Source organism: Salmo salar, chromosome ssa02 (genome assembly GCF_905237065.1).
Source record: "Salmo salar chromosome ssa02, Ssal_v3.1, whole genome shotgun sequence".
Classification (NCBI taxonomy): Eukaryota; Metazoa; Chordata; class Actinopteri; order Salmoniformes; family Salmonidae; genus Salmo; species Salmo salar.
In genome coordinates, this window is record NC_059443.1 from 21,636,653 (window position 1) to 21,776,836 (window position 140,184).

Genomic DNA, 140,184 nt, shown 5'->3' on the forward strand with positions numbered 1-140,184 from the left:
TAGAAGGAGAGGGTCCAGATTGTCTAGCCCAGCTGATTTGTACGGGTCCAGGTTTTGCAGCTCTTTCAGAACATCTACTATCTGGATTTGGGTGAAGGAGAAGCTGGGGAGGCTCGGGTGAGTAGCTGCAGGGGGGGCGGAGCTGTTGGCCGGGGTTGGAGTAGCCAGGAGGAAGGCATGACCAGCCGTAGAGAAATGCTTATTGAAATTTTCGATTATCATGGATTTATCTGTCTGTAGCGTGGGCAATTTCTTTACGGATAGTCCTGAATGAATTCTGAATAATGATGAGTGAGAAAGTTACATAGGCATAATTATTATACCACCCAAAAAATGTAGGGTTAGCATGTCTTGGGGGTATGATATGTGTGCGTCTGTAACGCTCACTCATCATTATTCACGATTCATTCACGACTATCCATAGTCATAGTAGCATCCACATTAATGTAGAAGGGTTTAGAAACATATTCTATTCTTCTTTACAATAAAAGTGACTCCAAAATGTCACAATACGTTATTTAGCATTCATTTCTATTGGGCACAAAATAATCTGAAACACACCCAAACAAACAGCAAATGCATCCAACAAGTTTGTAGAGTCACAAGCTTGATATAATCATTGCGTGCTAGGAATATGGGACCAAACACTAAACCTTTGACTGCTTTAATACACATGCTCATACAGTACATTCGCACCCATTGACTTTTCCTCATTTTGTTACGTTACAGTCTTATTCTAAAATTGATTAAATCGTTTTTTCCCCCTCATCAATCGACACACAATACCCCATAATGACAAAGCAAAAACAAGTTTTTAGAAAATTTTGCAAACTTATTAAAAACACAAAACTGAAATGTCACATTTAAATGAGTATTCAGACCCTTTATTCAGTACTACGTTGAAGCACCATTGGCAGCGATTACAGCCTTGAGTCCTCTTGGGTATGACGCTACAAGCTTGGCACACCTGTATTTGGTAAGTTTCTCCCATTATTCTCTGCAGATCCTCTCAAACTCTGTCAGGTTGGATGGGGAGCGTCGCTGCACAGCTACAGTACATTCTGGTCTTTCCAGAGATGTTCGATCTGGTTCAAGTCCGGGATCTGGCTGGGCCACTCAAGGACATTCAAACACTTGTCCCGAAGACACTCCTGCGTTGTCTTGGCTGTGTGCTTAGGGTCGTTGTCCTGTTGAAAGGTGAACCTTTGTCCCCAGTTTGTGGTCCTGGGCGCTATGGAACAGGTTTTGATCAAGGATCTCTCTGTACTTTGCTCCGTTCATCTTTCCCTCAATCCTGACTAGTCTCCCAGTCCCTGCCACTGAAAAACATCCCCACAGCATGATTCTGCCGCCACCATTCTTCACCGTAGGGATGGTGCCAGGTTTCCTCCAGACGTGACATGGTCTTTCTTCTCAAGGTCTGAGAGTCCTTTAGGTGCCTTTTGGCAAACTCCAAGTGGGTTGTCATGTGTGTTTTACTGAGGAGTGGCTTCTGTCTGGCCACTCTACCATAAAGGCCTGATTGGTGGAGTGCTTCAGATATGGTTGTCCTTCTGGAAGGTTCTCCCATCTCCACAGAGGAACTCTGGAGCTCTGTCAGAGTGACCATCGGGTTCTTGGTCATCTCCCTGACCAAGGCTCTTCTCCCCCGATTGCTCAGTTTGGCCAGGAGGCCAGATCTAGGAAGATTCTTGGTGGTTACAAACTTCTTCCATTTAAGAATGATGGAGGCCACTGTGTTCTTGGGAACTTTCAATGCTGCAGAAAGTTTTTGGTACCCTTCCCCAGATCTGTGCCTCGACACAATCCTGTCTCGGAGCTCTACAAAAAATTCCTTCTACCTCATGGCTTAGGACCTTATATAGACAGGTGTGTGCCTTTCCAAATCATGTCCAATCAATTGAATTTACCACAGATGGACTCCAATATAGTTGTAGAAACATCTCAAGGGTGATCAAAGGAAACAGGAGGTACCTGAGCTCAATTTTGAGTCTCATAGCAAAGGGTCTGAATACTTATGTAAATAAGATATTTCTGTTTTATAATTGACATTTTTTAACATTTTTCGCTTTGTCATTATGGGGATTGTGTGTAAACTGATGAGGGGAAAAAAATATTTAATCCATTATAGAATAAGGCTGTAACGTAACAAAATGTGGAAAAAGTCAAGGGGTCTGAGTACTTTCCGAATGCATTTGTCCCAATACTTTTGGTCCCCTAAAATGGGGTGAATATGTGCAAAAGTTCTGTAATTTCTAAATGGTTCACCTAATATGAATGAAAATACCCTCAAATGAAAGCTGTATAATTTGAAATCCAAAAGTGCTGCAGTACGGAGTCAAAACAATAACAATTCTGTCACTGTCCCAATACTTTTGGAGCTCGATGTACTGCATATGAAGTCACTACTGAAGGACGTAATGTGGAACACCCCTAACTGTAACTGGTAAGACTCAAGTGTGTAAATGACAAAACAGACCAACACTAACGTCAGCCGTGCGCACTAGATCACCTGCTGGGTGTCGACGAACGGTGGCCATTCAACATTTAGAAACATTGGGATTTTTTTTTTTTATCACAATATTCTATGGTCTGAGGCTGTGTAACCGCTGTGCAAGGTCGACGTTAGTGTTGGTCTGTCGTGTCCTTAATAAGGAAGAAAGTAAGACGAGACAAGCCATCATCTTCAACAGTGCATTTATTGTCACTGGTCTAATTGAACATTGACTCCACAGTGCTTCTATCAGAACACACGCCGGGAGGAGAACCTGTGTGTTGGAATATAATAGCAAAACAACAAACAGCAGTGCTTAAATAAGAGTTAACGTGTAACTCATTTCACCAGGAGGCAAATGTAAACAGGGGGAATCCTTTGTTGTCTTGGTAAGAGAACTCAAGTCCCCACAGCTAAGGCAGGAAGTCCGCAGGATGGTCTGGGTTTGGGACATAATCCTGGAGAGAAGCACAACAGACATACAGTAAGTGGTGTTAGGGGATAGGAGGGCACCTTGCTGTGACTCAGCCCCTGGGCCTTCCACAGGACCTTCCACTCATACAGAGACAACCTACACCCCCCCCACACACACACACACACACACACACACACACACACACACACACACACACACACACACACACACACACACACACACACACACACACACACACACACACACATCTACACTGATTGAAGTGGATTTAACAAGTGACATCAATAAGGGATCATAGCTTTTACCTGTGTTCACCTGGTCTGTATATGTCATGGAAAGAGCAGGTGTTCTTAATGTTTCGTATACTTTAAAGTAGAGGTCGACAGATTACGAGTTTTCAACGCAGATACCGATACCGATTATTGGAGGACCAAAAAAAGTCGAAACCGATTAATCGGACAATTTTTATATATATATATATATATATATATATATATTTGTAATAATGACATTTACAAAAATACTGAATGAACAATGAACACTTATTTTAAATTAATATAATACATCAATAAAATCTATTTAGTCTCAAATAAATAATGAAACATGTTCAATTTGGTTTAAATAATGCAAAAACAAAGTGTTGGAGAAGAAAGTAAAAGTGCAATATGTGCCATGTAAAAAAGCTAACATTTAAGTGCCTTGCTCAGAACATGAGAACATATGAAAGCTGGTGGTTCCTTTTAACATGAGTCTTCAATATTCCCAGGTAATAAGTTTTAGGTTGTAGTTATTATAGGACTATTTCTCTCTATACCATTTGTATTTCATATACCTTTGACTATTGGATGTTCTAATAGGTACTTTAGTATTGCCAGCCTAATCTTGGGAGTTGATAGGCTTGAAGTCATAAACAGCTTGAAACATTGCGAAGAGCTGCTGGCAAATGCAGTAAAGTGCTGTTTGAATGAATGCTTATGAGCCTGCTGCTGCCTACCACAGCTCAGTCAGACTGCTCTATCAAATCATAGACTTAATTATAATATAATAACACACAGAAATACGAGCCTTAGGTCATTAATATGGTCAAATAATTTTGAAAACAAAACGTTTCTTCTTTTAGTGAAATACGGAACCGTTCCATATTTTATCTAACGGGTGGCATCCATAAGTCTAAATATTGCTGTTACATTGCACAACCTTCAATGTTATGTCATAATTACGTGAAATTCTGCCAAATTAGTTCGCAACGAGCCAGGGGCCCAAACTGCTGCATATACTCTGACTCTGCGTGCAATGAACGCAAGAGAAGTGACACAATTTCCCCAGTTTAAAATTGCCTGCAAACCTGAATTTCTTTTAACTAAATATGCAGGTTTTAAAAAATATACTTCTGTGTATTGATGTTAAGAAAGGCATTGATGTTTATGGTTAGGTAACGATTGTGCTTTTTTCCGCAAATGCGCTTTTGTTAAATCATCCCCCGTTTGGCGAAGTTGACTGTCTTTGTTAGGAAGAAATAGTCTTCACACAGTTCGCAACGAGCCAGGCGGCCCAAACTGCTGCATATACCCTGACTCTGTTGCACAGAACACAAGAGAAGTGACACAATTTCCCTAGTTAAAAGAAATTCATGTTAGCCGGCAATATTAACTAAATATTCAGGTTTAAAAAAGATATACTTGTGTATTGATTTTAAGAAAGGCATTGATGTTTATGGTTAGGTACACATTGGTGCAACGACAGTGTTTTTTTGCGAATGCGGTTGTTAAATCACCTGTTTGGCAAAGTAGGCTATGATTCAATGATAAATTAACCTGCACCGCATCGATTATATGCAACGCATGACAAGCTAGATAAACTAGTAATATCATCAACTATGTGTAGTTAACTAGTGATTATGTTAAGATTGATTGTTTTTTATAAGATACGTTTAATGCTAGCAAGCACCTTACCTTGGCTCCTTGCTGCACTCGCATAACAGGTAGTCAGCCTGCCACTGTCTCCTCCTTTTAGTGAAATGTAATCGGCCATGATCGGTGTCCAAAAATGCCGATTACCGATTGTTATGAAAACTTGAAATTGCCCCTAATTAAATCGGCCGACCTCTACTTTAAAGTCCTACTTAAGGCATTTTTGGGGGGTATATGTACGTTACTAGTTATATTTTGGAAAAATAAATGTTTACGTTTACTTCACTACATTCGTAAATAAAACAATGGACTTTTTACTCCATACATTTTCCCTGACACCCAAAAGTACTCGTTACATTTTGAATGGTTAGCAGAACAGGAAAATGGTCCAATTCACACACTTATCAATTGAACAACCCTGGTCATCCCTACTGCCTCTGATCTCAACTTACTGTTGCGAGTTAGAGTAGTAGAATACACAACGTGCAATTTCGACATTTGTTTGTTCATCAGCCGTTTTCTCATTATGTCAGTCACTGATATTCAGTTAATAGCCCATGTCAGCTAACATTTTTTAGATCGTTAAGTTACAGTTGGGGCCAAAAGTTTTGAGAATTACACAAATATTAATTTTCACAAAGTTTGCTGCTTCAGTGTCTAGATATTTTTGTCAGATGTTACTATGGAATACTGAAGTATAATTACAAGCATTTCATACGTGTCAAAGGCTTTTATTGACAATTACATGAAGTTGATGCAAAGAGTCAATATTTGCAGTGTCGACCCTTCTTTTTCCAAGACCTCTGCAATCTGCCCTGGCATGCTGTCAATTAACTTCTGGGACACATCTTGACTGATGGCAGCCCATTCTTGCATAATCAATGCTTGGAGTTTGTCAGAATTTATGGGTTTTGTTTGTCCACCCGCCTCTTGAGGATTGACCACAAGTTCTCAATGGGATTAAGGTCTGGGGAGTTTCCTGGCCATGGACCCAAAATATCGATGTTTTGTTCCCCGAGCCACTTATTTATCACTGTTGCCTTATGGCAAGGTGCTCCATCATGCTGGAAAAGGAATTGTTCGTCACCAAACTGTTCCTGGATGGTTGGGAGAAGTTGCTCTCGGAGGATGTGTTGGTGCCATTCTTTATTCATGGCTGTGTTCTTAGGCAAAATTGTGAGTGAGCCCACTCCCTTAGCTGAGAAGCAACCCCACACATGAATGGTCTCAGGATGCTTTACTGTTGGCATGACACAGGACTGATGGTAGCGCTCACCTTGTCTTCTACGGACAAAGTTTTTTCCAGATGCCCCAAACAATTGGAAAGGGGTTCATCAGAGAAAATGACTTTACCCCAGTCCTCACCAGTCCAATCCCTGTACCTTTTGCAGAATATCAGTCTGTCCCTGATCTTTTTCCTGGAGAGAAGTGGCTTCTTTGCAAAGCAATGATGATGGCACGTGTTTCGCAGGTAATCATGGTTGACAGAGGAAGAACAATGATTCCAAGCACCACCCTCCTTTTGAAGCTTCCAGTCTGTTATTCGAACTCAATCAGCATGACAGAGTGATCTCCAGCCTTGTCCTCATCAACACTCACACCTGTGTTAACGAGAGAATCACTGACATGATGTCAGCTGGTCCTTTTGTGGCAGGGCTGAAATGCAGTGGAAATGTTTTTGGGGGATTCCGTTCATTTGCATGGCAAAGAGGGACTTTGCAATTAATTGAAATTCATCTGATCACTCTTCATAACATTCTGGAGTATATGCAAATTGCCATCATAGAAACTGAGGCAGCAGACTTTGTGAAAATTCATATTTGTGTCATTCTCCAAACTTTTGGCCCCGACTGTAGTTTAGCGGCCAGCTATCTAAACTTGTTAACAAGGTTGAATTACCACCCGGGGGGCCTCCATTGATTTTGTTAGTCTCACTCTGATATTAAATAAAAAAACTGCATGACATTTCTCTTCATCCTATGCAATTTTGTCTAGAATTTAGGTAATTAGCTGTAAAACCGCAAATGTTCCTCCCATAGCAAAATGAGTAGAATTGCAGGAAATGAGTTATAAAATTGCAAAACCTTTCTCTTTGCCCCATGGCAAAATCTGTAGATGTGCAGCAAACTTGCTTTAAAACCGAAATATGGGGGGGGGGGGAGACTATAGCATCGTGAGACCATCCTGAAATCTCCAGAGCTTCCACTGTTCTGCCTACAGTTTGAATCCACAAGTGAACCAGAATGGAAGCTCGTGAGTTCAGCATGGTCATGAGAGGGTACAATGACTATGAATTTGAGAGAGTAAACATTTCTCCTACGTCACTCTTCAGCATTATGTGGCAGGGCTACCTTTTATGTTTCCATTAGGACTAAGGAGTGCACCATTAAGTTGAAACAATATTATGTTACACAATATCAGATGCGTAACTTACTGTACTGCAATGCTTCAGAGACACCATTCCTCTTATCACAGCATTCCTTGTTGATGAATCACTAGATTTCCTCCATCTTGTCTTATTAGCCAATGATGTACTGCCTGAGAAAGAAAATTACTTTTCTGTTATTTTAGACCCTTCTTACTTTTTCTTGTTATTCCTACCTTTCTTTGGACTAAATGACCATTCCAATTGCTTCCAACTTGCAATCCCCGTAGTCCTATGTAAACCAATCAGCCTGGCAAGCATGTTCATATGTAGATATGTCAATTAATCATTGAGGCACTGAATTTTGAAAGGAGGCTGTCAGATACTTTCATTAGCACATGGAACCAGAAAAGTAACACTGCAGACTGTGGGACAACTGATTTGTCTTTATTCCTTTCATGTCACTGTCAAACATCACACATCTATAAGACAAAAAATGTTGTGAAACAAAGTAGTGCACCCAATCATTGATTGAAGAATGACTACAATTAAGGTCAGGTAGCATTCTTGACCTGATTCATATTGATACTGTAGACAAAAAAATGTGCTCATGAAACCAATTTAAAGGCAGCATCCTGACTGAGTCTCTGAGGTTGCTATTGAATCTGATCAGCCTGGTAGGAGTAGAGCTCACCCACTGGATCATATGCATCAGCCTATAAGGCACCTTGACCACTAATATGCCTGCAAGGAGAATTGCTCATGAAACAGCCTACAAGACAGCTTCCTGACTTATCAGCCTCTGAGGCTGCTATTGAATCTGATCAAGCTCTGAGGCAGAAAGCTAATCTGATCAGCCTGTCAGGAATGGCGCACTGTACATTTTTATATTATCCACAAAACACAATGTGTCCCTTATAATTATACACATATCAGTTATACAAGCTAACAACCAGCATAGATAACTATCTAGCTTGCTAGCTAGCTAACAAGACTACCTAGCTAAGTGAGCTTGCTAAGCAGCCCTACTAGCAAGCTAGCTAATAAACACAAAAAGATTGCTAATCTACAACAAACCAGTCTGATATATCAGTGATATATCAGTATAAAGTTGCCTTCATTTTGAAAGATGCTAGCTATATTACCTTTTTTCCTCTAGGCTTCAGCTTTCTGGCTCTGTTTGAATGTGGCTTTGATGACTCATTGTTCCCTGCATGCGATTGGTTCTGGTCTTGGGGGCGGCATGCAGCCTGTGAGACAGTGCTGCATGTCTTCTTCTTCGTCTTCTTCGGTGGGGTTTAACGGCGGTAGGCATCTAACATGTTGCATTAATGCCCCCAACTTGAGTATAGTATAAATCCATTATACTTTGTGATACCCCAAAGATATATACCAACATTTTTATAATAATACACCCTTTTGACTACCCAATCCCAATTCCACTACTTTGACCCTATCTGCTCCTGCACCATGCCAACGGTCTGGGAGGACAGGACACCACCTCTCAACACACTCTCTAACTCTTCAGAAGTCAAATCTCGTACACACAAGTACTGCAGCTGCCAACACAACATGTATTTTCTGTGACTGACATTCCATTTCTGAGGTACAGTTGATAACCATTGCTATGAACGCTAAGAAGCCCACCTTACGGAAGCATATATCACTCCTTGGCCTATTCCTCTGTGCTGGCACAGATCTACTACTCACAGGCATGTAACTTTTTTTTGGTCCACAAAATTTGTGCACTGGGCCTTTAATAGTCCTGTATTGGAGGATATATCCATCTGCAGCACCAGCGTGAGAAAAACTGGGCAAAACTCATCTATATCATAACCATGTCCATCAATGCAAGGCTCAGGTTCCGAGATCCTCACCATACCTCCCACCTCACTTAAATCTCCCTCATTCACTTCCATTTCAAATCAAATCAAATGTATTTATAAAGCCCTTCTTACATCAGCTAATGTCACAAAGTGCTGTACAGAAACCCAGCCTAAAACCCCAAACAGCAAGCAATGCAGGTGTAGAAGCACGGTGGCTAGGAAAAACTCCCTAGAAAGGCCAGAACCTAGGAAGAAACCATCTTTATCAAATTCCAATTCAGCCTCTGCTTTCCTCATTCTCTTCGACTTCTTCTTCCTCATTTTCCTCCTCCATTCCTCATTCGAAATCCCACCTTTCCGTGTCCCTGTCCTAGTGGCATCCCGATGTAACTCCATCTCATAATCATCCTGCTCAACTCGAAAACGTGTCTTCTACAGGCGCCGACATTTTGAGAGAATGAGCAGTGTTACAACTCCCAACCAGCCTACACTCTCCTCGAATGTTCTCTCAGACAGGATCAGACTGCCTGCTAGGTGCTGTTCAGGGCTTAAATGCCCCACGTGCGCAATAATTTGAAAAAACTACATGCGCTTTTACTTGTAGGAGCAAGCATGACCAGAGATGACCAGGCGCGTAGGATGTCGGCAAAGCTAGGGAACGTGCGGACAGACTTGTGCCACTATCGTATATAAATCGGCGACGAGAGAGGGAGGGGAGCAAGTGCTGAACATTCTTCTTAGCATACAGTTCAGTTCGGACTAAAGGGGGATACGATAACCTATTTGGCACCAAACAGGAATTACGGTAAAATAGCCTGTATCATTTTACAATTGTGAAGTTAGCCAACATTTGTATTTGTTCATTTAGAATGAGAAGGGATGTGTTTATAGACATAGATTTATTTATAGACTTTAGTAAATAGTAGTTAACAGGAGGATGCTCTGTCAGAATTAGCGGGGTATAGAATAGAATAGGATGAAACGTAATGTATGCATGAAAATAAAACCTGTATCATCACCACTTTCTAAAATACATCATAATGTCAATATCAATCTAGGGAAACGTTGATTTCTTTCTCATTTGAAAATTAGAGTTGAAACTGATGGTGAGATGAGGGAGGAAGGAAGAAGAAGAGGGAGGGTTTTTATCATCATGTCTTTTGCTGCTCAAACCAGATAGTCTACTGTACAGTAGAGGTTGAATTTGTGCATCCACAGGTAAAATATACTCTGCTGTCTATGCAGCTGCTAGGCTTGATGTGTTTCAGCTGTTTTAGTTCGTCACTTCTAATGTATTAAAATGCTTCTGTTTTTATTTTTCTCTACAGGTGGTTCCTCTGCAAACTGCTGTTTGGACTGCCTACATTGTTTACCTTGCAAATGAGAGCCTAGTTTTGGAAGGAGAAACTCAAACAAAGTATTTAACTTGGAGTTATTTGATCTTTCCTGAGGAAGTCAGACAGTGAAACATAATTCAAGATGGAGAATATGGAAGATGGGAAGGTAAGCAACACATTAGGTCTGTCATCTTCTCTTTTCTCACATCTTCTCACATCTACTATTCTCCAGTGCTTGACTTGAACTGAAATAGGTGCTGATACTATTTATATTTAGGTGCAGGAACTCCACAATACTTTTGAGCTAATATTCTATAAAAGGTGCAGGAACTCAAGCAGTATTAATTTTGAGGTGCTGGTACTCAGCTCTGGTGAGCTACTGCCCAAGTCGAGTACTGGTCTTCTCACAGAGTTACTGACCACATCATATGACTTTATTCATTTATTCATGTTGCTTCTTTTTGTTGTTGTTGCAATTAAAGTTTTTAATGTTTCCTTCCACAACATAACAATGCAATTGAATTACATCACCATTTGAACCACATTAGTTACTCCAACCATCACACCAGTTGTGCAACAGTATTTCTACTACTACTCTTCTCCTCCACCTCTTTGTACATTATACATGAATTTATCTCTGGTGACTATTTCATAAACAATCCTCATCCACCAGCACTGTTTCCTGAGGAAGAGTAGAGCATTGTGCTTTTCCCTCCCTGTCTTTGTCTCCCTACCTTTAATGAGTCAGTCAGAGAATGGTATTTATGAGAAGGAGATGGGTGAACACTACTTTTCCTCTCTGGCATGTAGAAGAACAGGGGCTGGGGTGGAAGGGAAGTGTGAGAGGAGAGAGGAAAGAGAGGAAAGAGAGAGATGGGGATAGAGAAGGAGAAAGGGGATTGGCGGATGCTACAGATACAGGTGGCGTGTCTGAACTTGAGCGGGTCTGTTTTATTCTCTGGCTTGTACCTGCATGTAGGACTAGGAGAGACAGACAGAATGAGGGAAGAGAGAGTGATATGTAATAAGGGAGGTGGGTAAAGCAAATGATGTGTGAGGTGAGAGAAAGGAGTAGAAAGAGCCATATGATAGAGGGAGCAATAGCAATAGTGTAACCGATGTGAAATGGCTAGTTAGTTAGCGGTGGTGCGCGCTAATAGCGTTTCAATCGGTGACGTCACCCGCTCTGAGACTTGAAGTAGGGTTGCCCCTTGCGTTGCAAGAGCCGTGGCTTTTGTGGCGCGATGGGTAACGATGCTTCGTGGGTGTCAGTTGTTGATGTGTGCAAGGGTCCCTGGTTCGAGCCCAGGTTGGGGCGAAGAGAGGGACGGAACCTACACTGTTACATTGATGCTGTTGACCCGGATCGTTGGTTGCTGCGGAAAAGGAGGAGGTCAAAGGGGGGGTGAGTGTAACCGATGTGAAATGGCTAGTTAGTTAGCGGTGGTGCGCGCTAATAGCGTTTCAATCGGTGACGTCACCCGCTCTGAGACTTGAAGTAGGGTTGCCCCTTGCGTTGCAAGAGCCGCGGCTTTTGTGGCGCGATGGGTAACGATGCTTCGTGGGGTGTCAGTTGTTGATGTGTGCAAGGGTCCCTGGTTCGAGCCCAGGTTGGGGCGAAGAGAGGGACGGAACCTACACTGTTACAATAGCAATAGTAATAGTGTGACAGAGGGATAGAGTTATAAGCCCTTGTAAACAGTAGCTATGTGGAGATTATCCATTAGGCCTAGATTGGCCATCAGACCCCCCATGATGAACCCTGTGACCTCAGATCTCCATACATTGACTTAGCAACACGAGGCTTTCCTTATTCTCTATCACTTACAAAAAGTGCCCCTAACAACACTGCTAACCTAGTCATGATTACGCTCTTAAACCACTCTAAAATTACAGATGGATTGGATGCTTATTGTTACCAGATGCTTCTTCATATGGTTGTCTATCTACAACATGGCTTGTCTTTTGAAACAGGTTGCACACTGTTGATTGTCTTTCTCCTCTTTGTGGCTGTTAGGCAATGAGACTTTCCTACCAACCGTTGATGTGAAATGCTGAAACAGGAAAGGGCCTTCCCCAAACTGTTGCCACAAAGTTGGAAACACAGAATCATCTAGAAAGTCATTGTATGCTGTAGTATTAAGATTTCCCTTCTCTAGAACTAAGGGGCCTAGCTCGAACCATGAAAAACAGCCCCAGACCATTATTCCTCCTCCACCAAACTTTTACATTTGGCATTATGCATTCTGGCAGGTAGCATTCTCCTGGCATGCGCCAAACCCAGATTAATCCGTTGGACTGGCAGATGGTGAAGCATGATTCATCTCTCCAGAGAACGTGTTTCCACTGCTCCAGAGTCCAATGGCTGCGAGCTTTACACCACTCCAGCCGACACTTGGCATTGCGCATGGTGATCTTAAGCGTGTGCGGCTGCTCCGCCATGGAAACCCATTTCATGAAGCTCCCAACGATCAGTTATTGTGCTGACGTTGCTTCCAGAGGCAGTTTGGAACTTGGTAGTGAGTGTTGCAACCGAGGACAGACAATTTTTACACGCTAGGAGCTTCAGCACTCAGCGGTCCCGTTCTGTAAGCTTGTGTGGCCTACTACTTCACGGCTGAGCCCTTGTTGCTCCTAGACGTTTCCACTTCACAATAACAGCACTTACAGTTGATAGCTCTAGTAGGGCAGAAATTTGACAAACTGACTTTTGGAAAGGTGGCATCTTATGACGGTGCCACGTTGAATGTCACTGAGCTCTTCAAGGCCATTCTACTGCCAATGTTTGTCTATGGAGATTCCATGGCGGTGTGCTCGATTTTATACATCTGTCAGCAACGAGTGTGGCTAAAATAGCCAAATATACTAATTTGAAGGGGTGTCCACATACTTTGTATATGTAGTGTATATTGACTAACAGCACTGATGGGAATGAGAAATGTTACAAATAGGGAGGTTCAAGACCCTTTTAAGACATCACAGTAAAATGGAGGGATGTATTGCAAAAGGAAATAGCAAAACGGTATTATACTGGGAAAGAAGTGTTAGTCTGTGGACATTGGAGGGTTGGAGTTAAGATCAGAATGAATGGTGGATTGGCCACTGTGGGTGAAAATCCAGCACTTGCAGAAAGATGAAATGAGGAATAGAGAGACAGAGAATCAGATGGACAGATAATAGGATGAGAAACAGAAGGACTCCATTATACATCAGAAATCATATTTCCGGTCATGTGACAAACACACACGCATGCACACACACAGCAGGCAGGCACACATTGACATAAATGCACATGTTGATATATGATTTGTGTAAGACATGTTCTTGTCAACAAGCTTTACAGGCTTTTTAGTATAGTACAGTATCTATGGTATACAGACACTCAACCATGCTACTCACTGTTTATTATCGATGAGTCACTTTACCCCAACCTACATGTACAAATTACCTCGACTAACCTATATCCCCGCACATTGATTCGGTACCGGTACCCCCTGTATATAGCCTCCACATTGACTCGGTACCGGTACCCCCTGTATATAGCCTCCACATTTACTCGGTACCGGTACCCCATGTATATAGCCTCCACATTGACTCGGTACCGGTACCCCCTGTATATAGCCTTGTTATTGTTATTTTATTGTTGCGATTTTATTTTTTACTTTAGTTTATTTAGTAAATATTTTCTTAACTCTTTTTTTTCTTCTTAAAACTACATTGTTGGTTAAGGGCTTGTAAGTAAGCATTTCACCGTAAGGTCTACACCTGTTGTATTCAGCGCATGTGACAAATACATTTGATTAGACACACACATACTGTAGTATTCTGCACTGTCACACACTGTGCTCCTTACTCACTCAGCGACTCCCTTATTTAGTCATGTTATGAACTGTGACGGTATTCAGTACAGTAAATGATGTGCTCACACTTTCTTGCTATCTTACTCAACTATCATGACACAAGGCGAGACCCAGATGCAGACACAGGAGGCAGATGGTTGGAGTCTTACAATGTTTAATAATCCAAAGGGGTAGGCAAAATAATGGTCGTGGACAGGCAAAAAGGTCAAAACCAGATCAGAGTCCAGGAGGTACAGAGTGTCAAACAGGCTCATGGTCAAGGCAGGCAGAATGGTCAGGCAGGCAGGTACAAAGTCCAGAAACAGGCAAGGGTCAAAACCAGGAGGACTAGAAAAATGAGAATAGCAAAAAGCAGGAGAACAGGAAAACCTCTGGTTGACTTGTAAAAACATACAACACAAACTGGCACAGAGAGACAGGAAACACAGGGATAAATACACTGGGGAAAATCAGCGACACCTGGAGGGGGTGGAGACAATCACAAGGACAGGTGAAACAGATCAGGGTGTGACACTCAACATTAAAGCTGGAATCCTTAATGGTCAAACTGCCATGTCAGTTTGGGCTATTACAACAACAAAGAAATTACTGGAAACAACGAACACTGTATTTTTTTCCTCAGACATCATTGCAGCGATAGAACAGCAGATTAGGTACTTCAATTTTTTTACCACGTTGGGCCCTTTATATTTATTTTTATTTATTGAACCTTTATTTAACTAGAAAGTCAGTTAAGAACAAATTCTTATTTATGATGACGGCCTACCAAAAGGCATAAGGCCTCCTGCAGGGTACGGGGGCTGGGATTAAAAATAAAAATGTAGGACAAAACATACATCACGACAAGAGAGACACCACAACACTACATAAAGAGAGACCTAAGACAACAACACAGCATGGCAGCAACACATGACAACACAGCATGGTAGAAACACAACATGTCAACCACAAGGTAGCAACACAACATGGCAGCAGCACAACATGGTAGCAGCACAAGAGTCAAACACCCCCCAGCCTGTCCTCCAGCCCGTACCTCTATCAATAGTCAAAACACTCTCACCAGCCTGTCCTCCAGTCCGTACCTCTGGACACAGTCAAAACACACTCAACAGCCTGTCCTCCAGTCCGTACCTCAGGAGACAGTCAAAACACACTCACCAGCCTGTCCTCCAGTCCGTACCTCTGGAGACAGTCAAAACACACTCAACAGCCTGTCCTCCAGTCCGTACCTCAGGAGACAGTCAAAACACACTCACCAGCCTGTCCTCCAGCCCGTACCTCTGGAGACAGTCAAAACACATTCACCAGCCTGTCCTCCAACCTGTACCTCTGGCAACAGTCAAAACACTCACCAGCCTGTCCTCCGATCCGTTCCTCTGGCAATGTCAAAACACACTCACCAGCCTGTACTCCAGCCTGTAACTCTGGCAACATTCCAAACACACTCACCAGCCTGTCCTCCAGTCCGTACCTCTGGAGACAGTCCAAACACACTCACCAGCCTGTCCTCCAGCCCGTACCTCTGGAGACAGTCCAAACACACTCACCAGCCTGTCCTCCAGCCCGTACCTCTGGAGACAGTCAAAACTTGGTGACTTACACAACATCTGTTTTACACAAATCTATAAAGATTTACATAGTCTCATGGGGATTATTATTTTGAAGGGGACCCTGTTTTACCGTCTTTTCATATTTTACTTCACTTGTAGTAGGCCTATTCATTCAGTTTTCAGATTGTTTTAGATGACTGGGTATTGTAATGTCACAAGGCCAGAGTGTCCTTCCTAGAGAAATACAATATGCCTGATTAGTACTATCACAGAACATAACATAACACTTATATCAGTGTAACCTGGGTAATGAAGCCCTTGGAGAATTTTATTCTTATGGCACCGGCATCTGTGTTTTTAGTGTTAGCCCAGGTTACCTCCATATGTAGTCATTCTGTGTCAGTTGTTCTTTGATTTGAAATATGTTCCAGAACTAGGCCTCTTAATTATGCCTCCTACACATACAGTACCAGTCAAAAGTTTGGACACACCTACTCATTCAGTTTTTTTAATTTATTTGTATTATTTTGTACTATTTTATTTGTACTATTTGTACTATAATCATAATCAGTCACCTGGAATGAATTTAAATTAACAGCTGTGCCTTGGTAAAAGTTAATTTGTTGAATTTCTTTCCTTCTTAATGTGTTTGAGCCAATCAGTTGTGTTGTGACAAGGTAGGGGTGGTATACAGAGGATAGCCCTGTTTGGTAAAAGTCCATATTATGGTAAGAACAGCTCAAATAAGCAAAGAGAAACGACAGTCCATCATTACTTTAAGATATGAAGGTTAGTCAATCTGGAAAAAATGTCAACAACTTTTAAAGTTTCTTCAAGTGCAGTCACAAAAACCATCAAGCGCTATGATGAAACTGGCTCTCATGAGGACCGCCACAGGAAAGGAAGACCCAGAGTTACCTCTGCTGCAGTTCATTAGAGTTAACTGCACCTCAGATTGCAGCCCAAATAAATGCTTCACAGAGTTCAAGTAACAGACACATCTGAACATCAACTGTTCAAAATAGACTGCGTGAATCAGGCCTTCATGGTCGAATTGCTGCAAAGAAACCACTACTAAAGGACACCAATAAGAAGAAGAGACTTGTTTGGGCCAAGAAACATGAGCAATAGACATTAGACCGGTGGAAATCTGTCCTTGGGTCTGATGACTCCAAACTTTAGATTTTTGATTCCAACGGCTGTGTCTTTGTGAGACGCAGAGTAGGTGAACGAATGATCTCCGCATGTGTGGTTCCAACCGTGAAGTATGGAGGTGACACTGTCAGTGATCTATTTAGAATTCAAGGCAGACTTAACTAGCATGGCTACCACAGATTTCTGCAGCGATACGCATTCGCATCTGGTTTGCGCTTAGTGGGACAATGACCCAACACACCACCAGGCTGTGTAAGGGCTATTTGACCAAGAAGGAGAGTGATGGAGTGCTGCATCAGATGACCTGGCCTCCACAATCACCCGACCTCAACCCAGTTGAGATGGTTTGGGATGAGTAGGACCGTGCTCGGCAAACTCCTTTAAGACTGTTGGAAAAGCATTCCAGATGAAGCTGGTTGAGAAAATGTCAAGAGTGTGCAAAGCTGTCATCAAGGCAAAGGGTGGCTACTTTGAAGAATCTAAAATCTAAAATAGATTTTTTCATTTTTTTTTGGTTACTGCTTGATTCCATATGTGTTATTTCATAGTTTTGATGTCTTCACTATTATTCTACAATGTAGAAAATAGCAAAAATGCAAACTTTTATCCAAACTTTTGACTGGTACTGTATATTAGGACCGTTATGATTTTACATTCCTGTACACACGTAGCCTATATCTCATAACATTAAGACAAAGGAGATGATCGTAGACTACAGGAAAAGGAGGGCTGAGCATTCTCATCGACAGGGCTGTAGTTGAGCATGTTGAGAGCTTCAAGTTCCTTGGTGTCCACATCACCAACGAACTATCATGGGCCAAACACACCAAGACAGTCGTGAAGAGGGCACAATAACGCCTATTCTCCCTCAGGAGACTGAAAAGATTTGGCATGGGTCCTCAGATCCTCAAAAAGTTCTACAGCTGCACCATCAACAGCATTCTGACTGGTTGCATCACCGCCTGGTATGGCAACTTCTCGGCCTCAGACCGCAAGGCATTACAGTGGATAGTGCGTACGGCCCAGCACATCACTGGGGCTAAGCTTCCTTCCATCCAGAACCTCTATGCCAGGCGGTGTCAGAGGAAAGACCTAAAAATGGCCTAAGACTCCAGCCACCCTAGTCATAGACTGTTTTCTCTGCTACAGCAAGGCAAGTGGTACCAGAGCGCCAAGTCTAGGTCCAAAAGGCTTCTTAACAGCTTCTACCCCCAAGCCATAAGACTGCTGAACAGCTAATCAAATGGCTATCCGGACTATTTGTATTGACCTCTACCTACATGTACATACTACCTCAATTATTTCAACTAACCTGTGCCCTCACGTATTGACTCTGTACCGGTACCCTCTGTATAAAGCCGCTCTACTGTTATTTTATTGTTGCTCTTTAATTATTATTTCTTTTTTTATTTCTTTTTTTTATTTGTCTTTATTGTTTTATTTCTACATTTTTTACTTCAGTTTATTTGAGTAAATACTTTCTTAACACTTTATTGTTGGTTAAGGGCTTGTAAGTAAGCATTTCACTGTAAGGTTGTATTCGACACATGACAAATACAATTTGATTTGAATTGAGTTGATTACAAGACTGTTTTCCATCTTCAAAACAAATTGTTGTATTTGTACCCATTGTGTTAAACTATGACAATTCTAGTGCCTGACAGAAACAGTCTGGCCAGTCAAAGAACCAGAGTTACATATATCAGTACAAGAACAGACTGTTCAGTCCAGGAAAATACAACACAAAGCACTCTGTCTTGGTGACACTGCTTTCACACTGTGATATAAAGGGAACTGCCAAAATAAAGGAAACACCAACATAAAGTGTCTTAACAAGGCATTGGGTCACCTCAAGCCAGAACAGTTTCAATGAACCTTGGCATAGATTCTACAAGTGTCTGGAGGTGACACCATTCTTCCATGAAAAATTCCATAATTTGGTGTTTTGCTGATGGTGGAGATAAACTCAGGCACATCTCCAGAACCTCCCGTAAGTGTTCAAATGGAAGTGGGTTCTGTCATGCTGGAAGAGACCACTCCCATCAGGATAGAAATGATTCACCGTAGGTTGAAGGTGATCACTCAGAAAGGCTGGGTATTTATTGGTGTTTACCTTGCCCTCTATGGGATTGAGTGGACCTAAACCATGCCAGGAAAATGCACCTCCACAGCATAACAGAGCCACCAGCCCAGAACCCTCATTTACTCAAGTGTTTCCTTTATTTTGGCAGTTACCAGTATGCTCACTGTTCCCTCATATCAATCTATCAATGTCCTGTGCAGGTTCACTGAGCCTGTGTATGATAATGTTATTGATACTGCCATGCCGTGTTATTGTGTCATTTTGGTGAAATATGTAGATATTAAGTCTGGTGACGCGGTGGACAGAGACCATATGATGTAATACTGCTCTCCTGAGAGGACGCTCACTGTGTCTCCTGTAGCAGACATACAGACTTAACCAGGGGTTCTCAACTGATTTTGCCTCGGAACCCAAATTGAACCAGGTTGTCTCAATTGCGACCCATTATTTGCATCGCGAAAAAGAATCAGCAATATATAATCTAGAACTTTTTTTTATGCTATATTAAAGGTAAATGTAGCAATTATATGACAAGAGAACAATATTCCCACCTCTTTCATTGTCATTAATTACATTTTGCACAAATTCTTGATGAAGAATGTTAATAAACTCACTGGCTTGAGACCATAAAATCAACTAAAATAGTGCTGCTAGTCTATATATTGATAATACTGTGATTGAAGAAAAGTTAGGTTAGAAGATTAAATTATTTACAAATGTAAGTTCATTATAATTTCTACAGCCTTTCTATCTGGTTTAAGTTGTTTAAGTTCAGTCTGGAGAATTTCTTCATTTAAAAAAACCACCCGCAACCCACTCAGACACCCACAACCCAATCTCCCGTGACACAAATTTGGGTCAGTGTCACGTCCTGACCAGTAAAGGGGTTATTTGTTATTGTAGTTTGGTCAGGACGTGGCAGGGGGTGTTTGTTTAGAGTGTTTCGGGGTTTGTTGGGCTATGTTCTTATGTAAGAGGGGTGTTTGTTTTATGTGTTTCGGGGTTTGTGGTTAATGTTCTATGTTCTATGTTAGTATATTTCTATGTTCGTTCTAGTCTTTCTATTTCTATTTTTAGTTAATGGGGTTGACCTTCAATTGGAAGCAGCTGCTCCTCGTTGCTTCTAATTGAAGGTCCTTTTTAAGAGGGGTGTGTTTTCTATGGGTTTTTTGTGGGTAGTTGTTCCTTGTTTAGTGTTTATGCACCTGACAGGACTGTTTCGTTTTGTTCTTTTTTTGTATACGTATTTATTTTTCTCCTTCTTCAAAATAAAAAGAAGATAAGTATACATATTCCCACTGCATTTTGGTCAAACCCTTACGAAAATCGTGACAGTCAGGACCCACCAGTTGAGAATCACTGGACTAAACAACACCCATTGATTGGTTATAATGAAAGTCTGTTATGTGGAAGAGCTGGATATTTGACATCACTGCCTTATGCTGTGTTTATGTTGGAAATTGATATATTAGTATCTGGTTCAAAGACGTATAATGTTTTCAAAGTAGCAAAAAAATAAAACAGCAATTACACATTCCCTAAAAGGCTTTTTTATGTTCATTGGACAAATTCTAAAATCAAATTCTAAAATCTATGAAAATATCTTTACCTTTGAGATTAGTTTTTGTCTCTCTGAGTCAACAAAACAAAGTTATTATATTTTAATATGAAATACTGGTGTTATACGGTATGACAAGATTTTGTTAAAATACTGGATGAAAAACGTACCCAATTTAAACAGGTTACTACTCTGGCCCAGAAAATGGAATATGCATATAGATTTGAATAGAAAACACTCGGAAGTTTCTAAAACTGTTTGAATGGTGTCTGTGAGTATAACAGAACTCATATGGCAGGCAAAAAACCTGAGAAAAATTGAATCAGGAAGTGGGAGAATTTAGAAATGTAGTTTTTGTTTAGAATCCCTTGGAAAACTACAGTGACATAGGATTTACGTTACACCTCCTAACTCTTCCATTGGCTGTCAACAATCTTTAGGAACAGGTTTCAACCGTCATCTGTTACCGGGCAGATCATTTTGGCTCAGTCAATCATTGGCCAGTCTGAGGAGAGGTGTCTTATGATGCGCGTACACGTGAAGTCATCATTTTTATATTTTTCTTCTGGAATGAATAGCTATTGCCCGGTTGTAAAATTATCGCAATTTTACGTAAAAAAATACCCTAAAGGATTGATTGTAAACATCGTTTGACGTGTTTCTACAAACGGTAATGGAACTTTGAACATTTCGTCTATGGATATGCGTCCACGCCACATGGCATTGTAAAGTGTTCTGGATGGGTCAACAAAATGGATGTATTTGGACATAAATGATGGACTTTGCAGAACAAATGAAAATTTCTTGTGGAAGTGGGTGCCCATCCGAGTGCATTCCGCCGAAGATCAGCAAAGGTAAGTAAATATTTCGAACATATTGTTAGAGATTTGTCGACGCCGTGGTTGTAGGCTATCTGTATAGCTTAGCATTGAAGGCTAAGTTCTGTACTCAGAATATTGAACAATGTGCTTTTTCCGTAAAGTTATTTTGAAATCTGACAAAGTGGTTGCATAAAGGAGTAGATTATCTCTAATTCTTTAAATAATTGTTATAACATTTTTCAACGTTTATGAGTTCTTCGTTAAATTAAATGTGCCTATTCACCGGCAGTTATGGGGAGAAAACATTTTCTGAACGTCACGCGCCAATGTAAAAATGGGGTTTTTGGATATAAATATAAACTTGATCGAACCAAAAAATGCATGTATTGTCTAACATGATGTCCTAGGAGTGTCATCTGATGAAGATTGTCAAAGGTTAGTGCTTAATTTTAGCTGTATATCTGGTTTTGGGATGGCTATCGTGCTTGGAAAATGGCTTTTTTTTTGTTGCTGAGATGCTATGCTAAAATAATCGAATGTTTTTCTTTCACCGTAAAGCCTTTTTGAAATAAGACAATGTGATTGGATTAACGAGTAGAGTATCTTTAAAATGCCATTAAATACTTGAATTTTAATTTTGAGATTATTTTGTTTTGAATATTGGTTTTGAATATCTCACTGGTTGTTGTCCAACCAATCCCGTTAGCAGGATTGTATCCTCTCCTCCATAGCCCTTCCATCCTTCTTCATCGTGCTCCTTACCCCGCTGCTTGGTCCTTTGTTGGTGGGTAGTTCTGTCAGGATTGTCGTAAGGATTTGACCAAAATGCAGCGGGAATATGTATACTCATCTTCTTTTTATTTTGAAGAAGGAGAAACAAATAAATACGTATACAAAAAAAAGAACAAAACGAAACAGTCCTGTCAGGTGCACAAACACTAAACAAGGAACAACTACCCACAAAAACCTATGAAAAAACACCCCTACTAAATAGGACCTTCAATTAGAGGCAACGAGGAACAGCTGCCTCTAATTGAAGGTCAACCCAATAAACTAAACATAGAAATAGAAAAACTAGAACAAACATAGAAATATTCTAACATAGAACATTAACCAAAAAAAACCGAAACACATAAAACAAACACCCCCTGCCACGTCCTGACCAAACTACAATAATAAATGACCCCTTTTACTGGTCAGGACATGACATTATCCTTACTTTTCATATTTAATATAGCTTTTTATAAAATAGTAACATTAAAAGTATGTTTTGTACTGATGGACATGCGTTTTTGGTACAAAGGTTACTAGAGGGTGAAAAGGTGAAATCATCAAATATTTCAGAGAGATTTACTCACCTCATCACATTGATAGAGGGTCTTCAATAGGTCTTCTTTGTGATGTCACACACTGTCACATGATTACCATCATGTGATATGCTTTAAAATGGCTTTTTACCTTTGTGATACTGAATGACATTGAATGATCGCAAAAGTCCAGACAAAAGTTATTCAAGTTTTTAAATATTTTTTACATACAGTATGTTGCCCATTATCCTATATATTGTTGCAACACTAACATAATTATGCCATGGGTGTTCATTTATATTTTTAGGATGAATTTCTAGATTTTAAAAACACTATTGTCATTCGAATTTTAACCCGGAAAGTTACACTGAAGGACATTTTGACGCAACTCCTTTAATTGAATAGTTTTCAACACAAATATTTATGGGTCAAAAGAAAGGTCAGAGTTGAGTGATTTAATATTATATTTATACATATTTATCTTTTTATGTTAAATAAATGGCATTGGGACACCAAATTTAAATGTCTCGTCTTTGGCCCATCTATGTGTAATAGTGTGTGTCATAAAGAGTAGCCTACCTTTGTGTAATAATAACTGATATACTGTCATGTCACTTTCCTACAGCCTACATTCTCTGTAAAGAGATGTGGTATTTCAGATGAGTAGGTTTTGGTCCTTTAAAAGAGACCACATCAAACAGGGTTCCTTTCCCTGGTCTGGCCCAGGGCTTTGCATAGCAGACGTTCATTATAACCAATCAGCTTTGTGCTGCTATGTTGCCCAGCTTTAAATTAAAAAAGTAAATAATAATATTTCACCTTTATTTAACCAGGTAGGCCAGTTGAGAACAAGTTCTCATTTACAACTGCGACCTGGCCAAGATAAAGCAAAGCAGTGTGACAAAAACAACAACACAGAGTTACACATAAACAAACGTACAGTCAATAACACAATAGAAAAATCTATGTACAGTGTGTGCAAATGTAGAAGAGTAGGGAGGTAAGGCAATAAATATGCCATAGAGTCGAAATAATTACAATTTAGCATTAACACTGGAGTGATAGATGTGCAGATGATGATGTGCATGTAGAGATACTGGGGTGCAAAAGAGCAAGAGGATAAATAACAATATGGGGATGAGGTAGTTGGGTGTGCTATTTACAGATTGGCTGTGTACAGGTACAGTGATTGGTAAGCTGCTCTGACAGCTGATGCTTAACGTTAGAGAGGGAGATATAAGTGATTTTTGCAATTCGTTCCAGTCATTGGGTGCAGAGAACTGGAAGGAAAGGCAGCCAAAGGAAGTATTGGCTTTGGGGATGACCAGTGAAATATACCTGCTGGAGTGCGTGCTATGGGTGGGTGTTGCTATGGTGACCAGTGAGCTGAGATAAGGCGGGGCTTTACCTAGCAAAAACGTATAGATGACCTGGAGCCAGTGGATTTGGCGACGATTATGTAGTGAGGGCCAGCCAATGAGAGCATACAGGTCGCAGTGGTGAGTAGTATATGGGGCTTTGGTGACAAAATAGATGGCACTGTGATAGACTACATCCAGTTTGTTGAGTAGAGTGTTGGAGGCTATTTTGTAAATGACATCGCAGAAGTCAAGGATCGGTAGGATAGTCAGTTTTACGAGGGTATGTTTGGCAGCATGAGTGAAGGAGGCTTTGTTGTGAAATAGGAAGCCGATTCTAGATGTCATTTTGGATTGGAGATGCTATGTCTGGAAGGACAACTGATTATCATTCACCAAAAAGCCACAGCTAAAAAGAAAAAATCTTCATCCCAGATGTATTCACTTGGTATTTATTTAAGTAGTAGTTAGTATTAGCATATTAACACATATTGGACTGGTATAACAGCCGAACCCAATACAATAGGCCTCAACAGTAGAATTAAGTAGCATAAATCCATAGTAGCATAGAGTCTCTATTCTTCTCACAGTTCATCCTCAAGACTCTGGGTCGATCAGGATTGCGAAAGATGCTTCCATTTCCACTGTTTTGTAACACCTAGGCTAGCGTGGCAGTGTAGACAGTGACAGCTTGTGAATGCTCAGAGAGAAAGCAGAAGAGAGGGAGAACAATCTCAAACAGAATGGTTCATTGTGTATTTTCTACTGTCACTGGGAACAACAAGAGCTTTGTAGGCCAAGACACTGGCTATGACACTGGCTATGATGACAATGACAGAATTATTGTACACTACATCTCCATCCATATGCATTAGACCAGTGGATATCTAATTTCCTGTTTCTCTCTCTCTCTCTCTCGCTCTCTCTCTCGCGCGTGCGCTATCCTTTTCTCTGTCACTTTCTTGTTCTTATCTGTTTCTCTCTCTCTTTCTATTATTTTTACACCCCTCTCCCTCCATCACCCGCTTTTCTCTCCCTGTTTTCCCTCTCCCTCTCTCTCTTCCTCCCTCTATCTCCTCCATCCCCAGAAGAAGAAGGGAGTGACCTGTTACCTCCTCTACTGCATCACTACAGCCGTCATCGGCTCCCTGCAGTTCGGATACAACACTGGAGTCATCAATGCCCCTGAGCAGGTGTGTGTGTGTGTGTGTGTGTGTGTGTGTGTGTGTGTGTGTGTGTGTGTGTGTGTGTGTGTGTGTGTGTGTGTGTGTGTGTGTGTGTGTGTGTGTGTGTGTGTGTGTGTGTGTGTGTGTGTGTGTGCGCGCGCGTGGTGCAATACGGGAGTGGTCATAATGGTCATCATTATTAATGTATTATTTATTCAAAAAGGATTGATACCTCCTTTTATAATCAACTTAGTGTTGTGTCACACACACGCACACACACACACACACACACACATACACACACTGAGTTGGATGGATGTGCTGTTGTTTTCAACTTTGTCTCCCCCTTGTGGGCAGTCAGTGGCAGTACTCATATGTATTGACTATAACAGTCAGGGCTGGAACAGGGCTGGAACAAATGCCTGCACCCTCTGTACATCTCCAGGACTAGGATTTTAGACCACTTGTCTAAATCCTCAGTGATATTCCCAACCTTTAACCTCTGAAGGTTCTAAGTCTGTCATCTCCACTCTCAGAAACTGCGACGGTTCTTCCAGAATGTGTCTATGGATCGTTATGGAGACCCCTTCTCCTCTGGGACTAACACCATGGTTTGGAGCTTCGCTGTGGCCATCTTCAGTGTGGGGGGTATGGTTGGGTCCTTGTCTGTGGGGGTCATGGTGGACAAGTTTGGGAGGTGAGTTAAGGACTAATGATACAAAGAAATGCAGATGTACAGTAAATGTGTGTGTGGAAGTGGTTTTGTATCTGTAATGACTTTGTAGTGTTTTATTTTATTTTATTCCCAGCACCACAATGAGAGGTGTGGGGCATGTAAATATTTGCTCTCAAAGATGAGCCAAGGGCCCTTAGTCGATTCGGTGCTGTAATGTTAATTGAGGCTGTAATTTTAATTGAGGTCTTACCTCCTAACCTGTCCTCATCTCACCTCACTTCATCACTGTTTATTTAGCAGGCTATTCATGGTCTCTGGCAGGGCACTGGACTAAATGGCTTCCTTCCATCTTTCTAACCACCACACATTTTTCCTCACACTTTCTTTCTTTTCTTTCCCCTTTTCCTATCCTCCTCTCTCTCTCTCTCTCCCTCTCCCCAGGCGTAAGTCCATGCTCCTGGCCAACGTGCTGGCCCTTCTGGGTGGAACTCTGATGGGTCTGTCCAGCCTGTGTAAGTCCTTTGAGATGGTCATCATTGGCAGGCTGGTCATTGGCGTGTTCTGTGGCCTGTGTACTGGACTGACGCCCATGTACGTGGGAGAGCTGGCCCCCACGCACCTCAGGGGGGCCTTCGGCACCCTCCACCAGCTGGGAGTGGTCATTGGCATCCTGGTGGCACAGGTACCACAGAGAGGACCAGGCACTGGTTCACTTTCATTTAGGTTATTTTAGTTCAAACTCTACTGAGTTTATTTTAATTAATTGAACTTAATGTTATTGAGGTCAACTGATTTAAATGCTGTTCATTTCACTGAATGTAATTGACCGATCTCCTTTTTCTGTACAATCAAGCCAGATAAATCTGTTTTAGTTTGAGCATTACTTTTCTACTACCTTAAGCTTTAACCCTGGCTATCCTGTTGTCCCTCTCTGCTCTGTAGGTCTTTGGTCTGGAGTTTCTGCTGGGGTCAGACTCCCTGTGGCCCCTCCTGCTGTCCCTGACGGCCATCCCTGCTGTGGTGCAGAGCATCATGTTGCCCTTCTGCCCAGAGAGCCCCCGCTACCTCCTCATCAGCCTCAACCAGGAGGAGGAGGCTCGCAAAGGTCAGGGAGAGGAGACATGTTACTAATCACATTACACACAGGAGATGCTACTGATCATGTTACACATAGGAGATGTTACTGATCATATTAGACATAGGCGATGTTACTGATCATATTAAACCTAGGAGATGTTACTGATCATATTAAATAAAGGAGATGCTACTGATCATATTACACATAGGAGATATTACTGATCATATTACACATAGAAGATGTTACTGATCATATTAAACCTAGGAGATGTTACTGATCATATTAAATAAAGGAGATGCTACTGATCATATTACACATAGGAGATATTACTGATCATATTACACATAGGCGATGTTACTGATCATATTAAACCTAGGAGATGTTACTGATCATATTAAATAAAGGAGATGCTACTGATCATATTAAATAAAGGAGATGTTACTGATCATATTAAATAAAGGAGATGCTACTGATCATATTAAATAAAGGAGATGCTACTGATCATATTACACATAGGAGATGTTACTGATCATATTACACACAGGAGATGCTACTGATCATATTAAATAAAGGAGATGCTACTGATCATATTAAATAAAGGAGATGCTACTGATCATATTACACATAGAAGATGTTACTGATCAAATTAAATAAAGGAGATGCTACTGATCATATTAAATAAAGGAGATGCTACTGATCATATTACACATAGGAGATGTTACTGATCATATTAAATAAAGGAGATGTTACTGATCATATTACACATAGGAGATGTTACTGATCATATTACACATAGGAGATGTTACTGATCATATTACACATAGGAGATGTTACTGATCATATTAAACCTAGGAGATGTTACTGATCATATTAAACCTAGGAGATGTTACTGATCATATTAAATAAAGGAGATGTTACTGATCATATTAAATAAAGGAGATGTTACTGATCATATTAAATAAAGGAGATGTTACTGATCATATTAAACCTAAAGGAGATGTTACTGATCATATTAAACCTAAAGGAGATGTTACTGATCATATTAAATAAAGGAGATGTTACTGATCATATGGCACAGCACTCATTTTGGGGACTTTTTTATTTGACTGTTTACTTGGAAACTATGTGGTGTAAAAGTAATTACATGACAATTACTCTTTTGTTTATTTGGGATTCATTAGTATCAGAAAATACCTAGTATTTAAAAAATATCTCGCCCTCCCTCCAGCCCTGGTGCGTCTGCGTGGCTGTGAGGACGTAAGTGATGACATCCAGGAGATGAAGGAAGAAGGGATGAAGATGGCCATGGAGAAGAAGGTCACTATTCCAGAACTCTTCCGCTCGCCAGCCTACCGTCAGCCAATCATCATCGCCATCATCCTGCAGCTCTCCCAGCAGCTCTCTGGCATCAACGCGGTGAGTAGACTACAACTCCCACAATGCAACATAATTAGGGCTAGGAGTTCTTCCATACTACATAATCGAACTAAGTAAAACATCAGGGAAAAGCCTTTAAGTAGGACAGAGAGTTTTTCCTTCTCTTAATCCATGACCCCTGATCTAACAATACATGACAGGTGGAAGCAATATGGTGGAAACCTATCCAGCCCTTTTATAAATTAGTAATGAAGGAAATTAGATGAGGAAAGAGAAGCATAGCCACAGATTTCAAAAGAATAAGTTCACAATGAGCCTTTCCAGATAAAGTTATTGCGTATAGGCAAATGTAGTAGGACGTGTAATGTTGCAACTCTCACAGTTCAACGTTAGAATACTGAAACTAAATGATTCAGTGAAGAGATGCCAACATACAGAGACTGTCAAGGCACCACCTCCTCTTCAGCCCAGAGGCTGAGGAATGAAGCGTTTGATTAAGTGGAATGGCTGTAGCATAATAACATGATTGGCTAGCGAGATGATCACCCTAAGATCTAATGGAGATGGCGCAATGACCTTTAGACTGGGCCTAATTCAGATGGATGTTAGAGGGCCCTTTTACTGAACAATGTGTTTGTTTCATATGATTGTGTTTTAAATTTCGTGTTTTGTGTTTGCTTTTCATGTATTTTGTAATTGATGTGTATATAGATATGTATAGTGTAATGGTTGTTTATTGATGTGTATATAGATATGTATAGTGTAATGGTTGTTTATTGATGTGTATATAGATATGTATAGGTAAACTGTTGTTTATTGATGTGTATATAGATATGTATAGGTAAACTGTTGTTTATTAATGTGTGTATAGATATGTATAGTGAAACTGTTGTTTATTGATGTGTATATAGATATGTATAGGTAAACTGTTGTTTATTGATGTGTATATAGATATGTATAGGTAAACTGTTGTTTATTGATGTGTATATAGATATGTATAGTGAAACTGTTGTTTATTGATGTGTATATAGATATGTATAGGTAAACTGTTGTTTATTGATGTGTATATAGATATGTATAGGTAAACTGTTGTTTATTGATGTGTATATAGATATGTATAGGTAAACTGTTGTTTATTGATGTGTATATAGATATGTATAGGTAAACTGTTGTTTATTGATGTGTATATAGATATGTATAGGTAAACTGTTGTTTATTGATGTGTATATAGATATGTATAGTTAAACTGTTGTTTATTGATGTGTATATAGATATGTATAGGTAAACTGTTGTTTATTGATGTGTATATAGATATGTATAGGTAAACTGTTGTTTATTGATGTGTATATAGATATGTATAGGTAAACTGTTGTTTATTGATGTGTATATAGATATGTATAGTGAAACTGTTGTTTATTGATGTGTATATAGATATGTATAGGTAAACTGTTGTTTATTGATGTGTTCATGCAGGGCTCATCTGCTAAAGAGACAGTGGTCTCCGCATGACTCCCTTCTTAAATAAAAGTTACATAAAACAATTATAAATACAGCATCAATCAAACCCAGATGGCCACAGAACACACTGAAACAACAGCCCTCTCTCTGTCTGTAGGAGTAAACATGGGTCAACAACAACTAGATTTAACTAGATACATATCCTCATATTGGTTATGAATGTAATCAACAACCTCTTCCTCTCTCCTACTTCCTCCTCAGGTGTTCTACTATTCGACAGGTATATTTGACACTGCCGGGGTGACCCAGCCCATCTACGCCACTATAGGAGCTGGGGTGGTCAACACGCTATTCACAGTGGTGTCTGTAAGTATTTTAACACATATCTGGTCAAGTATAATAATACAGAAATAGTAAAGTTTGATAGTGCACTACCTTAGACCAGACTACAATATGAAATGTGATACCGTTGGACACATTCTAAGCACTTCCTTGTTTGATTCACAGCTCTTCCTGGTGGAGAGGGCGGGACGAAGGACCCTGCACCTCATCGGATTGGCTGGAATGGCTGTCAGTGCTCTGCTCATGACCATCTCTCTCTCATTGGTGGTGAGTTTCAATCTCGGCTGTCCATCATTTCAAATGTCAAGAACCCGACAATAACTATTCTTGTCACACCATAAAAATCCTTGACTGGATTTTATTCCACTGCTTAACATGTTTGATCCCTCCATTCCTTCCCTCCTCTCTGAGTAGAAGACCAACACGTCTCTGAGCTACCTGGCCATCGTGGCGGTGTTTGCCTTCGTGGCCAGTTTTGAGATGGGCCCAGGTCCTATCCCATGGTTCATAGTTGCTGAGTTGTTCTCCCAGGGGCCTCGGCCTGCAGCTATGGCCGTCGCAGGCTGCTCCAACTGGACCGCCAACTTCCTGGTCGGGCTGGGCTTCCCCAAACTGGAGGTTGGTTCTTCTTCCTCATCCTACCCCTCTCACTACAGACACCTATGTATATGTATCAAGATAAATCTGCAGGCCTCAAAGCTGAATGAATGCGATTGGCACCGTTATAAGACCAAAACGTCAGACAAACTTTACAGCTTAGATTGTGTTACTCTCTAACCTCCTCTCTCTCTCTCTCTCTCCTTTACAGGAGCTGTGTGGTCCTTACGTCTTCATCATCTTCATGATCTTCCTCATATTCTTCTTCGTCTTCACCTACTTCAAAGTCCCGGAGACCAAGGGGCGGACCTTTGACGACATTGCCAAAGGATTTGCCGGCACTGCAGGAGCCCAATCTCCTCCCCCAGAGGGTATGGTCACCCTGCCCGTTTCCCCGACGACGGAGAAAGTTCCAATGGTTGAGTTTCCGACGGAAGAGAAGTAAAAGAGGTGATCGTCAGCAAATCCGTAGATAGTGGAACAGGTAGAGATGCCCCTTGTGCATAGATACTGTAATGTAGGGAGTTTAAGATCAAAACAAAACTTTTTGTCCATTTTAGGTTGAATTGGACTTTTAAAGTGCAGGACTAGGGATATGCACTGTATGGAGAGGAGCTTCCATATGAAATAGCAGCTTAGTGTCAGGGTGTGTGTATAGTGTGTGTTGGGAATAGGGTTGGGGATGATAATGCAGGCATCATGAGAGTTTGTGTCAAAGAGGATTTGTTTACTGTGTGTGAGGGTGCGCATGTGTGTGTGTGCCTTCAGTCATTTTCATTTAAACTGCCTAAAGTATTTATTACTGTAAGTTATTAATGATAATTTGTAATTAGCTTTTACCAATGTTCAGTAATAAACTTCCCATATTGTCCTTCACTTGGGTTAAAATGGGAATAGGATTTGGGTTGATGTGTACTGCGGTCAGTGGGTTTGGGAGGACAGTCCAGGAACATAAAAATCCTCTCTGCCTGGTGTATCCTAACCTAGCCTGTCTCTCTGCCTGGTGTATCCTAACCTAGCCTATCTGTCTCTCTGCCTGGTGTATCCTAACCTAGCCTATCTGTCTCTCTGCCTGGTGTATCCTAACCTAGCCTATCTGTCTCTCTGCCTGGTGTATCCTAACTTAGCCTATCTGTCTCTCTGCCTGGTGTATCCTAACCTACCCTATCTGTCTCTCTGCCTGGTGTATCCTAACCTAGCCTATCTTCCTCTCTGCCTGGTGTATCCTAACCTAGCCTATCTGTCTCTCTGCCTGGTGTATCCTAACCTAGCCTATCTGTTTCTCTGCCTGGTGTATCCTAACCTAGACTATCTGTCTCTCTGCCTGGTGTATCCTAACCTAGCCTTTACGTCTCTGGAGCCTGACCTTGAACTGTCACAGAGACTCAACAGTACGGACGTGTCTCTCCCTGAACACTGAGTCAGCTAGAACACTGGCATGGCTCACACATATCTGTGGCTTCTGTCTGCCTCATCAGACGTCATACAGTATAGGCTTCTAATGCCTGGCTGGCCTATCATAGCTATGCTAATGAGGAGTTCAGAAGTAACATTTCTTCAAGTCTCCAAATAGTACATGAAACATAAATTCCGGGTTCAGCCAGTATGATAGTAGAATTCTTAGACAGCATGTTAACAGTTTCTTCAAGACAATTAGATTGAGAGAATGTGTGGAGGAACTTTGAAGAATTTCAGATGTCCTCCAAATCATGTATCACATAGGGGTAGAGGCAATATATGGAGCAAAGCCATTCAACCACTGTGGAACAATGACATTCAGCCACTGTGGAACAATGACATTCTACCACTATGGAACAATGACATTCAACCACTGTGGAACAATGACATTCAGCCACTATGGAACAATGACATTCTACCACTATGGAACAATGACATTCAACCACTATGGAACAATGACATTCAACCACTGTGGAACAATGACATTCAACCACTATGGAACAATGACATTCAACCACTGTGGAACAATGACATTCAACCACTATGGAACAATGACATTCAACCACTATGGAACAATGACATTCAACCACTATGGAACAATGACATTCAACCACTATGGAACAATGACATTCAACCACTGTGGAACAATGACATTCTACCACTATGGAACAATGACATTCAACCACTATGGAACAATGAAATTCTACCACTATGGAACAATGACATTCTACCACGATGGAACAATGACATCCTACCACTATGGAACAATGACATTCAACCACTGTGGAACAATGACATTCTACCACTATGGAACAATGACATTCAACCACTATGGAACAATGACATTCAACCACTGTGGAACAATGACATTCAGCCACTGTGGAACAATGACATTCAGCCACTGTGGAACAATGACATTCAGCCACTATGGAACAATGACATTATACCACTATGGAACAATGACATTCTACCACTGTGGAACAATGACATTCAACCACTGTGGAACAATGACATTCAGCCACTGTGGAACAATGACATTCAGCCACTGTGGAACAATGACATTCAGCCACTATGGAACAATGACATTCAGCCACTATGGAACAATGACATTCTACCACTATGGAACAATGACATTCAACCACTATGGAACAATAACATTCAACCACTGTGGAACAATGACATTCTACCACTATGGAACAATGACATTCAACCACTATGGAACAATGACATTCAACCACTATGGAACAATGACATTCAACCACTATGGAACAATGACATTCAACCACTGTGGAACAATGACATTCTACCACTATGGAACAATGACATTCTACCACTATGGAACAATGACATTCTACCACTATGGAACAATGACATTAAACCACTGTGGAACAATGACATTCAACCACTGTGGAACAATGACATTCAACCACTATGGAACAATGACATTCTACCACTATGGAACAATGACATTCTACCACTATGGAACAATGACATTCTACCACTATGGAACAATGACATTCAGCCACTATGGAACAATGACATTCAGCCACTATGGAACAATGACATTCAACCACTATGGAACAATGACATTCAACCACTGTGGAACAATGACATTCAGCCACTATGGAACAATGACATTCAACCACTATGGAACAATGACATTCTACCACTATGGAACAATGACATTCAACCACTATGGAACAATGACATTCAACCACTGTGGAACAATGACATTCAACCACTATGGAACAATGACATTCTACCACTATGGAACAATGACATTCAACCACTATGGAACAATGACATTCAACCACTATGGAACAATGACATTCAACCACTATGGAACAATGACATTCTACCACTATGGAACAATGACATTCAACCACTATGGAACAATGACATTCAACCACTGTGGAACAATGACATTAAACCACTGTGGAACAATGACATTCAACCACTATGGAACAATGACATTCAACCACTGTGGAACAATGACATTCAACCACTATGGAACAATGACATTCAACCACTATGGAACAATGACATTCTACCACTATGGAACAATGACATTCTACCACTATGGAACAATGACATTCTACCACTATGGAACAATGACATTCAACCACTATGGAACAATGACATTCAACCACTATGGAACAATGGCATTCAACCACTATGGAACAATGACATTCAACCACTATGGAACAATGACATTCTACCACTATGGAACAATGACATTCAACCACTGTGGAACAATGACATTCTACCACTATGGAACAATGACATTCTACCACTATGGAACAATGACATTCTACCACTATGGAACAATGACATTATACCACTATTGAGCAATGACATTCTACCACTATGGAACAATGACATTTTACCACTATGGAACAATGACATTCAACCACTATGGAACAATGACATTCTACCACTATGGAACAATGACATTCAACCACTATGGAACAATGACATTCAACCACTATGGAACAATGACATTCAACCACTATGGAACAAGGACATTCTACCACTATGGAACAATGACATTCAACCACTATGGAACAATGACATTCAACCACTGTGGAACAATGACATTCTACCACTGTGGAACAATGACATTCAACCACTGTGGAACAATGACATTAAACCACTGTGGAACAATGACATTCAACCACTGTGGAACAATGAATAACACTTAGAACAATGACATTCAACCACTATGGAACAATGACATTCAACCACTATGGAACAATGACATTCTACCACTATGGAACAATGACATTCAACCACTATGGAACAATGACATTCAACCACTATGGAACAATGACATTCAACCACTGTGGAACAATGACATTCAACCACTGTGGAACAATGACATTAAACCACTGTGGAACAATGACATTCTACCACTATGGAACAATGACATTCAACCACTATGGAACAATGACATTTTACCACTATGGAACAATGACATTCAACCACTATGGAACAATGACATTCTACCACTATGGAACAATGACATTCAACCACTATGGAACAATGACATTCTACCACTATGGAACAATGACATTCTACCACTATGGAACAATGACATTCTACCACTATGGAACAATGACATTATACCACTATGGAACAATGACATTCTACCACTATGGAACAATGACATTTTACCACTATGGAACAATGACATTCAACCACTATGGAACAATGACATTCTACCACTATGGAACAATGACATTCAACCACTATGGAACAATGACATTCTACCACTATGGAACAATGACATTCAACCACTATGGAACAATGACATTCTACCACTATGGAACAATGACATTCAACCACTATGGAACAATGACATTCAACCACTGTGGAACAATGACATTCTACCACTGTGGAACAATGACATTCAACCACTGTGGAACAATGACATTCAGCCACTATGGAACAATGACATTCAACCACTATGGAACAATGACATTCAACCACTGTGGAACAATGACATTCTACCACTATGGAACAATGACATTCTACCACTATGGAACAATGACATTCAACCACTATGGAACAATGACATTCAACCACTATGGAACAATGACATTCAACCACTGTGGAACAATGACATTCTACCACTATGGAACAATGACATTCTACCACTATGGAACAATGACATTCTACCACTATGGAACAATGACATTCTACCACTATGGAACAATGACATTCAACCACTATGGAACAATGACATTCTACCACAATGGAACAATGACATTCTACCACTATGGAACAATGACATTCAGCCACTATGGAACAATGACATTCTACCACTACGGAACAATGACATTCTACCACTACGGAACAATGACATTCAACCACTACGGAACAATGACATTCAACCACTACGGAACAATGACATTCAACCACTATGGAACAATGACATTTAACCACTATGGAACAATGACATTCTACCACTATGGAACAATGACATTCAGCCACTATGGAACAATGACATTTAACCACTATGGAACAATGACATTCTACCACTATGGAACAATGACATTCAGCCACTATGGAACAATGACATTTAACCACTATGGAACAATGACATTCTACCACTATGGAACAATGACATTCAGCCACTATGGAACAATGACATTCAACCACTACTAGTACTTGAAAGTCTACATTGACCTCAGTATGATGTATAGTGGCTACGCAGTTTTTGGAGTGAGATCTCACAATCTACTAAAGACAACCGCGCGTAACATGAGCTGTGATTGCTTTGTGTGTGAAGACTTCTATATATTCTATATATCATAGAATATAATTTATCATAGACTAGAGCTAACCTTTATATTTTTAATCAGACCGTTTCTAAGACTGAATTTCTAGTCATTTTAACAACCTACCAAGTGTGAAGTATATGATCACAGTAGAAGACGATATATGATTTGTTAGGAACATAGATTTGTTAGGAACATCCTGAAAATAGTTGTTCCAACAAGATGTCTACCATTAAATGAGAGTATATACCAATACTAAAGTAATAGTATTTATTGTGACAACAACATGCTAAAAGTGTCTAAAAATCGTGAAACTTCAGTGGTGTAATACTGTATTGTGATTGTGGAGTCTTGTGTAGGTTTTGACCAGGTTAGTTGTTGTTATACATGGTTGAAAGTTATTTCTACTATATTGTAGCTAATATTCCATAATGGTGGCAAATATCTTCTCTGTGTCTCATACAGTATCTACTAATACATTTCTGTTGTATTATTACTCATGGGATGTTGTTACTCATTGATAACTGAGCACTTTTCTACCTTTTGGCCTAAAACAACATTTGACCTATCATCACTTTGGCAATCTGGCTTTTCTTGAATGTGGTGTGTACATATACAGTATGTTAATATGTGTCTGTGACAAAATACATTCCTGTTATGATAGCTTTCCTCATAGCTTTCATAACTAATTTCATAATGTTTCTGGCACTGCTGCTTGCACTCTGCACATACTACTGAATGTAGCTATCGTGATGTACTCTACCATTCGCTGCCATACATATTGTGCTAACATGATGTTAATGTGTATATTATGAATGCAGTGGTTCAATGGGCGCTCTTGTGTATTAATACATTTTTTTAGTATGTAAGTGTTCCACTGTACAGGAGGATTTTATTTCTTTAAAAATGACCTTTATTGGCCCAATAATTAATCATTAAAACATTTTTTTCATTTTAACAACCTAGAAAGTTAAAGACAAGCCTCCTCGTCCACTGTACATAAAAAACCTGACGCCCCACACCCCTATAAAACCCCCAGTGCGACTGAGAGAGAGAGAGCTAAACAGATATAGATGAGTCAATGACTACTGTATAATTATTGTTCTATTATGTTCTAATAAAGAGCCCTATAAATATGTTTTTATTTTAAAGGGAATCTGTGAATTTTTGTGCCATTGAAAAATCAGAAGTCTGATATTCTCAGTAGGTTTTTTTCCGAGAACGTTTTGTGCTCTGTCTTTGTAATGTTCGTCATAAAACAACAACATTCGGCTTTGCTGTGTCTCCTCAAAGACATAAATGCACTTTCCTTGTATCTGTGTGTATATCAACCTCACTGTATGTATTCTGTGTGGTTTATTCTGTGGTTCTTCTGTGTTTATGTAACACTATATCTTGGTAACAAATGCTGCCTGGTGGAAACTACATTTCCCACGATACAACACAAAACCTCCTCTGCCTTGTAGAACTCACTGAACACTGTAACAACTTAATGATGTTTGACGTTTGATCTGGAAATAAAGCCACTAGTGACCATACCAACTGGTTAGTGCTGATTCCTTGTACAGTCCAACACTCAACTCCCAGTTAGTGCAGCAAATGTGGTAAGTGCAGTGCACTTCAACCAGTCCTCATTCAATTACTTGTCATTTTCTCCTGATACTCCTGATTCTCCTGATACAGTGTCTGCATGTTCTGGTTTAGTACACACATTTACAACAGTGCCAAGCCGTTGCATTATTTTTCAGTCTCCAGCTTTGATGCACCTATACTGACCTCGCCTTCTGGATGATAGCGGGGTGAACAGGCAGTGGCTCGGGTGGTTGATGTCCTTGATGATTTTCCAAGACACCTACAGCACCCGATGTCACAGGAAGGCCAAAAAAATCATCAAGGACATCAACCACCCGAGCCACTGCCTGTTCACCCCGCTATCATCCAGAAGGCGAGGTCAGTATAGGTGCATCAAAGCTGGAGACTGAAAAATAGCTTCTATCTCAAGGCCATCAGACTGTTAAACAGCCATCACTAGCACATTAGAGGCTGCTGCCTATAGGCATAAACTACAAATCACTGGCCACTTTAGGGAATGGAACACTAGTCACTTTAATAATGTTTACATATCTGGCATTACTCATCTCATATGTATATACTGTATTCTATACTATTCTACGGTATCTTAGTCACTTAATGTTTACATCTGGCATTTCTCATCTCATGTGTATATACTGTTTTCTATACTATTCTACGGTATCTCATTCACTTAATAATGCTTACATATCTTGCATTACTCATCTCATATGTATATACTGTATTCTATACTATTCTACGGTATCTCATTCACTTAATAATGCTTACATATCTTGCATTACTCATCTCATATGTATATACTGTATTCTATACTATTCTACGGTATCTCATTCACTTAATAATGCTTACATATCTTGCATTACTCATCTCATGTGTATATACTGTATTCTATACTATTCTACGGTATCTCATTCACTTAATAATGCTTACATATCTTGCATTACTCATCTCATATGTATAAACTGTATTCTATACTATTCTACGGTATCTTACTCCGTCCAGCTCTGACATCGCTCATCCATATGTATGCAGTCTTAATTCATTCCTACTTAGATTTGTGTGTATTGGGTATATGTTGTGTCATTTTTTAGATATTACTTGTTAGATATTACTACACTGTCGGAGCTAGAAGCACAAGCATTTTGCTACACCCGGAATAACATCTGCTAATCACGTTTGATTGATTTGATTTGAGCATCAACAGGCTGTAATAACCAGTCCTGACCAGCAGGCGTCAACAAGCTGTAGTAACCAGTCCTGACCAGCAGGCGTCAACAAGCTGCAGTAACCAGTCATGACCAGCAGGCGTCAACAAGCTGTAGTAACCAGTCATGACCAGCAGGAGTCAACAAGCTGCAGTAACCAGTCATGACCAGCAGGCGTCAACAAGCTGTAGTAACCAGTCATGACCAGCAGGCGTCAACAAGCTGTAGTAACCAGTCATGACCAGCAGGCATCACTAGTGGACAAAGGGCTTCTGCTGGCATGATCTCCACCTTGTCTTTGGGGAGATGCGTGTTTAGATACTGTCTGGGTAAGCAATCCTATGAGAGTGTGTGTGTGTGTGTGTGTGTGTGTGTGTGTGTGTGTGTGTGTGTGTGTGTGTGTGTGTGTGTGTGTGTGTGTGTGTGTGTGTGTGTGTGTGTGTGTGGTGTGTGTGTGTGTGGTGTGTCAGAGAGAGAGCCAGACAGAGAAAGACAGCGAGAGAGAAAGAGAGAGAGCATGTGTCTAAATTATGATGATTTTCATGAAAAGTATGACAAAAAAAACATTGGCACTCTCCCCCACCACAGCTCCAAGAAATGCATGTTGTTACAGAATTCAGATATGCTAGCCATGCCAGCCCCAGTGCCAGCCTGAATTAATGTGTGTTTACACAGAAGGATAACCTAGAGGAGAAGGATATCTGCAAACCAGCCAAACTCGTTTTTGGTTTTTTCCGCCACACTGTCGTTCTCGTTTCCACAGTTATGAACGTGGAGTGTTTACCTCATGCCTGGCACAATATTGGTGCTGCTGTCGTTTTTTCCTTCACTCTGAAAATGATTTGTTCTCCTTCCCCCATCCATCTCCCCATCGCTCTCTCTCTCTCTGAAATAGAGCAGACAGACTCCTCCTCTCAGTCCCCAGTTTGTTTAACAAACTCTCTCTGAAATAGAGCAGACAGACTCCTCCTCCCAGTCCCCCCCTCACTCTCGCTCTCCCTCTCTCTCACTCATTCTCTCTCTTTCTCTCTCTTTCATGCTCCCCCCTCCTCCCTCTCTGAGTTAGTGTCATTCTGTAGTGGAGATGTGGAGTGTCCTTCTTTCTCTCTCTCTGTTTCTCCAGCCTAATTCAGCTGAGGAAGGTAAGAAACTACTTTATCGCTCTATTCCTATATAAGACGCTGTGTGTGTTTGTATTAGTGTGATTGTGAGTGATGGGGAGTTTGCTTTTTGTGTGTTTTTCTGTGTTTGTACATTTGTGAGTGTGTGTGTTTGCGTGCAATGGATGTGGCTCTGTGTGTGAATGTATATGTGTATGTGTATGTGTGTTGTGCGCTTGTGTTTGTTCAAGAGTGATGGAGAGTTGGTTTGGCTCTGTATGTGTGTATGTATGTGTGTGTGAGAGTGTGTGCATGCGTGTGTGTGTCTCCATGTTATAGTGTGTCAGACAGGACTTAGTTGGCATGGGAAAGCCAGGTTCTCCATGGGGCCTGTCAAGCTCTCACAACAAAAGAATACAAATGTGGGGCATAATCAAAATGAATAATACGTTGCATAACCCTTCTCTCCCTCTGAACCCTGCCACCCCGCACTCATGATATCATGAATGTGACAGTTAAAGACCCCCTGTCTCCCTCCCTATTCAGCTCCACTACAGCCACAGTACTCCCTACCAGCACGCCTCCTCCTCCTCCACCACCTCTCCTCCCCTCCTCCTCTTCCTCCTCATCCTCCACCTCCATCTCTTCTCCCCTTGTCCTCGTCCACCCCTCCTCCCCTCCTTCTCCTTCACTCCTCTTCCCTCCACCACCTCTCCTCCTCATCCTCCTCCACCCCTCCTCCCCTCCTCATCCTCCTCCACCCCTCCTCCCCTCCTCCACCTCTCCTCCCCTCCTCCACCTCTCCTGTGTGTGTGTGTGTGTGTGTGTGTGTGTGTGTGTGTGTGTGTGTGTGTGTGTGTGCGTGTGTGTGTGTGCGTGTGTGTGTGTGTGGTGTGTACATGTGTGTGTGACTTAGTGTACACTCATTACACCTTTGTGCATTCTGTCTCCATCTCTTGGAGAGGCCTCTGCATATATTTCATCTGAAAAGCACTGGAAAGCTCCTGTTCTATTTGAAAGAAGAGCGATGATGGATGATGTGCAGTGATTGATGTGTATGAGTGGTTATTCATGATGGCTCTGTCTATGTGTGTCAAAGCAGGGGAGGAAACTGCTCTATCTAGCTCCACAGATTTGAGCTGCAGCGTGTGTAACAGATGGTCTTTACTAAGATGAAATGTGGTATGTGTGTGCCTGTGTGTGTGTGTGTGTGGGGGGGTAGATTGTGTCACTGGCCTACAGATTCTGTTGATGTGCTGAATGATTGACAGAGCTCTTTCTCTAATGCTGTATTAAGGTGATAGCACAGAACCATCTAAAAACGACATAAAACCAGTTGGTTATGCCAAGAACTGATGGCAGTGGGAGGTTGTGATTGAATTGAAATTAATGTCTGACTGTCTGACAGACTGTCTCTATGTATGTGACCATGTGTTTAGTGTCTGTGGGATCTTGTATCTGCTTTTATATTTCTTGGCTGTGTGTGTTGTGAGTCAGTGTGCAAGTGTGAATACATGTTTTTTGTTCTGCATGCACCAATGAGTATATCTATGTCTGTATGTAAGGTTTTTCAGGGAGTTGTGGTTGTTGAATCTTGTGTTGTGTTTGTCCAGTGTATTCCCTGTCCAGAGGCTACTCTACACTGCTGTGGGTTGAACAACTCTGACGCTTTATGTCTCTGTGTGTGTTAGTGTGTGTTAGTGTGTGTGCGTGTGTGTCATGGCTTACTATGGTGGCTGAAAGGTGTTGGTGTGTACACTCCTATAGCCAGGTAGGAGCCAAAGATCACAACATCCCTAAGAGATTGACAAGGTGCCAATTGATGCGTATTAAACATGAAGAAAATAGATAAATCTCTCTTATACTCCTTTTTTTGAAGCGTACACCTCTGTGGCAACATGTTCGTCGCTTTGAGGAAGAACGTCTAATAACTGGGTTATTACTCTAAGGTATCCTGTCTGTGTTTTTCCATCTATCACTCTCCTTTGAGTTTAGCTGTTCAACAGGTCTACGCGGGTCTCCTCTGAGTTAGGGAAGACTGCTTTCAGTTACTATGCCCCTCCGTCCTGGGATGACCTACAGTTCATTCTAAAACGTCATTATCTGGTCCCAAAAGGTGAATTTAGGGCTCTGATCAAAAATGTGACCAATGAAAACTGCCCTTGTTTTGATTGATTGTATGTATTTGTTTCTACTGCCCCGTTGATTGAACGTGATTTATTTTAAATGTTGTAACTCATTTTGTAGTGATCATTCTTAGATGTGTTGCTCATGTTGCTTGAACTGTGGTTCTCAGAGCACCATTGGAAACGAGACCCTGGTCTCAATGGGTTTCCGCTGGTTAAATGAAGGTTAATAAATCAAATAAAAAGCTGTTGACTTGTGTTGGGTTCAACACTAACCGGGATGCACCAACAGGAGACAGACCTGATCACCTCTGGCACTAGAAGACATGTCTGAATGGACTGACAGTGATAACCAATTTGTTTATTTTCAAAAATATCCCCTCTTAGGTAGGCTGTAACTTGCTAAACTTTTACGTCAGTGGGCTAAATCAGGGTTACACAGAGTTTTTCTTAGTAGTCTTAAACAAATCTACTTTGAAACAAAAGTTTGCACCTCACACATATGGTTATGGGCTTACAAAAAGAAGACACCTGTAACATGTCAGATATATATAGAGAGAGTTGAAATGTATAACATTTTGAGTTTGCATCCCAATATTACACTTTATATACATCACAGTAGACTGGACAAAAGCATTTGACATAGAAACATTGGGTTTTCAGCAGTTTCTTTTAAGTAAAGTTGATGAATTATGAAATTATGAAAAATATTAATAAACTTCCACCCATGAGGCCACTAGAGGGCGATTTGGTCATCTGACTGCAGGAAAGGGCTATAACATGATTAGCACTGATAACGTTGGCCAGTATCTATAGGATATGATAAATATTTTCAGTTCAGCCTGACTTTGAAAAGACCAGACTTTAGTGTTAAATACCTAACAGCAGACTAGGCATAATATGCATTTGTTTGTTGTTTATAACAGGCTATCAGGCTAAGGTGGGCCTCTCATCTAGCTGTGTGGGCTAGAGATAATAATTATGTCAGTCTCACCAGAAACTGCCCCTGTTTAATGTTGATCTAGCCATCATGGTTCTCTTTTATAAATCATTCATTGAGAGCATTCTGTCCTACTAATTGACTTGCTGGTTTGGGAATATCAAAGGTTCACAGAAAAATAGATTGGACAAAATAGTCAGGACTTGCAGAAAAATCATGGGGCAGCAACAGCAAGAACTGTCATCTCTCTACCTTGGCAGAGCCCTCCAGTACGCAAATAAAACAGCAGTTGACTCATCCCACCCAGTCCACCTCCTTCCCTCTGGCCACAGGTACAGATAACATTTTTACATCTTAGTCATTTAGCAGACACTATTATCCAGAGCAACTAGGGTTACGTGCCTTGCTTTTCTTCACCTAGTCGGCTCAGGGATTTGAACCAGCAACATTTCAGTTACCGGCCCAACACATTTAACCACTAGGCTACCTGCCACCAAGGGAAAAAAATTAAATAGGGCCAAGTACTCTTTCATTCTGAATGCAATTATGCAACTTATCAAAATGTTGGAGTAATTACACTTAGCACTTGCACTTTGACTAGGAAGTTGCACTTACCCTGCCTACTGGCTTGGAAATATCCTTTGCTATTTGTGGTTGTTTTTTCCTTTTAATTTAAACATTTTATATGTGATATGTTCTATGACTGCTGCAAAATGAATTGCCTCTCTGAGGACATTCAAGTTTTCTGAATCCGAATCTGAGGTCATTTGGGCCAGTGCTGGTAAAAGGTTCTGGCATTAATTGAGCAGATAATTGGCCTTATCTCTGGTGTGATAAGCTGTTCTTTCAGGGCATAAGAAATAAAAGAAAGTGTGATAAAACGGAGCGCGTGTCTCTCAGCGGGAGTCTTGGGAACGTGGAACCGCTTTAAAACAGCAACTCTCCCGCTAAAGTTCGCTATGTCCTTGCACATATGGAGGTTGAAATGGCTTCATGTGAGGCGAGAGGAGGACCCTACAATGACACAACAACACCCCTAGGTGAGCCAGGGCTTTGTTTTTGTTGGGGATTTTGGTGGGGGGGGCTTACATTGTATATTTTTCTCACATTTATTAGGCTTATTTCCCCTGTCTCCCCTTGCGTGATGTGAGGATTATCTCCGTGGTTGTGTCTGGTTTATCCATTGGCTGAGTCATGCGTCACTTCTGTGATTCAAGAGCCATGAACCCCGAGGCAACAGAGACCAAAGACCACTCACTGTCTGGCAGAGAAGAGTTAACTTATCTGTCGAGGGGAACAAAACGTTTTTAACTGAATAATAATTATTATTTGGGGGGGGGTGCTTACATATGTCCTTTTACACAAGTGTGTAATGGAAATGTGTTTCTTCATATCCCAACTGCCCCTGAAACACCCGTGGGGAGTGGGGTCACGGCCAAGGTCACCATTGAACAGCGATCCTGGAGCAATTAGGGTTACAGTGACATACTTTTTTTTTCAACTTGTCAGCTCCGGTATTCAAAGCAGCAACCTTTCGGTTACCAGGCCCAACGCTCAACCTCGAGGCTACCTGGCGCCCAAATTAGCCCTCTACCAAGATAGCCTCATAATGAGCCAAACACGATGGTGGCAGAAAAGGGAGAGAAAGGGTGAGAGAGGGAGAGTAACAGTTTTTTCATGGAATGGTTAGGCCTAGGCCTGATTTTTGAGTAAGAGGAGGAACAAATGGTGAATGAAGTTAGCCCTGAAATCAAGCTAGCTGGATAACGTGCCAAATAGCCTAATAACATTAGTCTGAAACTGGAAAGAGAGACAGGGCCACAGAACGGCAAAATAACAGTTTATTCATTACTGAGTGGTTTAGGGATAGGCCTACTGCTACATTTCTGCCAAAAAGGAAAACATGGTTAATGGAGTTGCCCAATAGTGTGCCAAATGAGAGATAGCTTTTAGAGCATCATAGGAAGGTAATGCACAAAATGTCAGAGAAGAGATATAAAGAGGCAGTAAAAAAAGACAGAGTATTAGCAGGGGAAATAACTTGCTCATAGCTTCACCAAAATTCAAATGTTATTCTTACTTTCCAGGCCTATGTTTGTCTAGGGATGGCTTTCACCAAATTTCAACTGTCTTTCTTCCTGTATCTTGTGCCTGTTCAGTGACTTACTTCTTGCTTCATTGCTAGGTGAAGCTATGCAGACTGTGACAGAGCGTGGGGGTTGTGGGGTCACTTGTCCTCTTCGTAACCAACAGTGAAGTTTTGATAACTCCCTTTGACGTGCCTGAGCTTATTTCTGGAATTGTGTTAATCCCCCCTTTTCCTCATTCCTCCTCTCTCTCCCTCCCTCCATCCTTCCCTCCACTCTTTCCCTGTCTATCTCTCTGTCTGTGGTTGTATGTAATGATGTAGGGTAGTAGAATATGTCCTTGACTGACTGTCTGTGGATGGATGCAGCATCTGGAGTGTATTAAGAGATAGGGTGGAGATGGGTGGATGAATGGATGCAAAACAAAACACAACCACAGAGCTGCTTACTGGCTACTATACCACGGAATGTGTGTGTGTGTGTGTGTGTGTGTGTGTGTGTGTGTGTGTGTGTGTGTGTGTGTGTGTGTGTGTGTGTGTGTGTGTGTGTGTGTGTGTGTGTGTGTGTGTGTGTGTGTGTGTGTGTGTGTGTGTGTGTGTGTGTGTGTGTGTGTGTGTGTGTGTGTGTGAGAGAGAGAGAGTTTTTGGCCGTCTGTGTCAATGTGCATATTTCCCAGTGTGTAGGCCTATCTGGTTGTGTTTCTGTGAGTGTTTCTGTGTTTGTCTATGAATGTGTATGTTGGAGTGTCTGTGCCACGATGTTTGTGTGCCTTACCTTCAGTGTGTGTGACTGTGTGTGTTTTGTAGGTGTGTTTGGGCCCATCGCAGAGAGGTGCTAAAGCATGACACACACACCTTTGGTCTCCATCAATATTAACAGGGAAGAAGTTGGTAGAGTGCTAACTGACTCTACTGCCTGGAAAGTGTCAAGGCAGCCTACGTCTCCTTTTAGATATGACTAATATGTACAGTACTAGACACTACTCACAGTGGGTGGCAGTGTATGCATTAACAACTGTAGCTACATAGAAAGGAAGGGGGATGGAGGGATGGAAAAAGAGAGAAAGAGAGAGAGAGAAAGAGAGCAAGCAAGGACACTTAAGTGAAGTGAACACACCAGTGACAGTGGGACAGAAACTAATGCGAGTCACCTTTACACTCCAGCAGAGAGTGGAGTGCATATTAACACCACAAGAGAGAGAGACGTAAGGATTAGAGAGGGGGAGAACAACACTTTAGTTCTCTCTCTCTCTCTACCTGTGTCTGTCTTCCCCATAGACAGGAGATAAACACATACTGTACTGTGTCTGTCTGTCTTCCCCATAGACAGGAGATAAACACATTCTGTACTGTGTCTGTCTGTCTTCCCCATAGACAGGAGATAAACACATTCTGTACTGTGTCTGTCTGTCTTCTCCACAGACAGGAGATAAACACATACTGTACTGTGTCTGTCTGTCTTCCCCAAAGACAGGAGATAAACACATACTATACTGTGTCTGTCTGTCTTCCCTATAGACAGGAGATAAACACATACTGTACTGTGTCTGTCTGTCTTCCCCACAGACAGGAGATAAACACATACTGTACTGTGTCTGTCTGTCTTCTCCACAGACAGGAGATAAACACATACTGTACTGTGTCTGTCTGTCTTCCCCACAGACAGGAGATAAACACATACTGTACTGTGTCTGTCTGTCTTCTCCACAGACAGGAGATAAACACATACTGTACTGTGTCTGTCTGTCTGTCTTCCCCAAAGACAGGAGATAAACACATACTGTACTGTGTCTGTCTGTCTTCCCCAAAGACAGGAGATAAACACATACTGTACTGTGTCTGTCTGTCTTCCCCAAAGACAGGAGATAAACACATACTGTACTGTGTGATTTCTGTCTTCTTTAGTCTTTCTTTCATTCTGTCTCCTGTGTCACAACTCTTCCCCTCTCGTTTTCTCCCTCTCTCTCTGTCCCTCTTCTGTCCGTCCACCAGCCTTCCTTTCTTCCATTCTCTCTCTCTGCGGTGTCACAGCCCGTACCAAACAAACAGTGGCTCTGGCATCAATAATGAAACAGCATGTATCTCCTTATTTGAGGTACGGAGAAGCCTGCCCACTGTCACTTTACAGATGAATAATAGACTCACGTAGAGGAGGAGAGGATGAGATGGACACGGGGACAGATGGAAGGAAAGGGGGAGAAAAGACAGAGGTATAGAGGAGAGGATGAGATGGACACGGGGACAGATGGAAGGAAAGGGGGAGAAAAGACAGAGGTATAGAGGAGAGGATGAGATGGACATGGGGACAGATGGAAGGAAAGGGGGAGAAAAGACAGAGGTATAGAGGAGAGGATGAGATGGACATGGGGACAGATGGAAGGAAAGGGGGAGAAAAGACAGAGGTATAGAGGAGAGGATGAGATGGACACGGGGACAGATGGAAGGAAAGGGGGAGAAAAGACAGAGGTATAGAGGAGAGGATGAGATGGACACGGGGACAGATGGAAGGAAAGGGGGAGAAAAGACAGAGGTATAGAGGAGAGGATGAGATGGACACGGGGACAGATGGAAGGAAAGGGGGAGAAAAGACAGAGGTATAGAGGAGAGGATGAGATGGACACGGGGACAGATGGAAGGAAAGGGGGAGAAAAGACAGGTATAGAGGAAAGAGAGAATAATGAATGTGTGATAGATAGATCCATTGGTACACAGAGCAAGAGAGCGAGTGAATGAGTGACCAGACAAACCAGTGCATTAACACACCACTCAGGCCCAGATTGCAGACTCAGCAGATTTCTCATCTGTCAGGGACAAAATTTGAGTGTCTTCCCTCTAGAATGGGGACTGGAGGAAGCAGTGATAGTGTAAAGGAGGCCTACTGCTGTTCACAGTGCAGTTGTTGGTGTTTGTTTGCGGGCCTGACTTTTCGCAATCAGAAACTGGGGAGAACTAGAGTGACAATAAATGTTAGAATTTGTTCAATTTATGGTTTAGGGGTAATGTTAGGGTTAACGTTAAAGATGAGGGTTTGTGGTTGAAGTCCCATTTGTGATCAGAAAGTGCTGTAACGTAGTCGTAATCTTTCCTGTCTACCAGGGCCAGATAGTGACTACAGACACATATCACCTCAACCACCGACACTGTCAGGGAAAGACAGCAGGCTGATCATGTAAGACAAGCCAGAGGGCTCAGTCACCACACAGCAGATAATGATATTACCTCCATAAGGTGATTCATTCATTAGTGTGTGTTATTGACACTGAGCTCAGCGCTACGCCGTAAAGACAGTTATCCCTTGGGGCTGTGTGATATTGAAAAACAAAGGCGATTGAAAGGAGAGTAGTCAATGTTTCAGTGGCAAACCTTTTATTGTCACGCAACACGCTAGAATAGTTGAATTCTGGCACTAGTTCCAATATCATTTCCAATAAACACATATTCCATTGTAAATATAATGCCAATTTGAATGCCAAGCTGAAGTTAGGCCTAGTCCCGTAGAGAGGAGATGTACGATATGGACAGTCAGATTCCCGGCTCTTCACGTCTCTGACAAGAAGCTAAATAGTAGAGACATCAGTATTACATTTCTATGATTTATGCATGAATCTGGCCCAAAGTAGAGGTTTAATTAAATGTGAAATGAGACATGAATCTGGCCCAAAGTAGAGGGTTAATTAAATGTGAAATGAGACATGAATCTGGCCCAAAGTAGAGGGTTAATTAAATGTGAAATGAGACATGAATCTGGCCCAAAGTAGAGGGTTAATTAAATGTGAAATGAGACATGAATCTGGCCCAAAGTAGAGGGTTAATTAAATGTGAAATGAGACATGAATCTGGCCCAAAGTAGAGGGTTAATTAAATGTGAAGTGAGACATGAATCTGGCCCAAAGTAGAGGGAAATGAAATGAGACATCCGTTAGTGTTGTGTTCTACCAGGAAAAAGAAAGTCCCCGTATTCCTGAGATCATAATGCATGTGTGTGTGTGTGTGTGTGTGTGTGTGTGTGTGTGTGTGTGTGTGTGTGTGTGTGTGTGTGTGTGTGTGTGTGTGTGTGTGTGTGTGTGTGTGTGTGCGTGTGTGCGGGTGTGTGTGCGTATGCGTGCGTGTAGATTCTTCTTGCGCTTGCGTGTAGAGTACCAGTCAAAGGTTTGGACAAAACTACTCATTTAAGGGTTTTTCTTTATTTTTTTACTATTTTCTCAAATGTATAACAATAGTGAAGACATCAACACTATGAAATAACACATATGGAATCATGTAGTAAACAAAAAATGTTAAATATATTTTATATTTGAGATTCTTCGAAGTAGCCACCCTTTGCCTTAATGACAGGTATACACACTCTTGGCATTCTCCCAACCAGCTTCATGAGATAGTCACCTGGAATACATTTCTTTCCTTCTTAATGCGTTTGAACCAATCAATTGTGTTGTGACAAGGTAGGGGTGGTATACAGAACATAGCCCTATTTGGTAAAAGACCAAGTCCATATTGTGGCAAGAACATCTCAAATAAGCAAAGAGAAACGACAGTCCATCATTACTTTAACACATGAAAGTCAGGAACACTGAAAGTCTTCAGGTGTAGTCGCAAAAACCATCAAGCGCTATGATGAAACTGGCTCTCATGAGGACCGCCACAGGAAAGGAAGAGCCATAGTTACCTCTGCTGCAGAGGATAAGTTCATTAGAGATAACAGCCTCAGAAATTGCAGCCCAAATAAATGCTTCACAGAGTTCAAGTAACAGACACATCTCAACAGCAACTGTTCAGAGAAGACTGCATGAATCAGGCCTTCGTGGTCGAATTGCTGCAAAGAAACCACTGTTAAAGGATACCAATAAGAAGAAAAGACTTGCTTGGGCCAGGAAACACGAGCAATGGACACTAGACTGGTGGAAATCTGTCCTTTGGTCTGATGAGTCCAAATTTGAGATTTTTGGATCCCACCACCGTGTCTTTGTGAGACGCAGAGTAGGTGAACGGATGATCTCCGCATGTGTGGTTCCCACCGTGAAGCATGGAGGAGGAGGCGTGATGGTGTGGGGGTGCTTTGCTGGTGAGAGAGAGAAAGAGAAAGAGAAGGAGAGAGCGAGAAAGAAAGACAAAATGAGAAAGAGAGAGAAAGAGAGAGAAAGAGAGAGAGAATGACAGAAAGAGAAAGACAGAGGGAGAGAGATCCTGGTTTACTTTAGTGTAACATGAGATCATGAGGGAGGGAGGGAGGGAGGGAGGGAGGGAGGGAGGGAGGGAGGGAGGGAGGGAGGGAGGGAGGGAGGTGGGCATGTGGGGGGGGGAATTGAAGGACAGATTTGTGGAGGTCTCCATCTGCGAGCATAATCCAAAATAAATCTCTTTACGAGAGAAAGAGGGAGAGAGAGAGGGAGACACAGAGCGAGGGGGGTGGGGTCGATGTAGTGGATTTGCTGCTGGTGTCGTGTCTGTGACTATCATTAAATGTGAAGACTGTTATTTATATCAAATCAGTTCCCTAGGTTTAATTATTACGAGATTGAACTAATCATGTAAACATTAATTAACTAGGAAGTCGGAGCACCATGGAAAATGTTGAGATTAAAGTTATAATTTTCTGAATATAACTCTTCAGATATTTTAATATCTGATCAGTTAGTCTTCTATTAATGAATGATTAATTGTTACCGCATTAGTCTCATTCCAAACGTCGTAAAATTCTTGGTTATCTGCACGATCCCTAGTTTCCATAATGAATCAGCAATATACAAATTGGCTTAATTATTTATTTACTAACTAACTAAATAATCATAGAAATACATCACAAACAAACAGTAGATATTGGTTACTAACAGTGATAGAAAAGTCCCTAGTTGGCTAAGCCGATATGACGGCTTGGTCAACAAAGGAAAGGGGTGGGGACTGAGAAAGAGCGGGAAAGACAAAATGGATTCACTATTCACAGTCTATAATTATATTCCTTGAAATGCTAATCCTTTGCACATGAATGGCAGCTCATTCGAGAATAATTGCAATTTACATATTTCCACCCGTATGTTGTTGTTGTCTTCTCTGTTGGAATCCTCAATAGTCCTGTAGAGTTCATCAGAGTCTCTGGTTAACTTTCCCAGAAGTCACAATGTCTTTCGTGGTTGTAGGTGGTTAGGATGGATACTTCAGAGTACCATTCGGAAATATTCTCATATATTAGATGCTTCGGCGGTTGTCGGTATTGTCGTTCTAGACTTACGTAATTTATAGCTGCAGACTAGTAATTATGTGTCTAAGATTTGCTCTTATTTTGTAGTGATCGATAGTCTCAGAGTTTAACCATTTCCAGCCATGTAGCCAAACTACAGCTGTATGGTCTCCGTGGCCTATAGAATTGTAGAATTGTCTGACTTGTCCTGTGGTATAGTTGTAGTTTAAACCATTTCACATGAAGCGTCAGCTGCATGTTTTCTAGTCTAATGTGAATTTCATCAGGAGCGGGTTTTATAAAAGGGCGGTTCCATGACGCCAACGTAATGTCTATGCTCACGTGGGCGTTGCCATTGATTTGGTTAACGTTATATGAAAACCCATACTTTCATTTAGAAGGTTAACATCACATTACATCTTTCACAAATAGTTTCATGTTTAATCACATACGTTTCACAATATTTAGATATAAACCTGACAGCTGGGAAATGTACACTTTGAGCGATGTGTGTTTCCTGTCCTTCATGAGATCACCAAATGAAACACACTCGTCATGACTGTCCCTTAAATGTCCACGGACCATTCCCACATTCTCAAAAATAGAAATGCTGTTTTGGGGATTAGGAGTTTTGAACAAAATAAGTCCTTTGTTCTGGTAGACTCTCTCAATATTGCATGGCAGTTTCTACCAGGTATTTATGACCTGTCGTAAAGTCATACAACTGTGAAGAGAGCGAGAGAACACAAACAGACCCCACAGAGCCTCAGGACAGCAACACAATTAGAACCAACCAAATCATAAGAAAACAAAAAGATAATTGCTTGACACATTGGAAAGAATTTACAAAAAAACAGAATGCTATTTGGCACTAAACAGAGAGTACACAGTGGCAGAATACCTGACCACTGTTACTGACCCAAAATTAAGGAAATCTTTGACTATGTACAGACTCAGTGAGCATAACCTTGCTGTTGAGAAAGGCCGCCGTAGGCAGACCTGGCTCTGAAGAGAAGACAAGCTATGTGCACACTGCCCACAAAATGAGGTGGAAACTGAGCTGCACTTCCTAACCTTCTGCTAAATGTATGACCATAATAGAGACACAGATTTCCCTCAGATTACACAGACCCACAAAGAATTCGAAAACAAATCCAATTTTGATAAACTCCCGTATCTATTGGGTGAAATACCACAGTGTGCTCCAGGGCACGTCATGACACTGGCTAAGAATTATATACGTTTCTTGTGTTTTAAGGATGAGTACTGATCGACAGAGAGAGAGGGAGAGGGGAGAGAGAGGGAGAGGGGAGAGAGAGAAAGCATCTCCTTAGTGTGGGTCACTGTGTAATCTGTAACCTTTTCAGATCACATTCCATCTCCCTGATCGTCATTTAGGTGACAGTCTCCCACTTTATCTCTATCTCTGTTTCTGTTTGAGAAAAAGACAACGATCTTCCCCTCTCATGCAGAAAACTCTGTAACATTAATTAGAAATGATAATACATTCAAATGTTATGGCTGAAATGCAGAAATGATTCATTTGTAAACAGAGGATGGTTTCTGTATCTGTGTGATGTAGCCTTCAGCTCTCTGTCTCTCTCTGTGTCAGTCTCTCATCTCTCTGTCTGTGTCAGTCTCTGTCATCTCTCTCTCTGTGTCAGTCTCTCTCATCTCTCTCTATCAGTCTCTCTCATCTCTGTCTGTGTCAGTCTCTCATCTCTCTGTCTGTGTCAGTCTCTCTCATCTCTCTCTCTGTGTCAGTCTCTCTCATCTCTCTCTATCAGTCTCTCTCATCTCTCTCTCTGTGTCAGTCTCTCATCTCTCTCTATCAGTCTCTCTCATCTCTGTCTGTGTCTGTCTCTCTCATCTCTCTCTCTGTGTCATTCTCTCATCTCTCTCTCTGTCACTCTCTGTTGCTCTCTGCCTCTGTGTCAGTCTCTCTCATCTCTCTCTGTCACTCAGTCTCTCTCTCTTTCTGTGTGTTTTGTGTGAGTGTGTACACGCATGTGTGCGTGTGTGTCTGCACATGCATAGGTGTATGTCTGCATGCTAATTAGGTTAGCTGATTAGTGCAGTGTGTGATAAAGGCAGACAGTGTGTTTGCTCTGTGTTAACCCTGTCTGTGCTGGTGTCAGCATCAATCACGTGTCATGTGTTCTGAACACAGGTCTGTTTAGTCGTCTGTTCAATCACTCACTCTTCAAGAACTTTACAAGCACTGATTGAAGCAGACTGAGGGTCTCTCTCTTTCTCTCTCTCTCTCTCTCTCTCTCTCTCTCTCTCTCTCTCTCTCTCTCTCTCTCTCTCTCTCTCTCTCTCTCTCTCTCTCTCTCTCTCTCTCTCTCCCTCTCTCTCTCATGTCAAATAATGACTGCGTTATGGACTATGTTTGCTTCCCTAATCCTAAAGTAGCTGACATCCAAGGGCTTATAGAATGCTGTTGCAGGCACTCAAAGTTACTGCATGAAACGTGGGAATAATTGGTAGTTAGGCTTCTTGTCCGGATGCTGTTGGTGTTATGGACTAGTGGTTCACCAACCGTTTCCTCACGTGGAAAATCAATGCTCTGGTTGTCACTTTTATAACTTCTATTCCCCCATCTCTCTCTCTCTCTCTCTCTCTCTCTCTCTCTCTCTCCCCCCTCTCTCTCTTTCCCCCCCTCTCTCTCTGTCAGTGATGCTGCTGGACACAACAGAGTCTACCTCGGAGCTTGGCTGGACCACATATCCTGACACTGGGGTGAGCAGAGGACAAATCACTGGGAAAATATCAAAACACGCACGCACGCACACGCACGCACACGTACACGCATGCACACGCACACACACACACACATACACACACACACACACACACACACACACACACACACACACACACACACACACACACACACACACACACACACACACACACACACACACACACACACACACACACACACACACTCAGGGCTCTGGTCAACAGTAGTGCACTTCATTGGGTATATAGGGTGTCATTTGAAACATAGCTACTGATCGATATGGTAATAGATTGCATGATGAGGCTCCAGTTCATAAGATGGGTTTGGGGTCCCATCAGAGGAAGTCAAAGCCTGTGTGTGTGTGTGTGTGTGTGTGTGTGTGTGTGTGTGTGTGTGTGTGTGTGTGTGTGTGTGTGTGTGTGTGTGTGGGTGTGTGTGTGCTCGTGCTCAATGCTCATTGCTGAGCATACATCATCATCCACATCATCATCATCATCATCATTACCATACTCACTGAAGCAGTATCCAAAACAAATGATTATGGTAATGGCGTGACTGTAAATGTCTCATTATATGATTGACCGTTACATTTCAATCTACTGTATACAGCTGCATCATGTACTCATGTATACATCAGTCTTCCTGGTGTTATGAAATATGTTCCAAACTCATACTGTGTTCCCCATAGCTACACTTTGAGCTTGTATGAATACCGTACAGTACAGGCCTGGTGTATATTAGAGCCAGCTGAGTATGATCACGCTGATTGCTGTGAGGAAGCTTTGCGTTTGCATGGGTGTGTTTTTTATAGAGCCACAGAGATGAGAAGTGGTTCTGAGATGGAGATATGGTTATTGGACCTGGGGCACTAAGCTAAGAGAAGCAGACAAAGAGGGAGAGAGTTTTCCGTTAACCCTTTCCTCCCCCTTCTCTTTTCATAATTCCTTCTCTTTGTCTTGAGGGCCGGTTGATACTCTTTATATATTTTTCCTCCCTTCGTCTTGTTCCTCCTCCTCCCCTCTTTGGCTCTCTCCCTCTTTCTCTCCAGCCCCTCTACCCTGCTGTCACGACCCTTCACTGCCTCTCTCCCTCTCTGTCTTCCTCTGCCCTCCAGTGTGTCCCTGCTCCTCCCTGTCCTCTCTCTCCATCCCTCCTCCACTCCTCTCTCTCCTCTCCATCCCTCCATCTCTCCATCCTCCTCCACTTCTCTCTCTCTTCTCCATCCCTCCATCCCCCATCCCTCCTCCACTCCTCCACTCCTCTCTCTCCTCTCCATCCCCCATCCCTCCTCCACTCCTCTCTCTCCTCTCCATCCCCCATCCCTCCTCCACTCCTCCACTCCTCTCTCTCTCCTCTCCATCCCCATCCCTCCTCCACTCCTCTCTCTCCTCTCCTCTCCTCTCCATCCCCCATCCCTCCTCCACTTCTCTCTCTCCTCTCCATCCCTCCATCCCTCCTCCACTTCTCTCTCTCCTCTCCATCCATTTCTCCCGTTCTCTTCCTTCCTTCTTCCATCCCTCCTCTCTTCCTCTGCTTTCTATTCCTCTCTTCATCCACATCATCTCCCATCCATTCTTCCTCTCTCTTATCCCTCTCTCCTCCCACCCTCATTTCTCTCTCTCTCTGTGCCATTCAGTGTGTCTGAGGCCTTGCTCCTCCCTGTCCTCTGTCACTGTGGAGATTTGTTGTTTTTCTGGGATTTCGGTTCAGATTAAATCAAAAATGACTTGTCTCTCTCCTCCACCCCCCTCTCCCCAATCTGTCTACTTTTTTCCACTCATGAGATGGAGAGAGAAAGAGGGGGAAGGGGATAAGAGGAAGGGGGAAAAAACACAGGAAAAAAATGCAAGCAGGGGGGTTTCAGTATTTATTCATGGATGTATGGTGGCACAGCACACACGCGATGTCACACATTTAGACCTGTGCTCACTCACTCACACTCATCCTGTATGCCTGGCTAAGAGTCTCCACTCTATCCCCTATGACTTTTACCTACAGTACCTCTCTCTCTCTCCTTCCCTCTCTTACACAAACACAATCTGTCACACGTATGCACACAACCCCCTGCTCCCTCTTACTCCCTCTTACTCCCTCCCTCTCTCTCTCCCTTCATTTCTCTCTACTTTTCTGTCTCTCTCTCTCTCTCTCTCCTGACATAACCCGGATCACTGCCTGGAGGGGACAGTCCCCCCCTCTCTCTCTCTCTCTCTCGCACGCACGCACGCACGCACACACACACACACACACACACACACACACACACACACACACACACACACACACACACACACACACACACACAATCTGTGTCACATACATATTCTGTCACACACTCTCATTCTCTGTTTCCCTCTCTCTCTCCTAACATAACCTGTATCAGTGCCTAGGAGGGACTGTTCTCTCCTCTCATTAGTCTGCCAGCCTCTCAGCCTCTTTTCACGTGTTCTCTGATGTTATCATTACTTCAATTGCACCAAATGGGAATGCACTCTCTCTGTCAGTGTGATGGTGGAGGGCTTTGGTTCTCTGCTCTTTTTCTGTGGACAAGGAGACAAACACACACACACACGTACACACACACGTACACACACACGTACACACACACACACACACACACACACACACACACACACACACACACACACACACACACACACACACACACACACACACACACACACACACACACACACGTACACACACACACGAGAGATACAGTATACTCTGCTAGGGTGTACAGATCAGGACCCTGGCAGATTGGAATGATGATGAGGACTAGTACACAGCAGTAGAGTAGCTACTGTATTACAACAGAAAATGCTCTGCTTGTCACTCAGGGCCACAATGGCCTAAAGCAAAGCCTTTTCATACAGAGGAGCGTCCTAGTGTATAATCGCTGAAACTAAGCCCTGCACCACATTTACATTTGACTCATTCAGCAGACCTTCTCATCCTGAGCGACTGTTTTGAGCAGCTTCAGGTCTCACTTCAGCTGTCCTGAATTTCCACACCGTAAACTTGTGTTCTTATCCTCCATTACCAAAAATAGAGAGAGAGCAAAAGAGAGTGAGAGAGAGAGAGAAAGCGAGAGAGAAAGAGAGAGAGAAAGAGAGAGAGAGAGAGAGAGAGAGAGAGAGAGAGAGAGAGGGAGAGGGAGAGAGAGAGAGAGAGAGAGAGAGAGAGAGAGAGAGAGACAGAGACAGGGGGAGACAGAGAGAGAGAGAGAGAGAGAGAGAGAGAGAGAGAGAGAGAGAGAGAGAGAGAGAGACAGAGAGATGCATGGCAATAATGCACAGTCCCATAAAACATGCAATTAATATCACACACACAAATGACATGTAAATGACGACTTTACACATACCAAGTTAAGATTTTAACATTTTAAAAGCAGTTGTGTGTACTTCATGAATTATTGCCAAGCATATTTTCATGAAAAAAATCTGTGAAGTTAGATAACACTGCATTTAGCCTGAGATACCCTCTCTCAGTGTTAAATTAACAAAGTGCAGGATTATCAAACACACTTGTGTTGCCTTCTCAGTGGTCTAGCTTGCATGAGATACAGTAAAGTGTTTATTCCACAGATTGGGATCAAACATAATATCTCTCTGTACTGAGCGAAGCTCAACATTTACACTGGAAGAACAATAGGTAAACAATAGGTAAGGCTGTAGACACACACTGTGTAGGTAAGGCTAGGTAAGGCTGCACACACACACTGTGATTATAACCTGTGCCTTCCTCTATTATACTTAGGCAAATATATATATATATGCATTCTAATGAGCCATTAACTTTATGTTTGTATTCTTTTCTTATTTCTTATTGGTGTTGCATTGCCCAGAAGGAACCTGTCAGTAAGCATTTAGTTGGACGGTGTATGCCTTGTGTATCCCATACATATGACTAATAACAATTCAACCTTGAGTAGGACCATGTGTGTTCACGAAGACCATGTTATGATTAGCAGTGATGTTTAATGCACTGTGGGCTGTTTATATAGACAATCTATGTATATACTGTACGTTTTTGATTGATAATTGATAATTGATAATGCATAAATGTCTGTGTAATATCATGTTGCACTCAGAAAGTATGTATATATATTTCAAAAGACCTATGTTTATATACAGTTACAGCATGTATAGACACATGTATGCACACAACCCCCGTTATACACAAGATAGAAACTGTATAATAGTACAATGGGTGTATTTATTTTGCCCTTTCTGTTGAAAAACTTTCTTAAATGTAAGCAAACGGAATGAAATGGGGAGGGACCTACCTGAAGGGACATACACCCGTGAATGGGAGAGCCAAGCTGTTAAATATTGACTCTATTCCTTTAACCTCTAGAGGATACAATCCCGCTAAAGGGATTGGTTGGACAACAATCAGTGAGATAGCACGGCGCGAAATTCAAAACAAAATAATCTCAAAATTAAAATCAAGTATTATATGGCATTTTAAAGATACTCTACTTGTTAATCCAATCACATTGTCCGATTTCAAAAAGGCTTTACGGTGAAAGCAAAACATTAGATTATTTTAGCATAGCACCTTAGCAAAAAAAAAAAAAAAGCAATTTTCCAAGCACGGATAGCCATCACAAAACCAGATATACAGCTAAAATTAAGCACTAACCTTTGACAATCTTCATCAGATGACACTCCTAGGACATCATGTTAGACAATACATGCATTTCTTGTTCGATCAAGTTTATATTTATATCCAAAAACCCAATTTTTACATTGGCGCGTGACGTTCAGAAAATGTTTTCTCCCCATAACTGCCGGTGAATAGACACATTTAATTTACAGAAGAACTCATAAACGTTGACAAAATGTATAACAATTATTTAAAGAATTAGAGATAATCTACTCCTTTATGCAACCACTTTGTCAGATTTCAAATTAACTTTACGGAAAAAGCACATTGTTCAATATTCTGAGTACAGAACTTAGCCTTCAATGCTAAGCTATACAGTTAGCCTACAATCACGACGTCGACAAATCTCTAAAAATATGTTCGAAATATTTACTTACCTTTGCTGATCTTCGGGGGAATGCACTCGGATGGGCACCCACTTCCACAATAAATTTTTATTTGTTTTGCAAAGTCCATCATTTATGTCCAAATACGTCCGTTTTGTTGACCCATCCAGAACACTTTACAATGCCATGTGGCGTGGATGCATATCCATAGACGAAATGTTCAAAGTTCCATTACCGTTTGTAGAAACACGTCAAACGATGTTTACAATCAATCCTTTAGGGTATTTTTTTACGTAAAATTGCGATAATTTTACAACCGGGCAATAGGTATTCATCCCAGAAGAAAAATAAAAAACAACAAAGTCACGTGCACACGCGTCATAAGACACCTCTCCTCAGACTGGCCAGTGATTGACTGAGCCACAATTTTCTGCCCGGTAACAGGTGACGGATGAAACCAGTTCCTAAAGATTGTTGACAGCCAATGGAAGAGTTAGGAGGTGTAACATAAATCCTATGTCACTGTAGTTTTTCAAGGGATTCAAAAGAAAAACTACATTTCTAATTTCTCCCACATCCTGATTCATTTTTTCTCCGTTTTTTTGCCTGCCATATGAGTTCTGTTATACTCACAGGCACCATTCAAACAGTTTTAGAAACGTCAGAGTGTTTTCTATCCAGATCTACTAATAATATGCATATTCTATTTTCTGGGCCAGAGTAGTAACCTGTTTAAATTGGGTACGTTTTTCATCCGGCCATGAAAATACTGCCCCCAAGCCCCAACAGAGCAGAGTATCAGCCCTGCAGTCAGTAAACAGTAGGTAGGGAGGGGTTTAGGAACATCACATTGCTGAAGTGAAACCTGAATGTTATGAACAGGATCAAACTTTTACACTTTAAAGAATCTATCTATACAGCTGTACTGTTACCTACTGTCGTCTCGTCACTGGAGCCTTTTCCTGATCAGAAGAAGAGAAAGAACATAGTTAACAGACGCTGAGGTGAGTAGAGAGAAAGTAAAGAGATTGTCTGATATGGTGTGATCATAAAACAGTGTATTGCTATATTGTTCACACTGAGAAATGAAACAATATAATTATTTATTTATTCAAAGATAGAATGACTGATTTCAGAGAGACTATAATAGATTGTTATTTGGTCTGTTTCCAGCTATGGATTCCTCCTGTATTCTCCTGTCTGAAGAGCAGTTACAGTGTTCTATCTGTCTGGATGTGTTCACTGAGCCAGTCTCCATCCCCTGTGGACACAACTACTGCCTGTATCAGAGGATACTGGGACACCATTGACTTGTGCCAGTGTCCAATGTGTAAAAAGACATTTGATAAGAGACCTGATCTCTTTGTCAATACTTTCATTTCTGAAATGGCTGCTCAGCTCAAAAAGTTGGCTCCAGTTGAAGCCACATCCTTCACCCCAGGACAAGCCCAGACAACCCTCGCCAAACCTGGAGAAGTGTCATGTGATGTCTGTACTGAGACAAAGCTCATGGCCCTGAAGTCCTGCCTGGTGTGTCTGGCCTCTAACTGTGAGACTCACCTGGAGCCTCATCAGAGAGTTGTTTCCTTCAAGAAACACAAGCTGATCAACCCTGTGGAGAACCTGTAAGACAGGGTGTGTAAGAAGCATGAGAGACCCCTGGAGCTGTTCTGTAGGAGAGACCAGACGTGTGTGTGTCAGTTCTGCACTGAGACAGACCACAAGACTCACAAGACTGTCCCCATAGAGGAAGAGTATGGTGAGGGGAAGACTCAGATAGGGAAGACTAAGGAGATCAAACATGCAGTAGAGCTCAGCAAGAGAGATGCAAAGAGAGAGATAGCAGACAATGCGGAGGTCTTCACTGCTATGGTGCGCTGTACTGAGAGAAGCCAGGCTGAGCTCATTGAGGAGAAGCAGAAAGCAGCAGAGAAGCGGGCTGAAGGGCTTATTGAAGAGCTGGAGCAGGAAATCACTGAGCAAAAGAGAGGAAGCACTGAGCTGGAGCAGCTCTCAGATATTGACGACCAGTTAATCTTTCTCCAAAGGTCCCCATCCGTCTGTATCATCCTTTCACCTACGAAGAACTGGTCTGAGATCAGTGTTCACAGCAGTCTAGGTGTAGAGACATTGAGGAGAACTGTGTCTCAACTGGAGAAGACACTGAATAAAAAGATGGAGAAGTTTCCTGAAGTCAAGTTGAAGATGATGCAGCAGTGTGCAGTGGATGTCACCCTGGATTCTGATACAGCAAATCCAATTCTCATCCTGTCTAAGGACCGGAAACAGGTCAAGTGTGTTGATATAAAGCAGAATCACCCGGCTAACCCAGAGAGGTTTGAAATTCATCCCTGTGTTTTAGGAAAGGAGGGGTTCTCCTCAGGGAGTTTCTACTAGGAGGTGCAGGTGAAAGGGAAGACGTTTTAGGGCTTTAGGAATGGCTAGATAGTCCATAAAGAGGAACGGGTGGAATCTACTGAGTCCTGTAAATGGATCCTGGACTGTGGAGCTGAGGGGTGGGGAGTACATTGCTGATGATGAACCTCATGTCCCCTTCACCCTGAGAGTGAAGCCCGGGAAGGTGGGGGTGTTTGTGGATTATGAGGGGGGTGAGGTCTCCTTTTATGATGTGGAGGCCAGGTCCCATATGTACTCTTTCACTGGCTGCACTTTCACGGAGAGACTCCACCCATTCTTCTCTACAGGCTATAATCCTTCCAACACAACTCATCTTATCATCTCTCCCATCAAGTCTGACTGAGTTTAGCGAACAGGGAAATCAGTCACACAGAATGAAAGCATATTATGCCCAATATGACTGTGTTTATATTTGTACATTCATTAGAGAATACATGAGTGTATGTTATCAGTTTATTAAATGTTATTATGATGAATTCTTCTCTGATATCATAACACTGTATAATACAATGAACATTTAAAAGTTGTATCTTTGAGTCCATGTGCCATTGTGTCTGTGCCAAATCCTGTTGGATTTACAAACTAGGAATACATTACCCTTATTTCTCCTCTCACTTTCTGAAGAGTACATGATGTCCTGTAGTCAGTGTGCAGTGGAGGTGACTCTGAGCCCTGATGCAGCATATCCTGTTCTTATCCTGTCTGAGGACCGGAAAGAAGTGAGAGTTGGAGTCATAGAGCAGAAACTCCCTAATAACACAGAGAGATTGTACACAAATCCCTGTGTTTAAAAATGCAGGGGTTCTCCTCGGGGAGATTCCACTATGAGATGCAGATGAAAGGGAAGACCGGTTGGGCTTTAGGAGTGGCTAGAGAGTCCATCAACAGGAGGGGCTTTAATCCACTCAGCCCTGTACATGGATATTGGACTGTGGGACTGAAGAACGGGAATGACTATGGAGCTCGCACAGAGTCTGGAGTCTTGCTCTCCCTCAGAGAGAAGCTCCAGAAGGTGGGTGTTTGTGGATTATGAGGAGGGTGAGTTCTCCATTTATGATATGGAAGATGGATCCTACATATACTCTTTCACTGTCTGCACCTTCACTGAGAGACTCCACCCACTTCTCTCCCCCAGCACTAATTATTTAGGTGATAACTCAGCTCCACGTATCATCTCTCACGTCAAGCTTGACTGAGTGTAGTGAACATGGAATTCAGTCATCAAAATGAATGTGTAAAAATGTTACCATACATTTAGTAGTATAGGATAACTTATAGGTTGATGAGATAGCACAATGAACAGTGTTTCTCTGATGCTAATACTTTATATTGCAATAATAAAATAATATTTGTATATTTAGTCCATGTGTCATTTTTCCTCCTGTAGGATTTGCAAAATGCGCATACACGCCACCCTTGTTCATCCTCTCACTTTTTGAAGATCACATCCAATTTTAAACACACAGAACACAGAGGCAGAGAGCTAGTTAAAGGTGATACTCATAAGGCCTTATCACCAGCTAAACCAGATAACACTTCTTGGACTTTGGATAACATTCCACTCAAGGTCCCATAAAGTCCTGCAGTTATTATGAACTAACATAACGAACAGACCGTGCTAAAAGTGTTCGGAGTATATTTTCAAGATTAATTAATAAAACGGTGTTTTATACGGTCCCATAGGACTTATAATAACATACTGCCACACACTCTCTCTACCCCCCTCGTCTCTCTCTCTTTCTTTCTCTCATTTTCTCTCTGTCTCTCTCGCTCTCTTTTTCTCTCAGTAAACAGTACAGGGCAGGGAGGGGCTTAAGAACGCCACGTTTCTGAAGTGAAACTGGAAACCTGAATGTTATGAACAGGATCGAACTTTAACACTTTAAAGAATCTATCTATCTACCTAGTCATAGACTGTTCTCTCTGCTACCGCATGGCAAGCAGTACCGGAGCGCCAAGTCTAGGTCCAAAAGGCCTCTTAACAGCTTCTACCCCCAAGCCATAAGACTCCTGAACAGGTAATCAAATGGCTACTCAGACTAAGGGGTTGAATCTACTGAGTCCTGTAAAAGGATCCTGGACTGTGGAGCTGAGGGGTGGGGAGTACATTGCTGATGATGAACCTAAAGTTCTCCTCTCCCTGAGAGTGAAGCCCGGGAAGGTGGGGGTGTTTGTGGATTATGAGGGGGGTGAGGTCTCCTTTTATGATGTGGAGGCCAGGTCCCATATGTACTCTTTCACTGGCTGCACTTTCACGGAGACTCCACCCATTCTTCTCTACAGGCTATAATCCTTCCAACACAGCTCATCTTATCATCTCTCCCATAAAGTATGACTGTGTTTATATTTGTACATTCATTAGAGAATATGTTTGTATATGTTTATCAGCTTATTTATTTGTATTATGCTGATATCTTCTCTGATATCATAACACTGTATATTACAATGAAAATATTAATGTTTTACCTTTGAGTCCATGGGCCATTTCTCCCTTGGATTTACCAACTATGCATACTGTAAGTGCCGAGGGGCCTGACCTCCCTGGGGCCCTAAGCAAAATTCTGCTAAGGGGCCCTCCTACCTGACCCGTGAGACATGTAAACCATTTGCCATTGCCACACAGTCACACCTGACACCCCAGTGCTCCCACTACAATCCTCCCTTCCAGTGGCGGTTCTTAAATGTTACTAAGTGTGTAAACATTTGAATGTTTGAATTAATATCTTACCATCAAAATATTCCTCTTCTGCACTTTTTTGAGGCAAAATCATCAATGATGTCATCATAGGACATGTGTTTCCCCACGTCATGATTTCTGCTCATGATGGTCAGACCACTCAAACGTTCCTGTGACATGGAAGACCTCAGGTAGCTTTTGATGAGCTTTCATTTGAAAGATTCTCTCTGCCGATGCTACTGTTACTGGTAGGGTGACTGCAATTCTTAGGGATGTCCAAAGGTTAGGATAGAATTCCTCCAGGTTTTTCTCACAGAGAAAGGAAAGCAGCTCAAAGGCTGATCAGATCAGGTAAATTCTGAGTCTCGTGTGCCAGATCCATTCCACTGATGTCCCGGTCATCTCTGAAGGTTAGAGTGTTTTCAACTTCCAACATAAGGCGACTCCGGGATGCTGGCCTTCTAGGCAGAGTTCCTCTGTCTAGTGTCTGTGTTCTTTTGCCCATCTTAAAATGTTATTTTTATTGACCAGTCTGAGATATGGCTTTTTCTTGCAACTCTGCTTAGAAGTCCAGCATCCCAGAGTTGCCTCTTCACTGTTGACGTTGAGACTGGTGTTTTGCGGATACTATTTAATGAAGCTGCCAGTTGAGGACTTGTGAGGCGTCTGTTTCTCAAACTAGTCACTCTTATGTACTTATCCTCTTGCTCAGTTGTGCACCGGGACCTCCCACTCCTCTTTCTATTCTGGTTAGAGCCAGTTTGCTCTGTTCTGTGAAGGGAGTAGTTTTACATTTTTTTTATTTATTTCACCTTTATTTAACCAGCTAGGCCAGTTGAGAACAAGTTCTCATTTACAACTGCGACCTGGCCAAGATGGAGCAAAGCAGTGTGACACAAACAGCACAGAGTTACACATGGGATAAACAAATGTATAGTCAATAACACAATAGAAAAGTCTATATACAGTGTGTGCAAATGTAGTAAGATTAAGGAGGTAAGGCAATAAATAGGCCATAGTGGCGAAATAATTACAATTTAGCAATTAAACACGAGTGATGGATATGCAGAAGATGAATGTGCAAGTAGAGATACTGGGGTGCAAAGGAGCAAAAAAATAAATAACAATATTGGGATGAGGTAGTTGGGTGGGCTATTTACAGATGGGCTATGTACAGGTGCAATGATCGGTAAGCTGCTCTGACAGCTGATGCTAAAAGTTAGTGAGGGAGTTATAATCCTTCAGCTTCGTTCCAGTCATTGGCAGCAGAGAACTGGAAGGAAAAGCGGCAAAAGGAGGAGTTGGCTCTGGGGGTGACCAGTGAAAGATACCTGCTAGAGCACGTGCTACAGGTGGGTGCTGCTATGGTGACCAGTGAGATGAGATAAGGCGGGGCTTTACCTAGCAAAGACTTATAGATGACCTGGAGCCAGTGGGTTTTGCGATGAATATGAAGTGAGGGCCAGCCAACAAGAGCATACAGGTCGCAGTGGTGGGTAGTATATTGGGCTTTGGTGACAAAACGGATGGCACTGTGATAGACTGCATCCAATTTGCTGAGTAGAGTGTTGGAGGCTATTTTGTAAATGACATTGCCGAAGTCGAGGATCGGTAGGATAGTCAGTTTTACGAGGGTATGTTTGGTAGCATGAGTGAAGGATGCTTTGTTGCGAAATAGGAAGCCAATTCTAGATTTAATTTTGGATTGAGATGCTTAATGTGAATCTGGAAGGAGAGTTTACAGTCTAACCAGACACCTAGGTATTTGTAGTTGTCCACATATTCTAAGTCAGAACCGTCCAGAGTAATGATGCTGGACGGGCGAGCGGGTGTGGGAATCAATCGGTTGAAGAGCATGCATTTAGTTTTACTTGCATTTAAGAGCAGTTGGAGGCCACGGAAGGAGTGTTGTATGGCATTGAAGCTCGTCTGGAGGTTTGTTAACACAGTGTCCAAAGAAGGGCCAGAAGAATACAGAATGGTGTCGTCTGCGCTGAGGTGGATCAGAGAATCACCAGCAGCAAGAGCGACATCATTGATGTATACAGAGAAAACAGTCGGCCTGAGAGTTGAACCCTGTGGCACCCCCATAGAGACTGCCAGAGGTCCGGACAACAGGCCCTCCAATTTGACACACTGAACTCTATCGAGAAGTAGTTGGTGAACCAGGCAAGGCAGTCATTTGAGAATCCAAGGCTGTTGAGTTTGCCGATAAGAATGCAAGTACACAGCGTTGTACAAGATCTTCATTTTCTTAGCAATTTCTCGCATGGAATAGCCTTCATTTCTCAGAACAAGAATAGACTGATGAGTTTCAGATGAAAAGTCTTTGTTTCTGGCCATTTTGAGCCTGTAATTGAACCCACAAATGCTGATTCTCCAGATACTCAGCTAGTCTAAAGAAGGCCCGTTTTATTGCTTATTTAATCAGAACAACAGTTTTCAGCTGTGCTAACATAATTGCAAAAGGGTTTTCTAATGATCAATTAGCCTTTTAAAATTATAAACTTGGATTAGCTAACACAATGTGCCATTGGAACACAGAAGTGATGGTTGCTGATAATGGGCCTATGTAGATATTCCATAGTTGATCAGCTGTTTCCAGCTACAATAGTCATTTAGAACATGAACAATGTCTACACTGTATTTCTGATCAATTTTATGTTATTTTAATGGACAAAAAAATTGCTTTTCTTTCAAAAACAAGAACATTTCTAAGTGAACCCAAACTTTTGAGCGGTAGTATACATTTGGCAGGATGTTAGGAAGTGCAGCTCAGTTTCCACCTCATTTTGTGGGCAGTGTGCACATAGCCTATCTTCTCTTGAGAGCCAAGTCTGCCTACGGCGGCCTTTCTCAATAGAAAGGCTATACTCACTGAGTCTGTAAATAGTCCAAGCTTTCCTTCATTTTGGGTCAGTCACAGTGGTCAGGTTTTCTGCCACGGAGTACTCTCTGTATAGGGCTAAATAACATTCTAGTTTGTTCAGTTCTTTTGTTAATTCTTTCCAATGTGTCAAGTAATTATCTTTTTGTTTTCTCACTATTTGGTTAGGTCTAATTGTGTTGCTGTCCTGGGGCTCTGTGGGGTTTGTTTGTGTTTGTAAACCGAGCCCCAGGACCAGCTTGCATAGGGTACTCTTCTCCAGGTACATCTCTCTGTAGGTGATGGCTTTGTTATGGAAGATTGGGGCGGCAGGTAGCCTAGTGGTTAGAGCGGTGCGCTAGTAACCAAAAGCTTGCTAGATCAAATCCCTGAGCTGACAAGATAAAAATCTGTTGTTCTGCCCTTGAACAAGGTAGTTAACCCGCTGTTCCTAGGCTGTCATTGTAAATAAGAATTTGTTCTTAACTGACTTGCCTAGTTAAATATGGAAGGTTTGCAAATCGCTTCCTTTTAGGATGATGTAGAATTTAAGATCACTTTTCTGGATCTTGATAATTAGTGAGTATCGGCCTAGTTCTGCTCTGCATGCATTATTTGGTGTTTTACGTTGTACACGGAGGACATTTTTGCAGAATTCTGCATGCAGAGTCTCACTTTGGTGTTTATCCCATTTTGTGAATTCTTGGTTGGTGAGCGGAACCCAGACCTCACAACCATAAAGGGCAACGGGTTCTATAACTGATTCAAGTATTTTTAGACAGATCCTAATTGGTATGTCAAGTTTTATGTTCCTTTTGATGGCATAGAAGGCCCTTTTTGCCTTCTCTCTCTCTCTCTCTCTCTCTCTCTCTCTCTCTCTCTCTCTCTCTCTCTCTCTCTCTCTCTCTCTCTCTCTCTCTTTCTCTCTCTGTAAACAATACTGAGCAGGGAGGGGCTTAGTGACATGACTGCTAAAGTGAAACTAATGGAAACCTCAATGTTATGAACAGGATCGATCTTTTACACTCAGAATCTATCCACACAGTTGCGCCTCCTGTAGCCTCCAGTCACTGTTGACCCTTTTTCTAATCAGAAGAAGAGAAAGAACAGTCAACACACGCGGAGATGAGTAGAGAGAAGGTGAACAAATAGAATGTGTGATACTTGTTTTCTATGTTGTTACATGATTTAACAGTGTATAAAACAGTGTGTTGCTATATTGTTGACACCTAGAAATGAAACAGAATGATTAAAAAGAAGAAAATGAGATAGAATTAAGGATTTCAGAGGGCCCATGATATTTTTCCAGCTATGGATTCCTCCTGTATTCTCCTGTCTGAAGAGCAGTTCCAGTGTTCTATCTGTCTGGATGTGTTCACTGAGACAGTCTCCATCCCATGTGGACACAACTACTACCTGTATCAGAGGATACTGGGACACCATTGACTTGTGCCAGTGTCCAATGTGTAGAGATATTTGGCAGAAGACCTGAGCTTTGTGTCAACACTTTCATTTCTGAAATGGCTGCTCAGCTCAAGAAGTTGGCTCCAGTTGAAGCCACATCCATCAGCCCAGGACAAGCCCAGACAACCACCGCCAAACCTGGAGAAGTACCATGTGACGTCTGCACTGAGGGGGAGCACAAGGCCCTGAAGTCTTACTGTGAGACTCACCTGGAGCCTCATCAGAGAGTTGTTTCCTTCAAGAAACACAAGCTGATCAACCCTGTGGAGAACCTGTAAGACAGGGTGTGTAAGAAGCATGAGAGACCCCTGGAGCTGTTCTGTAGGAGAGACCAGACGTGTGTGTGTCAGTTCTGCACTGAGACAGACCACAAGACTCACAAGACTGTCCCCATAGAGGAAGAGTATGGTGAGGGGAAGACTCAGATAGGGAAGACTAAGAGTAAAGTTCAGAAGATGATCCAGGAGAGACTGCTGAAGGTTAAGGAGATCAAACAGACAGTAGAGCTCAGCAAGATAGATACAAAGAGAGAGATAGCAGACAATGTGGAGGTCTTCACTGCTTTAGTGTGCTCCATTGAGAGAAGCCAGGCTGAGGTCATTATGGAGATAGAGAAGAAACGTAAAGCAGCAGAGAAGCAGGCTGAAATAATCATTGAAGAGCTGGAGCAGGAAATCACTGAGTTACAGATGAGAAGCACTGAGCTGGAGCAGCTCTCAGATATTTAAGATCACCTCCTCCTCCTCCTCCTCCAGAGCTCTCCATCCATCTGCACCACCCTTCCAACTACCAAGTACTGGTCTGAGATCAGTGTCCACAGTGGTCTGTGTGTGGGGACTATGAGGAGTACTGTCTCAGCTGGAAAATACTGAATAAAGAGATGGGGAAGTTGTGTGATGCTGATCTGAAGAGGACACAGCAGTGTGCAGTGGATGTGACTTTGGACCCTCATACAGTGAATACCAAACTCATCCTGTCTGAGGACCGGAAAAAAGTGAGATATGGAAGCATAAAACAGAATCTCCCTGCCAACCCAGAGAGGTTTGATAATAATGCCTGTGTTTTAGGGAATAAGAGGTTCTCCTCAGGGAGATTCTATTATAAGGTGCAGGTGAAGGGGAAGTCTATGTGGGTTTTATGAGTGGCTGGAGAGTCCATCAACAGGAATGATTGTGATGAATCAGCAAGTCCTGTAGATGGATACTGGACTGTAGGGCAGTGGAATATGAATGAATACAAGGCTTGTGCTGGGCCTTGGGTCAACCTCTCCCTGAGACAGAAGCCCCAGAAGGTGGTTTTTTTTGTGGATTATGAGGAGGGTGAGGTTTTCTTTTATGTGGAGGCCAGGTCTCATATCTACTCTTTCACTGGCTGCACCTTTACTGAGAGACTCTACCCATTCTTCTCAACAGGCACGAATATTCCTGGTGATAACTCAGCTCCACGTATCATCTCTGCCATCAAGTCAGACTGAGTTTAGTGAACAAGGAACTCAGTCAAAGGGAAACACAGCAATATGCCTTATTCAATGTGTTGATATTTCTTCTTGGGATAGAGATTTCTTAGTGCTAGTATTTATCAGTTGATCAGATTTCATGATGAAGAATACTTCTCTCATGTCCTAATACTGTTTTACAATGTATATTAAAAAGGTATTGCCTGTGAGTCTTTGTACTGTTGTTTTTATAACTACTCCTACTTATTCCTCCTCTCAATTTAAGTGAGATCACATTTCAAACACACACAGCATACACAGATGAAGAGGGAGTTTCAAATGGTGCAGTGATACTGATAATGACTCATCACCAAGCTAAAAGTACAATGCTTCTTGGACTTAACCTATCCAACCTCAAGGATAACCTAGAAAGTCCCATACAGTGATCCATAAAGTAATAACTCTCTCTCTGTCTTCTCCTCTTCCCCCCTCTCTCTCTCGCTCTCTCTCTCTCTCTCTCTCTCTCTCTCACTCTCTCAGTGGGATGAGGTCAGTGTCCTAGATGACCGGGGGAAACTCATCCGAACCTTTGAGGTCTGCAACGTCAACCAGAACCCCCGTCTCCAGGACAACTGGCTGGCCACGCCCTTCCTCTTCCGCTTCTCGGCACCACGAGTCTTTGTGACGCTGCGTTTCTCCGTGCGGGACTGTGCCAGCCTGCGCTCGCCCTCGCCCTCCTGCCGAGAGACACTCACCCTCTACTACAAACAGGCCGACTCACAGAGAGAGCTGGAGAGGACATGGAATGCAGAGGTAGGGCAGAAAGACTACACTTCCCATAATGCCACTAATATCCCACCTTCTTATTGTAGGTGTAATGCCACATACACATGTTCCTAGTTGTGATGTCAGAAATAAGACTTTGTTTCATTGATGTGCTTTTTGGTTGGAACAATGCTTCAACCAGATAAGATTTTAGCTAGCTTGTTAAGTGGACGTTGCTGTTAATAAAGATAGCTAGCTTGATAAGCTGACGTTGCTATTAATAAATATAGTTGGCTTGATGAGCTGACGTTGCTATTAATAAAGATAGCTAGCTGGATAAGCTGACGTTGCTATTAATAAAGATAGCTAGCTTGATAAGCTGACGCTGCCATTAATAAAGATAGTTAGCATTGATAAGCTGATGTTGCTATTAATAAAGATAGTTGGCTTGATAAGCTGACGTTGCTATTAATAAAGATAGTTGGCTTGATGAGCTGACGTTTCTATTAATAAAGATAGCTAGCTTGATAAGCTGACGTTGCTATTAATAAAGATAGCTAGCTTGATAAGCTGACGTTGCTATTAATAAAGATAGTTGGCTTGATGAGCTGACGTTGCTATTAATAAAGATAGCTAGCATTGATAAGCTGACGTTGCTATTAATAAAGATAGTTGGCTTAATGAGCTGACGTTGCTATTAATAAAGATAGCTAGCATTGATAAGCTGACGTTGCTATTAATAAAGATAGATAGCATTGATAAGCTGACATTGCCATTAATAAAGATAGTTGGCTTGATGAGCTGACGTTGCCATTAATAAAGATAGATAGCATTGATAAGCTGACGTTGCCATTAATAAAGATAGATAGCATTGATAAGCTGACGTTGCCATTAATAAAGATAGATAGCATTGATAAGCTGACGTTGCCATTAATAAAGATAGATAGCATTGATAAGCTGACGTTGTGTCACATCCTGACCAGTATAAAGGTTATTTGTTATTGTAGTTTGGTCAGGACGTGGCAGAGGGTATTTTGTTTATGTGGTTCGGGGTGGGGATTTATGTAGTAGGGTGTTTGATTTATTATTTCCGGGTTTTGGTCTATGTTCTATGTTTTGTATTTCTATGTTCTTTCTGGTTTGTTGTATTTCTATGTTTAGGTTGATGGGGGTTGGACTCTCAATTGGAGGCAGGTGCTTTCTCGTTGTCTCTGATTGAGAGTCCTATATATGGGTATGTGTTTGGTTAAGTGTTTGTGGGAGATTGTTTCTTGTTTTGCCTGTGTGAGCATGACAAGACTGTTTTGTTGTTCGTGCGTTCTTCGTTTTTGTTATTTTGGTGTTCTCTTTATGTTAAAATAAATAACAAGATGAGCATCCACATTCCTGCTGCGTTTTGGTCCTCTATCCCCGACGACAACCGTTACACGTTGCTATTAATAAAGATAGATAGCATTGATAAGTTGACATTGCCATTAATAAAGATAGATAGCATTGATAAGCTGACGTTGCCATTAATAAAGATAGATAGCATTGATAAGCTGACGTTGCCATTAATAAAGATAGATAGCATTGATAAGCTGACGTTGCCATTAATAAAGATAGATAGCATTGATAAGCTGACGTTGCCATTAATAAAGATAGATAGCATTGATAAGCTGACATTGCCATTAATAAAGATAGATAGCATTGATAAGCTGACGTTGCCATTAATAAAGATAGATAGCATTGATAAGCTGACGTTGCCATTAATAAAGATAGATAGCATTGATAAGCTGACGTTGCCATTAATAAAGATAGATAGCATTGATAAGCTGACGTTGCCATTAATAAAGATAAATAGCATTGATAAGCTGACGTTGCCATTAATAAAGATAGATAGCATTGATAAGCTGACGTTGCCATTAATAAAGATAGATAGCATTGATAAGCTGACGTTGCTATTAATAAAGATAGATAGCATTGATAAGCTGACGTTGCCATTAATAAAGATAGATAGCATTGATAAGCTGACGTTGCCATTAATAAAGATAAATAGCATTGATAAGCTGACATTGCCATTAATAAAGATAGTTGGCTTGATAAACTGATGTTGCCATTAATAAAGATAAATAGCTTGCTTAGCACTGACAATATGGTCACACTAGCTACATTATCCATATCGATAAGGTTGTAGTTGTAGTTATGACAGAACAACCATTCCTGGACCTGACTCAGAAGCGAACCACTGATGTACGGTACCAGAAAATATGTTCTATAGATTGTGTTTCCTCGTGTCTACACAAGGCTGACTGTCCAATGCCCATATATTGAGCATTCTTTTTGTAGCAAGTATTTTATATAATAGTTTACAATGAAATGAACAAATTGATGTGTCAATTGTTGTTTTATATGTCAGTTCATGAACCTGATGCCAAGGCATTGGGACATCCAAAACTGACCTGAATTGTATATGGCAATGCTGTCAAACCTTTTTATTTGAAGTGAAACTGATACATTTTTGATTAATACTAAACAGTTTAAGCCATTTTAAGCCAAGACAAATTGTCTCTTCCCATGGTATTTATAGTTTCTAAAAACATCTGTCAAGACGTAGAGCTTAAAGACTACATTTCCCATTATCCCATTTTGGTAATATGTAGTTCTGCATGTTCCAAAGCGTGTTCCAAAAGCAAGGAAACAATTATGCTTTGGTTTGCCATAACATTCCTCTCATTCTCATCCCCCTCAATCTCATTAAATAAACTACATTTCTCATCTCACATCAGTGCTTTGTAGGAGACCAGTTACAGAGCTGTTTTGCCGAGTCGATAGGGTGCTGAGCTCTTGTTGTGTCCGCGTGTCGTGTGCTGCTCTCACAGAGGGAAGGATGCAGTATTTGTGGATGAATACATTTCTCTTTGGGGAAAGTTAGATACTGTTTAAAATTCAAATAAGAGGCTGATGAGTGAAGTGGAGAGGAATGTAGAGTGGAGAGCAGCAGGAAGGCCAGGAGTCTAAGTCGCTGGGGAAAGTTAGCACGGTTATCTTGAAACTGGGAAGAATTAGATTATATTAAAACACAGACTGTCACAGGTCCGTGACTGTTTGTTTTTGACTCAATGAGTACCCTCAGAGCTAACTGTTGCATACTCTTAAATACTTGAATCAACTGTTACATGCTCTTTATCTTATCCTTCTCCCTAATCCCTCACATTTTAATTTCCACAATGAAATGTATTACATGATCCCCCTCTCTCCTCCCTCTCTTCCTCCCCATCCCCCTTTCCCATCTCTGTCCAGCCGTCCAGTGGAGAGAAGGACACGAGGGAGGGCTGGGTGAAGATTGACACCATAGCAGCAGATAAGAGTTTCACCAAGGTGGAGCCCAGCCTGCCTCACCAGTACCAACCAGACCGCTACCGTCGGGTCAACATCAAGACCCGCAGCTTCGCTCCGCTCACACGCAATGGGTACTGTACGAGAACGTTTGAAACAAATTCAGGAACATTTCCATATTCAAACCATGCTCATCACTTGTGACAAATAGTCCTTTGCCACTTTGTAGGCAACAGTGTATGGTAACTAACTCACCTAAACTATTGCTGTCACCTATCTAGTGGTCCTTCAAATAAAATTAAACTTTATTTGTCACATGCGCCGAATACAACAGGTGTAGACCTTACCGTGAAATGCTTACTTACAAGCCCTGAACCAACAGTGCAGTTCAAGCCTGATAATAAGTTAACATGTTATGACCCTTGAACCCTGTTTTAGATTCGTCCTGGCCATCGTCGACAGCGGCGCATGCGTCTCTCTCATGGGTGTGTCCATCTTCTACCGCCGCTGCCCAGCAACCAATCGCTATCTTGCTTCCTATCCGGCCACACCCTCAGGGGCGGAGCCTACCGCCTTGGTCCCTGTGACTGGGACTTGTGTTCCCCACAGCCAAGCACAGGGAGGCTCCGCCCCTCGCATGCACTGCAACGCAGAAGGTGACTGGATGGTGCCGGTGGGTGGGTGCATCTGTGAAGAGGGATATGAGCCCAATCAAAACGGATCTGCCTGCTTAGGTGAGTCCCAATGCAAACCTTATTATCAACAAGTCTGGTATACTTTTTGAAACTTAAAACACACACACACTAAAATGTCAAAGGACCAACAATATTTAACAATATCTAAAGTTTTAGCCTCCTGTCGCCCTTCCTGTCAGTTCTCCTGTCCCCCTTCCTGTCAGTTCTCCTGTCCCCCTTCCTGTCAGTTGTCCTGTTCACTCTCCTGTCAGTTGTCCTGACCCCTGTCATGTCAGTTCTCCTGTCCCCCCTCCTGTCAGTTCTCCTGTCTCCTGTCCTGTCAGTTCTCCTGTCCCCCTTCCTGTCAGTTCTCCTGTCCCCTGTCCTGTCTGTCCTGTCTGTTCTCCTGTCCCCTGTCCTGTCAGTTCTCCTGTCTCCTGTCCTGTCAGTTCTCCTGTCCCCCTCCTGTCAGTTATCCTGTCCCCCTCCTGTCAGTTCTCCTGTCCCCTGTCCTTTCAGTTCTCCTGCCTCCTGTCCTGTCAGTTCTCCTGTCCCCCTCATGTCAGTTCTCCTGTCCCCCTTCCTGTCAGTTTTCCTGTCCACTCTCCTGTCAGTTGTCCTGACCCCTGTCCTGTCAGTTCTCCTGTCCCCCTCCTGTCAGTTCTCCTGTCTCCTGTCCTGTCAGTTCTCCTGTCCCCCTTCCTGTCAGTTCTCCTGTCCCCTGTCCTGTCAGTTCTCCTGTGTCCTGTCCTGTCAGTTCTCCTGTCTCCTGTCCTGTCATTTCTCCTGTCCCCCTCCTGTCAGTTCTCCTGTCCCCCTCCTGTCAGTTCTCCTGTCTCCTGTCCTGTCAGTTCTCCTGTCCCCCCTCCTGTCAGTTCTCCTGTCTCCTGTCCTGTCAGTTCTCCTGTCCCCCTTCCTGTCAGTTCTCCTGTCCCCTGTCCTGTCAGTTCTCCTGTAAGGGACGGACAATGGCCATGTGCCTTTGTGTGTGTGTGCGTGTGTGTGTGTTGCGGGGGGGTTGATGATGGGCATAAGGTTTTATGAGACTGTGTCAGCAATAGCCTACATAAATGAAAAGGTGTTTATGTCTGGGAGCATAAGTAGGAGATGAGGGCTTTGTGTTGTGGTCTCTGTGTTGGGGGGTGTTTTAACTGAAGAAGCAGAAGGGACTGGTGTGTTAGCACTTGACCCAGTGTGTTAGCGCAGAGGAGTAGAGGAACTCTCTCTCTCTCTCTCTCTCTCTCTCTCTCTCTCTCTCTCTCTCTCACACACACACTACAGGGACATGGACACTACACCACAGTCTGGGTCAGTGTGCACCCTGAAAAAGTAACGTTTTCTACCTTCACTGGACGGGGGTCAACGAGAAAGATATGTTTTGGAGAAATCTCAAGAAAGACACCATGGAATATTGAGAGAAGGAGGAGAGAAAGAGAGGTAGAGAGAGAGGGGAGGGGGAAAGAGAGGGGGGAGGTGAAGAGAGAGAGGGAGGGAGAGATGTGACACATTTAGGTCATAGTGATGTAATGGCCACTCGTCTGTGAACAAGTGACAGAAACCACAGCGGGAGAGAGGGAAAGAGAGAGGGGGAGATGGAGGGAGAGAGGGGATAAGTGGACACAAGTTAACGACTTAAGGAATTGAGCAAGCAGAAAGTCTGAGGAAAGTAAGGAGACAGAGAGAGGGGGAAGGGGTATTGACTGAGATGTGGACAGCGGGAGGCTGTGTGTGTGTGTGTGTGTGTGTGTGTGTGTGTGTGTGTGTGCGCGTGTGTGTGTGTGTGTGCGTGTTATCCCTGGACTGTTGACAGTTGAAAGTAAAGGTCCAGTAGTTCTCTGTGGGGCTATCAGTTACCCTCTCCTCCACAGGCCAGGGCTGGTCAGGGGCCTCCCAGTCCCAAGCTAGCTAACAGCTTCATTAATACTGCTGCTCTGAACCAAGTCAACTGTGAAATGTCTTCATGCTCTAATGGCTTACATCTGGGCTCTCCCCGCCACTCACACGGTTTGTCCCACTTTGATTGATATTTACTGAGAAATAACCACTCCAAGTCCACTCTGTGGGTCTGTGGCTTGGCCTCCCAGATGGGGCTAAACAGATCATAAGGAGTGGGAGCCCCAACAAACACAGGGTTTTTTGTGTTCTAATTATTCTGTGATTATGTTTAGTTGATCAGGTCATTGACTAATGATGTGGATGTGACGTCATGCCATTGTTGTCCCTGTTTGGTCGTTTGGATGAAAAAACTGATAGCTGAGACGGTTGCTGGGCTGTGGTCGCCGTGGTCGCTGAGGGTCTTTATTCTACATTGTCTCTGTGGCTCAGGTATAAATATCTGTGTAGACACCAACAACTCAGTTGTACAGCTCTAAGGGGGTTCCTGGCACATTCAAGATCGGAACTGATGAATGATATGTTCATTCAGCAAATGCTGTAATCCAAATGGACTTAATGTTAAGCTATTCATTAGTAGTGACCTGTGCTGGAATTAAACCCACAACCGCTTGGTGTTACAAGCACCATCCACGCTCTAACCAGCTCAGCCATCAGAACCACTAACTCCTCTCAGATCCTCTAGTGATGACAGGGAACAGAGCAGGAGACAAGCAGCACACTGTTCTCTCCTCAGCAGAAGACCTACACTAGATGTTTTCTCCATTGACATTCGCGTCGAGAGAGAGAGAGAGAGAGAGAGAGAGAGAGAGAGAGAGAGAGAGAGAGAGAGAGAGAGAGAGAGAGAGAGAGAGAGAGAGAGAGAGAGAGAGTGTGTGTGTGTATGTGTAGGCTCAGCAGAAGCACGACTGAGCATTAGACACAATTACACCCGTACACCCAGACATGAAACAGACATCATGGGGCTTTCTAAGGAGGTCCACATCAGTTTCATGTCACACAGTTCCTTTAACACTGATGATGTACAGTTGAAGTCGGAAGTTTACATACACTTAGGTTGGAGTCATTACAACTCATTTTTCAACCACTCCACAAATTTCTTGTTAACAAACTATAGTTTTGGCAAGTCGGTTAGGACATCTACTTTGTGCATGACACAAGTAATTTTTCCAACAATTGTTTACAGACAGATTATTTCACTTATAATTCACTGCATCACAATTCTAGTGGGTCAGAAGTTGACTGTGCCTTTAAACAGCTTGGAAAATTCCCGAAAATTATGTAATGGCTTTAAAAGCTTCTGATAGGCTAATTGACATCATTTGAGTCAATTTGTGACGATTGTCGTAATGAGGAGACCAAGGTGCAGCGTGGTGAGTGCTCATGTTCAAAATTTATTTTAACTCAGAACACTAAATCAAAACAATAAACAACAGAAAACGAACGTCACGTTCTGCAGGCTAACTAAGCTGTACAAAAACAAGATCCCACACTGAAGGAGGAAAAAAGGGCTGCCTAAGTATGATTCCCAATCAGAGACAACGATAAACAGCTGCCTATGATTAGGAACCATACTCGGCCAATCAAAGAAAAAGACAACATAGAAATATAACACATAGACTGCCCACCCCACACCCTGACCTAACAAAATAGAGAAATAAACCGTCTCTCTCAGGTCAGGGCGTGACAGTACCCCTATTCCCCCCCCAAGGTGCGGACTCCCGGCCGCAAACCTGAACCTATAGGGGAGGGTCTGGGTGGGCATCTACCCATGGTGGCGGTTCCGCTCCGACCGCTGATCCCTCTTCTTTTGTGCCACCGGACCGTGGATCGTCGGAGGAGGAACCGGACCATAGATCATCACCGGAGGCTCTGTGCTGCATGCCGCCGCTGGAGGCTCTGGGCTGCAGGCCGCCGCTGGAGGCTCTGGGCTGCAGGCCGCCGCTGGAGACTCTGGGCTGCAGACCGCCGCTGGAGGCTCTGGGCTGCAGACCGCCGCTGGAGGCTCTGGGCTGCAGACCGCCGCTGGAGGCTCTGGACTGCAGACCGCCACTGGAGGCTCTGGACTGCAGACCGCCGCTGAAGACTCTGGACTGCAGACCGCCGCTGAAGACTCTGGACTGCAGACCATCACTGAAGACTCTGGACTGGGGAACATCGCTGGAGGTTCCGGACTGTGAGCCGTCTCAGGAGGTTCCGGACTGTAGGCCGTCTAAGGAGGTTCTGGACTGGGGACCGTCGCTGCAAGCTCCATGCCATGGATCATCACTGCAGGCTCCGCGCCATGGATCACCAAAACCCGGTGCCTGACCAGTCCTACTCTCCCAACAGTAAGCATGGGGAGTTGGCTCAGGTCTCCACCCTGACTCTGCCAATCTCCCCTTGTGCCCCCCCCGCCCCCAAAAAAATAATTGGGGGGCGGCCTGTCATGCTTGCCTTGTCGTTGGCATAGTGCCTCGTAATATCGCCGCTCCTCTCTCGCTGCCTCAATCTCCTCCCTCGGACGGCGATACTCCCCAGCCTGACTCCAGGGTCCTTTGCCGTCCAGAATCTCCTCCCATGTCCACTGGTCCATGCCACGCTGCTTGGTCTTATTGTGGTGGGATCTTCTGTGAGTGTTTTGTGTTCGCCACAGTTGCGTCACGTTTCTTTCTGTTTACCTGTTTATTGTTTTGTTCAGTTTTTTCCAATAAAGAATGTGGAATTACCGGCACGCTGCGCCTTGGCTGATATTTGACAGGGAGTTTGAAGACAACGAACGTGACACAATTGGAGGTGTACCTGTGGATGTATTTCAAGGCCTACCTTCAAACTCGGTGCCTCTTTGCTTGACATCATGGGAAAATCAAAATAAATCAGCCAAGACCTCAGAAACAAAATTGTAGACCTCCACAAGTCTGGTTCATCCTTGGGAGCAATTTCCAAACGCCTGAAGGTACCATGTTCATCTGTACAAACAATAGTACGCAAGTATAAACACCATGGGACCACGCAGCCATCGTACCGTTCAGGAAGGAGACGTTCTGTCTCCTAGAGATGGAGGTACTTTGGTGCGAAAAGTAAAAATCAATGCCAGAACAATAGCAAAGGACCTTGTGAAAATGCTGGAGGAAATAGGTACAAAAGTATCTCTTTTGTACCTATTGGCACAGTAAAACGAGTCCTATATCCACAGTAAAACGAGTCCTATATCGACATAACCTGATAGGCCGCACAGCAAGGAAGAAGCCACTGCCCCAAAACTGCCATAAAAAAGCAAGACTACGGTTTGCAACTGCACATGGGGACAAAGATTGTACTTTTTGGAGAAATGTCCTCTGGTCTGGTGAAACCAAAATAGAACTGTTTGGCCATAATGACCATTGTTATGTTTGGAGGAAAAGGGGGAGGCTTGCAAGCCAAAGAACACCATCCCAACCGCGAAGAACGGGGGTTGCAGCATCATGTTGTGGGGGTACTTTGCTGCAGGAGGGACTGGTGCACTTCACAAAATGGATGACATAATGAGGATGGAAAATTATGTGGATATATTGAAGCAACATCTCAAGACATCAGTCAGGAAATTAAAGCTTGGTTGCAAATGGGTCTTCCAAATGGACAATGACCCCAAGCAAACTTCCAGAATTGTGGCAAAATGGCTTAAGGACAACAAAGTCAAGGTATTGGAGTGGCCATCACAAAACCCTGACCTCAATCCTATAGAAAATATGTGGCCAAAACTGAAAAAGCGTGTACGAGAAAGGAGGCCTACAAACCTGACTCAGTTACACCAGCTCTGTCAGGAGGAATGGGCCAAAATTCACCCAACTTATTGTGGGAAGCTTGTGGAAGGCTACCCGAAACATTTGACTCAATTTAACAATTTAAAGGCAATGCTACCAAATACTAATTGAGTGTATATAAACTTCTGACCCACTGGGAATGTGATGAAATAAATCAAAATTGAAATAAATAATTCTCTCTACTATTATTCTGACATTTCACATTCTTAAAATAAATTGGTGATCCTAACTGAGAGAGGGAATTTTTACTAGGATTAAATACCAGGATTTGTGAAAAACGGAGTTTAAATGTATTTGGCTAAGGTGTATGTAAACTTCCGACTTCAACTGTATATACACTGCTCAAAAAAATAAAGGGAACACTTAAACAACACAATGTAACTCCAAGTCAATCACACTTCTGTGAAATCAAACTGTCCACTTAGGAAGCAACACTGATTGACAATACATTTCACATGCTGTTGTGCAAATGGAATAGACAACAGGTGGAAATTATAGGCAATTAGCAAGACACCCCCAATAAAGGAGTGGTTCTGCAGATGGTAACCACAGACCACTTCTCAGTTCCTATGCTTCCTGGCTGATATTTTGGTCACTTTTGAATGCTGGCGGTGCTTTCACTCTAGAGTAGCATGAGACGGAGTCTACAACCCACACAAGTGGCTCAGGTAGTGCAGCTCATCCAGGATGGCACATCAATGCGAGCTGTGGCAAGAAGGTTTGCTGTGTCTGTCAGCGTAGTGTCCAGAGCATGGAGGCGCTACCAGGAGACAGGCCAGTACATCAGGAGATGTGGAGGAGGCCGTAGGAGGGCAACAACCCAGCAGCAGGACCGCTACCTCCGCCTTTGTGCAAGGAGGAGCACTGCCAGAGCCCTGCAAAATGACCTCCAGCAGGCCACAAATGTGCATGTGTCTGCTCAAACGGTCAGAAACAGACTCCATGAGGGTGGTATGAGGGCCCGACGTCCACAGGTGGGGGTTGTGCTTACAGCCCAACACCATGCAGGACGTTTGGCATTTGCCAGAGAACACCAAGATTGGCAAATTCGCCACTGGCGCCCTGTGCTCTTCGCAGATGAAAGCAGGTTCACACTGAGCACATGCGACAGACGTGACAGAGTCTGGAGACGCTGTGGAGAACGTTCTGCTGCCTGCAACATCCTCCAGCATGACCGGTTTGGCGGTGGGTCAGTCATGGTGTGGGGTGGCATTTCTTTGGGGGGCCGCACAGTCCTCCATCTGCTCGCCAGAGGTAGCCTGACTGCCATTAGGTACCGAGATGAGATCCTCAGACCCCTTGTGAGACCATATGCTGGTGCGGTTGGCCCTGGGTTCCTCCTAATGCAAGACAATGCTAGACCCCATGTGGCTGGAGTGTGTCAGCAGTTCCTGCAAGAGGAAGGCATTGATGCTATGGACTGGCCCGCCCGTTCCCCAGACCTGAATCCAATTGAGCACATCTGGGACATCATGTCTCGCTCCATCCACCAACGCCACGTTGCACCACAGACTGTCCAGGAGTTGGCAGATGCTTTAGTCCAGGTCTGGGAGGAGATCCCTCAGGAGACCATCCGCCACCTCATCAGGAGCATGCCCAGGCGTTGTAGGGAGGTCATACAGGCACGTGGAGGCCACACACACTACTGAGCCTCATTTTGACTTGTTTTAAGGACATTACATCAAAGTTGGATCAGCCTGTAATGTGGTTTTCCACTTTCATTTTGAGTGTGACTCCAAATCCAGACCTCCATGGGTTGATAAATTGGATTTCCATTGATTATTTTTGTCTGATTTTGTTGTCAACACATTCAACTATGTAAAGAAAAAAGTATTTAATAAGATTATTTCTTTCATTCAGATCTAGGATGTGTTGTTTAAGTGTTCCCTTTATTTTTTTGAGCAGTATATATTCCTTAAGACAGTTCCCTTAACAATGATGATCTATATTCCTTAAGACAGTTCCCTTAACACTGATGAAATATGTTCCTCAACACTAAACTTTCTTAGGAACATGTATTTATCTTTAGTACCTCTCCAGGACTGTGGTTGTTCTGGTGAATGTAATTTGCCCAGGACTACGGATGAATTTATGTCAGTGTTTTTTGAGATGTAAATTATTGTGCAATGTCCCTGTTAACTAAAATATGTAAATATTAATTCACATGTGTCTAATATTTAGAGCTCGCAAAGGGGTACCATTGAATATATTTGAATGTGTATGGGGCTGTCCTGATCTAATTCAAACCCTGGGGCAAGATATTGTGGGAATTTTAAACACGGTGAGAGAGTGCCCTAGTGCGGACTATTGGATAGGAGTGTACTATGGATAGTAGAATATTGGATTTGCTTGACACTTTATGCAAGGAGAATGTCCATAGATTTATGTAATGATCTGGGATGTATTCACCATGGGACCATGTGACTCTCCAGGGATTCTGGATCAGCTGCTAGTACTATTAGGAGTGACTCATCATATGGCTTTTGTACCATTGGTTTGTGTCATATACGTACACTTATATGTTGGTATACTGTCTGATTGGTGTGTTACATTGCTTGCTCAACTGGTTTAAAACCAATTGCTATTGAGTGTCATGTGAGTGCTAAGAACCGGATGTTTCATTTCATTTGGCTTAGGACCTTTTTTCTAAGAGTGTATACTATCAAGAACCTAAAAGGGTTCTGTCACGTCCTGACCATTGTAAGAGGTAATTTGCCATAGTGGAGTGGTCAGGGCGTGACAGGTGGTTGTTTTGGGTGGTTTTGGGGTTTTCTGTTTCTAGGTGGGATCGTGCTAGAATTCTATTTCTATGTTTCGTTTTCCATGTTTTCCGGGTATGGTTTCCAATCAGAGGCAGGTGTCTTTCGTTGTCTCTGATTGGAAGCCATACTTAGGCAGCCTGTTTTCCTTTGGGGTTTGTGGGTAGTTGTTTCCGTTTAGTCTAGTGTACCTGACGGGACTGTTGTTGGTTGTTTGTTGTTTTGTTGTTAAAGTGTATTCATTAAAGACAAAGAATGAGCACTATGCACGCTGCGCCTTGGTCTTCATTCAACGACAGCTATGACAGAACTACCCACCGTAAAAGGACAAAGTAGCGTGAGAGAAGGTACCTGGAGTCGTGGACGTGGGAAGAAATCCTCGATGGGAAGGGACCCTGGAACCAGGCTGGGGAGTATCGTCGCCCGAAGGAGGAATTAGAGGAAGCCAAGAGGGAGCGACGATATTATGAGGCGCTGTATCCTCCAGGAGGCAAGGCGGAGAGGCAGCCCCCCCCCAAAAAAATGTTTGGGGTTTGTCAAGGTCAAGAGGGAGCCCTGACCTAACTTCCCGGGCGTATCGGAGAGAGCCATGGAGTAAACCGGAGCCAGTCAGGGAGTCAAGTGCGGAGCTCGACGCTAGATTCCGGAGAGAGGTACTGGCGGAAATGGCACTGCGGAGCGGGCGTGCAGAGGGGCGAGCAATGCAGTATGGTGTGATGTGCACTATGTCGCCCATACGCACTCACAGTCCGGTGCGGTCGGTACAAGCTCCTCAACGTTGCCGTGCGAGAGTTGGCCGGCAGCCAGGAAGAAGTGCGCCGGCTCAACGTATCTGGTCTCCAGTGCGGCTCTTCGGCCCAGGATATCCTACGCCTGCTCCACGCACGGTACCCCGCATTCCCCAGCACAGCCCAGTTCGTCCTGTGCCAGCGCTCCGCCCTTGCCGGGCTAGACCCAGCATCGAGCCAAGACGGGTTGTGAGCCGCCATAGACGTTGGCCACCCTCCCTTCCCTCCCTTTGTGTTTGGGGTTGTTTTTGTTGGTTTGGTTAGGTTAGGGGTGCAGTCAGAGTCTGCACCTTTGGGGGGGTACTGTCACGTTCTGACCATTGTAAGAGGTCATTTGCCATAGTGGAGTTGTCAGGGCGTGACAGGTGGTTGTTTTGGGTGGTTTTTGGGTTTTCTGTTTCTAGCTGGGATCGTGCTAGAATTCTATTTCTATGTTTCGTGTTCCATGTTTTGGCCGGGTATGGTTTCCAATCAGAGGCAGGTGTCTTTCGTTGTCTCTGATTGGAAGCCATACTTAGGCAGCCTGTTTTCCTTTGGGGTTTGTGGGTAGTTGTTTCCGTTTATTCTAGTGTACCTGACGGGACTGTTGTTGGTTGTTTGTTGTTTTGTTGTTAAAGTGTATTCATTAAAGACAAAGAATGAGCACTATGCACGCTGCGCCTTGGTCTCCATTCAACGACCCCTATGACAGGTTCTTTCGCTCTCCCTTTGAACAATCATTTTTGGTTCCAGATAGAACCCTTTTGTTTCCAGGTAGAACTCTTTCTGGTTCCATGTAAAACCTTTTCCACGGAGGGTTCTACCTGGAACCAAAAAGGGTTCTCCTATGGGTACTGTCACGGGTGTCGTAGGGTTGAGACCAAAACACAGCGGGTATATGTACACTCATCTTCTTTTATTAGGACAAAGAAGGGAAACCAAAACAAAACACGTATACAAAAAACACAACGACGATAGACAGTCCTGTAAGGCATAACGCTAAACACGGAAATAACCTCCCACAAAGTGACAGGTGAAAACAGGCTCCCTAAGTATGACTCTCAATCAGCAACAACGATGTACAGCTGTTCCTGATTGAGAGTCATACCAGGCCAACACAGAAATACAAAACTAGAACAGCCCCTTAGAAATACAAACACAAGAACATACCCAACACCCCGGAACACATAAATCAAATACCCCTCTACAATACACACACACCCCGAACCACCTAAATCAACTACCCCCTCTACATCGACACTTACACCAATAAACCCCAGAAACACTCTACACAAAATATCCCTCTATCTAAACACATACACAAAACCATGAAAACAAATACCCTCTGCCACGTCCTGACCAAACTACAATAACAAATAGACCCCTTTACTGGTCAAGACGTGTCAGGGTACAGCCGAAGAACCCTTTTGGAACCTTTTTTCTAAGAGAGTACCTTAGCTGTTTGATCTGTATTATGTTATATATATATATATATATATATATATATATATATATATATATATATATATATATATATATATTTGAATTGAACCTTTATTTAACTAGTCAAGTCAGTTAAAAATACCTTCTTATTTACAATGACGACCTACCCCGGCCAAACCCGGACGACGCTGGGCCAATTGTGTGCCGCCCTACAGGACTCCCAATCACAGCCAGTTGAGAATCAGCCTGGAATCGAACCAGTGTCTGTAAATGACGCCTCTAGCACTGAGATGCAGTGCCTTGGACCGCTACTCGGGAGCCCAATATGTCTAGGAAATATCTTTCTCCAGGTCATGTAACCCCATGTTGATATTATGACAGCTATCTGATATGAACTAGATAGTGTTAAATGTTCAGACCTGTTTTTCTGAGAGGAACAATCCATTAAGGCATGAGTGTAACCAGGGCAGGGCTTAAAGGGATATGGAGCAGATTAGAACATGTTATTACCATTCAATATGCATTTACTGGACAAATGTCACTAACTATAGAATGCCACAGACATACAGTGGAGAGATGGAGAGAGAGACGGAGGAGAGGATAGAGATAGACAGACGGGAGAGATGGAGGAGAGGATAGAGAGACAGAAGGGAGAGAGGGAGGAGAGGATAGAGACAGACAGACGAGAGAGCGGGAGGAGAGGATAGAGAGAGACAGACGTGAGAGAGGGAGGAGAGGCTAGAGAGACAGAAGGGAGAGAGGGAGGAGAGGATAGACAGAGACAGAAGGGAGAGAGGGAGGAGAGGATAGAGAGAGACAGATGGGAGAGAGGGAGGATAGGATAGAGAGAGACAGAAGGGAGAGAGGGAGGAGAGGATAGAGTGACAGAAGGGAGAGAGGGAGGAGAGGATAGAGAGAGACAGAAGGGAGAGAGGGAGGAGAGGATAGAGAGAGAGAGGGAGGAGAGGATAGAGAGAGACAGAAGGGAGAGAGGGAGGAGAGGATAGAGAGAGACAGAAGGGAGAGAGGGAGGAGAGGAAAGAGAGAGACAGACAGGAGAGAGGGAGGAGAGGATAGAGAGACACAGACAGGAGAGAGGGAGGAGAGGATAGAGAGAGACAGAAGGGAGAGAGGGAGGAGAGGATAGAGTGACAGAATGGAGAGAGTGAGGAGAGGATAGAGAGAGACAGAAGGGAGAGAGGGAGGAGAGGATAGAGAGACAGGCAGGAGAGAGGGAGGAGAGGATAGAGAGAGACAGACAGACGAGAGAGGGAGGAAGGGATAGAGAGAGACAGGCTGGAGAGAGGGAGGAGAGGATAGAGAGAGACAGACGGGAAAGAGGGAGAAGAGGATAGAGAGAGACAGACGGGAGAGAGGGAGGAGAGGATGGAGAGAGACAGAAGAGAGAAAGGGAGGAGAGGATAGAGAGAGATAGAAGGGAGAAGGGAGGAGAGGAAGGATAGGATAGAGAGACAGAAGGGAGAGAGGGAGGAGAGGATGGAGAGAGAGGGAGGGAGAGAGGGAGAAGAGGATAGAGAGAGACAGACGGGAGAGAGGGAGGAGAGGATGGAGAGAGAGGGAGGGAGAGGATAGAGAGAGACAGACAGGAGAGAGGGAGGAGAGGATAGAGAGAGACAGGCGGGAGAGAGGGAGGAGAGGCTAGAGAGACAGACGGGAGAGAGGGAGGAGAGGATGGATAGAGAAGGGAGAGAGGGAGGAGAGGATAGAGACAGAAGGGAGAGAGGGAGGAGAGGATAGAGATAGACAGACGAGAGAGAGAGAGAGAGAGAGAGAGAGAGAGAGGAGAGGATAGAGAGACAGAAGGGAACAAGGTATTTGCTCATGGAACCATGTGTATTCATGTCTCCTGTGTGTGGTTGCATCTGCGCTAGGACAAGTCTGTGTGTGCGTGTGTGTGTCAGATTAGAATGCTGGGAGCAAAAGAGAGAATGAGGACATAAGAGAGAGATAGTGGGAGAGAGGGCAGAGAGAGAGAGATGGAGAAATTGGGTCAGTGATCTAAATACCAAGTACCATGTCAACGGCATTTCATTGCCATCCATCCATCCATCCATCCATCTTTCTCTCTCTCTCTCTCTCTCTCTCTCTCCCTTTGTTTATGCCTATTATTCTCTTTTGGTTCTTTTCGTCTTTCTCTCTCTTCCATTGTGTCCCTCTCTTTTTCTCTGCTACCATTTCAGTCCCATCCCCCTTTCCTTTCTACATCCCTCTAGCCCTCTCTCTCTTTCTCTCTCTCTCTCTCTCTCTCTCTCTCTCTCTCTCTCTCTCTCTCTCTCTCTCTCTCTCTCTCTCTCTCTCTCTCTCTCTCTCTCTCTCTCTCTCTCTCTCTCTCTCTCTCTCTCTCTCTCTCTCTCTCTCTCTCTCTCTCTCTCTCTCTCTCTCTCTCTCTCTCTCTCTCTCTCTCTCTCTCTCTCTCTCTCTCTCTCTCCTCTCCACCCCCACTCCCACCCTCTCTCCCTCCCTGTTCCTCACCCTCCCTCTCTCTCCCTCCCTGTTTTTCACCCTTCCTCTCCCACCCCCACTCCCACCCTCCCTCTCTCTCTTTCCCTGTTCCTCACCCTCCCTCTTCCACCCCCACTCCCACCCTCCCTCTCTCTCCCTCTCTGTTCCTCACCCTCCCTCTCCCTCCCTGTTCCTCACCCTCTCTCTCCCTCCCTGTTCTTTACCCTCCCTCTCCCTCTCCCACCCCCACTCCCACCCTCCCTCTCTCTCCCTCCCTGTTCCTCACCCTCCCTCTCTCTCCCTGCCTGTTCCTCACCCGCCCTCTCCCACCCCCACTCCCACCCTCCCTCTCTCTCCCTCCCTGTTCCTCACCCTCCCTCTCTCTCCCCCCTGTTCCTCACCTTCCCTCTCCCACCCCCACTCCCACCCTCCCTCTCTCTCCCTCCCTGTTCCTCACCCTCCCTCTCTCTCCCCCCTGTTCCTCACCCTCTCTCTCCCACCCCCACTCCCACCCTCCCTCTCTCTCCCTCCCTGTTCCTCACCTTCCCTCTCCCACCCCCACTCCCACCCTCCCTCTCTCTCCCTCCCTGTTCCTCACCCTCCCTCTCCCACTCCCACCCTCCCTCTCTCTCCCTCCCTGTTCCTCACCCTCCCTCTCCCACCCCCACTCCCACCCTCCCTCTCTCTCTCTCCCTGTTTCTCACCCACCCTCTCTCTCCCTCCCTGTTCCTCACCCCCTCCCTCTCCCACCCCCACTCTCACCCTCCCTCCCTCTCCCTCTCCCTCCCTGTTCCTCAACCTCCCTCTCCCACCCGCACTCCCACCCTCCCTCCCTCCCTTTCCCTTCCTTCCTTCCTCCCTCCCTCCTTCCCTCGGTATAGTGAGTGGTAATGTAAAGACATGCAGGCCTCCTCCTTCCCTCAGTATAGTGAGTGGTAATGTAAAGACATGCAGGCCTCCTCCTTCCCTCAGTATAGTGAGTGGTAATGTAAAGACATGCAGGCCTCCTCCTTCTCTCAGTATAGTGAGTGGTAATGTAAAGACATGCGGGCCTCCTCCTTCTCTCAGTATAGTGAGTGGTAATGTAAAGACATGCAGGCCTCCTCCTTCTCTCAGTATAGTGAGTGGTAATGTAAAGACATGCAGGTCTCCTTCCCTCAGTATAGTGAGTGGTAATGTAAAGACATGCGGGCCTCCTCCTTCCCTCAGTATAGTGAGTGGTAATGTAAAGACATGCAGGCCTCCTCCTTCCCTCAGTATAGTGAGTGGTAATGTAAAGACATGCGGGCCTCCTCCTTCCCTCAGTATAGTGAGTGGTAATGTAAAGACATGCGGGCCTCCAGTTCGTAATATACATAAGCTGTATTAACCGTCCATTGTGTGGAAACAGAGGGAGGGTGGATGGAGGAAGGGAGGGAGAGGGGGATGCAGACAGAGGAAGGGGCAGAGGGCAGAAGAGGGAGCAGTAAGAAGCTGTGTGATTGGCTGAGAGGGGTGGAGGGGAGGGCAAATAGAAAGTGCGGGTTATTGTTGGCAATAGAAACAGCGTGGAAGTTTTGTAGTGAAGTCGTGTTCCGTGTCACAGCCCTATAGAACACGTCTGGTAATGTGTGCCAGAGGCATGAAAGATGGATGGAACAATTCCCTTTTCTCTCCACTCCTCTACCAGTACTTCTTCTCTCTCTTTCTAACCCCTCTCCTCCTCTCTCCTCTACTCTCCTCCTTTCTTTTCCTCTCCTCATCTTCCCTCTCTTTCCTCCTTTCTCCTCCTCTCTGCTCCTCTCTCCTCCTCTCTCATCCTCTCTCCTCCTCCCTGCTCCTCTTTCCTCCTCTCTCCTCTCTGCTCCTCTCTCCTCCTCTCTCGTCCTCTCTTCCTCCCTGCTCCTCTTGTCTCCTCTCTCCTCCTCTTTGCTCCTCTCTCCTCCTCTCTCGTCCTCTCTCCTCCTCCCTGCTCCTCTTGTCTCCTCTCTCCTCCTCTCTCCTCCTCTCGCCTCCTCTCTCATCCTCTCTCCCCCTCCCTGCCCCTCTTTCCTCCTCTCTCCTCCTCTCTGCTCCTCTTTGCTCCTCTCTCCTCCTCTCAATTAAATTCAATTCAATTCAATTCAAGGGGCTTTATTGGCATGGGAAACATGTGTTAACATTGTCAAAGCAAGTGAGGTAGATAATATACAAAAGTGAAATAGACAATAAAAATTAACAGTAAACATTACACATACAGAAGTTTCAAAAGAATAAAGACATTACAGATGTCATATTATGTATATATACAGTGTTGTAACAATGTACAAATGGTTAAAGTACAAAATGGAAAATAAATAAGCATAAATATGGGTTGTATTTACAATGGTGTTTGTTCTTCACTGGTTGCCTTTTTCTTGTGGCAACAGGTCACAAATCTTGCTTCTGTGATGGCACACTATGGTATTTCACCCAGTAGATATGGGAGTTTATCAAAATTGGGTTTGTTTTCGAATTCTTTGTGGATCTGTGTAATCTGAGGGAAATATGTGTCTCTAATATGGTCATACATTGGTTAGGAAGGAGGTTAGGAAGTACAGCTCAGTTTCCACCTCATTTTGTGGGCAGTGTGCACATTGCCTGTCTTCTCTTCAGAGCCAGGTCTGCCTACGGCGGCCTTTCTCAACAGCAAGGTTATGCTCACTGAGTCTGTACATAGTCAAAGCTTTCCTTAAGTTTGGGTCAGTCACAGTGGTCAGGTATTCTGCCACTGTGTACTTTCTGTTTAGTGCCAAATAGCATTCTAGTTTGCTCTGTTTGTTTTGTTAAATCTTTCCAATGTGTCAAGTAATTATCTTTTTGTTTTTTCATGATTTGGTTGGGTCCTCTCTCCTCCACCCTCTGTCTGTCCCTTTTCTTCTTTCCTATTTTCCACTACCAAGTTCTCTCTCTCTCTCCCTCTCCCTCTCTTTCTCTCCCTTTCTCTCTGTCCTTCTCCCTCTATCTTTCCACCCCTCTCCGACTTCACGCCTGTGTCTGAGAGTAAATCTGTGCTCTTCCAGACAAGTGAGAACACAGGAAGCCTTTTATCTGTTTAAACATCTCCCCTGTCTCTCCACGTCTCCTCTATTCCCTCTCTCTCTTTTACTGTCTCCCTGTACACATGCATTCTCTCAAACACACCCACAGATGCACACACACACACACACACACACACACACACACACACACACACACACACACACACACACACACACACACACACACACACACACACACACACACACACACAATGACAGATACACACACACACACACACACACACACACAATGACAGACTTTTAAACTTTTGGAGGTGGTACATGCTGGTGAAAAGGTTATCTAAATAAGGTCAGAGGACGTGAGAGGTGTTCACCACAGCAGAGCACTCAGACCACCATGTCCAAGGACCGTCTCACACACACACACACACACACACACACACACACACACACACACACACACACACACACACACACACACACACACACACACACACACACACACACACACACACACACACACACAATGACAGATACACACACACCTTTTTCTTTTTCTCTCTTTATCTCGCTCTGTGTCTGATGAGTTTTTTATACGGTCTCATATGTCTGATAACACCATGTCTCTCTCTCTCTATCTCTCTCTCTCTCTCTCTCTCTCTCTCTAACTCTCTCTCTCGCTCGCTCTCTCGATCTATCTCTCTCTCTCTAACTCACTCCATCTCTCTCACTCACTCACTCACTCACTCACTCACTCACTCACTCACTCACTCACTCACTCACTCACTCACTCACTCACTCACTCACTCACTCACTCACTCACTCACTCACTCACTCACTCACTCACTCACTATCTCTCTCTCTCTCTCTATCTATCTATCTCTCTATCTCTCTTCCTCTCTCTCTCTATCTCTCTTCCTCTCTCTCTATCGCTCTCTCTCTCTCAATTCAATTCAATTCAATTCAATTTGCTTTATTGGCATGATGTAACAATGTACACATTGCCAAAGCTTACTTTGGATATTTACAATATGAAAAATAAAAATGAGAATCAAAATTGTCAACGGGACAACAGTAACAACAATAACCAAGGGTCAAAACTATACATTGAACAATAACAATAAGCATACAGTAGAGGACATGTGCAGGTTGATTGGTTTGTCAGACACGGTCCCTCAACTTATGGCAGGCAGCAACATAGTGTGCTGCCAACCCACAGCTCTCTACATCCTCCCCCAACAGGATGGGTAGCCTATCCTCACCAGAGAGGTCTTTGAAACCTTGAATAAGGGTTTCAAATTTGGGGAAATGACACTTTCTAATTGTTTTATATTTTTTACATTTTGTCAGGAAATGCAGCTCTGTCTCAGGTTCTGCTGTGGTGCAGTGTTTGCACAGCCTTTCCTCTACGGGGAGCCAGGTTTTCCTGTGTCTACCCTTCTCAATGGCAAGGCTGTGCTCACTGAGCCTGTACTTGGTCAAGGTTTTTCTAAGGTTTTGATCAGTAACCATGGTCAAATATTTAGCCACGGTGTAATGTCGATTTAGGGCCAGATAGCACTGCATTTTGCTTTGTGTTTGTGCTTGTGTTTCCAAATAAGCAATGTAGTTTTGTTTTGACTGTGTTGTAATTTAGTTTATTCTGATTGATTGGATGTTCTGGTCCTGAGGCTCCAGTGTATTAGTAGAACAGGTTTGTGAACTCAGCCCCAGGACCAGCTGGATGAGGGGACTCTTTTCTTTGCTCAGCTCTTGGCATTGCAGGGCTTGGTAATGATATGAGAGGGGGTCACTGTATTTTAGATATTTCCAAAACTTAATTGCTCTTTTTTGAGTTTTTATTATTAGTGGATATTGGCCTAATTCTGCCCAGCATGCATTGTTTGTAGTTTTCCTCTAGACATGTAGGAGAAACTTACAGAACTCTGCATGCAGGGTTTCAATGGGGTGTTTGTCCCATTTAATGAAATCTTGTTTTGCAAGTGGACCGCACACCTCGCTGCCCTAAAGTGTGATTGGTTCAATGTCACATTCAATTAGTTTTAGCCAAATTTTAATATGTATTTCAATTTGAATTTGCTTTTTAATGGCGTAGAATGCCCTGCGTGCTTTGTCTCTCAGTTCATTCACTGCCTCATTAAGGTGTCAGGTTGAGCTTATTTTTAAACCTAAGTAATTGTAGTGTGTGCAGTACTCTATATATTTTCTACCAATTGAGAACTTTGGTCTAATTCCCTGAGATCTGGATCTTCTCTGGAAAATCATTATTTTTGTCTTTTTGGGGTTTACTGCCAGGGCCCAGGTCTGGCAGTACTGCTCTGGCAGTACTGCTCTAGCAGGTCCAGGCTCTGCTGTAGGCCATGTGCTGTGGGTGACAGCAGGCATAGGTCATCTGCGAAGAGTAGGCATTTAACTTCTGAATTGTGGAGACTAACACCAGGGGCTGTTGATTTTTCTAGAATAGTGGCCAATTCGTTGATGTAAATATTGAAGAGTGCAGGGCTCAGATTGCAACCCTGGCGAAGGCCCCGCCCCTGGTGAAATAATTCTGTTCTTTTCTTGCCAATTTTAATGCTGCACCTATTGCCAGTATACGTTTATTTAATTATGTCATATGTTTTACCCCCTACACCACTTTCAATAACTTTGTAGAACAGTCCTGTATGTCAAATAGAATCAAATGCTTTTTGGAAGTCGATAAAGCATGCGTATATTTTGGTATTATTTTGGTGGACATGTTTATCTATCAGGGTGTGTAGGGTGTAAATATGATCAGTTGTGCGATGTTTTGGTATAAATCCAATTTGGCTTTTACTCAAGACATTGTGCTTATTAAGGAAGTTTAGAACTCTTACATTTATAATACTACAGAAAACCTTCCCCAGGTTACTGTTCACACAAATGCCTCTGTAATTGTTAGGGTCAAATTTGTCTCTGCTCTTAAAGATTGGGGTTATGAGTCCTTTATTCCAGATGTCAGGGAAATAACCTACACTCAGGATCAAATTAAACAGTTTTAATATAGCCAATTGAAATTTTGCACTAGTAAGTTTGAGCATCTCATTTAGGATGCCATCAGGTCCGCATGCTTTTTTACATTTGAGAGCCTGAAGTTTCTTATAGAGCTCCTGGTCAGTAATTGGGGAGTCCAATGGATTTTGATTGTCCTTTATAGCTTTTTCTAATTCATTCAACTTCTCATGAATTTGTCATTGTTCTGCGTTTGTGTCAATTTGAACAGTGTTGTAGAGTGTTTTAAAATGGGTTGTCCATATGTCACCATTTTGTATCGCTAATTCCTCTTGTTTCGATTTTTTTAGTTTTTTCCAATATTGCCAGAAGTTGTTTGTGTTTATGGACTCCTCAATTAGTGTCAGCTGCTTGCTGTTGTACTGTGCTTTTTGGTTCTGAGTGTACGTTTATAGAGTTTTAAAGTCTCACAGTAATGAGACGTAATTCACCATTATTTGTGTCTCTGTGCTTTTGGTTGGATAGTGTTCTAAGTTTTTTCCTTATAATTTTGCAATCTGCATCAAACCAGGTGTCATCTGTGATCTTTTTTGTTTAGTTTTTTTGTCAATTTCAATTATGCTTCTTTTGCCATTTGCCTGAATATATAGTTGATGTTTTTTACTGCTAGATTAATGCCTTCTTTACTGTGAGTGAATGTGGTATCCAGAAAGTTTTCTAAGAGTGTTTGGATATTTTGGTTACTGGTTGCTTTCTGGTATTCTTCTGTGCTGTTTTGGGCCCATCTGTATGAATTTCTGATGTTGCACAGCTTACTGGGCTGTGAATGTGTGGTTGTTTCCATGTCTGTTCTTTTGAGGAACAACGTAATTTGGCTGTGATCAGACAGAGGTGTTAGTGGCTTGACAGTGAATGAGCTGAGAGAGAAAGGGTCAATGTCTGTAATCATATAGTCTACTGTACTGTGGCCAAGAGGTGAGCAGTAGGTAAATCTCCCCAAAGAGTCCCCCCCGTAACCTACCATTGACAAAGTACAGACCCAGGCTTCTACAGAGCTGCAACAGATCCCTTCCGTTTCTGTTGATGGTGCTGTCACTGTTGTTTCTATGAGGGAGATGAAGACAGTTAGAAACAGTATGGCCTGTAGTAAAGCTGTCACCTCATGTGCTCGTTAGATCAGGTAGTGTTCCTGTGTGCGCATTTGTGTCCCCACAGATGAGCACATTTCCCTGGGTCTGGAAATGGCACATCTCTTCCTCAAGGGTGGGGAAGATCTCCTCTGAGTAATATGGGGATTCTGAGGGGGGGATATATATTGCACTAAGGAACACATATTTTTCTGTCAGTACAAGTTTTTTTCCAGTTTTAACCAAATGTGATATTTGCCCATTTTGAGGGGATCAATTAGATTTTGTAGTTCGGATTTGTACCAAATGATCAGTCCTCCAGAGTCTCTGCCTCTATTGGAAGAGCTGTGTTTCTGTGATGGCACAATGACCTCTCTGTAGCCTGTGGGACAGTGAGTGACAATGTCAGCCTTACACCATGTCTCCTGCAGAATGATGACGTCAACATCTTTCAGATGTTTGTTGAACTCCAGTGTTAAACTCTTCAGACCAAAGGTTGATGAGTTTAGGCCTTGAATGTTCCACATGCTAACTGATAGCGATTTCATGTTGCAAAAAGAAAGAATAGCAGTCAGAAATACAGTAACTACTAACTAATAAGTTGTTAAGAGTGAGATAAACAGGATAACAGCAGATAGACACTTATTAGACAGAGACATGCACTCTTCAAGTCTGGAACAGCAGATAGACATGCTTACTGTAGGTGTTGTGTTACTCTCTGACTCGTACAGACTGTCTCTACACACAGACTGAATCAGAACCGTAGAGACACCCAGGGCCTGACTCTGCTTGAGAAGACATGTCGTTCACTGTGCAGTGTGCACACTCCTAGGCAGAATCAGACTCTGTCCTAGGCAATCTCAAACACTCAGGGCCCAGTCCTATACTTAAACACTGCCTTACAGTAAGTGCATTCTAGGAAACGAGGGCCCTAGGCAGAATCTCTCAGTTCAGAGAGAGCTACAGTATAGGCAGAATCTCTCACTGCATTACAGTACGTTCAGAGAGAGCTACAGTATAGGCAGAATATCTCACTGCATTACAGTAAGTTCAGAGAGAGCTACAGTATAGGCAGAATATCTCACTGCATTACAGTACGTTCAGAGAGAGCTACAGTATAGGCAGAATATTTCACTGCATTACAGTACGTTCAGAGAGAGCTACAGTATAGGCAGAATATCTCACTGCATTACAGTAAGTTCAGAGAGAGCTACAGTATAGGCAAAATATCTCACTGCATTACAGTAAGTTCAGAGAGAGCTACAGTATAGGCAGAATATCTCACTGCATTACAGTAAGTTCAGAGAGAGCTACAGTATAGGCAGAATATTTCACTGCATTACAGTAAGTTCAGAGAGAGCTACAGTATAGGCAGAATATTTCACTGCATTACAGTAAGTTCAGAGAGAGCTACAGTATAGGCAGAATATCTCACTGTCTTACAGTAAGTTCAGAGAGAGCTACAGTATAGGCAGAATATCTCACTGCATTACAGTAAGTTCAGAGAGAGCTACAGTATAGGCAGAATATCTCACTGCATTACAGTAAGTTCAGAGAGAGCTACAGTATAGGCAGAATATCTCACTGCATTACAGTAAGTTCAGAGAGAGCTACAGTATAGGCAGAATATCTCACTGCATTACAGTAAGTTCAGAGAGAGCTACAGTATAGGCAGAATATCTCACTGCATTACAGTAAGTTCAGAGAGAGCTACAGTATAGGCAGAATATCTCACAGCATTACAGTAAGTTCAGAGAGAGCTACAGTATAGGCAGAATATCTCACTGCATTACAGTACGTTCAGAGAGAGCTACAGTATAGGCAGAATATCTCACTGCATTACAGTAAGTTCAGAGAGAGCTACAGTATAGGCAGAATATCTCACTGCATTACAGTAAGTTCAGAGAGAGCTACAGTATAGGCAGAATATCTCACTGCATTACAGTAAGTTCAGAGAGAGCTACAGTATAGGCAGAATATCTCAGTGCATTACAGTAAGTTCAGAGAGAGCTACAGTATAGGCAGAATATCTCACTGCATTACAGTAAGTTCAGAGAGAGCTACAGTATAGGCAGAATATCTCAGTGCATTACAGTAAGTTCAGAGAGAGCTACAGTATAGGCAGAATATCTCACTGCATTACAGTAAGTTCAGAGAGAGCTACAGTATAGGCAGAATATCTCACTGCATTACAGTAAGTTCAGAGAGAGCTACAGTATAGGTGTAAGGTTCTGTATTTATTTTCTTAGTCAACCTTGTGTTCTGTTTCTTTGTGTTCTTGAACGTAGCCCTGTCTTTCATTTTTGTTCATTGATTTCACCTGTGTTAGTTAGTTACTCACCTGGTCGCATCAGCTCCTTATTTAGTTCAGTTCATTCTGTTTGTGCCTTTGTGAGGTACTGTTAATTTTGACTCTACTAAGCCTTTTCCTAGCTAGTTTGTGAGAACCAGTTATAGCCTGCAGTCCTTGTTTTGATTCACCTGCCTGTTTGCCTACCTGTGTATGACCATTGCCTGCCTGTGACAACGATTCCTGCCTTCTGCGAAGGCGAAATAAACACCTTCCGCGCACTGCGTGTGAATCTACACCTTTTCCTCCCTGAGAATTCATTACAGTAGGCAGAATCTCTCACTGCATGAAAGTAAGTTCAGAGAGAGCTACATTATAGGCAGTAAGTACATTCTTCCCTCATGAGGCCATAGCTTCCCTCAGGACTACATTAACGTCTGGCATATTAACACACGTTCACACTTTACTGTAATCTCAAGTGCACTGGGTTACATACATGCTATTACTCTTTAAGTGCGTGTCTGTGTCTATGTCTGCACTTGTGTGTGGTGTCTGTGCGTGTGTGTAAAATAACAGAACAGCCCATGCTATTGCAGCAGCAAACGAGGATCTCTAATGAATACAAATACAATTACAAATTGTTACAGCACCTCTCCATCACTGCTGAGGCTATGTGATGAAACTACTGGATTGTTATTTCTTAGTCTGCTATGCTTGGTTCCCTCAGAGAATGGCCAGGGTAGTTCATTACAGGAGCAGCCCATTCCTATCTGTTTGGTTTGGTTAGCTGGCTTGGTTCTGCTTTGGAAGGCAACCATATTATAAACAGGTAATTTAATGATTTCATCTGTCTATTATTCAATATTAAGGGCAGACAGTGGAATGTTGAGGTCACAAGTGACTGGTATATTCATAAAACAACACTCACATTGATATGACTAAAACTAGGCCACAAAATGACTATTGTGATTTATTAAGTCTGGGGTTTTTCTTTCGATGCAGTCGTTTAGTCAGCTGAATCTTATTCAGAGTGCCGACAACTAATAATGTTATATTTGGAATAGACAATTAGAGTCTGATCTGTACAGCATAAATACATTACATTTAAATGATTAGATGATTAGATTATTAGATTATTAGCCCCATTTGTCTCCCCAGTCCCCATCCCTCTCTGTCTCTCTGACATCACTCATTCTCTCTATCTGTCCCTGAGATATGATCATGTGTCAACTGGAGTTGATGAGTGCTGTTTTAATGTGCTGATCCTGGGACTAGTACTGACCCAAAGAGGTATCTCTCTCTCTCTCTGCAGACTGTCCAGTGGGGTACTTTAAGTCGGTGTTGGGTTCGGTTCCGTGTTCAGCGTGTCCGTCTAACAGCAGAACCAGTCAGGAGGGATCGCGTGTGTGTGAGTGTCGTAGCGGCTTCTACAGAGCACCCGCCGACGTCAACTCCTCCGCCTGCACAAGTGAGCTGTGTGTGTGTGTGTGTGTGTGTGTGTGTGTGTGGGTGGGTGGGTGTGGGTGTGTGTGTGTGTGTGTGTGTGTGTGTGTGTGTGTGTGTGTGTGTGTGTGTGTGTGTGTGTGTGTGTGTGTGTGTGTGTGTGTGTGGGTGTGGGTGTGTGTGTGTGTGTGTGTGCGAATCAGATTAGCTACATGCACTAGCAGCATTATGTAACAAATAGATCTGTCTGATTAAAAAGCTTTCACCTTTCTTGAGATGTAACATATATATTTAGTCATTTAGCCGATGCTTTTACCCAGAGATAAGTATCTACTTCAGCACATATAATATGTACAGTGCTTTCAGAAAGTATTCACTTTCACTTTTTTTTTCAGAAAGAATTCACTGACTTATTCCACATTTTGTTGTGTTACAGCCTGAATTCAACATGGATTACATAGCTTTTTTCTCTCACCCATCTATACACAGTACCCCATAATGACAAAGTTAATTTTTGTAAATGTATTGAAAATGAAATACAGAAATATCTAATTTACATAAGTATTCAAACCCCTGAGTCAATGCATGTTAGAATCACATTTGGCAGCGATTACAGCTGTGAGTCTTTGCACAATATTTCAGGCTTACAATATTTGCACATTATTATTTTTTAAATTCTTCAAGCTCTGTCAAGTTTGTTGTTGATCATTGCTAGACAGACATTTTCAAGTCTTGCCATAGATTTTCAAGCCGATTTAAGGCAAAACTGTAACTACGCCACTCAGGAACATTCACTGTGTTCTTGGTAAGCAACTCCAGTGTTAGGAACACCTTCCTAATATTGAGTTGCACCCCCTTTTGCCCTCAGAACAGCCTCAATTAGTCGGGGCATGCTCTCTACAAGGTGTTGAAAGTGTTCCACAGGGATGCTGGCCCATGTTGACTCCAATGCTTACCACATTTGTCATGTTGGCTGGATGTTCTTGGGTGGTGTACCATTCTTGACCACACACAGGAAACTGTTAAGTGTGGAAAAATGCAGCAGCGTTGCAGTTCTTGAAACAATAAAACCGGTGCGCTCGGCACCTACTACCATACCCCATTCAAAGACACTTAAATATTTTGTCTTGCTCCATTCACTCTCTGAATGGCACACATACACAATCCATGCATCAATTATATCAAGGCTTAAAAATCCTTCTTTACACTGATTGAAGTGGATTTAACAAGTGACATCAGGGATGTGTTGTGTTTGCCCCAAAGATAACACTTTGTATTCAGGACATGAAGTAATTATTTTGCAGTATTACTGTTGTGCCTTGTTGCAAACAGGATGCATGTTTTGGAATATTTGTATTCTGTACAGGCTTCCTTCTTTAAACTCTGTCATTTAGGTTAGTATTGTGGAGTAACTACAATGTTGTTGATCCATCCCCAGTTTCTTTTCCTGTCATTAAACTCTGCAACTGTTGTAAAGTCACCATTGGCCTCATGGTAAAAATCCCTGAGTGGTTTCCTTCTTCTCTGGCATCTGACTTATGAAGGATGCCTGTATCTTTGTAGTGACTGGGTGTATTGAGACACCACCCAAAGTGTAATTAATAACTTCACCATGCTCAAAGGGTCATTCAATGTCTGCTTTTTTACCCATCTACCAAAAGCTGCATTTCTTTACGAGGCATTGGAAAACCTCCCTGGTCTTTGTGGTTGAAATTCACTGCTCGACTGAGGGACCTTACAGATAATTGTATGTACAGGGTACAGTGATGAGGTCATTTTAGAAATCATGATAAACACTACTATTGCTCACAGTCCATGCAACTTATTATGTGACTTGTTAAGCAACATTTTTACTCCTGAAGTTTATTTAGGATTGCCATATAGGCCAGTGACTCAATTGTATCCATTTTAAATTCAGGTTGAAACACAAGAACATGTGGAAAAGGTCAAGGGGTGGGGATACTTTCTGAAGGCACTCATCCCTCTAATTTGCCCTTTTCTTTCCTTCCATCTTTCTCCCTCCCTTACTCTCTCCTCCTTCCTTCCCTTCTTATCCATCTCTCTTCCTCTCTTCCTACATGACATTTAAAGATTATTATTAGATTATTGTTCACTAACATATATTGTGCCTTACTTTCTAAGCCCCATTTGTCTCCCCAGTCCCCATCCCTCTCTGTCTCTCTGACATCACTCATTCTCTCTCTGTCCCTGAGATATGATCATGTGTGAACTGGAGTTGATGAGTGCGGTTTTAATGTGTTGATCCTGGCACTAGTACTGACCCAAAATGTTTAATCTCTCACTCCCCCCCTCTATATCTCTCTCTGTCCCCCCTCCAGGCTCTCCCTCTGCTCCGACCTCTGTCTCCTGGGAGTATGAGAGTGGTGATGGTGGGGTGTCTCTGCGCTGGCGCCCTCCAGTGGACATGGGGGGTCGTAGCGAGGTGTGGTACGGGGTGGTGTGTAGGATCTGTCCCTCGGCCACCTTCGCCGCCCCGGGGGCGTGCTCCTGGTGTGGAGAGGCGGTCACCTTCACCCCATCCCAGACTGGCATCAAGCAGACCAAGGTCACCCTCAACAACCTGCTCACCAGAGTCACCTACCTTATACAGGTATGACTACAACTCCCATGAGTACTAGAGTTAACTATCTCATACAGGTAGAACTACAACTTCCCTAATCATCTACCCCCTATAGACACTACATTTCCCATCCCCTACCTCATACAGGTATAAAACTTGTGCATTAGAGTCACCTACCTCATATAGATACTGGATTAAATGTACATCCACTTAGTTTACATTTACATTTTTACATTTTAGTCATTTAGCAGACGCTCTTATCCAGAGCGACTTACAGTAGTGAATGCATACATTTCATTTCATACATTTTGTTTTTTCTGTGCTGGCCCCCCGTGGGAATCGAACCCACAACCCTGGCGTTGCAAACACCATGCTCTACCAAGTGAGCTACAGGGAAGGCTAACTACTCACAACAGCAATACCATTGCCTTTAACAAATCTTAGTTCAGTTTATGTTAACCTAACCTTGTCTTACTTTATCCTGCTGTTGATTGACAGGTGCAAGCGGTCAATGATGTCTCAGCTCTGAGTCCTTTCCCGCCTCAATTCATCAGCATCAATTTCACTACTAGCCAATCAGGTGAGAGCATGAGTCAGGCTTAAAGGGCCCTTCTGCCACTTTTCATCTCCAGCACCAAACCAGTGTCTACATACGTGAAAACAGCGTTTCTATGATCTGTGGTTTTAAAGCTTCTCTGTAACATCACACTGTAGGATTAAAAGTCATTTTCAAATCCTACAAGAAGTTTCTAGTCTTGCTCCCCACGTCACCGTGAATCTCATAGTGTTTGAAAATCACTTTTTTTGTTGTAACCTTCGATGATGTCATCAGGTAGAACTTTTTAGCTTCATATTTTTTCAACAAAACTTAGAAATGCGCCGTTTTCACGTAAACTCAGCAAAAAAAGAAACTGCCCTTTTTCAGGACCCTGTCTTTCAAAGATAATTTGTAAACATCCAAATAACTTCACAAATCTCAATTGTAAAGGGTTTAAACACTGTTTCCCATGCTTGTTCAATGAACCATAAACAATTAATGAACATGCACCTGTGGAACGGTTGTTAAGACACTAACAGCTTACAGACGGTAGGCAATTAAGGTCACAGTTATGAAAACTTAGGGCACTAAAAAGGCCTTTCTACTGACTCTGAAAAACACCAAAAGAAAGATGCCCAGGGTCCCTGCTCATCTGCATGAACGTGCCTTAGGCATGCTGCAGGTAGGCATGAGGACTGCAGATGTGGCCAGGGCAATAAATTGCAATGTCCGTACTGTGAGATGCCTAAGACAGAGCTACAGGGAGACAGGATGGAAAGCTGATCGTCCTCGCAGTGGCAGACCATGTGTAACAACACCTGCACAGGATCGGTACATCCAAACATCACACCTGCGGGAAAGGTACAGGATGGCAACGACAACTGCCCGAGTTACACCAGGAACACACAATCCCTCCATCAGTGCTCAGACTGTCCGCAATAGGCTGAGAGAGGCTGGACTGAAGGCTTTTAGGCCTGTTTTAAGGCAGGTCCTCACCAGACATCACCGGCAACAAAATCACCTATGGTCACAAACCCATCATCGCTGGACCAGACAGGACTGGCAAGAAGTGCTCTTCACTGACGAGTTGCGGTTTTGTCTAACATGAGGTGATGGTCGGAGTCGCGTTTATCGTCGAAGGAATGAGCGTTACACCGAGCCCTGTACTCTGGAGCGGGATCGATTTGGAGGTGGAGGGTCCATCATGGTCTGGGGCGGTGTGTCACAGCATCATCGGACTGAACTTGTTGTCATTGCAGGTAATCTCAACGCTGTGCGTTACAGGGAAGACATCCTCCTTCCTCATGTGGTACCCTTCCTGCAGGCTCATCCTGACATGACCCTCCAGCATAACAATGCCACCAGCCATACTGATCATTCTGTGCATGATTTCCTGCAAGACAGGAATGTCAGTGTTCTGCCATGGCCAGTGAAGAGCCCGGATCTCAATCCCATTTAGCACGTCTGGGACCTGTTGGATCGGAGGGTGAGGGCTAGGGCCGTTCCCACCAGAAATGTCCGGGAACTTGCAGGTGCCCTGGTGGAAGAGTGGGGTAACATCTCACAGCAAGAACTGGCAAATCTGGTGCAGTCCATGAGGAGGAGATGCACTGCAGTACATAATGCAGCTGGTGGCCACAACGGATACTAACTGTTACTTTTGATTTTGACTCCCCCTTTGTTCAGGGACACATTATTCAATTTCTGTTAGTCACATGTCTGTGGAACTTGTTCAGTTTATGTCTCAGTTGTTTAATCTTCTTATGTTCATACAAATATTTACACATGTTAAGTTTGCTGAAAATAAACGCAGTTGACAGTGAGAGGACATTCTTTTTTGCTGAGTTTATGTTGACACTGGTATTGTACTGGAGATAATGAAAATGTGATTGAAAAGTGGTGAAGTTTCCCTTTTAAGGAGAGTGACAAGAGCATTAAAGAATAAACGTTCAGTTTTCCGTGTGTGTGTACTAGTCTGTGTGTGTGTACTAGTCTGTTTGTCTACATCAGTTTCTTTGAGTATGGGTGTCAATCTCTCCCTCTTTTCTGCTCTCCATTTTTTCCGGTCCTGCTCTCTGAACTCGATATCCTGTCAGCTCACATTATGCTCAGAAGAGAGAGATAGAGAGGGAAGGAGAGAGAGGGAGAGAGTTTATAGACAGACAGTTTAGACAGACAGTTTATAGACAGACAGAGAGAAACTTGTAACTTTTATTTAGCTATTTTCCTCCTTTTAAAAGTAAATCATTTCTTATAGCCAATTATTTTTAATCCCCCATACGGGCAGAGATCTGCTAATAAAGGTACTATTATAACCTCTGTTTGTGTTGCCTTCTGTGAGTTAGAGAAAGCATTTGGGGTTGTGAAATGACAGGAATTCTAATAGATATGACCATTGTAAGCACAGAGTCATACTGGGCCTGTTCCCAGCCGTGGTGGCACAGCTAAGTCTGGCAGGCAAGTCCATAGCACAGATAGAACAATGAGACAGATGTTTCAATGGATGTATACATGTGAAGCATCTGGTTGGCGTTTCAACTCACTACCAAATATGGTGATGAGAGTAAGCCCAGTGTCTGAGATTCTCCTAATGTTGTCTTCGATTTAACATTTGATCTCCATACAGTTTTATTTTTCTAAAACAATAATATGTAACAAACAGTGGAGTGCGTTTTGTAGACTTTACCCTTTGCCAACGTTTCAAAAAATGGTGTTGTTTAGGAGTGCAAGGGCTAATTGAGATATTACAGACAGCCACTTCAGAGTAGGTGTTCCCTAACGTAAATATGCAAATAAACGCTAGAACGCTCCAATAGGATTTCACTAGCTTGTGCTTAGCTCTGCCTACAATGACCAATGTGCTCCCATTGGAAACGACAGGCTCTGGTCAGGGGCGAAAATCTGATATCAACTTTGGGGGGGACAATTACATGAAATTTTCTCAAGAGCAATTCCTGAGGGGGACACCAAAAGTAGTGCTGTAACACATAGCCTACATTGTAATATGGTAAATGTTTATTGAGGAACCAAAGAAATAAGGTGTTTGCCGTACTCCTAACTACCGGTACCCAAAACTACACAACTACTCACAACAGCAATACCATTGCCTTTAACAAATCTTAGTTCAGTCACCAGTTTAAGTTGAGAGTGGGGGTATCCATGGCATTTTCCAATTATGTTCCTATTTTACAAGTCAAAAAAATGGAGAACCTTTCATAATGTTGCCAAACAAAGACTCAACAAACTTACCTGAGACTCCCTGTCTCTGCCAGTCTGTCCCTGCATATCTGTCCCCAACTCTGCTGTCTGTGTGCCATCTGTTGCCTGCTCTGCCTAATGACATCATTGTGAAACATTTCCATTAGAATTTCATTTCTTTCTTATGAACATTTTATCAACTAGTCTTTGAGATATTAGGCTACTAGGGTTCTTACTTTGCGTTTTGGTGTACTGAAAAATACTCTGATGTCCGTCTTTTATTTTTCTGCCATTTTTCTACCTGGCTGGCTGGCTACACACACACACACAGTGTGTAGGTTATTTACAGTAGGAGATGGGCTTCTATCATCTTATCTTTTATCATTCTATTTGGGCTTCGATCTAAAAGGTAGCTAGCAAATGTGAAACGGATTAAAATGACAAGAGTTGACAGCTGTATGAGTTCACCATTTACACAACATATGCTGCAACCTTTTGTAATTTTAATAGTTTGTTTCATATTGGCTGGCTTCCAACAATAGCTGAATTTGCAAAGCTAGCGAGCACCAATTCAGTTTCAGTGGTGTTTGCTATAATCTTTGCTACCCGGGTTAAATAAAATAAATAAATAAAAGTTCCCTTGCGACAATTTAGCTTTTGCAACGAGACCATTAAATATATTTAAGACAATGGTAGAAGAGAGTGTAGTTCTGTTCAGTTTGGACTTCAGTTTATCGCTAACCTTATCACAGGGACTTTGAAGCACTAACTTACATCATCTGCATGCTGATCTCGGAATAAATTGACGATAGCAAAGATTCCATCTTTGACGAGGCCACATAAATGGAATAGGTAATAGCTAGCTTAATAGTTAATATTTGCGCGCTAGCTCTGCATATTCAGCTAGTGTGTGTGCGCAATTGACTGGATTAACCTCACGTCAGTTACGTTCATTGAGTGCCTTTCAGACAGTGGCTACAACCCCTCTGTTACCTTGCCAGTGGATCAAACCATTGTGAGGAAAAGGGTGGGGGGGTCGCAATCTTTTGAAACTTAAAAACGCGCAATTAAGTGTCTATAATCAGCACAATTGCTTTCATTGCGTATTATTAATATTATTTAAATTACATAGTTATGTTTCAGTGATATATTTTTCCCAGGATGGGGGGGTTGTGTCCCCCCCGTCCCCCCCGGGATTTCCGCCGCTGGCTCTGGTCTATCTTGGGTTAGTTATACAAGTCTTTGGCCATGCAGCGCTCTACAGAGCTGGCTCATTCACTAGTCTGTGTCATGCTGCCCCCATCTGGTCAATACAGAAATTACATGATCTGGCAAGGCCAGCTTGTGTTCTCCCTCCTGTTCCTCTTTCTTCCTCCCTCTTTCTTTACAAAACTCATACATCTCTCTCACCGTCTCTCTCTCTCTCCCAGTGCCCTCTCCGGTCCCTAGCCTGCACCAGTTAAGTCGAGCCCCGGACTCCATCACCCTGTCCTGGCCACAGCCTGACAGACCCAATGGAGACATACTGGAGTACCAGCTCAGATACTACGACAAGGTATAGGCTACACACACATGCACGCACATATGCTTGTAGACACAAGTACATACACCCAGAGACTGAACCATTCTCTCTCTCTCCCTCCCTCACTCCCAGGGTTCAGATGAGGACAGTGCAGTGAGTGTGTTCAGTGAGACCAACACAGTGACCGTCAACTCTCTGGCTCCTGGCTCCATCTATGCCTTCCAGATCAGGGCCCGCAACGAGAGGGGCTATGGCCCCTACAGTCATACTATCTACTTCACTACATTGGCCCTGGGTAACTCACACACACGAATGCACACACCACACACACGCTCACATACACACACAGTCAAACACACCCTCTAAATCGCTCTCTGCTTCTCAATTTTTCTTTCTCAGAGGAGAGTTCTAAGCAGATCCAGAATCGGCTCCCTCTATTGGTCGGTTCTGTGATGGGCGGGGCAGCCTTCCTCCTGGTCGTTGTGGCGATAGTGGTTGTTTTTGTGTTCCGCAGGTGAGTGGGTCCTTAACTCCTATCCACACATACATGATCACGTCACACACACACACACACACACACACACACACACACACACACACACACACACACACACACACACACACACACACACATACACACACGCACACAGTTCAATGTTCTGGTTTGTTGTGTCTCTACTCAGTAAGAGGAGGGAGAGCCCCTACAGTGACAGACTCCAGAGGTACATCAGCCACAAAGGTGAGTCAGCGTGTAGGATGACTACTATTATCATTCTGTCTGTAATATTCCCAGCTGCACATACAGTATATGCTACTTCTATGGTGTTGTTGACATGTTGGTGCAGAGGATGCCTCTGCACTGTGTTATAGAGGACAATGGAAGTAGTGACCGTGTCTAATTACCATCATAACCCCAAGGGCTTGTGGGAGAAAGAGGGGGGAGGGAAAGAAAGAAAAGAAGAGAGGGACCGCATGAGAAATGTGTAGAGAGATAGAGGGAAAAAGACATGGACAATGAGAAAGATGAGGAGAGGAAGAAATAAATTTTATTTTTATTTATTGAGGGTGCCATTATCCCTCTGGGCTCAGTGTTCTGCCATCATGCAGCATGTCACGCAGCATGGCTTGACCCAGACATGTCAAAGTCTAGGTCCAAATACTGCACATCAACACACTGTACAGGCCCTATTTTGTTATTGTACTGGTTCACTACAGCCAACCCTGCTCTGTGTGTTCCCTCTGGCAGGGGGGGTGAAGTACTACGTGGACCCTTCCACCTATGAGGACCCCAGTGAGGCGGTCAAGGAGTTTGCCCGTGAGATCGACCCCTCTCACCTCAAGATAGAAGAGGTGATTGGTGCAGGTAGGGGTCCGGGTTTGATTCATGTTTATAGGGATAGTTCTGTAAAAAAAAAAAAGTGTTTTCGTAGCTCATATGTTGGGCCAGGAGTCAAGCTGGGTCCAAACTCAACTCATAATAACTCTCTCTCTCTCCCACCCTTTCCCCCACCCCCTCCAGCCCAGTTTGGGGAGGTGTCTCGGGGGCGCTACCGGCCCCTGGGTCGTAGGGAGGTGCTGGTGGCGGTGAAGACGCTACGCTGGGGCGTGACAGACAGAGAGAAGGCAGTGTTTATGACCGAGGCGGGGGTGCTGGGACAGTTTGACCACCCCAACGTGCTGAAGCTGGAAGGGGTGGTCACCCACAGCCCACCAGAGAGGATCATCACTGAGTTCATGGAGAATGGACCACTGGATGCCTTCCTCAGGGTGAGAGCTACAACACCTACACCATGTTAGACTAAAAACTACAACTCCCCTCTACACCATGTTAGACTAGGAATTACAACTCCCAGCCACACCATGTTAGACCAAGAACTACAACTCCCACCTACACCATATTAGACTAAGAACTACACCTCCCATCTACATCATGTTAGACTAGGAACTACAACTCCCAGCCACACCATGTAAGACTAAGAACTACAACTCTCATCTACACCCTGTTAGACTAAGAACTACAACTCCCATCTACACAGTAACTCAGAAAACAGTAGATTATGGTCAGTTTATGTAATATAATGTATCTCTCTCTCTCTCCATCTCTCTCACCCCCCAGGAGAATGAGGACCAGTTCAGTGTTCTCCAGCTTGTAGGGATGGTGAGGGGTGTTGGGGCTGGGATGAGGTACCTCTCTGAGAGGAACTTTGTCCACCGGGACCTGGCTGCCAGGAATGTGCTGGTCAACTCTAACCTGGTGTGTAAGGTGTCTGACTTTGGCCTGTCGCGCCTCATGAGGGGTCTGGACCATAACATGCCCACCTACACTGCCTCACTGGTACATGCTGCTGGGAAATTGAGTTTTACTGTTGATATGCTTCGTTTAATGATGATTAGTCTTGCATTTCCACTCTAAAAGACTACTTATGTTAATAGAAGATCACAACATTCACAGTGCTCAACCCCTCATCCCCATCGCTCTCCTCTCTCAACCACTCATCCCTCTCTCTCCTCTCAGGGCAGTAAGATTCCTGTCAGGTGGACAGCCCCAGAGGCCTTCCAGCATCGCAAGTTCAGCTCAGCTAGTGATGTCTGGAGCTTCGGAGTGCTCATGTGGGAAGTGATGTCATATGGCGAGCGGCCATACTGGGACATGAGCAATCAGGAAGTGAGTTGTGGGAGGGTTAAGCGAGAGCCAAACAGAGACTAAACACACTGACAGCTGAACAGAATGGTTAATCATCTCTAAGTCCCTCTGTACTGATGGGACCTCTCTATATAGGGCAGCTTGTTAACATCCAGATGTTTACTAATACCCTTCCTCCTTCTTTCTCTCTCTCCCTCGCTCTCTCTTTCTTCTTCCTCTTCCTCCCTTTGCCTCTGTCTCTCTCTCCCTTTGCCTCTCTCTCGCTCCCTTTGCCTCTCTCCCTCTCCCTCTCCCTGCTCCTGTCCCTCTTCTTTCTCCCCTACCTCCTCTCTCTTCCCTCTCTATAATACAGGTAATGAAGGCGGTAGCAGACCAGTACCGTCTCCCAGCCCCAAATAACTGTCCTCCAGCGCTCCACTCCCTGATGCTGCAGTGTTGGCAGGCTGAGAGGGGCGACCGGCTAGGCTTCGACTCCCTCCTCTCCTCCCTGGACAGGCTCATACGACACCCTGCCTCCCTCAAGGCAGAGCATCCCCGGTGAGACTACACCTCCCATCTGCCTTTTCTTCCATATTTTACACAGCAGACGTAACGGATCACATTCACGAACAGTGATCTTAGGAGAGCATGTATTACGTTATCATGTAAATGTATTGAATCATTGCTATGTTAGGCCAATCATTTTCGATCTCGATCTTTCCCTCTCCAACTCAAGCTCCACCCAGCCACTGCTGAGCCCCACCCCCACAGACCTATCATCGGTGGCGACGGTCAGTGAGTGGCTGACAGCGTTAAGGATGGACAGGTATAAGGACCAGTTTGAGAGGGCACATCTGGACACACTGGACCGAGTCAGCAGGCTAACCATGGAGTAAGTCCTGGGCTTCCATTTCAATATCAATAAAGTTAATTTCATAAAATGCAAATCATGCTTTTAGAAGCAATGGATACTTTTCTGAACTCTCTCTCTCTCTTTCTCTTCTTCCCTCAGGGATGTGCAGAACCTGGGGGTGAACCTGTTGGGACACCAGAGGAAAATCACCAATGCGGCCCAGCAGCTCAGAACCCACCTCACCCAGGGCCAGGTGGAGGTCTAGAACCCACCAATCACCTGAGAGCTTCACAGGAAGTAACAGAGGTGCACTATTGGAGTTGTAGTCCAAGGCAAAGCAAGATCTGGGAGGAGAGTTGCTCAGAAGGAACAGGGAGATTTGAGGGAGAAAAGTCTGTTTTATTTCACTTGTTTGCTGTTTACATTCTCTTTCTCTTTGCCGGTCTCTACCTCTCTTCCTCCTCTCTTTTCTCTCACTCCTCCCACGTTGTCTCACTACTGTCCCTCTTTCACTCGTAAGTTTCACTACCCTCAGTAAATTAAAACAGTGAAAATGTATTTTTTCCCGAACACAGGGATCTCCCGTCACAAGCAATTGCATAGACAATCAAATACTGTTTTTGCTGATTAATGTTGATATCATGAACACTGTTCATTATTATTTGTTAAGCTACATCACCTCTTTACTGAAATCAGAAAATGCCAACCCCTGTTGACTAAACATTAGCCAATGGTTTCTCCCATCGGTCACTAGCCTGGTCACATTTGGGAATTATTCCATTAGACTCAAGAAATGGGGGTGTAGTTCATGTTGTGACAGAATGGAGTCACCCACCGTTGAGCAGCACCCCCCTCTGTGTATATTTCAGTTCACACTCCTTTCTTTGAATAGATAAAGTCACTGGGTCATTTGAGCATTGTGAATGTGAAATGGTTTAACTATGTGATCTGATTGCCCATCGAAGTAAGGAAGGCGATGTTATGCTTCGTGAGTATTCTGGGTCCGTTTGTGTTAATGTTCGTGTGTGTGTGTGTGTGTGTGTGTGTGTGCGTGTGTGTGTGTGTGTGTGTGTGTGTGTGTGTGTGTGTGTGTGTGTGTGTGTGTGTGTGTGTGTGTGTGTGTGTGAAAAAATCAGTTTCCTTGTAACAATAAATCCATAGCACTTAGAGTACAATAAAACATATCAACATTTGTAACATGACAGTTTAATTCACACAGTAACATTAATTTCATCCGTCTTCACACCTCCAATGGTGTCCACGCTCCCAGGGTTCTGTTGGAACGTCCCTCCCCGGAGAAAGCCTCAGATGAGGTGTGTTCGACCCCTTTGGTAGCCCACAGATGGTCAGCCATCCAAACAGTGTCATAAATTGGAATTTTGTCATCACTCTGGACCTCGGCGCCTACAAGTCTCCAGTAATGAGTTTTACCTCCTCTCATTCTTGTGTGTGTGTATGAGTGTATGTACATGAGTAAGTATGCTTATTTGTATGTGTTCACCACTATTCCACTATTGTGCAAATTTGTAAAATAAAGAATATGATTTTATTTAAATCACTGCATTAAGCCTGCTATGTGTCTGACACATAAAAACAGTTTAATCACCAGGGGCACTGGCGATTTTAGCATGTAAATCTTGGTGGGGCAAACTCAGCTTTTTTTTTAATGCATGCCAGCAAAGCCACTACACAACACTAAGCAATACATGAATTGCACTATAACAGTGAAAAACGGTGCCCACAAACTGTTGTGGCACCATTTCTTTTTACCACCATGCAGGGAATCCTTACGACCGTTACACCTGGCTATCAGCGGAGCCTTGTCTGGCAGCGAAACCGTTCATTCAGCCTCATTTACTGCCTTTTTAAAAAACATAGCTGTTATGGGTGACTTGCTTAAACAAATGTGGTTTCTAATGACAATTGAGATGTAGAAACTGTGGCATAAGGGAACGGTGAGCGGATCAGGGGCTATCCGTCATTTCGATTAAGACATTAATGAGCGAGCTAAGACGGACGTAGTCAATATAACTATTTGTTCGGCACTTTTAAAACGTACAGTGACAGAATTCAGAACATGGGCCGTTCTTACAGTATTCTCCCTGTACACCAAGTCAGAACTGTAGGATAAATAAATAGGGCATATAAGCAGATGATAAACTCTTACAATATTTGAAGACATTTCTCTAAAACATGCTATAGGCTACATGTGCACCACCAAGTCAGAACAGTAGGCTACGTTTTGAGGGGGAAAGGGACCAAATTATTAGGGCAAGGCACATAGGCTGCTAACAGCTCACTACACAACATACATTTAGTATTACTATCTTATCTACAGTATACATATCTCCCTGGCATATTGCAAAATTTATGCAGCAGCATACAAGACATTTTTGGACTCACTGTTGTGCTGTGCTCACTTGAACAGGAAGGTGGCATGGCGGTCCTTCTTGTGGGCAAATTTTGTCATGAAGCTTTGTCATCAAAGTCTGGCATTCTTTGGATTTATGGTGCTTTCAAGACAACTGGGAACTTGGAAAAAACAAGGTTGAATTATGACATCAGTGATCTTCAGGTCGGAGCTCTAGAAAGAGGCCAGAATTCCCAGTTAGATGACCACTCAAAATGTATTTTTTTGCAGAGTTCCCAGTTGTTGAACTCACTGAAGTCTGAGATTTCCAAGTTTCCAGTTGTTTTGAACGTGGCAGAAGTCATGCTGGATTGACAGCATGACCAATGTATTCAATCTTTTCTGGCCCATGGTGTTACGTGTGAATGTTTATCCTTTTAAGCTTGGAAAAGAAACGCTTAAACCCAGACTTGGACCACACACCCTCTCCACCGAATAGCAGGTAGGGGAGCAAAATAGTGATTGCTTTGCAACGCTTGCAGTTAGCCACTGATTCCTTTCAAACCAGTCATTGTTGAATTTGCGATTTCCAACTTGCTGTGTAATGTTTGTCCAATGGCCGATGACCACTGATACATTTTATCTATAATTTCTCTTCATATGACAAGGATTGAAAAGGATTTGCCAGTAGACTGTCGACGTGATTCATGATGATGACTGCTTGCTAGCTAAGATTTTCAATGTATGATGTTGACATGAATCAGTCCAATCAAAGCTACGGTAGATACAACGTGATTTGACGTCATTTTATCTGTGGCCAATGACCTTGAGCCTTCTTGGATGGGCACTTCTAATGTAAATCTATGGCAGCACCCAAGGGGGCTTGAAATTTCTAGCTCTCCCTGTAGATTTCGCAGTGACGTTGGCTGCCACCACAGAAAGCACTGAGCTGGGCTGAAACACCTGTGTTTTGGAGCTGCCTTACTCAAGAAACCTAAAAAGAGACCATGTTAATATGCAGCTTTATTAACTCAATAAATGTTTTACATTGTTTGCAAACTGATATGTCCCACCTGCCCTGAATGACGGGTTGCCACTGACCAGGGCTATAAACATTGCATGTGCACAAAATATGCCCAAAACGTGTATGCCAGTTTTTACACAAAAGTTAGCATTTATAAAAACTGAAATTGAGGTGAGAATGTGCTTATCCCCCCGCAAACTTTAGATCATGCGTATGCACAGTATTGCATTGCAAGAAGGCTAAAATAGCCTAGTAGCCTTGTGCAAATGGTATCATGACTCATGATAAGACCCAGATGCAGACACAGGAGGACACAAAGGTCTGTGACATGAAGGTTTAATCCTAGACACATTAAAAGTAGGATGTATACGGAGGGTACGGGGCAACAGAAGACGAACAGCAGAGGGGCTAAGGACTTTAGAGATGGGGAATGGACCAATAAAATGGGGGGGAAGCTTAAGAGACTCCACACAGAGGGGCAGAACCCACGTAGACAGCCATACCCTCTGCCCGAGACGATTGCGGGGAGCTGGGGTCCGGTGGAGGTCCGCTTGTCGACGATACCTGGCGGTGGTCTTGAGAAGAGCAGACCGAGCTCTCCTCCAGGTACACCAACAGCGGCGGACGAACAACTGGGCCGAGGGTATTTTGACCTCTTCCTCTGGGAAGAGCGGGGGCTGATATCCCACGGAGCACTCGAAGGGTGAGAGCCCAGTGGCCGGGCAGGGAAGGTTGTTCCGAGCATACTCCACCCACACGAGTTGCTGGCTCCAGGTGGTGGGTTTGGCCGAGATGAGACACCGAAGAGTCGTCTCCAGGTCCTGATTGGCATGCTCCGACTGGCCGTTGGATTGAGGATGAAACCTGGCTGGCCGACGACCCAATGAGGGTGAAGAACGCCTTCTAGAATCGGGACGATAACTGAGGACCACGATCAGAGACTATGTCGGTAACTTGGGGAGGGGGATGAAATGGGCGGCTTTAGAAAATGAGTCCACCACTGTAAGGATGGTGGTGTTGCCATCAGATGGAGGGAGACTAGTGACAAAGTCCAGGGATATATGGGACCAGGGGCAATGAGGACCAGGGAGTGGTTGAAGGAGACCGGAGCTTGCCGCAGAGTCTTATTCTGACCACACACTGTGCATGCGGCGACGAATGTGGAGACCATAGTGGTCCACCGAAAGCATTGTCGGAAGAAGGCCAGGATTTGGCGGGAGCCGGGATGGCAGGTTAGCTTAGAGGAATGAGCCCTCTCCAGGACCGGGGACCGAGCCGAATCTGAGATGAACATCCGGTTAGCCGGGCCCCCCCAGACCTGGCCCTAAATACCCCAGACTAGTGTAGCTGCTAGACAGGTGGTTGGGAGCATGGTCTCAGAGTCAGATGGTGTGGCAGCGGGAACTGTACAGGTGAGAGAGAGCGTCAGGCTTCACATTCTTGGACCCTGGGCGGTAGGAGATGGTAAAATAAAATTGTGTGTATAACAGAGCCAAACGGGCCTGCCTGGAGTTGAGGCGCTTGGTGGCGGTGTGGAGGTATTTTAAATTCTTATGTGTCCACACCAAGAATGGATGTTCCGCCCCTTCAAGTCAGTGCCCCCACTCCTCCAACACCATTTTGACCGCCAGAAGTTCCCAATTTCCTGCGTCATAGTTCCTCTCAGCGAGATTGCGACAATGGGACAGCAAGGCACAGGGATGCAGCTTTTGATCCCGGGCAGACCGCTGGGACAGGACGGCCCCCACTCCAACATCAGAAGCGTCGACCTCTCCACGAACTGACGAGATGGGTCCGGATGAATGATGGTGAACCAATGCTTCAGATCTGAAAACACCCGGTCAGCAGCTCGACTCCCTCATAACCCTGACCATAAGGGTTGATTCGCGGCTACGGGAACGCAGGAGGGAGAGGAAGTCCGTTCCCGACTAATTGTAGGGTGAGTCACCCTAATTAATGTTGCCGAAACGGTCTATGACTGTCATACAGTACACGCTTTTTTTTCTTTTGTCCTAGGCTACCTGGCTAAAATGCTTGCTCGCTAGCCTAACTTCCTTTCATAGACAATGATGAGCCGGCTAGTTAACATTAGCCTACTACATCTAGCTACATATTGAACTTCCATCCTCTCAGGCCAGAGGCACAATGTATGAATTTATGGTTGGATCAGAATTGCTGTTATAATCATTCGCCAGTACGGAGAATTACATAAAACCACAAGTCCAAATCCCTATCCCTATCCATGGCTAATTTAGGAAAGGGACAATTTTAGCTAGCTAGCTAGCTAACCAGCCACCGGAGGACAACGAAATGCAACAATTCAATTTTTTTCTGTCAATGACGTTTAGCTTCAGATGTGATGTAATTGGTGTGAAGCAATATTCAAACTGGCTTCCCTTGACACATTATTTTTGGTGTGCCAGGACCATTCACAGTTGAGCTCACTCAGTTTATCTCAACGCTGATTGGCTATTATTTTATTTAAAATAGGGATGCCAAATGCTAGCTGTCTACACTTGCATTCAATGCTATGGGTGGCAAAAATATCATACTCTCTTTGACCAAACAGCATCAGATAGATGGGCTACACATACCGAGAGATGGGGGTGCTGTTTCGCTCGCTAAGATGTTTTCTCCGGTGAGATACAGTTTGCATACACTTAGGTTGGAGTCATTAGAACTCATTTTCAAACCACTCCAGAAATGTCTTGTTAACAAATTATAGTTTTGGCAGGTCGGTTAGGACATCTACTTTGTACATGACACAAGTAATTTTTCCAACAATTGTTTACAGATTATTTCACTTATAATTCACTGTATCACAATCCCAGTGGGTCAGAGTGTACATACACTAAGTTGACTGTGCCTTTAAACAGCTTGGAAAATTCCATAAAATGATATCATGGCTTTAGAAGCTTCTGATAGGCTAATTGACATAATTTGAGTCAATTGGAGCTGTACCTGTGGATGAATTTCAAGGCCTGCCTTCAAACTCAGTGCCTCTTTGCTTGACATCATGGGAAAATCTAAAGAAATCAGCCAAGATCTCAGAAAAAAAATTGTAGACCTCCACAAGTCTGGCTCATCCTTGGGAGCAATTTCCAAACGCCTGAAGTACCAAGTTCATCTGTACAAACAATAGTATGCAAGTATAAACACCATGGGACCACGCAGCCGTCATACTGCTCAGAAAGGAGACGCGTTATGTCTTCTATAGATGAACGTACTTTGGTGCGAAAAGTACAAATCAATCCCAGAACAACAGTAAAGGACCTTGTGAAAATGCTGGAGGAAACAGGTACAAAAGTATCTAAACCCACAATAAAACAAGTCCTATATCGACATAACCTGAAAGGCCGCTCAGCAAGGAAGAAGCCTTGCTCCAAAACCGCCATAAAAAAGCTAGACTATGGTTTGCAACTGCACATGGGGACAAAGATTGTACTTTTTGTCCTCTGGTCTGATGAAACAAAAATAGAACTGTTTGGCCATAATGACCATCGTTATGTTTGGAGGAAAAAGGGGGAGGCTTGCAAACCGAAGAACACCATTCCAACTGTGAAGCACGGGGGTGGCAGCATCATGTTGTGGGGGTGCTCTGCTGCAGGAGGGACTGGTGCACTTCACAAAATAGATGGCATCATGAGGATGGAAAATTATGTGGATATATTGAAGCAACATCTCAAGACATCAGTCAGGAAGTTAAAGCTTGGTCGCAAATGGGTCTTCCAAATGGACAATGACCCCAAGCATACTTCCAAAATTGTGGCAAAATGGCTTAAGAACAACAAAGTCAAGGTATTGGAGTGGCCATCACAAAGCCCTGACCTCCTTCCTATAGAAAATTTGTGGGCAGAACTGAAAAAGTGTGTGCGAGCAAGGAGGCCTAGTAGCCTGACTCAGTTACACCAGCTCTGTCAGGAGGAATGGGCCAAAATTCACCCAACTTATTGTGGGAAGCTTATTGTGGGAAGCTTGTACCTGAAACGTTTGACCCAAGTTAAACAATTTAAAGACAATGCTACCAAATACTAATTGAGCGTATGTAAACTTCTGACCCACTGGGAATGTGATGAAATAAATAAAAGCTGAAATAAATAATTCTCTCTACTATTATTCTGACATTTCACATTCTAAAAATGAAGTGGTGATCCTAACTAACCTAAGACAGGGAATTTTTACTAGGATTAAATGTCAGGAATTGTGAAAAACTGAGTTTAAATGTATTTGGTTAAGGAGTATGTAAACTTTCGACTTCAACTGTACATTTAGCCTCTTGCAAATTGAAGGAAAATTCAGAAACACAGAGAGACAAAAGATAAATTGTTTCGTATGTTTTTATTATTTTTTTAATACATTTTTGGGGGAAGCCTGGCTTTCCTTGGCATCCATGAATACACGCCACTGAGCCTAGGCCTACAACAAGTTAAGATATGCTACAATTCATCCCATCTCTCATTTAATTGGACCCAGTTCACAGTAAATAGATAAGCTATTTCAAGTATTTTGCTCTATGCAATATGCGACCCAGTCTGCAACTGCACACTGAGCGCAGTTTAACGGTAGAACAGAGGCTTCACCTTTTCTGTTGATGTACATAGGCTACGTCTGAATACTGAAATGTCACACTTCTCCAGTAGACTATTTCATTTATAAACATAATACATTATACATATAGCATTACCATTGCAGAATAAAGTCCTCATCTTTTCTGGCCATGATGAGTTCATATTCCCAAAGCAATACAACAAATTCCCATGCGCATCATTAATTGGGCCTATTAGATAGGCTATTATATCTGAAAGGGAGCAAGGTGAATAACATACTGGAGAACAGACAGTTGATCTTTTTAATTTACTGTAAGTAGGCCTACTATAGTTGAGATTTATTTTTAATGAGTTGGTCATTTTTCAGAATTCGCGGGCAGTGCAGCATATTTAGGTCGGGTAAATGTAAAACAATATTGAATTCTATATACGATATGTTTACAGATCCACAACAATTTCTAATTGTTTTTGTCTTTCAGAAATGGTCAGATAGGCCAACAGCAAATGTCACTGCAAAAGAAAACATTCTGCATACACTTCCAGTTGGTCAAGTTTGCCCTTGCTATTTCCTTTATAAAGTGCCTTGGCCTAATTCCAATACTTTCAAAGTGTACAGCAAATAAGGACGTTTTAAATGCTCGTTCATGCGCACACAGTTTTTTAGGATGAGTCTGATTAATACCTGGAATCATGCTATGTATGTGTGCGCCAAGTTTATAAATCTCTATCTGTAAATATTTTAAATGACGTGTGGTTTAATGTAGTGAGCTTTGAAATTATGGATGTGCAGTACCAGTAAAAAGTTTGGACACACCTACTCATTCAAAGGTTTTTCTTTATTTTGACAATTTTTACATTGTAGAATAATAGTGAAGACATCAAAACTATGAAATAACTCATATGCAATCATGTAGTAACAAAAAAAGCGTTAAACAAATCAAACATATTTTATATTTGAGATTCTTCAAAGCAGCCACCCTTTGCCTTGATGACAGCTTTGTACACTCTTGGCATTCTCTCAACCAGCTGAGGTTGTCACCTGGAATGCATTTGAATTAACAGGTGTGCCTTCTTAAAATCTCTTAAGGATCGGCCCCTTTTTTTCTATTTTTGCCTAAAATGACATACCCAAATCTAACTGCCTGTAGCTCAGGCCCTGAAGCAAGGATATGCATATTCTTGGTACCATTTCAAAGGAAACACTTTGAAGTTTGTCGAAGTGTTAAAGGAATATAGGAGAATATAACACATTAGATCTGGTAAAAGATAATACAAAGAAAAAACAACAGGTTTTTTGTACCATCATCTTTGAAATGCAAGAGAAAGGCCATAATGTATTATTCCAGCCCAGGTGCAATTTAGATTTTGGCCACTAGATGGCAGCAGTGTATGTGCAACGTTTTAGACTGATCCAATGAACCATTGCATATCTATTCAAAAGTATGTATCAAGACTGCCCAAATGCCCCTAATTTGTTTATTAATAACTTTTCATGTTCAAAACTGTGCACTGTCCTCAAACAATAGCATTGTATTATTTCACTGTAATAACTACTGTAAATTGGACAGTGCAGTTAGATTAACAATAATTTAAGCATTCTGCCAATATCAGATATGTCTACGTTCTGGGAAATGTTCTTGTTACTTACAACCTCATGCTAAACACATTAGCCTACGTTAGCTCAACCGTCCCGCAGGGGATCCACCAATCCTGAAGAAGTTCAAAGTTAATTTGTGGAATTTATTTTCTTCTTAATGCGTTTGAGCCAATCAGTTGTGTTGTGACAAGGTAGGGGTGGTATAGCCCTGTTTGGTAAAAGACCAAGTCCATATTATGGCAAGAACAGCTCAAATAAGCAAAGAGAAATGACAGTCCATCATTACTTTAAGACAGGAAAGGAAGACCCAGAGTTACCACTGCTGCAGAGGATACGTTCATTGAAGTTACCAGCCTCAGAATTGCAGCCCAAATAAATGCTTCACAGAGTTCAAGTAACAGACACATCTCAACATCAACTGATCAGAGGAGACTGTGTGAATCAGGCCTTCATGATCGAATTGCTGCAACAACAAAAAACACTACAAAAGGACACCAATAAGAAGAAGAGACTTGCTTGGGCAAAGAAACACGAGCAATGGACATTAGACCAGTGGAAATCTGTCCTTTGGTCTGATGAGTCCAAATTTGAGATTTTTGGTTCCAACCGCCGTGTCTTTGTGAGACACAAAGTAGGTGAACGGATGATCTCCACATGTATTGTTCTCACCGTGAAGCATGGAGGAGGAGGTGTGATGGTGTAAGGGTGCTTTGCTGGTGACACTGTCTGTGATTTATTTAGAATTCAAGGCACACTTAACCAGCATGGTCACCACAGCATTCTGCAGCAATATGCCATCCCATCTGGTTTGCGCTTAGTGGGACTATCATTTGTTTTTCAACAGGACAATGACCCAACACACCTCCAGGCTGTGTAAGGGCTATTTGACCAAGGAGGAAAGTGATGGAGTGCTGCATCAGATGACCTTGCCTCCACAATCACCCGACCTCAACCCAATTTAAATGGTTTGGGATGAGTTGGACCGCAGAGTGAAGGAAAAGCTGCCAACAAGTGCTCAGCATATGTGGGAACTTCTTCAAGACTGTTGGAAAAGCATTCCAGGTGAAGCTGGTTGAGAGAATGCCAAGAGTGTGCAAAGCTGTCATCAAAGCAAAGGGTGGCTACTTTAAAGAATCTAAAATCTAAAATATATTTTGATTTCTTTTAGACTTTTTTGGTTACTACATGACTCCACATGTGTTATTTCATAGTTTTTATGTCTTCACTATTATGTAGAAAATAGTAAAAAAAAAAAAAAAAGAAGAAGAACCCTTGAATAAGTAGGTGTGTCCAAACTTTTTATTGGTACTGTAAGTCCATTTAAAAGTGGTTACAATTCATGAAATGTTGATGACGGTAGCATGATAAACTAAAGCAAATATACATTTTCATTAACTTTTTTACCTTTTTTTATACAAATTTTAACCAAAATACACCAATATCTCATAATTGATAAGTAGATGCAAAAATGTCATTTTAGCCTGTGGTGCCTGGCTTTAAAAGGATACTTCGGGATTTTGGCAAAAAAGTCCTTTATCTACTTCCCCAAAGTCTGACTAACTAACATTAGCGCAATTGCTAATTAGCATCAGCGCTATGACTGGAAGTCTACGGTAACAGCTAGCATGCTCGTAGCGCTAACACTAGTTAGCATCGGGCTCACGAAGCTCCCTCTAACTCCTTCATACTGGATGCAGAGACCTAAAAATTGTATCAATGAGCTCATCTGACTCTTTCTTGGGAAGTAGATAAAGGAATACTTTGGAATGCTGGCAATGAAGTCCTTTAAGTGCAATGTATTACCAATCTAGGGTTAGGGTTAGGGTTAAGGTAACCCTATTTGACATAAAACAGAAAAGTGTCCACACTATAACCTTTCCATCAAACAGAATGAACTTCATGTTCTCCCATGTCTGATAGGATTTGACAGATCAGCAAATTTCACCTGAATCTGTTGGAGATCTGTTGACTTCAGCATTTGAGAGAGGACAAGACACCTGTCTCCCAGATCTCATGGTGGCATCAGATAGGATCTGACCTGAGGGCCTCTTACACAACCACCAACACATGTCCATTTCACCTGATCATCAAATTAAGATCCAATATCTGTATGTAAATGATGACAAAACTAGAGACTTAAAGTAAAAAAGAAAAACTCCTCTCAGTCTCAACCCCTTGTTCGGAGTTGGTTGTCACACTTTTTACTCTCATGTCTATTTCTCAGCATCAGTATATCTTACAAGACTTTTCAATATTAGGATAAAGACTAAGATCTTGGGTTAAAATGAGGACTATTTTTACCCTTTTTAACTCCAACATGAAGTTATAAATCATCAAACACACTGTCCACTTGTGACAACCAGCTCCATTGTGGGGTTGGTTGTCACAATGTTTGCTAGTAATTTATTCCTTTTGTATCAGGAAATGAAGAAAAATAACAGTAAGAAATAGCTAAGCCTTTCTTTGATTCAACAAAATACAGCATTTTATGCCTTGAGAATAACATATGACATTTTTTGTAAATTTGTGTGTATGTGTGCATGTGTGTGTATGCGGGTATGTGCATGTGTGATTGCATGACAGGTAAAATATGTGTGTCAGAGAGGGGCAACACTAATGCTAGTTAATATATTACTTACCACATGGCTTGACCTAGGAACTCAGAAATCGGTTTGAAACATAGCTCTCCCTTTTCTCTGTTCAACAAACATTATTATTTATATACTCCCATAGTTCAAACATTTACAAAGAAAATACCAATATACACTGCTCAAAAAAATAAAGGGAACACTAAAATAACACATCCTAGATCTGAATGAATGAAATAATCTTATTAAATACTTTTTTCTTTACATAGTTGAATGTGCTGACAACAAAATCACACAAAAATAATCAATGGAAATCCAATTTATCAACCCATGGAGGTCTGGATTTGGAGTCACACTCAAAATTAAAGTGGAAAACCACACTACAGGCTGATCCAACTTTGATGTAATGTCCTTAAAACAAGTCAAAATGAGGCTCAGTAGTGTGTGTGGCCTCCACGTGCCTGTATGACCTCCCTACAACGCCTGGGCATGCTCCTGATGAGGTGGCGGATGGTCTCCTGAGGGATCTCCTCCCAGGCCTGGACTAAAGCATCCGCCAACTCCTGGACAGTCTGTGGTGCAACGTGGCGTTGGTGGATGGAGCGAGACATGATGTCCCAGATGTGCTCAATTGGATTCAGGTCTGGGGAACGGGCGGGCCAGTCCATAGCATCAATGCCTTCCTCTTGCAGGAACTGCTGACACACTCCAGCCACATGAGGTCTAGCATTGTCTTGCATTAGGAGGAACCCAGGGCCAACCGCACCAGCATATGGTCTCACAAGGGGTCTGAGGATCTCATCTCGGTACCTAATGGCAGTCAGGCTACCTCTGGCGAGCACATGGAGGGCTGTGCGGCCCCCCAAAGAAATGCCACCCCACACCATGACTGACCCACCGCCAAACCGGTCATGCTGGAGGATGTTGCAGGCAGCAGAACGTTCTCCACGGCGTCTCCAGACTCTGTCACGTCTGTCACATGTGCTCAGTGTGAACCTGCTTTCATCTGTGAAGAGCACAGGGCGCCAGTGGCGAATTTGCCAATCTTGGTGTTCTCTGGCAAATGCCAAACGTCCTGCACGGTGTTGGGCTATAAGCACAACCCCCACCTGTGGACGTCGGGCCTTCATACCAACCTCATGGAGTCTGTTTCTGACCGTTTGAGCAGACACATGCACATTTGTGGCCTGCTGGAGGTCATTTTGCAGGGCTCTGGCAGTGCTCCTCCTGCTCCTCCTTGCACAAAGGCGGAGGTAGCGGTCCTGCTGCTGGGTTGTTGCCCTCCTACGGCCTCCTCCACGTCTCCTGATGTACTGGCCTGCCTCCTGGTAGCACCTCCATGCTCTGGACACTACGCTGACAGACACAGCAAACCTTCTTGCCACAGCTCGCATTGATGTGCCATCCTGGATGAGCTGCACTACCTGAGCCACTTGTGTGGGTTGTAGACTCCGTCTCGTGCTACCACTAGAGTGAAAGCACCGCCAGCATTCAAAAGTGACCAAAACATCAGCCAGGAAGCATAGGAACTGAGAAGTGGTCTGTGGTCACCACCTGCAGAACCACTCCTTTATTGGGGGTGTCTTGCTAATTGCCTATAATTTCCACCTATTGTCTATTCCATTTGCACAACAGCATGTGAAATTTATTGTCAATCAGTGTTGCTTCCTAAGTGGACAGTTTGATTTCACAGAAGTGTGATTGACTTGGAGTTACATGGTGTTGTTTAAGTGTTCCCTTTATTTTTTTCAGCAGTGTATATCATTTTTTTTACTTTCACCTATGAAAATCACAGAAATTCCCCTCACCTCAATGTTTTATCATGCTGACATGAATTGACCAGTTGAGACAACCAACCCAGGTCCCTACTGAGCTTATAAGGAAAGCCAGTCCAAAACCAAACACACACACACACACACACACACACACACACACACACACACACACACACACACACACACACACACACACACACACACACACACACACACACACACACACACACACACACTGCAATGGAACCTTGTTATTGTGCCTAAATAAAGACATTGTGACAATTGAAACCACTGGTCTATATGGCAGCACTCCAGTGTCACACTGAAAGGCGCTGTAAATAGCTATTACCAAGACAACACAAGATGACTGGCTCAGTCAGAACCATTACCCAGGCCTGTCTGATATAAACCTTAATTGAAACCCTTTAACACGCTGTGGGTAACCAACATGTTACTCATGACCTATACATGGTACACACAAACACCTGAATACACACACCAAAACATGGCATTTGGAAAGTGTTTTGCGTGTCTGGGTTGTTATGGATAATAGATGGTCATCAAATATGTGGAAATTAAAATACTGTATATCAATTTAGACTATTTGCTTTACTGCAGAAGAGGTTTGGTTCGTAAGAAACCAAATGTACCATCAAGTCTTTTTGTTAAAAGGAAAAACATCATGCTCATAGGATTACACTAAGTACTCAACTATTATGGTCTTTGTATAGTAACAATTATCATGTTCGTGAGCAATGCTGTTGACAGTTCAGTCAAACACACATTGTGAAAACATGATTTACCCCAACTAATTGGTTGAACAAGAACCCTTAGATTAGCATGTTCTGTAGGTGTTGACTGGTGTCGGACTAGGATGTACTTCTAGATCACAGCCAGTCAAAACTAGTTTCTATAGACCTGACAGGTAAGGTGTCTATAGGATCATATAGGTGAAACAGCAGATATATGTCCAGGTAGACAAGCTCACCTCAATATGTGGTTTTTGATTACATGCCAGCATTGAGACAATTGAAAGGTAGACGACTTTCGAACCAGTTATCTGAACGGTTCACTGAGAATAAAGACCAAAAAGTGTGGACTGTCATGATGTTGACATTTTGGTTTTTGCCTTTTGAAAACAGATTTTTTTTTTTTGCAATTTCTCTCATGGGTTTAAATTTAAATACACAGGTTCTGGATCCTTTTGACTTAACCCCACCAAACGCTTCTTCCAGACCACTTCAATGAAAGGAATTCTAGAGAAGAGAACTAGAGAAGAAACAAAACGTCCGAAAAGTTGATCCAACAGTCATCCCCCACCATCCAACAATGGCTGTTCAGGGGCTAAAAATGAGCCAAAGGGGGAGACCTATGGACCGTGGACCAGTCTCAGGACATCTGCCAGGTAAACTGAGTGTGGCAGTCAAGCGCAAGGCCAGAGCACTCTTTAGTGTTCGAGAAGTTTTAGCAAAATGTCAAACAACCTTGGTTTACTGCAGTAAATTATTCCAATAAAATGATGGATCTTTCCAAAAGATAATGCTCAATTTAACTACTACTCCTTTCCACCATTTGGCCCCTCCCTCTCTCCTCCCTCCTCTCTCATCCATCCTCTTCCTCTCGACCTCCTCTCCTTTATCTCCTCCCTCTCTCATCTCTGTCTTGTCTGCATATATATAGATCCCCACCAGTGAATCCTCCTTCTCTTTCTCAAATCAGCTTGGTGTTACATGTTGTCGTTGTACCTGACTGTCAATTAGGAGTAAAGGACTAATTGTTTTCTTCCGTAAAGGTAAGTGGGTCGTTCCACCAATTCAGTGCCTGTTGAAAAGTGTAACTTGGTCAAATTGTTTGGGGGGATTTCACCTAATATTAACATTCTGTCATAAAAAACACGTTTTCCCATATCAAGAGCTTAAATTAAAAAAGACATTTACATTTACATTTACGTCATTTAGCAGACACTCTTATCCAGAGCGACTTACAAATTGGTGCATTCACCTTATGATATCCAGTGGAACAACCACTTTACAATAGTACATCTATATCTTTTTTGGGGGGGAGGGTAGGGGGGAGGGTTAGAAGGATTACTTAATCCTATCCCAGGTATTCCTTAAAGAGGTGGGGTTTCAGGTGTCTCCGGAAGGTGGTGATTGACTCCGCTGTCCTGGCGTCGTGAGGGAGCTTGTTCCACCATTGGGGTGCCAGAGCAGCGAACAGTTTTGACTGGGCTGAGCGGGAACTGTGCTTCCGCAGAGGTAGGGAGGCGAGCAGGCCAGAGGTGGATGAACGCATTGCCCTTGTTTGGGTGAAGGGACTGATCAGAGCCTGAAAGTACGGAGGTGCCGTTCCCCTCACAGCTCCGTAAGGCAAGCACCATGGTCTTGTAGCAGATGCGAGCTTCAACTGGAATCCAGTGGAGTGTGCGGAGGAGCGGGGTGACGTGAGAGAACTTGGGAAGGTTGAACACCAGACGGGCTGCGGCGTTCTGGATGAGTTGTTGAGGTTAAATGGCACAGGCAGGGAGCCCCGCCAACAGTGAGTTGCAGTAATCCAGACGGGAGATGACAAGTGCCTGGATTAGGACCTGCGCCGCTTCCTGTGTGAGGCAGGGTCGTACTCTGCGAATGTTGTAGAGCATGAACCTACAGGATCGGGTCACCGCCTTGATGTTAGCGGAGAACGACAGGGTGTTGTCCAGGGTCACGCCAAGGCTCTTAGCACTCTGGGAGGAGGACACAATGGAGTTGTCAACCGTGATGGCGAGATCATGGAACGGGCAGTCCTTCCCCGGGAGGAAGAGCAGCTCCGTCTTGCCGAGGTTCAGCTTGAGGTGATGATCCGTCATCCATACTGATATGTCTGCCAGACATGCAGAGATGCGATTCGCCACCTGGTTATCAGAAGGGGGAAAGGAGAAGATTAATTGTGTGTCGTCTGCGTATCAATGATAGGAGAGACCATGTGAGGATATGACAGAGCAAAGTGACTTGGTGTATAGCGAGAATAGGAGAGGGCCTAGAACTGAGCCCTGGGGGACACCAGTGGTGAGAGCACGTGGTGCGGAGACGGATTCTCGCCACGCCACCTGGTTGGAGCGACCTGTCAGGTAGGACGCAATCCAAGAGTGAGCCGCGCCGGAAATGCCCAACTCGGAGAGGGTGGAGAGGAGGATCTGATGGTTCACAGTATCAAAGGCAGCAGATAGGTCTAGAAGGATGAGAGCAGAGGAGAGAGAGTTAGCTTTAGCAGTGCGGAGAGCCTCCGTGACACAGAGAAGAGCAGTCTCAGTTGAATGACCAGTCTTGAAACCTGACTGATTTGGATCAAGAAGGTCATTCTGAGAGAGATAGCAAGAGAGCTGGCCAAGAACGGCACGCTCAAGAGTTTTGGAGAGAAAAGAAAGAAGGGATACTGGTCTGTAGTTGTTGACATCGGAGGGATCGAGTGTAGGTATTTTGAGAAGGGGTGCAACTCTCGCTCTCTTGAAGACGGAAGGGACGTAGCCAGCGATCAAGGATGAGTTGATGAGTGAGGTGAGGTAAGGGAGAAGGTCTCTGGAAATGGTCTGGAGAAGATAGGGGGGGATAGGGTCAAGCGGGCAGGTTGTTGCGCGGCCAGCCGTCACAAGTCGCAAGATTTCATCTGGAGAGAGAGGGGAGAAAGAGGTCAAAGCATAGGGTAGGGCAATGTGAGCACTCTGCCTTGTGAGTAGGGGGGGACGGTGAGAGGGTGAGGTCAAAAGAGGAGAGGAGTGGAAAGAAGGGGGCAGAGAGAAATGAGTCAAAGGTAGACGTAGGGAGGTTAAAGTCACCCAGAATTGAGCCATCCTCAGGAAAGGAACTTATCAAGGCGTCAAGCTCATTGATGAACTCTCCATGGGAACCTGGAGGGTGATAAATTATAAGGATGTTAAGCTTGAATGGGCTCGTGACTGTGACAGCATGGAATTCAAAGGAGGAGATAGACAGATGGGTCAAGGGAGAAAGAGAGAATGTCCACTTGGGAGAGATGAGGATTCCAGTGCCACCACCCCGCCGACCAGATGCTCTCGGGGTATGCGAGAACACGTGGTCAGACGAGGAGAGAGCAGTAGGAGTAGCAGTGTTTTCTGTGGTAATCCATGTTTCCGTCAGCGCCAAGAAGACGAGGGACTGGAGGGTAGCATAGGCTGAGATGAACTCTGCCTTGTTGGCCGCAGACCGGCAGTTCCAGAGGCTGCCGGAGACCTGGAACGCCACGTGGGTCGTGCGCGCTGGGACCACCAGGTTAGAGTGGCAGCAGCCATGCAGTGTGAAGCGTTTGTGTGGCCTGTGCAGAGAGGAGAGAACAGGGATAGACAGACACATAGTTGACAGGCTACAGGAGAGGCTACGCTAATGCAAAGGAGATTGGAATGAAAATTAACTAAACAACTGGGGAAGCGAGAGAGCAGGGCCTCCCTCACTAACCATTCACTGAAACACTCAAATATAACTTTTCCAACTTCCACTTACAAATTATAATCGATGTAAACTACAGTGGTTCAATGTTTCCAGGAATAGGCTCAAACTTAGTTTATTCAGCTAGATAACTTGGTACAGTATTCTTCCATGAAACCCACCCAGTGCACCGTGTCCTATGACGCCGTAGCTAACTAGCATGCTAGCATCCAATAACACACGGTTAGCACCAATACTTGGTTACAACAAACTACCAATGGATCATTCGTGTCTGTGTCTAGTCCCTTACATAACGCAGAAGTAATTAAACGTTGGCTAGCTAACACAAAGTCAGTCCTGCTAGCTACACAAGTGGACTACACAACTCGAAAGTTCAGAAAGTTAAGCTTACGTTGCAAAAATCTTATTGACTAAAGATGATACAGTACTGCTAGCTGGTAGAGTTGGCTAGCCTATAGTAAGTGCCTATTAAGTGGCAAATAAAGTAACAGTTTTGCAAAACCATAACATAGAGTACGTTTGCAAATTCGTAATATATTGTGCGTTTTAGAAATTAGTAACTTAAAATACAAATTGTAATTACTAACATAGCATACAAAATGGGTGATAGAAATTAAAATACATACCATACGAAATATAACACGTCACACTAAATGGAGTGTCTCGGATTTACATACAGAATAAAACTAAATGCTCTGAGACAAGGTTGCTGGATAGCTCACTGTTTCTGACACTTAATTTGTCTCACACACATGCAAATTTCTTTCTAATCTCAGCCGTTTCAAATAGACTCACCCTATGAGAGGATGGCCCCGCCCCTGGCAAGATCTGCTCCAGGTGAGCTCAACCATTGGTGGAGCCAGCTCAGGTTCCGCCTCCAGAACAGGAAGGGGTGGAATGAGATGCTTGATGAAACTTTTTTGCTGCAGAACAAAAGGTGATACTCCAATTGGTTAAAAAAAAAAAAAAAAAACAGCTACTGACAAGTATTGGTTGATATTATGCTGCGTTCATAACAAGTGAGAAACTCTGAAAATACTATTTGTAATCTGGGAGCATCAGTTGTGTGTGTTCACATGCTTTTAACTAATTGAGAATGCAGATTGGCTGATGACAAACAAGCTGCATCAACCATAAACTAAAAGTACAGCTATCATTTCTAACTTGAAAACATACTCTCTCTCCCATAGGACAAATGACATCCCTCTCTTCTTTGCGGCCAAAGAGAACAGTGCAGGTTGCATTAAGAAACTTCTGGACTGTGCATCCACTAACATCTTTGAGAGAGGTGCTCTGGGGGAGACCGCGCTGCATGTGGCAGTTCTGAATGATAACATGGATGCTGCTTTAGTTCTGATGGACGGAGCACCTGAACTCATCAATGAGCCCATGACCTCTGACCTCTTCCTTGGTACATATACTCTCACACACAATGAACAAACACATACTATAATATCATAAAACTCACACAGATATTAAATCACACAATAATATATTCTCTCTCTGTCACGCTCAATCAGGCATGACACCTCTCCACATTGCCGTGGTGAATCAGAACGTTAACCTGGTCCGCAGTCTGATTGGTCGTGGGGCAGATGTGGCCACGCCCAGAGTCACAGGCCTGTACTTCAGGAAGAGAAGAGGAGGGCTGCTCTACTATGGTAAGATGACTGTTTGTGGTCTGTAAGGAGTAGAAAAATGCATTTTGGGAAATGTGGTTATTTGATTCCGTTTGCTTTACTTTAGGTGAGCACATCCTGGCATTTGCGGCCTGTGTGGGGAATCAGGACATCATCTCCATGGTGATCAACGCAGGAGCCAGCACCAGGGCCCAGGACTCCACTGGTATGAAATGTTCCTCTTTCTTCTCCTCGTCCTCCCCCTCTTCTCTCTTCTCCCTTTTCAGCAGTTTAATATCTCCCTCTCTTCCCCCTAGGTAACACAGTGCTCCACATCCTGGTCCTGCAGCCCAATAAGACTTTAGCATGCCTGGCGTTGGATCTGCTGTTGGCACACGACGTTGAGCTGGACCAGGCTGTGCCACTGGACATGGTGACCAACTATCGTGGCTTAACGCCCTTCAAACTGGCTGCCAAGGAGGGCAACCTGGTGGTGAGGATGGATAGAGGGATAGAGAAAGAAACAGGAGACAATGTATGAGAGGAGAAGAGGGATAGTGTTTCCCCTATTATCTTTAACTTAACCTGTAGTCATAACCTTCTCCTCCATACTCTAATATTCTTTATACAGCATATGTTGTTATTAGAATGTAATTAACCTACAAATGAATTGTGCTGCATTTCTAGGTTTCTAAGGTTTTTCTATCTCTCTCCCAGGCATTCCAGCACCTGGTCAACCGGAGGCGAGTCGTCCAGTGGAACCTGGGACCCTTGACCTCTAACCTCTATGACCTCTCAGAGATCGACTCCTTGGTCGCCGACGACGACCTCTCTGTGCTGGAGCTCATCGTGGGCAGCCAGAGGAGAGAGGTACAGTACATTACAGAACACAAACATGATACGGTGTAATATGCACTACAGGGAAACTGATGATGAGGATGATCTCTTCCCTCAGGCAAGAAGGATACTGGAAGTGACTCCTGTTAGGCAATTGGTCAGTCTCAAGTGGAACCTCTATGGAAAACACTACTTTAGGTAACAACACATACAGTGGATCATGTTCTGATGTTGTGTTTGAGATGCTGTCATTTGTTTATGTCTAATGTTGTAATGTAATTATTGTATTGTGTACAGGTTGTTGCTGCTGCTGTACCTCCTGTACATTGGGACCTTCACACTGTGTTGTGTGTATCGCCCCCTAAAGGACGCTCCAGAGAATTACACTGTATCTGACATGGACAAAACCATCCGCGTGCAGAAAACTCTGAAGGTGGGGGAGACATGAAGGCATCTTCATATGACAGCCTGTGTGCAAACCTCAATCAGAGGTGTTCATATGAACCCTTTTTGATCCACGTGCCCTGTTCTCTGTCCCTGTAGGAGAGTTATGTGACCTATGGGGACAACTTGCGTCTGGCAGGAGAGATGATCAGTGTCCTGGGTGCCCTGGTTATTCTGCTACTGGAGGTAAAACATACATCACCCAATAGTTTTACATGTCACTTATATTTACACTGTAGATTAGATCACATTACTGGCTGTCAATATAATCTGTGCTATTCCCAATCCCTAAGATCCCAGATATGCTGAGAGTGGGGGCCAAGCAGTACTTTGGACAGACGGCCCTGGGGGGACCCTTCCATGTCATTCTGTAAGTAAACCTTGGTGCCTATGTAGCCTTTATTACCTGCCGAGTGATGTTGTTGTGTTATGTCATGTCTATGTAGCATTTTTAACCTGTGTAATAATCTCTGTTTCCTCCCCAGTATTGCCTATGCGTTCCTGGTGGTGCTGCTGTGTGTGTTCAGGGTCAGTGGGGTACAGGGGGAGGCAGTTGTCATGGCTGTGTGTCTGGTGCTGGGCTGGAGTAACGTCATGTTTTTCGCCCGAGGCTTTCAGATGCTGGGGCCTTACGTCATCATGATACAGAAGGTATGTAAGGGAAGCAGACACACACAAGCATTAGCATGACGTTACTGTAGAACATATGGTTTTGCTGTTTTGATTCCCATATTAAACTGTTGTGGTGTTTTGTCTCATTTCTTCCTAGATTATATTTGGAGACCTGACCAAGTTCATGTGGCTGAGCTTCATCGTGCTCATAGGGTTTTCCACCTGTAAGTACATTCTGTTTAAGAGAAACTGTATTAGCAAATCTTAACGTTTCAAATAAGCATATTGCCGACAATTGTATAAAACAAAAAAAAAATCTTATTTTTATACCCTGGTTGTTGTTATCTCTCCCTCCCTCCCTCCCTCCCTCCCTCCCTCCCTCCCTCCCTCCCTCCCTCCCTCCCTCCCAGCCCTGTGGATGGTGTACATGACTCAGGACCCAGACTCTCTACCTGCGTACCGCTCCTTCCCCATCACTCTGTTTTCACAGTTTGAGCTGAGTGTGGGTCTGATAGACCTGCCAGTGGACCACACCATCACAACGCCCCCTATTGTCCATGTGCTGCACTGCACCTTCTCTGTGGTCTCCTACATACTGCTGCTCAACCTGCTCATAGCCATGATGAGTGATACACACTGGAGAGTAGCCCAGGAGAGGGACGAGCTCTGGAGGACACAGGTGTGCATCAGTGTGACACACACAAGCACACATTTTCTATTACAGTCCACAATACTAACCTAATTGAAGGAAGCCTGTACAGAATACAAATATTCCAAAACATGCATCCTGTTTGCAACAAGGCACTAAAGTAATACTGCAAAAAATGTAGCAAAGCAATTCACTTTTTGTCCAAAATACAAAGCGTTATGTTTGGGGCAAATCCAATACAACACATTACTGACTACCACTCTCCATATTTTCAATCATGGTGCTGGCTGCATCATGTTATGGGTATGCTTGCAAGCATTAAGGACTGGGGAGTTTTTCAGAATAAAAATAAACGGAATGGAGCTAAGCACAGGTAAAATCCTAGCAGAAAACTTGGTTCAGTCTGCTTTCCACCAAATACTGGGAGATTAATTCACCTTTCAGCAGGACAATAACATAATTCACACGGCCAAATCTACACTAGCGTTGCTTACCAAGAAGATAGTGAATTTTCCTGAGTGGCCGAGTTACAGTTTTGACTTAAATCGACTTGAAAATGTATGGCAATACCTGAAAATGTTTATCTGTCAATGATCAACATCCAATTTGACAGAACTTGAAGAATTTTGAAAAGAATAATGGGCAAATGTTTCACAATCCAGGAGTAGGAAGCTCTTAGAGACTTACCCAGAAAGACTCACAGCTGTAATCTCTGCCAAAGGTGCTTGTAGAAAGTATTGACTCAGGGGTGTGAATACTTATGTAAACTAGATATTTCTGTATTTAATTTTCAATAAATATGCATTTCTAAAAACATGTTTTCACTTTGTCATTATGGGGTATTGTGTGTAGTGGGGTAAGAAATTAAATATATTTAATCAATTTTGAATTTAGGCTGTAACACAACACAATGTGGATTAAGTTAAGGGGTGTGACTACTTTCTGAAGGCACTGTGCATACTCCATAAACATAGCTTAAAACCATGATGAAAATGTATACAGCATCCCAATCAGTGCCATTCTAATGATCCTTATGTCCTTTGTCCCTGCTCACTGTGTGTAGGTGGTGGCCACTACCCTGATGTTGGAGAGGAGGTTGCCCCGCTGCCTGTGGCCCCGGCTGGGAGTGTGTGGCCTGCTCTATGGCCTGGGGGAGCGGTGGTACCTCCGGTAAGACAACAACACTTCATCTAACTGGCCTATTACTGTACTCTCTGTCTTAGGTGTGGTGGTGTTAACAGTGTTTCCCCATCCCCGTCATATACAGGCTTTGTATTATAATGACTCTCTTAATGTCTCCATTGCAGGGTTGAGGATCGCAACAACCCACTGGTGCAAAAGATGCGTCGCTACGTGCAAGCCTTCTCTAAGGATGAGGACCAGAGCAAGGAGCGGGAGGAGACGGAGAACACTGACATGTCAAAAGGACCTGGAAGCCCTCTGATCAGACCCAAACACAGGGGTGGGATAGATGGAAACAGGAAGTCCCTGGCATGCTGGCAGATGATTCGCCACAGTGCTCTGGGTTTAGATGTGGAACAGGAAGAGCCTGAGGATGACCAGGAAGTAAGATACGTCTGAGGGTTAAGACAGCAAAGCAGATCATTATATTGTTATTATATAGTACATGTGTGATGCAATTATGTATGTATGCAGTATTATTTGTCGAAAACAAATGATTGTATTGTAGTAGCTAGTGTATATGGGTAAGACTGGGTTGAAATGTAGACTAGATTCATTTTCAATCTTTTTGGACCATGTATGCCACGTTATCATTCCAAGTAAAGCATGTGAATATTTTTTTATTAAAGATTTTACAAGACAGTATATTAAACCTTTTTTTTACTGGAACCTTTTTTTTCAGGATTGTAAATCAGAACAGAAAACCTAATGATTGGTTAACGCACATAATAATGTAGATCATTATTACATTCAAAGTCATTCAAAAAACATATAGAAAACATCTCACCAAAACAAGAAAATAAGTGCAAGATATTATTAATCTTTTACATTAGTGTAAATTCTAACTGAAATTGGCAGGCTGACTTGATTGTTCTTCACAAGGCATAACTAACTGTAATGTGATTATATTTACCATCATTGGTTATACCTGGATGTCTAATGAATGAATTATAACATAGACTTAGGTCATACAGTGTATAATAATGGTTTAAAAGGCTATTGATAGAGATGTGTAATCGTGGTTTAAAAAGGCTATTGATAGAGATGTGTAATCGTTGTTTAAAAAGGCTATTGATAGAGATGTGTAATCGTGGTTTAAAAGGCTATTGATAGAGATGTGTAATTGTGGTTTAAAAAGGCTATTGCTAGAGATGCGTAATCATGGTTTAATAAGGCTATTGATAGAGATATGTAATTGTGGTTTAAAAGGCTATTGATAGAGATGTAATCATGGTTTAAAAAGGATATTGATAGAGATATGTAATCATGGTTTAAAAGGCTATTGATAGAGATGTGTAATAATGGTATTAATTGTAAGCTACTGTGTTAGTTGGTTAAAAGAGTTGCCAATTAATGACCTACTCAACAGTTTCGATATGCAGATGAAAACTGCACACAACATTAATAGCAGGCTAGACCAAGGAAATGTGTCTGTAATTAAAATTCGGAACTGGGAAAATTGGACTTTCACTGTCTTTCTCTCTCATACTCACACTCAGGGTGTTTCTCAATATGCATTCTACCGTGCTTCACACCAACATGCTCCGAGTGCATTTCCAACCACATTCTCTTCAATACGTTTTTGTGAGGACGAGAGTGTAGAGAATGCATAAAACAATACATTTGAGAGGCACCCATCTCCCCCTACTGTATTACCTCACGCTTCACCTCCCCATTCACTTAAACTTCTTCCAGCCAGGACAATGGCAACAATAGAGACTAAACAAGATATACACAAAGCAAATATTTTACTTAATAATTATCCGCTAGATATGTGAATTGTAACAATTTAAACAGGCAAAAATGAACTAGAACTAATGTTATGCAGGTTAGATGTAAATTTTTTGTGGGAAGCTAGCGTTCTTTGTGGCTAGCTAGCTAGCCAGTTAGCCTTATTGACTTGGACTTGGACTTGCAGTACCCATTCACTGAACCGTCTTCCAGCCAGGACAACAACGGCAATAGAGACAAAACAAGATATGCACAAAACAACCGTTATACTTCATAACTATCTGCTAGTTATATGTGAATCATAATAATGTAGCTAACCAAATAGTTTAACAGGAAAAAATGACCTAAAACTAATATTATGCAAGATAGATTCTTCAATTCTTCATGGATAGCTAGCTAACAATTCTTTGTGGCTATCTGGCTAGCTAACGGTACTAGTAGCTAGCCAGTTAGCCCTATTGACTTAATATGGGCGTGCTATCTACAGTACTTAGGCAGTTAAACATGCTAAAATTAACACAGCATGTATTTATTAACGTATCAAGATCAAATTTTGTAGTCAGGCAACATGTGAGATGTGAATTGGCAATATTTCATTCTGAAGTCAGAGTGTAATTTCTTTCGCTTCAGCCCAAATAGTGGCCGCCATTGATTTCAAGAAATGTTTTTATGTGGTTGAGTCATACTTCTTTGCTTACTTTCCGTTGAAGCTTGCATCGATGCATGCTTCAAAATATGTACAAACGGAATACACATTAGAGAAGTGCCCTCCCTCCGTGCTCTGTTTCGCATACTTTGATTTGGACTCATACTCAGACCTTCCCGTGCTCTAATTTGCGTGCTCGGAGCACAGTAGTATGCATATTGAGAAACACCCTCAGTCTCTCTCTATTCCTCTTTTTCCTCTATTCTTCCTGTCTTGCATATTAAAAGTATAAATAATGTTTTTTACTTTAATAGGACATTTTAGACCATTTTAGACCCCAGAGAGGTTAACATGAAGCAGTGGTCTGGCTGATTTCCTGGTTCATTCTTGGCCAGTACATTACTTTATTGGGATTAGTTCAATAATCTTATAATAATCTTTGGGGTTTAGGCCGGGTGTCTGTAAAGCACTTTGTGACAACTGCTTATTTAAAAAGGGCTTTATAAAATACAATTCAAATCAAATCAAATGTCATTACTCACATGCGCAGAATACAACAGGCCTTAGTAGACCTTAGTGAAATGCTTACTTACGAGCCCCTAACCAACAGTGCAGTTAAAATAAATAAATAAGAAAGAATAAGAAATAAAAGTAACAAGTAATTAAAGAGCAGCGGTAAAATAACAATAGCGAGACTATGTACAGGGGGGTATGTACAAAATAAGTTAAAAAAATAAACAAACAAAAAACACAATTGGATAGAAAGACGTAAAATGTCAACCTTCTTCTCCTGCGCCATCTTGTTTGAATTTGATTCATAATATGATAGCAGTGCTGTAGCCACCTGTACCTGGTCTGTCTCTGAAAAGCTTCAGCATAAATGTCCTCTGATGGACTCTTCAGTTTGGAGTAGTAGACTGTAGATTCAGCTTCCTTGACTGACAGACATGTAAACAGGTGGATGGTTTGGACCAAATGTATCTTCTCAAAACACAACAAAAAATAGCATATAGCCTAAGACAACGTTTTTTGGATTGAACCTACAGTAATACAGTAAGATACATGAAAATATATGTATTTTGAAGTAAGTGGTGCAAATTTCTTTCTTTTCCTGGTCGCTTACCTGAGGCATTCTCTGACTCTCGTCCACTTTCACCACTCTTTCCTCCTCTCAGGTGATTTCTTGCATCTACATGGTTCTCTCTCTCTCTGGGTCTAGAACTTTCTATTTCCCTGGAAAGCCTATAAGCCCATCTGTTATGTTTGTTCCTTATATAATGACAAACCGGGGCGTAGGTTTAACTACTTTTAATGAACATATACTTCAGCTAGAAAACTCCATGTTTAGCCATGCAAGGCATTCTTCAACCACCTGCCCCCCCGCATAGCCTGCTGGGTAACGTAGTCTAAATGTTATTAACACATAACAACACACCATCCAGTATCATAAACTCCTGAATGTTATTTGTGTAGCAATTTCCTTACTCACAAATCCGAAGTGTTTACGATACTATATCAAATCAAATTGAATTTGTCACATGCGCCGAATACAACAGGTGTGGACCTTACAGTGAAATGCTTACTTACAAGCCCTTAACCAACGATGCAGTTTTAAGAAAAATTTGTGTTAAGAAAGACTTTACGAAAATAAACTGATGTAATAAATTAATAAAGAAATAAAGAAATGGAAAAATAACAGTAGCGAGGCTATATACAATGGGGTACCGGTACAGAGTCAATGTGCAGGGGCACAGGTTAGTCAAGGTAATTGAGTTAATATGTACATGTAAATAGAGGTAAAGTGACTATGCAAAGATAATAAACAGAGACAGTAGTAGCAGTGTAAAAATGGGGGCCGGGGGGGGACAAATCAAATAGTCTGGGTAGCCATTTGATTAGCTGTTCAGGAGTCGTATAGCTTGGGCGTAGAAGCTGTTAAGAAGCCTTTTGGACCTAGACTTGGCTCTCCGGTACCGCATGGTAAAAGAGAGAACAGTCTATGTCTAGGGTGGCTGGAGTATTTGGCATTTTTTAGGGCCTTCCTCTGACACCGCCTGGTATAGAGGTCCTGGATGGCAGTAGTTTAAGGCATGTAGTTGGTTTGGATAAATACACTTAGGGTATCAAAGAAGCCAATACATTTTAAAATGTAAAATCTCCCTTAGTCTCTGTAGCTAGTGCCACTCAAATACTAAATAATGCACCTAAACAATGTATAAAGTGATGCCTTCTGTCATTTACAAGTTGCACTTCCTAATTGATTTATCTTTTCCTCGCTCACTCTTTTATAAGAGACATTTCATCATTCCCACTCGCCCTTGCCGAGTGTCAGAAATGAATTTGAGTTATTTGTGATGTGACAATATACACACTGCAAAGGAACCTTGTTATTGTGCCTAAATAAAGATTATCACAAATGATTGACCTATATATGGTACATATATGGTACACCTATATACCTGAAAACACACACCAAACCATGGCATTTGGAAAGTGTTTTGGCTGTCTGGGTTATGGATAATAGATGGTCCTCAAATATGTGGAAATACAAATACTGTATGACATTCACATTCAGTTTAGAATATGTGCTTTACTGTAGGTTTGGTTCGTAAGAAACCAAATGTACCATCTTTTTGTTAAAAGGAAAAACATACTCTGTCATAGATGGGTTATGAGACAATGTCACAAAAACGATGTGTACACTTCAATGGGGCAGAAGTCCGTGTTTTGTTGTGATTCTGGATGGCCAGATAGCAACAATGACAAATTTAAATGTTATATCATACCACTAGATATTTAAACATCAAAGTTAAGAAACTGCTTGTCTCAACCTTGATTCAGTGTCATTTTGATTATGCTGTCGTATTATACTTAGATCACTGTTTGTTTACCCATAGCTTTTTCGCTGGTTAGCTGACATTAGCTGACTTTAGCTGTCTGGCTAGCGAGAGAAGGTCATCTCGATCTAATTCGCTAATCTTAGATATTCTAAATGGATTCTTGTTGGTTCGCCTATGTCCTTTCAACTTGCCGCAGACCAGCTGGGGAGACAACCCTACCAAACGGTCCAAAGTAGCCTATGCTATGGCAATATCTACACCTACTTGGTGTAATCTCCAGATTTGCATAAATATTCAAATGCAGAAGAATATTATAGCTGTTATATGGTCGGATACAGCTCACGAGTCCTTAGTACAGTGGCGACCCGTCATTCATGTTTTGAGCCCCACATTTGTAGCAAAAAATAAATACAAATAAATGTTTTCTTTTTTTTTGGCTTGCCTGTTTTGCATGTTATTTTGGCATTAATACGTGTCACAGATCAGTTTGCAAATAATGTAAAACATAATATATATCATTGAGTTAATGAAGCTACATACAAACATGGTCTCTTTTTTGTTTTCTTGTGTAAGGCAGCTCCAAAATGCAGGTTTTTCAGCCTAGCTCAGTGCTTTCTGTGGTATTTGGGCAAGCCAGCAGAAAATACAGAGCGTTGCACCGTGATTGGCTCAGTGTTCTGTCACTCATGGGGACACAAACATCACCGTGAAGTCTAAGGGTAGACTTAGAAAATTCTAGCCCCTTGAGCGCTGCCGTAGAGTTACATTAGAAGTGCCCATCCAAGAAGGCTCAAGGTCATTGGCCACAGATAAAATGACGTCAAATCACGTTATAGCTACCGTAGCTTTGATTGGACTGATTCATGTCAACATCATCCTTTGAAAAACTTAGCTAGCAAGCAGTCATCATCATGAATCATGTCGACAGTCTACTGGCAAATCCTTTTCAATCCTTGTCATATGAAGAGAAATAATGAAG

The 140,184-nt window shown here is 43.0% G+C and overlaps 3 protein-coding genes and 1 long non-coding RNA gene across 12 annotated transcripts; 3 read left to right on the top strand and 1 right to left on the bottom strand.

Annotated features, from left to right (window-relative positions):
* Window positions 1-2,680: 2,680 nt before the first annotated feature.
* On the bottom strand, window positions 2,681-9,552 carry LOC106576853 (uncharacterized). Its single transcript, XR_001322018.2, has 3 exons — window positions 8,351-9,552; window positions 7,275-7,378; window positions 2,681-2,952 (listed from the first exon to the last, which is right to left on the bottom strand). It is a non-coding gene; the product is annotated as an uncharacterized lncRNA (long non-coding RNA).
* gtr3 (Solute carrier family 2, facilitated glucose transporter member 3) lies at window positions 9,452-32,590 on the top strand. 4 transcript variants are annotated; one of them, NM_001173883.1, is given in 11 exon segments: window positions 9,452-9,836; window positions 10,360-10,534; window positions 25,149-25,253; window positions 25,763-25,923; window positions 26,344-26,584; window positions 26,845-27,007; window positions 28,209-28,396; window positions 30,077-30,181; window positions 30,323-30,424; window positions 30,572-30,775; window positions 30,966-31,630. In NM_001173883.1, coding segments are annotated over 10 exon segments (1,527 nt in total). In that variant the 5' UTR covers window positions 9,452-9,836; window positions 10,360-10,510; the 3' UTR covers window positions 31,200-31,630.
* Window positions 32,591-40,282: 7,692 nt separating this feature from the next.
* On the top strand, window positions 40,283-111,877 carry ephb6 (eph receptor B6). Of its 6 annotated transcripts, none has more exons than XM_014154314.2 (19): window positions 40,283-40,429; window positions 54,392-54,456; window positions 70,855-71,127; window positions 74,362-74,531; window positions 74,836-75,131; window positions 98,877-99,032; window positions 101,347-101,618; window positions 102,087-102,168; window positions 106,755-106,879; window positions 106,979-107,141; window positions 107,246-107,360; window positions 107,530-107,585; window positions 108,093-108,209; window positions 108,366-108,613; window positions 108,963-109,181; window positions 109,362-109,511; window positions 109,843-110,027; window positions 110,206-110,361; window positions 110,482-111,877. In XM_014154314.2, the coding sequence occupies exons 1-19, from the start codon at window positions 40,372-40,374 to the stop codon at window positions 110,585-110,587; spliced, it is 3,012 nt and encodes a 1,003-aa protein (XP_014009789.2). In that variant the 5' UTR covers window positions 40,283-40,371; the 3' UTR covers window positions 110,588-111,877. The 6 variants fall into 6 exon arrangements, with proteins under 6 accessions (XP_014009789.2, XP_014009798.2, XP_045555976.1 ...); XM_014154323.2 differs by having other exon boundaries at window positions 109,852-110,027; XM_045700020.1 differs by lacking the exon at window positions 98,877-99,032.
* A 17,574-nt stretch (window positions 111,878-129,451) lies between these two features.
* LOC106592665 (transient receptor potential cation channel subfamily V member 6) lies at window positions 129,452-134,406 on the top strand. The gene is made up of 15 exons (XM_045700046.1): window positions 129,452-129,582; window positions 129,836-130,056; window positions 130,166-130,306; window positions 130,392-130,490; window positions 130,582-130,757; window positions 130,982-131,134; window positions 131,220-131,299; window positions 131,399-131,534; window positions 131,645-131,731; window positions 131,839-131,915; window positions 132,031-132,196; window positions 132,315-132,381; window positions 132,568-132,836; window positions 133,870-133,976; window positions 134,114-134,406. The coding sequence occupies exons 1-15, from the start codon at window positions 129,452-129,454 to the stop codon at window positions 134,385-134,387; spliced, it is 2,184 nt and encodes a 727-aa protein (XP_045556002.1). The 3' UTR covers window positions 134,388-134,406.
* Window positions 134,407-140,184: the final 5,778 nt, after the last annotated feature.

Excerpts from the sequence above, each read along its gene's own strand:
- gtr3 (XM_014153326.2), top strand. The coding sequence starts at position 10,511 with ATGGAGAATATGGAAGATGGGAAG. Across the intron at positions 25,254-25,762 it reads TCATCAATGCCCCTGAGCAG|AAACTGCGACGGTTCTTCCA; the intron begins GTGTGTGTGTGT and ends CTCCACTCTCAG. Across the intron at positions 27,008-28,208 it reads GGAGGAGGAGGCTCGCAAAG|CCCTGGTGCGTCTGCGTGGC; the intron begins GTCAGGGAGAGG and ends CCCTCCCTCCAG.
- ephb6 (XM_014154314.2), top strand. The coding sequence starts at position 40,372 with ATGTGGAGTGTCCTTCTTTCTCTCTCTCTGTTTCTCCAGCCTAATTCA. Across the intron at positions 107,361-107,529 it reads GTTGTTTTTGTGTTCCGCAG|TAAGAGGAGGGAGAGCCCCT; the intron begins GTGAGTGGGTCC and ends GTCTCTACTCAG. Across the intron at positions 110,028-110,205 it reads CTCAAGGCAGAGCATCCCCG|CTCCACCCAGCCACTGCTGA; the intron begins GTGAGACTACAC and ends CTCCAACTCAAG.
- LOC106592665 (XM_045700046.1), top strand. The coding sequence starts at position 129,452 with ATGGCCCCGCCCCTGGCAAGATCTGCTCCAGGTGAGCTCAACCATTGG. Across the intron at positions 130,758-130,981 it reads CCAAGGAGGGCAACCTGGTG|GCATTCCAGCACCTGGTCAA; the intron begins GTGAGGATGGAT and ends TCTCTCTCCCAG. Across the intron at positions 131,535-131,644 it reads GCGTGCAGAAAACTCTGAAG|GAGAGTTATGTGACCTATGG; the intron begins GTGGGGGAGACA and ends CTGTCCCTGTAG.